At 42.8% G+C, this 121,896-nt stretch overlaps 2 protein-coding genes across 9 annotated transcripts; both read left to right on the plus strand.

The window, feature by feature from the left end:
- The first annotated feature begins 2,493 nt into the window (after nucleotides 1-2,493).
- lrp5 (low density lipoprotein receptor-related protein 5) lies at nucleotides 2,494-88,023 on the plus strand. Of its 2 annotated transcripts, XM_064952146.1 has the most exons (24): nucleotides 2,494-2,737; nucleotides 16,897-17,097; nucleotides 17,370-17,586; nucleotides 19,602-19,799; nucleotides 22,620-22,816; nucleotides 30,618-30,749; nucleotides 36,845-37,241; nucleotides 41,061-41,232; nucleotides 66,263-66,479; nucleotides 68,341-68,630; nucleotides 68,839-69,065; nucleotides 72,549-72,733; nucleotides 72,965-73,288; nucleotides 73,919-74,115; nucleotides 74,389-74,603; nucleotides 76,190-76,380; nucleotides 76,922-77,131; nucleotides 77,298-77,423; nucleotides 77,526-77,762; nucleotides 85,041-85,151; nucleotides 85,331-85,573; nucleotides 85,719-85,861; nucleotides 86,046-86,143; nucleotides 86,274-88,023. In XM_064952146.1, exons 1-24 carry the CDS (start codon nucleotides 2,653-2,655, stop codon nucleotides 86,533-86,535), a joined length of 4,875 nt encoding a protein of 1,624 aa, XP_064808218.1. In that variant the 5' UTR covers nucleotides 2,494-2,652; the 3' UTR covers nucleotides 86,536-88,023. The 2 variants fall into 2 exon arrangements, with proteins under 2 accessions (XP_064808218.1, XP_064808219.1); XM_064952147.1 differs by lacking the exons at nucleotides 2,494-2,737; nucleotides 16,897-17,097; nucleotides 17,370-17,586; nucleotides 19,602-19,799; nucleotides 22,620-22,816 and adding an exon at nucleotides 23,667-23,687.
- Nucleotides 88,024-91,674: 3,651 nt separating this feature from the next.
- On the plus strand, nucleotides 91,675-116,503 carry ppp6r3 (protein phosphatase 6, regulatory subunit 3). 7 transcript variants are annotated; one of them, XM_064952148.1, is made up of 26 exons: nucleotides 91,675-91,865; nucleotides 98,929-99,093; nucleotides 99,223-99,456; nucleotides 99,662-99,848; nucleotides 99,960-100,097; nucleotides 100,186-100,251; nucleotides 100,336-100,448; nucleotides 100,571-100,684; nucleotides 101,279-101,408; nucleotides 101,763-101,915; nucleotides 102,147-102,305; nucleotides 102,384-102,448; nucleotides 102,650-102,765; nucleotides 109,904-109,989; nucleotides 110,148-110,234; nucleotides 110,512-110,609; nucleotides 111,322-111,376; nucleotides 111,684-111,814; nucleotides 111,947-112,068; nucleotides 112,200-112,410; nucleotides 113,159-113,256; nucleotides 113,348-113,522; nucleotides 113,844-113,861; nucleotides 114,876-114,995; nucleotides 115,142-115,234; nucleotides 115,352-116,503. In XM_064952148.1, the coding sequence occupies exons 3-26, from the start codon at nucleotides 99,230-99,232 to the stop codon at nucleotides 115,401-115,403; spliced, it is 2,814 nt and encodes a 937-aa protein (XP_064808220.1). In that variant the 5' UTR covers nucleotides 91,675-91,865; nucleotides 98,929-99,093; nucleotides 99,223-99,229; the 3' UTR covers nucleotides 115,404-116,503. The 7 variants fall into 7 exon arrangements, with proteins under 7 accessions (XP_064808220.1, XP_064808221.1, XP_064808222.1 ...); XM_064952149.1 differs by having other exon boundaries at nucleotides 115,145-115,234; XM_064952150.1 differs by having other exon boundaries at nucleotides 111,947-112,062.
- The last annotated feature ends 5,393 nt before the right edge of the window (nucleotides 116,504-121,896 follow it).

A 121,896-nucleotide genomic window follows, 5' to 3' on the forward strand; every position in this document is an offset into this window, starting at 1 on the left:
TCTCACCAAGCTGCTTGGTGATGGTCTTGTTGCCCATTCCAGCCTTGTGTAGGTCTACAATCTTGTCCCTGACATCCTTGGAGAGCTCTTTGGTCTTGGCCATGGTGGAGAGTTTGGAATCTGATTGATTGCTTCTGTGGACAGGTGTCTTTTGTTACCTGTATAAACTGAGATTCGGAGCACTCCCTTTATGTGTGCTCCTAATCTCAGCTCGTTACCTGTATAAAAGACACCCTGGAGCCAGAAATGTTTCTGATTGAGAGGGGGTTAAATACTTATTTACCTCATTAAAATGCAAATCAATTTATAACATTTTTTTACATGTGTTTTTCTGGATTTTTGTTTTGTTTTTCTCTCTCTCACTGTTCAAAGAAACCTAGCATTAAAATTATAGACGGATCGTTTCTTAGTCAGTGGGCAAACATACAAAATCAGCTGGGGATGAAATACTTTCCCCCCTCACTGTACAGTCAATAACACAATGGAAAAAGTGTATATATACAGTTCGTGCAAAAGAGAGAAGATAAGGGGCATAAGGCAATAAATAGGCCACAGTGGTGAAATAAGTACAATATAGCAATTAAGCACTGGAGTGATAGATGTGCAGAATAGGTAATGCTAAAAAAATAAAGGGTTAAGCATGCCAAATATCCTCTGGGAGGATGGAGTAAAGCCTACATGGCCATTTGTTGTAAAGGAAGTGTACACCCCTATAGCCTACCCTTATTGAGATGCGGATGTTAGTCTTCCGATCAATCTTCCTACACTGGACCAAAAAGGACTCAATTTGTCACTTTGTTTTCACATCCACTGTAGCCTACACAATATATTTATGAAGTCAAAATTATTCTCACTTTAAGTTGTTTTGTGTTTTTAAGCTAAGAAGAAATCATTTTAATATTTACTACTTTATATAAATCAATATTTGACAGTATATCAATCTAGTTTTTGACAGAACACCACATGTCCAAATGTATGTGGACACTTGCTCATCTAACATCTCATTCCAAAATCATGGGCATTATTATGGCGTTGGTCCCCCCTTTGCTGCTCTAACAGCCTCTACTCTTCTGGGAAGGCTTTCCACTAGATGTTGGAACATTGCTGTGGGGACTTGCTTCCATCAGTCACAAGCATTGGTGAGGTCGGGCACTGATTTTGGGCGATAAGGCCTGACACGCAGTCGGCATTCTAATTCATCCCAAAGGTGATTGTTGGAGTCGAGGTCAGGGCTCTGTGCAGTCAAGTTCTTCCACATTGATCTCAACAAACCATGTCTTTATGGACCTCACTTTGAGTACAGGGGAATAGTCATGCTGAAGCACAGAATCCTATAGAATGTCATTGTATGCTGTTGTGTTTATTTCCCTTCACTGGAACTAAGGGGCCTAGCCCGAACCATGAAAAACAGACCAACCCCAGACCATTATTCCTCCACCAAACTTGACAGTTGACACTGCATTCGGGCCGGTAGCGTTCTCCTGGCATCCACCAAACACAGATTTGTCCGTCGGACTACCAGATGGTGAAGCATGATTCATCACTTCAGAGAACATGTTTCGGCTGCTCGTCCATGGAAACCCATTTCATGACGCTCCTGATGAACAGTTATTGTGCTGACCAGTTATTGTGCTGAAGTTGCTTTCACAGGCAGTTTGGAACTCGGGAAGTGAGTGTTGCAACTAGATGATTTTTAAGTGCTATGCGCTTCAGCACTCAGTGGTTTGTGTGGCCTACCACTTTGTGGCTGAGCCGTTGTTGCTCCTAGAGGTTTCCACTTCACAATAACAGCATTTACACTTGGCCGGGGCAGCTATTGCAGGGCATACATTTTAAGAACTGACTTGTTCTAAAGGTGGCATTCTATGAAGGTGCTATGTTAAGTCACTGAGCTCTTCAGTAAGGCCATTCTACTGCCAATGTTTGTCTATGGCGATTGCATGGCTGTGTGCTCTGTTTCATATACCTGTCAGCAACTGGTGTGGCTGAAATAGTCAAATCCACTAATTTGAAAGGGGTGGCACATACTTTATTTATTTATATCTATATATATATATATTTGTACCTGTAAAATAAATAAAAATTAACTAGGCAAGTCAGTTAAGGACAAATTCTTATTTACAATAATGGCCGACCCTGGTCCAACCCGAACCCGGACGACGCCTGGCCAATTGTGCGCCGCCCTATGGGACTCCCAATCACGGCCGGTTGTGATACAGCCTGGAATCGAGCCAGGGTCTGTAGTGACGCTTCTAACACTGAAATGCAGTGCCTTAGACCGCTACGCCACTCGGGCCCCTTATAGCCTTAATTAAGTTATCCATGTTTTTCTTAGAAAATATTTAGATGTAGCAATGCTCTTGTCATTGAATGCTTTGGAATTCAATGATTGTAAATGAATGTGACATTAGATATGTGCTTTTTTTAAAGGTGCAACTATAATTTAAAAACTATCAAGTGAATCACCACGGGCATAAAATAACAGTATGTCTAGTGACGTCGTCCTTTTTCCGCTGTCATTCTCGTTTGTGCCTCCACGATGAGGGCAGGCAGGCAGGCGGGAGTAGCGTTCCAACAAAAGTATCGACCAAGACAGTCGCTCGGATTATAACTTTATTTTGCACAAATAACCAGAAGAATGGAGTCGGAGTTATGGAATTAAAGCTACGAGCAATTGCAATGGACGTTTTTCTCGTGGAATTACTGTTTTATAGTAGCTTGCTCTCTGTAGTTAATGGTAAGTAGAGACTTTTATTGTTCGGACTTTGCTCCGAGTTTACAAAGTTTTAATATGTTTTTTAGAAAACACTGGGAAGCAATGTGACTTTAGTTACGTGAATGTGTCTCGCTCGAGGTCGGTAGTTATAATAGCCATAATTAAGTTGCCTATTTAACTTTAAAACACAAATGGATATGTATTTTCGTATATTTTCTTTAAATATACGTTTGAGCCTTTTCTTTACAAGTTGAATACTCACTCCGTGGCAAGGCTATCGCAGGAGTTCACTCAAGTCTAAACTTTCTCGCGTTTTCAATTGATCATAAGTGAAATTTTTCAAAATAGGAATTTTTACTATTTATCCCAACTTTACTTAATTCTTGCGGGGTACAGCAAAAGTTCATTTTAGAGCCTATACTCGGAGGCCTCAATGCACTGCGATTGATCGCCGGTGTCGGGTGTCATAAGGACACCGTTTCTGCTTGAAAGTGTGTAAGGTTTGTGGAAAGGAACGACGTTATTTCTCTGATTTCTTTCCACACACTTTGTTTTGGAGTAGCAAAATATAGGCCTACAGAATGTCCCAATGAGATAGGTGAGACAGTTGGTCTTGATGTGCACAAATATTTCTGAATACAAATATACAATTTAGTTATTTTGTAAGATGTAAACCACTAGCAAAATGCATAACAAACCTTTCACCAATTACATTCCATATCTAATACAAGTCTACAAGTGGGACTAGGTCTATAGAGTTCCTGGTTATTTTGGTTAATCTTTTGTCTACTACACTGTTATAGGTCCCATACAAATATTTGTATGCACTATTAGACAGCTGTTTCCAATAGGTTGACTATGGATGAGTTTGCACTATAGATGAATGGACTGTATGGATACAATTAGTTAATCTTTGATCAAATACCTAGGCTGGCTATGTCTAGGAATAAATTAATCAAGTCTTTCTGTATGCAGTGTACTTGCATGATTAGGCCTGCACATCAAGTGCAGTAGACAATTTCCAAAAGTTGGAGAAGTTGAAATAGAATCTTTTTCGGTTTAATGGCCGTTCTTCTTTCAAGTTGAAAATGGCAGATTAGGACATGTCTTTAAAGCCCACAATGAATTTGTTGATCCATTTTCATGGCATTGATCTGGGTGAATTTTCATATCGAGTGTGTTATCATGAAATACTGTCTTTCGCCAACTCTGATGAATGAACTGTTAATTTAGTTACACCCATGGGTCACTGCTACGGTATAAGCAGTGTGTATCAACCTGAGAGAATCTCAGTGTGTGACTTTGACAGAATTTAGGGAGGGGGTGAGCGGATGTAATACACTCACAGGCTAAAACACAAAACAAGTGTCATTAAACACCAGTCAAGCCAAACACGCAGTGCTGTGTGTAGAGAGAAGCCCTATATTGCCCTGTGACATGTATCAATCACTGTTTATTTAAAAAATAAGCCAATATATTTTATGTATTATTTTATAAAAGTTTTATTAAACACTCACATTACACATCCCAGGTAAGATTCAGCCCTTAGATCACTTCAGTGTTTAACATTTAAAAAATAAGTTGGACCATGTTATGTAATTGTGTTGCTTTCTTGCAACTGCATGTTATCATTAATCAATCCTTTCATACCTACACTATTTATACAATAGATCTGAATTTTGGCTACTTTTAAAAGAAAGCATGGCAGTGTATGGAAAAAGTAGCTTGTCTTGAGGTGTGGATGTTGTTCAATTCCATGGGTGAAGAATGTATAGCTATGGATTACATTTTTTTCCATTTTTTAAAACTTTTGAAATACAAGTAGGTTATTGGTTTCATTTCATCTGGGGATTTAGAGAGGAAGTTAATTGGAAAGTCTACTCAGTAGCAGGCTGTCTTGATTTCCCCTGGTTCTCCCACACTCCTTTCCCCAACACCTAGGCCTACTCTTCCTCTGTCCTCAACTCCACACACCCAGACACTGCACAGCGCTGATAAGGCTTTGGAGTTGGTCTTCCTTCCAGCCAGAACAAAACAATACAAGAAAAGAAGAGTTAGGGAATCACTTCTCAAGCTGGGCACAGTGCTAGAGCAATGGAGGCCTTCTACCTTTCCTTTCAGGACCCTGTGAAGATGCTGGAGGAAACGGATACAAAAGTATCTATATCCACAGTAAAACGAGTCCAATATCGGCATAACCTGAAAGGCCGCTCAGCAAGGAAGAAGCCACTGCTCCAAAATCGCCATAAAAAAGCCAGACTACAGTTTGCAACTGCACATGGGGACAAAGATCGTACTCTTCTGATGAAACAAATATAGAACTAATTGGCCATAAGGACTAGAGGTCGACCGATTATGATTTTTCAATGCCGATACTGATTATTGGAGGACCAAAAAAAGCCGATACCAATTAATCGGACAGTTTTTTAAAATTTATTTTTATTTGTAATAATGACAATTACAACAATACTGAATGAACACTTATTTTAACTCAATATAATACATCAATAAAATCAATTTAGCCTCAAATAAATAATGAAACATGTTTTAAATTTGGTTTAAAGAATGCAAAAACAAAGTGTTGGAGAAGAAAGTGCAATACGTGCCATGTAAGAAAGCTAACGTTTAAGTTCCTTGCTCAGAACATGAGAACATATGAAAGTTGGTGGTTCCTTTTAACATGAGTCTTCAATGTTCCCAGGTAACAAGTTTTAGGTTGTAGGAATTATAGGACTATTTCTCTCTATACCATTTGTATTTCATATACCTTTGACTATTGGATATTCTTATAGGCAGTTTAGTATTGCCAGTGTAACAGTATAGCTTCCGTACCTCTCCTCGCTCCTACCTGGGCTCGAACCAGGAACACAACGACAACAGCCACCCTCGAAGCAGCGTTACCCATGCAGAGCAAGGGGAACAACCACTCCAAGTCTCAGAGCAAGTGACGTTTGAAACGCTATTAGCGCGCACCCCGCTAACTAGCTAGCCATTTCACATCACATCGTTACACCAGCCTAATCTCGGGAGTTGATAGGCTTGAAGTCATAAACAGCAGAGCCGCTGGCAAAACGCACGAATGTGCTGTTGGAATGAATGCTTATGAGCCTGCTGGTGCCTACCATTGCTCAGTCAGACTGCTCTATCAAATCATAGACTTAATTATAACATAACACACAGAAATGCGAGCCTTAGGTCATTAATATGGTCGAATCCGGAAACTATCATCTCGAAAACAAGACGTTTATTCTTTCAGTGAAACACGGAACCGTTACGTTTATCTAACTGGTGGCATCCATCAGTCTAAATATTCATGTTACATTGCACAACCTTTAATGTTATGTCATAATTACATAAAATTCTGGCAAATTAGGAGGCCCAAACTGTTGCATATAGACTGACTCTGCGTGCAATGAACGCAAGAGAAGTGACACAATTTCACCTGGTTAATATTGCCTGCTAACCTGGATTTATTTTAGCTAAATATGCAGGTTTAAAAATATATACTTCTGTGTATTGATTTTAAGAAAGGCATTGATGTTTATGGTTAGGTACACATTGGAGCAACTATACGCACCGCATCGATTATATGTAACGCAGGACATGCTAGATAAACTAGTAATATCATCAACCATGTGTAGTTAACTAGTGATTATGATTGATTGTTTTTTATAAGATAAGTTTAATGCCAGCTAGCAACTTACTGTGGCTTACTGCATTCGTGTAACAGGCAGGCTCCTTGTGGAGTGCAATGTAATCAGGTGGTTAGAGCGGTGGACAAGTTAACTGTAAGGTTGCAAGATTGAATCCCCGAGCTGACAAGGTAAAAATCTGTTGTTCTGCCCCAGAACAAGGCAGTTAACCCACCGTTCCGAGGCTGTCATTGAAAATAAGAATGTGTTCTTAACTGACTTGCCTAGTTAAATAAAGATTAAATAAAGGGATAAAAAAAATCTGACAAATCGGTGTCCAAAAATACAGATTTCCGATTGTTATGAAAATTTGAAATCGACCATTCCGTGTAATCGGTCGATCTCTAATAAGGACCATTGTTATGTTTGGAGGAAAAATGGGGAGGCTTGCAAGCCCGAAGAACACCACCCCAACTGTGAAGCATGGGGGTGGCAGCATCATGTTGTGGGGGTGCTTTGCTGCAGGAGGGACTGGTGCACTTCACAAAATAGATGGCATCATGAGGGAGGGAAATTGTCGATATATTGAAGCAACATCTCAAGACATCATTCAGGAAGTTAAAGCTCGGTTGCAAATGGGTCTTCCAAATGGACAATGACCCCAAGCATACTTCCAAAGTTCTGGCAAAATGGCTTAAGGACAACAAATTCAAGGTATTGGAATGGCCATCACAAAGCCCTGACCTCAATCCCATAGAAAATTGGTGTGTGCGCGCAAGGAGGCCTACAAACCTGACTCAGTTACACCAGCTCTGTCAGGAGGAATGGGCCAGAATTCACCCAACTTATTGTGGGAAGCTTGTGGAAGGCTACCTGACACGTTTCACCCAAGTTAAACTATTTAATGGCAATGCTACCAAATACTAATTGAGTGTATGTAAACTTCTTACCCACTGGGAATGTGATCAAAGAAATAAAAGCTGAAATAAATCATTCTCTCTACTATTATTCTGACTAATTTACCTAAGACATGGAAATTTTACTCAGATTAAATGTCAGGAATTGTGAAAAACAGAGTTTAAATGTATTTGGCTAAGGTGTATGTAAACTTACGACTTCAACTGTATCTGTTTCGGCTTCTTGCAGTCAATTGTCCCTCTACAAATTATTTGTAGTTATGTTCCGGCCCCCCGGCAATCCGCTCGAGAAATAAGTCCCCCGGGTGAATGTATTTAATGATCCCTGTTCTAGTGTATATAGAGTTGATAGAGAGTTAACCCTCACCGGTTAGACCAAGATGTTAGTGCTGAGTTAAGCTACAGCCTTATTAGCTACAACACCAAATGAAAATGTGGCCCATAGGCTGTTTGTTTCCATGTATATATTAGCTGGATAATCCTGCTGGTGGAGCCACTTGAACATGATGATGGTAAAATAAGGAACCACATTCTTCTGAGTGAATGATCGTGCCCAGAGGCCTGTCATGGATGTTTAGGAAAGAGCTGGCATTGTTTCTTGTAGTGAGACTGGCTTCTCCTTGGCCCTGCCTCTTGGGTTGTGGCAGAGACAGAGTGCGACTGCTTTGCAGAATGTGGAGTGGACAGGCCTGGCTGCTGCCTCTGCTCTGTTCTCATAAAAAGATCAGCTGTTGTGGAGAGATTGATCTTTGTAATCCCCGCTGTTATGTATGCACTGGGGGCTGAGGTGTCAAGAATCCTCACTGATGGCTTTCGTTGGTCTCTCCCTGGGCCTCCACATTCTGCTGTCTTGTTAGGAATGCCTTTGGATTACCAGTGCTGCATATTTATTTTTAACACGCCAATACACACAACCACTTAGGACTTCTTCTACACTACTACATCCTTGAGATCTCATAAGAAGTATGTAGGCTACTTGTTGTATGCCAAGTGTTGAGTATGCCTATTTTCTAGAGGCAGCGTTTCTGTGATTGTAGCTTTTCTAGAGCATAGGTCTAGTTCTCCTGTACCTTTTTAGGGATTGATACTGTGTTCATTGTGTTCTTGTGTTCCTATGTTCCTCTGTCTCACTTATCCTCTTTCAGTTTTGACCTATGAACCTGTGATTCAGGGAAGAAAGGAAAGAGGCACACATGGCCTTATGGTAGAATTAGGCTATGACTTGTGGCTTTACATCTAACACCAAATTGTATTGGTCACATACACATGGTTAGCAGATGATATTGCGAGGGTAGGGAAATGGTTGTGCTTCTCCTTCAGACAGTGCAGCAATATCTAACATGTAATCTAACAATTCCACAACAACTACCTAATACACACAAATCTAAGTAAAGGAATGGAATAAGAATGTATATACATGTAAATGTAAATATATGGATGAGCAATGACAGAGTGGCATAGGCAAGATGCAATTGATGGTATGAAAATACAGTATATACATGAGATGAGTAATGCAAGATATATGTAAACATTATTAAAGTGACCATTGATCCATTTGTCAAAGTGGCCAATGATTTCAAATCTGTATTTAGGCAACAACCTTTCTGTGTTAGTGATGTCTGTTTAACAGTCTGATGGCCTTGTTATAGAAGCTGTTTTTCAGTCTCTCGGTCACTACTTTGATGCACCTGTACTGACCTCGCCTTCTAGTGAACAGGCAGTGGCTCGGGTGGTTGTTTTCCTTGATCTTTTTGGCCTTCCTGTGACATTAGGTGCAGTAGGTGACCTGGGGGGCAGGTAGTTTGCACCCGGTGATGCGTTGTGCAGACAGCACCACCCTCTGGAGAGCCTTGCGGTTGTGAGCGGTGCAGTTGCCGTATCAGGCAGTGATACAGCTCGACAGGATGCTCTCAATTGTGCATCTGTAAAAGTTTGAGGATTTTTAAGACAAATTTCTTCAGCCTCCTAAGGTTGAAGAGGCGCTGTTGTGCCTTCACTACATTGTCTGTGTGGGTGGACCATTTCAGTTTGTCCGTGATGTGTATGCCAAGGAACTTAAAACTTTCCACCTTCTCCACTGCTGTCCTGTCGCATGTTGATTTTGTCCACCCACACCAGACGCGATCAGGACACGCAGGTTGAAATATCAAAACGAACTCTGACACAACTATATTCATTTGGGGACAGGTCGAAAAGCATTAAACATGTGAATTTAGCTAGCTAGCTAGATTAACATTGGGTTGCTATTTTACCTGAAATGCACATGGTCCTCTACTCTGACAATTAATCCACAGATAAAAGGGTAAAAGTTTGTTTCTAGTAATCTCTCCTCCTCCAGGCTTCTTGTTCCTTGGACTTTATATTGCGGTTGGCAACCAACTTGAAGGTGCACTACCAACTGGACTTGAGTGTGAACCTCAGTTCATCTTTCAATTACCCATGTGGGTATATGCTCCTAAAAAGCAATGTGGAGGCGGGAGAAGAGGGACTTGCAGCGATTGTATAACATGTATGTGTACATTTATTTAGCAACACTTGTGCATGTGACACGAGCGGTGTGGTCAGCATGTCAAGCTTCTTCTCCCTTGTTCTTCACAAGTACCTGTATGATAGCAGTCTTCTCAGTGTCTCTCTCACTGTCTAGCAGCTGCACCACACTACAAAGACATATGGTATGTGTTTGTGGAATCCAGATTTTATGCTGCAATAAAATCATGGTCTAAACAAGGTTATGTTGGACATTGAAGTCTATGTATGGGGAGGGTAGAAACTAAAGTTTGGCGTTTAAAATGTGTAGCTCATCTGTTAATTTGCCTCCCAACTCTTTTGTAGTCAAGAATGAGGAGTCGTGTTCTGAGGATGTGTAGATAGACGGGCAGTACATTGTGATTAGTCTGGGTTTTTACCCTGTTCAGGGGAGGAAGTCCTCATAAGCAGCATCAAGCAGCAGACTGTCTGACTGGCTCCACCATGTTCAAATCTGATGTCCATGCCAGCTTCACAACTCCAACATGGCCTATGATTAGAAGATCACAGGTATGGACCTAAGGGGATTGAAGCAAGTGGTTATACCCCAGAGAATGTTAGAGCATTTTTTTGGGCACCTTTTTATGTAAAACAAACATTGCTGACTAGGCTAATTGTTTGCTTATGGGCAATTCCACTGTAACGTAATTATGCTTTTACTCAGATTTTTGTATACCAATCAAAAAACATTGATTTCAAAGTTTAACAAATGTCACGCCCTGGTCTTAGTATTTTGTGTTTTCTTTGTCTATTTGGTCAGGCCAGTGTGTGACATGGGTTTTTGTATGTGGTGTGTTTTGTCTTGTTTTTTTTTCATAGGTATTGGGATTGTAGCTTAGTGGGGTGTTCTAGCTTAGTCTATGGCTGTCTGAAGTGGTTCTCAATCAGAGGTAGGTGTTTATTGTTGTCTCTGATTGGGAACCATATTTAGGCAGCCATATTCTTTGAGTGTTTCGTGGGTGATTGTCCTTATTTCTGTCGTGTGTTAGTTTGCACCAGTATAGGCTGTTTCGTTTTTTGTGTTACGTTTGTTGTTTTCGTATTGATTCGTGGTTTTCCTTGTTTCATTAAAATATGAATCGCAATAGCCACACCGCATTTTGGTCCGACTCTCTTTTGCCTACAGAAAACCGTTACAACAAACCATACAACTCCATGCACAAGGGCTATCAATTTACAAAGACAATTTCACAAAACATTTACTGGAAGAACTGTGCAGGTGCAAAGTTGGATAACATAATCATGGTAAAATCTCCCTCAGTTTTTGTTTTATGCAACCAAAAATCTCAAAAATGTCTCCCCCGAATTAAGATTCAGTGATGTCTGCAGAAAGAATGGGCTGTCAGCTATGACATGACACCTTGAGTTTTAAAACGTCTATTTTGGTTATTAAACTACAATAAGTGAAGTGTATTTACAGTGCCTTGCGAAAGTATTCGGCCCCCTTGAACTTTGCGACCTTTTGCCACATTTCAGGCTTCAAACATAAAGATATAAAACTGTATTTTTTTGTGAAGAATCAACAACAAGTGGGACACAATCATGAAGTGGAACGACATTTATTGGATATTTCAAACTTTTTTAACAAATCAAAAACTGAAAAATTGAGCGTGCAAAATTATTCAGCCCCTTTACTTTCAGTGCAGCAAACTCTCTCCAGAAGTTCAGTGAGGATCTCTGAATGATCCAATGTTGACCTAAATGACGAATGATGATAAATACAATCCACCTGTGTGTAATCAAGTCTCCGTATAAATGCACCTGCACTGTGATAGTCTCAGAGGTCCGTTAAAAGCGCAGAGAGCATCATGAAGAACAAAGAACACACCAGGCAGGTCCGAGATACTGTTGTGAAGAAGTTTAAAGCCGGATTTGGATACAAAAAGATTTCCCAAGCTTTAAACATCCCAAGGAGCACTGTGCAAGCGATAATATTGAAATGGAAGGAGTATCAGACCACTGCAAATCTACCAAGACCTGGCCGTCCCTCTAAACTTTCAGCTCATACAAGGAGAAGACTGATCAGAGATGCAGCCAAGAGGCCCATGATCACTCTGGATGAACTGCAGAGATCTACAGCTGAGGTGGGAGACTCTGTCCATAGGACAACAATCAGTCGTATATCGCACAAATCTGGCCTTTATGGAAGAGTGGCAAGAAGAAAGCCATTTCTTAAAGATATCCATAAAAAGTGTAGTTTAAAGTTTGCCACAAGCCACCTGGGAGACACACCAAACATGTGGAAGAAGGTGCTCTGGTCAGATGAAACCAAAATGTAACTTTTTGGCAACAATGCAAAACGTTATGTTTGGCGTAAAAGCAACACAGCTCATCACCCTGAACCCACCATACCCACTGTCAAACATGGTGGTGGCAGCATCATGGTTTGGGCCTGCTTTTCTTCAGCAGGGACAGGGAAGATGGTTAAAATTGATGGGAAGATGGATGGAGCCAAATACAGGACCATTCTGGAAGAAAACCTGATGGAGTCTGCAAAAGACCTGAGACTGGGACGGAGATTTGTCTTCCAACAAGACAATGATCCAAAACATAAAGCAAAATCTACAATGGAATGGTTCAAAAATAAACATATCCAGGTGTTAGAATGGCCAAGTCAAAGTCCAGACCTGAATCCAAACGAGAATCTGTGGAAAGAACTGAAAACTGCTGTTCACAAATGCTCTCCATGCAACCTCACTGAGCTCGAGCTGTTTTGCAAGGAGGAATGGGAAAAAATTTCAGTCTCTCGATGTGCACAACTGATAGAGACATACCCCAAGCGACTTACAGCTGTAATCGCAGCAAAAGGTGGCGCTACAAAGTATTAACTTAAGGGGGCTGAATAATTTTGCACGCACAATTTTTCAGTTTTTGATTTGTTAAAAAAGTTTGAAATATCCAATAAATGTCGTTCCACTTCATGATTGCGTCCCACTTGTTGTTGATTCTTCATAAAAAAATACAGTTTTATATCTTTATGTTTGAAGCCTGAAATGTGGCAAAAGGTCGCAAAGTTCAAGGGGGCCGAATACTTTCGCAAGGCACTATACATCCAGTAACGGAAGTACAGTAATGGAATTACATCATGGGTCCCTGATCTGTGCTGTACATAAATGCCTAATTTATGAATATCATTCTCTTCATGGTGATGTATCCTGAATAGGTACACAAAGGTTGAAATGTGCAATATCCTTCTTGTTCATATTAGGGTATTATTCTACACACTGGATATTATTGTAACCCCCCCCCCCCAAACAAGATATGTACAGTACATTATACTGTACTCTGACCACCAGATGTCAAAATAACTTATGAGTTGAACATAACTGTATGGCAGTGGAAGGGAGGACATTATGAGGTGACTCAACTAACTGGTTTGTGACTACGATGATTTCCCATTGTAGCCAATTCAATTGCATTAATTCCATTACCGATTTTGTAAAAGCATTGAGTTTTAATCACTTAATAATTCATAAACAAACTTGACATCATTAACACTAACTAATTGGTAGGTCTACCCTTTACTTGTTACTTCTGTGAACTTTCATAATCCTCCCTTTTCATTAGTAAGAGAAATTAACAAATATCTTAAAGACATGTGGGTTTTTGGTAACACAATTACAATGTATGGCAATGTTCCTGAAACTTACAGAAGGAAATTTCCAAAACAAAAAATGTGTTGATATTAGTTGGCAGGGGTCTTTTCTTCAACATTGTGTTTTGATATACACTGCTCAAAAAAATAAAGGGAACACTAAAATAACACATCCTAGATCTGAATGATTGAAATATTCTTATTAAATAGTTTTTTCTTTACATAGTAGAATGTGCTGACAAAAAAAATCATGCAAAAATTATCAATGGAAATCAAATTTATCAACCCATGGAGGTCTGGATTTGGAGTCACACTCAAAATTAAAGTGGAAAACCACACTACAGGCTGATCCAACTTTGATGTAATGTCCTTAAAACAAGTCAAAATGAGGCTCAGTAGTGTGTGGCCTCCACGTGCCTGTATGACCTCCCTACAACGCCTGGGCATGCTCCTGATGAGGTGGCGGATGGTCTCCGGAGGGATCTCCTCCCAGACCTGGACTAAAGCATCCACCAACTCCTGGACAGTCTGTGGTGCAACGTGGTGTTGGTGGATGGAGCGAGATATGATGTCCCAGATGTGCTCAATTGGATTCAGGTCTGGGGAACGGGCGGGCCAGTCCATAGCATCAATGCCTTCCTCTTGCAGGAACTGCTGACACACTCCAGCCACACGAGGTCTAGCATTGTCTTGCATTAGGAGGAACCCATGGCCAACCGCACCAGCATATGGTCTCACAAGGGGTCTGAGGATCTCATCTCTGTACCTAATGGCAGTCAGGCTACTTCTGGCGAGCACATGGAGGACTGTCCGGCCCCCCAAAGAAATGCCACCCCACACCATGACTGACCCACCGCCAAACCGGTCATGCTGGAAGATGTTGCAGGCAGCAGAACGTTCTCTGCTGGCCCTACACCCAAACAAGGGCACTGCGTTCATCCACCTCTGGCCTGCTCGCCTCCCTACCACTGAGGAAGTACAGTTCCCGCTCAGCCCAGTCAAAACTGTTCGCTGCTCTGGCCCCCCAATGGTGGAACAAACTCCCTCACGACGCCAGGACAGCGGAGTCAATCACCACCTTCCGGAGACACCTGAAACCCCACCTCTTCAAGGAATACCTAGGATAGGATAATGTAATCCTTCTCACCCCCCCCTTAAATGATTTAGATGCACTATTGTAAAGTGGCTGTTCCACTGGATGTCAGAAGGTGAATTCACCAATTTGTAAGTCGCTCTGGATAAGAGCGTCTGCTAAATGACTTAAATGTAAATGTTCTCCACGGCGTCTCCAGACTCTGTCACGTCTGTCACGTGCTCAGTGTGAACCTGCTTTCATCTGTGAAGAGCACAGGGCACCAGTGGCGAATTTTCCAATCTTGGTGTTCTCTGGCAAATGCCACACGTCCTGCACGGTGTTGGGCTGTAAGCACAACCCCCACCTGTGGACGTCGGGCCCTCATGCCACCCTCATGGAGTCTGTTTCTGACCGTTTGAGCAGACACATGCACATTTGTGGCCTGCTGGAGGTCATTTTGCAGGTCTCTGACAGAGCTCCTCCTGCTCCTCCTTGCACAAAGGCGGAGGTAGCGGTCCTGCTGCTGGGTTGTTGCTCTCCTACGGCCTCCGCCACGTCTCCTGATGTACTGGCCTGTCTCCTGGTAGCGCCTCCATGCTCTGGACACTACGCTGACAGACACAGCAAACCTTGCCACAGCTCGCATTGATGTGCCATCCTGGATGAGCTGCACTACCTGAGCCACTTGTGTGGGTTGTAGACTCCGTCTCATGCTATCACTAGAGTGAAAGCACCGCCAGCATTCAAAAGGGACCAAAACATCAGCCAGGAAGCATAGGAACTGAGAAGTGGTCTGTGGTCACCACCTGCAGAACCACTCCTTTATTGGGGGTGTCTTGCTAATTGCCTATAATTTCCACCTGTTGTCTATTCCATTTGTACAACTGCATGTGACATTTATTGTCAATCAGTGTTGCTTCCTAAGTGGACAGTTTGATTTCACAGAAATGTGATTGACTTGGAGTTACATTGTGTTGTTTAAGTGTTCCCTCTTATTTTTTGAGCAGTGTATTTCTTCTGCATTTTAACACTTATTTTCTGGTAAGATGTTTTACCAGAAATCAAAGACTTTGCATTTTCCTAATTATTTGGATGGAAAATGGTATAAAAAAGCGATCCTTTATAATAAAATTGACTCTTAGTTTTCATTTGACACCTACATTGACATTTGTCAGTGTTTCCGCTTTGAAAATGTGGCGCCGGACAACATGACCAGAAAGATTAAAATTTTTAACGGCCATTTGATAAATTTACCGGACCCATATGCATTGCTCAGAATGACAGAAATCCCATTTAGATTATGGCAATGCATTTTAACAGAACGTGCAACTCCTGTTCCGTATGTGACCGAGATGAAAATCTCTTATACATGCGGGCTTCAATTACCAGTTAAAAAAAAGAAATAAAATTGTAGCTATTTTTAATCATGCACCAAAATGTTTTTTTAACACGCGATTCCATTTAGAATTGTTGCGCAATGAATGTTCTTATAAAAGCACGTTTTACTACAGGAGGAGAAATCCCACTCAAAATACGCTCTCTGTATGCTGTCTGCGTGTGATAGTTGTGTTGGATAAATAAGATACACGATGACTAACAAAAATACACACAAATAACCTATCAACTGATAAGCATGACTGTCAAACGTATTTCCATCGATGAATAAAAAGCATTATCTTGCAAAGGGATTTTTTTTCTGCTGGTCATTTTGTCCGTAAACAATTTGTTAGTTCAGTAATAGGAAAAAAAAGGAAAAAGCTGCTAGTTGCCAGCCAACGGAAACCCTGGCTACGATGAACTTCACATGTTGGTGCTCATGGGTCCTTTTAGATGGAAATACTTTTTTAAAACTCTATTAGGCCAAGTACAGATTTTTATGCTCTTTAACAAAAGTCTATTCAAGTGGCAGAGAGTTGACACCATAAGTTTTCTATTACTATGCCACTCAATCTTATTCATATATTAAACTGATGCATTGGAGTAACTGTCCCAGTGAGGCACTGTGCTGTGGTGGAAACCAAAGATGGCTCTTGTCTGGTGTTTTGGTGCTTAGTTACCTGGCATGCTGGTAAACCACAGCGTGGCACACCTAACCCACAGCCCAGCTCTTTTCTCTGCAGGCATTGTGTCAGCACTCTCTGCATGTGATGACATCAGTCTGTGTGCATGCATCCAATGCCTCCATCCCACTCAAAAGTCACTGAGGCACCACTTACTTACTGGGTGGCACATTATGCAATCCAGCCTTTGGCTATTGGCTTTCACTCTCATTGCGGAATATCTAACTTGATTCTAAATGTAACTAACATGAACTATCATGGAATTCTCTGCTTAGTTACTTTTCAACCTTGGTAGGTGGCTGCACTAAATGAGAATAGGGTGTATGGCTGTGTACCTTTTCTTTAATGTAATGTATTTCTTCTAATTTTCCTCAGGATCCCCCTTGCTGCTGTTTGCCAACCGGCGGGATGTGAGGCTGGTGGATGTGGAGATGGGAAGGCCAGAGTCAGCAGTGGTGGTCAGTGATCTGGAGGATGCTGCTGCTGTGGACTTCCTCTACTCTGAAGGACTCATCTTCTGGACCGATGTCAGCGAGGAGGCCATCAAGCAAACCTACTACAATCAGTCCACCAACTGTAAGCTTCACACTGCTACATCCAAGTTTGGGACGGTTCTTACGTTGTTGTCTTACATTTCTAAGTGTGTTAGATATTTCGTTGTTTTTAAGTTTGGTGCAAATATAATCGAAAAACAATTTATTCTGTAAAACAGAAAAACTTGAAGAAAGGTCCAACACCTATGGATACATCTAGAAAATAACTGCAGAATGTCACTATTAATGGAGGGATATTGATATGGAAGTTTAGACATAAGTGTTCCTACTGAAATTTTGGCCTTTTGTTTTCAGCTCTGAAAGAGGCCTTGGGGACAAGGCAAACGGTTGTTGTGTCGGGTCTCGACTCCCCTGACGGACTAGCTTGTGATTGGCTGGGCCGTAAACTATACTGGACCGACTCGGAGACCAATCGCATTGAGGTAGCCAACCTGGATGGCACCTCTCGCAAGGTGCTATTCTGGTTGGACCTGGACCAGCCCAGGGCCATCGCCCTGAACCCAGCCCACCGGTGAGTCTCTGCCCTGGCCTCTCTCTCTCTCCTGACTGGGACGTTGGTGATGTATCCACAGCAGCAGCCCCTTCCATCCATGTGTATTTATGGTTCATATATGCATCTGTTGGTTGAGTGAGATGGTGGAAAACCTGCTTTTCAGCTGGGTCTGTTTCCTGTTGTTGTGTTGCGTAGATCCTCTGGAGTTGACTACTCTTCTCTCATAGGGCACTGTTTCTAATTATATGTTGGGGACTAAGGATGTGTATCCATTGTTAGCATTATTGAGTCAGTATAATTTCACTCTAGTCAGTGGAAAGTACTGCAGTAATACCTTTTTTATGTAGTGGATTTGGTGCTATTTTTTAACATGTATGGTTTTGTGAAAAAAACTTCAAACCTCAAGAACCTGAGTTTTGCAATTTATTAACTTGGGGTTATAAAACGAAACAAAGGTTAAAAGGGTGTAGAGTGTAAAACAATGATCCATTCTTCCACAAATTCACATTTTGATTTTAATGATGGTGCAGAAGAGGTAGATATGGCACTTGGTCAAAAACAATACTTAGATTCCTTCCAGACAAGGCATTTTTTCGGTTGCATGTAACTTCTTTAGACCTTTTATGGAAGTACTTACCGGCCGTAATGGCAGTAATGACGATAGTTGCTCTGCGAAACTCCATTATTTGGTAGGCACCGATCAAACTTTGACATTATTAAGCTTGAAAGCTGGTGAAAGGCCAGTTGAATGGCTGCTTCCTGGACTTGAAGGAGAATCGCCATATTCTCCTGTAAGACCAGATTCTGGTTCAGTGTAGACCTAGATCAGCATGTGTGTGCAACGGTATATTTTAAATCGGAAGAATATGCGAAGCATTAATATTTTAGAAGCATCAGATGATAGAATTAACTTTAATGTTCCAAGGGAAAACTTGTCTTAGACACACAGCTACACACAAGCTACATAAAGCAATATAACATTTAATGTAACATCTAATTAGCGTCCACTGGGAAACACTGACCAACACTTTGGTTCCAGCCCTGTCACAATAACTCCTCCCTGGCTTTTTCATTCATTGTCATGTCAAACAGCATTGAATTCAATGTGCCCACAATATCCCAAGTTTTGGTTGAAGTTTGTTTTATACAAGGAGAAATCCCCAATTAAAACACTTAGAATGTACTGTATGTGTTGCCACCCTAGGGTCATGCACTACTCATAAAGTATATTTAGAACTTTTATTATTAAAAAAACTAAAATACCTTCAAATATGTCATACTGTCAAAAATGTGAAAAATATTGTGATGATATTTTGGCCATATCGCCCAGTCCTACCAACACCTTCTCTCGCCATTTTGTGAACCACAGACCAGGACAATTGGAAAACCAGGAGGCAGCTCATATGTTGTTCACAAATTCTGTTTGTGTCTGGTTAGGTTATTTTAGAATCGCTTTTCAGTTCTTAGACCATTTTGATTCTGTCAATTTAACCGAACCTAGGGCCCACACCTAGATCTGTTATATTTGCTGGTGGCTTTCCCCGCCCATCCACCTCCATAGCTGTCTACGAATAGAAATGTAGCATGCCTAATTAAGCCTGCTTTCAATGTAGTGCACATTGAAGCGACTGTAGCTATTCTGGGCACAACATGCAGATAGCTTGGAGATCTGGCGAATTTTAAGATATATATCTGGCTTTGTCAGAGGACCTGTAGACATGTGAATTTGTGTGTGTTTGTGCATGCGTATGTTCGCGAGCATCTGTGGTTTTAAAATGAGGATAAGTAGAAAAAAGGTTTCAACTTTCAAGCCCTTTGTAGAGCACCACTGATAAGACTCACTCTGTGTTTTGCTGGGTGTTTTGTCTAGTTTGTTTCCAGCTGCATTTGGCTCCAACCACAAGACTTGCCCAGTAAAAATAAAACCCTACCATTTGTCGGACTTTTCTTTCATAGGTATCAGATGTGGTTATGTGGGTGGGTTTGTTTGGCCTGATCAGATTAGTTGTGATTTTGACACAATTATTTTCCAGCTATATGTACTGGACAGACTGGGGGGAGGAGCCTCGCATCGAGAGGGCGGGGATGGACGGAAGCAACAGGAAGATCATCGTGGAGGTGGACATCTATTGGCCCAATGGCCTCACCATTGACCTGGACGAACAGAAACTGTACTGGGCAGACGCCAAGCTGAGCTTCATACACAGAGCCAACCTGGACGGCTCCTCACGGTTAGTTGGTCTTCTCTCTCTCGAGCACACATTTTCTCCCTCTCTCCCTGTTCTTCTCATTATTGTTTTTTACACCCTTAGTTGAAAAACAGCCAGGGATCCCAGACTGAACTATGGCACTGGGCTGAACTTAATTTCAGAGGATGGTATGGATGAAACCTCCAATCCAAACACATTTGAATCTGGAGCCCCAATCCAAACATCGGCTCTGCACGTAGGCCCAGTTGTGACCCCTCCCTCTGTGTGGTTCTATAAACTGGAAATTACATCTCCGCCATACTGTTGTAACCCTATCTGACTTGGCATTATGGTTGTGATTGGGGCCCTCGGGGCAAAGATTGACTTTTCTTTGTGTAATTGAGGTTTAATGGCAATATTAATAAAGAGGTATGGCATGTTTACCTTTTCTTGTTTAGACAATAGACCACTTTCAACAGGATGTAGAATGAGAGAGGTTGTTTTCTCATGACCAATGCAGTTGTATTGCACTTAGAGTTTGTGTATAAGTTGCTCAGGAAACGATTTCCCAATTTGAGATTGAGGATACGAATAAGATGCACCATGGTAGAATTTTCCAATTAGAAAGAGACAGTTGAATTGCATAATTGACCTCCAGTAATGGTACTCCATTGTTGAAGTTGGTTGGAATTATCATAAGCACTTTTACGGAGAAATGTAAACTTCATCCCAGAAGTAGTTTCTGTTAGCATTTACCTATTCTCTGTTAAAGCGAGAGGTTTTGCTTTTCATGTGCACATTCTTGAGACGTCTGATTAATGGAGCAGTTTGCAGTATGTTTTAAATGGCTTCAAACACACACATGTCCAACTTCCAAGTACGTCAAATGCGAAATAGCTGTGAAATCGGGATGTAATATATTTCTTCTCTCCCAACCAAGTTCTTCAAATTCTATCAACGTTTTGGGGAGAACATGCTGTCACCCTCTATCCCTCTGAAAATGGATCCCTTACCAACCAAGTTTACATACACCTTAGCCAAATACATTTAAACTCAGTTTTTCACAATTCCTGACATTTAATCCTAGTATAAATTCCCTGTTTTAGGACAGTTAGGATCAATCACCACTTCATTTTAAGAATGTGAAATGTCAGAATAATAGTAGAGAGAATGATTTATTTCAGCTTTTATTTCTTTCATCACATTCCCAGTGGGGTAGACGTTTACATGCACTCAATTAGTATTTGGTAGCATTGCCTTTAAATTGTTTAACTTGGGTCAAACATTTTGGCTAGCCCCTCCACAAGCTCCCCACTATAAGTTGGGTGAATTTTGGCCTATTCCTCCTGACAGAGCTGGTGTAACATAGTCAGGTTTGTAGGCCTCCTTGCTCGCACACACTTTTTCAGTTCTGCCCACCAATTTTTTATGGGATTGAGGTCAGGGCTTTGTGATGGCCACTCCAATAACGTGACTTTGTCCTTACGCCATTTTGCCACAACTTTGGAAGTATGCTTGGGGTCATTGTCCATTTGAAAGACCCATTTGCGACCAAGCTTTAACTCCCTGACTGATGTCTTGAGATGTTGCTTTAATATATCCACATCATTTTCCTACCTCGTGATGCCATCTATTTTGTGAAGTGCACCAGTCCCTCCTGCAGCAAAGCACCCCCACAACATGATGCTGCCACCCCCGTGCTTCACGGTTGGGATGGTGTTCTTCGATTTGCAAGCCTCCCCCTTTTTCCTCCAAACATAACGATGGTCATTATGGCCAAGCAGTTCTATTTTTGTTTCATCAGACCAGAGGAAATTTCTACAAAAACTACAAACTTTGTCCCCATGTGCAGTTCCAAACCGTAGTCTGGCTTTTTTATGGCTTGATAAGCAGCCTTTCAGATTATGTCGATATAGGACTCATTTTACTGTGGCTATAGATACCTTTGTACCAATTTCCTCCAGCATCTTCACAAGGTCCTTTGCTGTTGTTCTGGGATTTATTTGCACTTTTCGCACCAAAGTACGTTCATCTCTAGGAGACAGAACTCGTCTCCTTCCTGAGCGGTATGACGGCCGCATGGTCCCATGGTGTTTATACTTGCATACTATTGTTTGTACAGATGAACGTGGTACCTTCAGGCGTTTGGTAATTGCTCCCAAGGATGAACCAGACTTGTGGAGGTCCTAGCTCCTAAAGCCATGACATAATACCTCTAATTTTCCAAGCTGTTTAAAGGCACAGTCAACTTAGTGTATGTAAACTTCTGACCCACTGGAATTGTGATACAGGGAATTATAAGTGGAATAATCTGTCTAAAAACAATTGTTGGAAAAATTACTTGTGTCATGCACAAAGTAGATGTCCTAATCGACTTGCCAAAACTATAGTTTGTTAACAAACAAGAAATTTGTGGAGTGGTTGAAAAACGAGTTTTAATGACAACCTACGTGTATGTAAACTTACGACTTCAACTGTATGTAGTCACCGGCCTGACTGTGTTGTCTGCTGGAGCAGAAGGGAGCAGAGTGCAGTACTAGTGGAGGGGGTTGCACTATGCTGTTCTGCTCTGACTGACTTCCTTTCTGAATCAGGACAGCTGTACCATTAGTGCAACCGTTCCCCTTCTAAAGAGTGTACCAGATGCTCCATTAAAGTCTGACTACCTGATTAGTTTTATTTCCTCCTGGAAAAGGCTTGAAGCGGCTCCTGAAAGCTACGTGTTCTAACAGATCTGCTTTAGAATCTCACAGAGATCCCAACCAAGGGGCTCTCGGTTGTTTTTGGGTGGTTAGTTTTGAACTGTCATGCATTAAAGATAAAAACGGTATTCTGATCTGTAAACATATGTTGAATTCACAGGGAGACTGTGGTGGAGGGCACCCTCACCCACCCGTTTGCCCTCACCCTGTCAGACGAGACTCTCTACTGGACAGACTGGCAGACCCGCTCCATCCATGCCTGCAACAAACACACTGGAGACAAGAGGAGGGAGATACTCAGTGGAATCTACTCCCCCATGGACATCCAAGTGCTGGGTTCAGATAGACAGCCAGATAGTAAGTACTGCTGGGTCCTGATAGACAGTAACTGTTGCTGGGTCCAGATAGACAGCCAGATAGTAAGTACTGCTGGGTCCTGATAGACAGTAACTGTTGCTGGGTCCAGATAGACAGTCGAGACAGTAACTGTTGCTGGGTCCAGATAGACAGTAACTGTTGCTGGGTCCAGATAGACTGTCCAGACAGTAACTGTTGCTGGGTCCAGATAGACAGTAACTGTTGCTGGGTCCAGATAGACAGTCCAGACAGTAACTTTTGCTGGGTCCAGATAGACAGTCCAGACAGTAACTTTTGCTGGGTCCAGATAGACAGTCGAGACAGTAACTGTTGCTGGGTCCAGATAGACAGTAACTGTTGCTGGGTCCAGATATACAGTAACTGTTGCTGGGTCCAGATAGACAGTAACTGTTGCTGGGTCCAGATAGACAGTCCAGACAGTAACTGCTGCTGGGTCCAGATAGACAGTAACTGCTGCTGGATCCAGATAGACAGTCCAGACAGTAACTGTTGCTGGGTTCAGATAGACAGTAACTGCTGCTGGGTCCAGATAGACAGTAACTGCTGTTGGGTCCAGATAGACAGTCCAGACAGTAACTGTTGCTGGGTTCAGATAGACAGTAACTGCTGCTGGGTCCAGATAGACAGTAACTGCTGCTGGGTCCAGATAGACAGTCCAGACAGTAACTGCTGCTGGGTACAGATAGACAGTAACTGTTACTGGGTCCAGATAGACAGTAACTGCTGCTGGGACCAGATAGACAGTCCAGACAGTAACTGTTGCTGGGTCCAGATAGACAGTAACTGCTGCTGGGACCAGATAGACAGTCAAGACAGTAACTACTGCTGGGTTCAGATAGACAGCCAGATAGTAAGTACTGCTGGGTCCAGATAGACAGTCCAGACAGTAACTGCTGTTGGGTCCAGATAGACAGTCCAGACAGTAACTGCTGCTGGGTCCAGATAGACAGTCCAGACAGTAACTGCTGCTGGGTTCAGATATACAGTCCAGACAGTAACTGCTGCTGGGTCCAGATAGACAGTCCAGACAGTAACTGCTGCTGGGTCCAGATAGACAGTCCAGACAGTAACTGCTGCTGGGTCCAGATAGACAGTAACTGCTGCTGGGTCCAGATAGACAGTAACTGCTGCTGGGTACAGATAGACAGTCCAGACAGTAACTGCTGCTGGGTTCAGATAAACAGTCCAGACAGTAACTGTTGCTGGGTTCAGATAGACAGTCCAGACAGTAACTACAGCTGGGTTCAGATAGACAGTCCAGACAGTAACTGTTGCTGGGTTCAGATAGACAGTCCAGACAGTATCTACTGCTGGGTTCAGATAAACAGTCCAGACAGTAACTGCTGCTGGGTTCAGATAGACAGTCCAGACAGTAACTGTTGCTGGGTTCAGATAGACAGCCCAGACAGTAACTGCTGCTGGGTCCAGATAGACAGTCCAGACAGTATCTACTGCTGGGTCCAGATAGAATGACAGCCAGACAGTAACTATTGCTGGGTCCAGCTAGAGAGTCAGACAGTGTCTACAGCTGGGTCCAGATAGTCTGACAGTCAGACAGTAACGAGTGCTGGGTCCAGACAGTAACTAATACTGGGTACAGATAGATAGACAGACAGTAACTAATGCTGGGTCCAGACAGTAACTAATGCTGGGTCCAGATAGATAGACAGACAGTAACTAATGCTGGGTCCAGACAGACAGCAAGACAGTAACTAATGCTGGGTCCAGACAGACAACAAGACAGTAACTAATGCTGGGTCCAGACAGACAGCCACACAGTAACTAATGCTGGGTCCAGACAGTAACTAATCCTGGGTCCAGACAGTAACTAGTGCTAGGTCCAGACAGAGAACAAGACAGTATCTAATGCTGGGTCCAGACAGACAGCCACACAGTAACTAATGCTGGGTCCAGACAGACAACAAGACAGTAACTAATGCTGGGACCAGACAGACAACAAGACAGTATCTAATGCTGGCTCCAGACAGACAGCCACACAGTAACTAATGCTGGGTCCAGACAGTAACTAATCCTGGGTCCAGACAGTAACTAGTGCTAGGTCCAGACAGAGAACAAGACAGTATCTAATGCTGGGTCCAGACCGTATCTAATGCTGGGTCCAGACAGACAGCCAGACAGTATCTAATGCTGGGTCCAGACAGACAGCCAGACAGTATCTAATGCTGGGACCAGACAGACAGCCAGACAGTATCTAATGCTGGGTCCAGACAGACAGCCAGACAGTAACTAATGCTGGGTCCAGACAGACAGCCACACAGTAACTAATGCTGGTTCCAGATAGATAGACAGTCAGACAGTAACTTGTGCTGGGTCCTGACAAACAGCATCTAATGCTGGGTCCTGACAAACAACACGACGGTGTCTAATGCTGGGTCCAGATAGATAGACAGCCAGACAGTAACTAGTGTTGGGTCCAGATAGATAGACAGCCAGACAGTAACTAGTGTTGGATTCGGATAGATAGACAGTCAGACAGTAACTAGTGTTGGGTTCAGATAGATAGACAGCCAGACAGTAACTAGTTTTGGGTTCAGATAGATAGACAGCCAGGCAGTAACTAATGCTGGGTCCAGATAGATAGTCAGCCAGACAGTAACTAATGCTGGGTCCAGACAGACTGCCACACAGTAACTAATGCTGGGTCCAGACAGACAACAAGACAGTAACTAATGCTGGGTCCAGACAGACAGCCACACAGTAACTAATGCTGGGTCCAGACAGTAACTAATCCTGGGTCCAGACAGTAACTACTGCTAGGTCCAGACAGAGAACAAGACAGTATCTAATGCTGGGTCCAGACAGTATCTAATGCTGGGTCCAGACAGACAGCCAGACAGTATCTAATGCTGGGTCCAGACAGACAGCCAGACAGTATCTAATGCTGGGTCCAGACAGACAGCCAGACAGTAACTAATGCTGGGTCCAGACAGACAGCCACACAGTAACTAATGCTGGGTCCAGACAGACAACAAGACAGTAACTAATGCTGGGTCCAGACAGACAACAAGACAGTATCTAATGCTGGGTCCAGACAGACAGCCACACAGTAACTAATGCTGGGTCCAGACAGACAGCAAGACAGTAACTAATGCTGGGACCAGACAGACAACAAGACAGTAACTAATGCTGGGTCCAGACAGACAACAAGACAGTATCTAATGCTGGGTCCAGACAGACAGCCACACAGTAACTAATGCTGGGTCCAGACAGTAACTAATCCTGGGTCCAGACAGTAACTAGTGCTAGGTCCAGACAGAGAACAAGACAGTATCTAATGCTGGGTCCAGACAGACAGCCACACAGTAACTAATGCTGGGTCCAGACAGACAACAAGACAGTAACTAATGCTGGGACCAGACAGACAACAAGACAGTATCTAATGCTGGCTCCAGACAGACAGCCACACAGTAACTAATGCTGGGTCCAGACAGTAACTAATCCTGGGTCCAGACAGTAACTAGTGCTAGGTCCAGACAGAGAACAAGACAGTATCTAATGCTGGGTCCAGACCGTATCTAATGCTGGGTCCAGACAGACAGCCAGACAGTATCTAATGCTGGGTCCAGACAGACAGCCAGACAGTATCTAATGCTGGGACCAGACAGACAGCCAGACAGTATCTAATGCTGGGTCCAGACAGACAGCCAGACAGTAACTAATGCTGGGTCCAGACAGACAGCCACACAGTAACTAATGCTGGTTCCAGATAGATAGACAGTCAGACAGTAACTTGTGCTGGGTCCTGACAAACAGCATCTAATGCTGGGTCCTGACAAACAACACGACGGTGTCTAATGCTGGGTCCAGATAGATAGACAGCCAGACAGTAACTAGTGTTGGGTCCAGATAGATAGACAGCCAGACAGTAACTAGTGTTGGATTCGGATAGATAGACAGTCAGACAGTAACTAGTGTTGGGTTCAGATAGATAGACAGCCAGACAGTAACTAGTTTTGGGTTCAGATAGATAGACAGCCAGGCAGTAACTAATGCTGGGTCCAGATAGATAGTCAGCCAGACAGTAACTAATGCTGGGGCCAGACAGACTGCCACACAGTAACTAATGCTGGGTCTAGATAGATAAGACAGCCAGACAGTAACTAGTGTTGGATTCAGATAGATAGACAGCCGGACAGTAACTAGTGTTGGGTTCAGGTAGATAGACAGCCAGACAGTAACTAATGCTGGGTCCAGATAGATAGACAGCCAGACAGTAACTAGTGTTGGATTCAGATAGATAGACAGCCAGACAGTAACTAGTGTTGGGTTCAGATAGATAGACAGCCAGACAGTAACTAGTGTTGGGTTCAGATAGATAGACAGCCAGACAGTAACTAATGCTGGGTTCAGACAGATAGACAGCCAGACAGTAACTAATGCTGGGTTCAGACAGATAGACAGCCACACAGTAACTAATGCTGGGTCCAGATAGATAGACAGCCACACAGTAACTAATGCTGGGTTCAGACAGATAGACAGCCACACAGTAACTAATGCTGGGTCCAGATAGACAGTAACTAATGCTGGGTTCAGACAGATAGACAGCCACACAGTAACTCATGCTGGGTCCAGACAGATAGACAGCCACACAGTAACTAATGCTGGGTTCAGACAGATAGACAGCCACACAGTAACTAATGCTGGGTCCAGATAGACAGTAACTAATGCTGGGTCCAGACAGACAGTAACTAATGCTGGGTCCAGATAGTTACTGTGTGGCTTTTTAATGCTGGGTCCAGATAGATAGCTACACAGTAACTAATGCTTGGTCTATACAGACTGTAACTCATTTTGGGTCCAGACAGATTGCCAGCAAGACAGTAACTAATGCTGGGTCCAGGCAGACAGTTAGACAGTAACTAATGCTGGGTCCATACAGACTGTAACTCATTTTGGGTCCAGACAGACAGATAGCCAGCAAGACAGTAACTAGTGCTGGGTCCAAATAGACAGCCAGCCAGACAGTAACTAGTGCTGGGTCCAGATAGTCAGCCAGCCAGACAGTAACTAGTGCTTGGTCCAGATAGACAGCCAGGCAGACAGTAACTAGTGCTGGGTCCAGATAGACAGCCAGCCAGACAGTAACTAGTGCTGGGTCCAGATAGACAGCCAGCCAGACAGTAACTAGTGCTGGGTCCAGATAGACAGCCAGGCAGACAGTAACTAGTGCTGGGTCCAGATAGTCAGCCAGCCAGACAGTAACTAGTGCTGGGTCCAGATAGACAGCCAGCCAGACAGTAACTAGTGCTGGGTCCAGATAGACAGCCAGCCAGACAGTAACTAGTGCTGGGTCCAGATAGTCAGCCAGCCAGACAGTAACTAGTGCTGGGTCCAGATAGACAGCCAGCCAGACAGTAACTAGTGCTGGGTCCAGATAGACAGCCAGCCAGACAGTAACTAGTGCTGGGTCCAGATAGACAGCCAGCCAGACAGTAACTAGTGCTGGGTCCAGATAGACAGCCAGCCAGACAGTAACTAGTGCTGGGTCCAGATAGTCAGCCAGCCAGACAGTAACTAGTGCTGGGTCCAGATAGTCAGCCAGCCAGACAGTAACTAGTGCTGGGTCCAGATAGACAGCCAGCCAGACAGTAACTAGTGCTGGGTCCAGATAGTCAGCCAGCCAGACAGTAACTAGTGCTGGGTCCAGATAGTCAGCCAGCCAGACAGTAACTAGTGCTGGGTCCAGATAGACAGCCAGCCAGACAGTAACTAGTGCTGGGTCCAGATAGTCAGCCAGCCAGACAGTAACTAGTGCTGGGTCCAGATAGACAGCCAGCCAGACAGTAACTAGTGCTGGGTCCAGATAGACAGCCAGCCAGACAGTAACTAGTGCTGGGTCCAGATAGACAGCCAGCCAGACAGTAACTAGTGCTGGGTCCAGATAGACAGCCAGCCAGACAGTAACTAATGCTGGGTCCAGATAGACAGCCAGCCAGACAGTAACTAGTGCTGGGTCCAGATAGACAGCCAGCCAGACAATAACTAATGATGTGTCCTATTAGACAGCCTACATAAATGTGTGTGTTCATGTATGATCATCTTGTTTGGATAAAGCAAATCATGTTTAATAAGCGCATGTGGGCTGGGCATTGTAAAGATGCATGACACAACAATAAAATCAATCAGACAACCAGACAGTATGTAGTGCCTTTTCAGTCCAATCTGTACAATATGTTAATGTTAAGTACACATTAATGTCCCCCCAGTACTCTTAGTTTTCTTATGCACAACATAACAGATTGCCTTTGTTTTGTAAGGATATTTTTTAGACTGACCTGATGGACAGTTAGTGTCCATACACAGTAAAATGGGGTCATGGTGTACAATTAATCTGTCAAGAAATGAACATTTTCAAATGTCTGACATTCCTGGCTGGACAAATAAATGTCTGTGCTGTGCAGAAACAGAGATGTTCCAGCACGCTATGATTCCCATCTCCGTGGCATGTGTGTATGCGTGCGTGGGTGTGTGTTGAGACTGGAAGTGACAAACGGATTACTTTGGCAGTGTGTAAACATTGGTGCGCCAGTTATTGTGTGTGTTTGTTTGGGGAATGAATGATAAAGAACTCCACCATTATGGTGGTTTGCTTCTCTCCAGGAGTGTGGGGAGGGCAGGGGATGTAGAGAAAGAAGGGTTCGATTTTTTGAGTAAATGACATGGAAATTGAGGAGGTAGCCTAGTGGTTAGAGCGTTGGGCCAGTAACCAAAAGGTTGCTGGATTGAATCCCGGAGCTGACATGATAAAAATCTGTAATTCTGCCCCTGAACAAGGCAGTTAACCTGCTATTCCCTGGTAGGTCGTCATTGTGATTAAGAATTTTTTTTCTTAACTGACTTGCCTAGTTAAATAAAATTTAATTTTTTTTTATAAACATTGGCCAATAAATCATCACCTTACCTGTATATCAAGCCTCCATAAATCAAATCCAAAAATGTATTGGCTTTTTGTAGACTGCGTGTAAGAGGAGTTTGAGTAGTTTGAATGTAGCCTTGTTGTAATCAGCCTGTAGTGCTGTGTGAAGGGGAGAGGGTTGTTGTTTGCTGCTCTGCTGTGCCAGCCACTGGGCTCTGTAGCTCTGTAGTGCCATGCTGAGAGTAGACAAGGAAAATCTCACCACATGATATCAAACTTTATGGCACAGCTATTGTCCAAGCAGTGATTTTATTGTGGAGGGAAATATCAATGTTGGTCTTGTTTGAAAATGTTTTTCTTTGGTTTTATTTTTAGTCTTTCCAAGTTCTCCATCAATTGTTATGTTGTGAAAATGGTTCTCTGAATATACACCAATGCATATGACTAGATCAGACCCTCCAGGATTATGCAATTCTGTGATAGAATTGTTTTTGTTGAATCATCAATTTCCTGCATATTATGCGTGGGCTTGCAAATTTGACCAATCACTGCAATGTTTCCGCATAAAACATTCAAATCATCACAATAATCGCCTAAAACTGACCCATCACCGCAGTACAAAAAGAGGGCTTGCAATTTTAACCAATCGCATATGTTTTAGTCAGGCAACACATCAACTTTCCCTAGTCAGTGGATTTTCGTGAGAATTTGGACAAAATAATTTAAAAATGTAAAAATTGATGCAGCAAAGTCCTTAACTTTTCCCACAAATATCACAAAAAATCCAAACAAAATTCTGGAGGGACTGATGGGTGTTTGCAGTGTGGATTTCAGTTTTAGTCAGTGAAACTGAAAGGACCCCATCTGTGTTATCTCTTCTGACATTGCTCATTGCACCCACAGTCCATACCCCATGCAGCGACAGCAATGGAGGCTGCTCCCACCTGTGCCTGCTGTCGCCCATGCAACCCTTTTACAGCTGTGCATGCCCCACTGGAGTCAAGCTCAAGGAGGATGGGAAGACCTGTCGCCCAGGTAAGAGACAAGCTGTCTGTAACCATCTAGACCATCATCTGGTGTGGGTTACTAGCTACTCAGTCTTTTATAGGGGGCACTATGCGTCCCAAATGGCACCCTATTCCCTATACACTGCACTACTTTCGAACAGAGTTCTATGGGCCCTGAATTGTCAAAAGTAGTGCATTATATAGGAAATAAGGTGCCATTTGAGACTCGGTCCATACAGTGCCCCCTCAGTGATAACTCCCTTTGCTTATGCTACTGTACATGTGTTGTGGTTTCACAGACATTCCCATCTGGTGTATGGGACATTATTGACATTCCTGAGGTGATTTTAGTTTTGGACCGTCTTGCATTAGGCCTATTGAACTGCAGAGCTGCTCTTAATAATTTCATGTTATCATGTCAAATGTCATTTTGTCCCATTTTCTTTAACTAGATTAGGAAATAAGACAAAGCTCGACTTTTAATTTCATAACTATGTAATTAAGCATAACATTTTGTGGAGAAAAAAAATGTATACAGTCGTTCAATTGAGATATTTGTCTTGGGTGCATTGGCATCCTGTTCCTCGTCAAAACATTAGCATGCCTAACCTGAGAGCCATGACAGAGACCTAATCTCTGACAGATGGCAAGCTTCTGAATGCACAATTTACCCTGCCGTTTGCTCTTCATTTCTATTTCTCTCACATACAGACAGCTACATTTAGGCTAGAAGCATAGCACTCCACCCTTCCTCTCTGCACATTCCCTACTTTCCAGAGTTTACCAAAGACCACATATGAGACAGACTGAGATTCAGGAAGGTTGGACCTCCTCTTTTTTTGCATTGTTATGTTTCTGCTGCTGTCATTCTCCTTGCTCTGCTACTCCAATCTCATTGCCTTGCTTCTGGGCAGAGAGACAATACATAGGTAGCCAGGCCTAATCAGGTCACTGCTCCGTTTGTGTGTGTAGTGGTTACGGCCCGGGCTCATGAAACCTGTTTATTTGACTTGCCCCAGGGTGTGTTTAACATTCCCTCTGCTATGGTCTTGCTCTCTCTCTGGAGGGTCTGATCTCTTAACCCCTCCTGCCCATGACTTAAGGCATCCACATGTTTCCCATCTGAAACAGTTTGTTCATACACTATATATACAAAAGTATGTGGACACCCCTTCAAAATGTATGGATTCTGCTATATCAGCCAACCCGTTGCTGACGGTGTATAAAATCGTGCACAGCCATGCAATCTCCATTGGCAGTAGACTGGCCTCACTGAAAAGCTCAGTGTCTTTCAACGTGGCACCGTTATAGGATGCCAGCTTTTCAACAAGTCAGTTGGTCAAATTTCTGCCCTGCTCGATCTGCCCCGGTAAACTGTAAGTGCTGTTATTGTGAAGTGGAAACTTCTAGGAGCAGGAATGGCTCAGCCGTGAAGTTGTAGGCCACAAAAGCTCACAGAATGGGACCGCCGAGTGCTGAAGCGCGTAGTGTCTGTCCTCGGTTGCCACACTCACTACCAAGTTACGAACTGCCTCTGGAAGCAACGTCAGCACAATAACTGTTCGTCGGGAGCTTCATGAAATGGGTTTCCATGGCCGTATTTCACTGAAAAAATAAACGTCTTGTTTTCGACATGATAGTTTCCGGATGCGGTCATATTAATAATGACCTAAGGATCGTATTTCTGTGTGTTATCATATTATGACTAAGTCTATGATTTGATAGAGCAGTCTGACTGAGCAATGGTAGGCAGCAGGCTTGTAAGCATTCATTCAAACAGCACGTTCGTGCGTTTGCCAGCAGCTGTTTATGACTTCAAGCCTATCAACTCTGGAGATTAGGCTGGTGTAACCAATGTAAAATGACTAGCTAGTTAGCGGGGTGAGCGCTAATAGCGTTTCAAACATCACTCGCTCTGAGACTTGGAGTGGTTGGTTCCCTTGCTCTGCATGGGTAACGCTGCTTCGAGGGTGGCTGTTGTCGTTGTGTTCCTGGTTCGAGCCTAGGTAGGAGCGAGGAGAGGGATGGAAGCTATACTGTTACACTGGCAATACTAAATTGCCTATAAGAACATCCAATAGTCAAAGGTTAATGAAATACAAATGGTATAGAGAGAAATAGTCCTATAATTCCTACAACCTAAAACTTGTTAACTGGGAACATTAAAGACTCATGTTAAAAGGAACCGCCAGCTTTCATATGTTCTCATGTTCTGAGCAAGGAACTTAAACGTTAGCTTTCTTACATGGCACATATTGCACTTTTACTTTCTTTTCCAACACTTTGTTTTTGCATTATATAAACCAAATTGAACATGCTAAATTATTTATTTGAGGCTAAATTACTGATGTATTATATTAAGTTAAAATAAGTGTTCATTCAGTATTGTTGTAATCGTCATTATTACAAATAAATAAATAAAATCTTCTGATTAATCGGTATCTGCTTTTTTTGGTCCTCCAATAATCGGTATCGGCGTTGAAAAATCATAGTCGGTCAACCTCTACTTGAGATGTTGCTTCAATATTTCCTGCTTCATGATGCCATCTATTTTGTGAAGTGCAACAGTCCCTCCTGCAGCAAAGCACCCCCACAACATGACTAACATGACTCTGCCACCCCCGTGCTTCACGTTTTGGATGGTGTTCTTCGGCTTGCAAGCCTCCCCCTTTTTCCTCCAAACATAAAGATGGTCATTATGGCCAAACAGTTCTTTATTTGTTTCATCAGACCAGAGGACATTTCTCCAAAAAGTACAATCTTTGTCCCCATGTGCAGTTGCAAACCGTAGTCTGGCTTTTTTATGACGGTTTTGGAGCAGTGGCTTCTTCCTTGCTGAGCGGCCTTTCAGGTTATGTCGATCTGGGCCTTGTTTTACTGTGGATATAGATACTTTTGTACCAATTTCCTCCAGCATCTTCACAAGGTCCTTTGCTGTTGTTCTGGGATTGATTTGCACTTTTCGCACCAAAGTACGTTCATCTCTAGGAGACAGAGTACGTCTTCCTCCTGAGTGGTATGACAGCTGCGTGGTCCCATGGTGTTTATACTTGCGTACTATTGTATGTACAGATGAATGTGGTACCTTCTGGCGTTTGCAAATTGTTCCCAAGGATGAACCAGACTTGTGGAGGTCTTGGCTGATTTCTTTGGATTTTTCCATGATGTCAAGCAAAGAGGGACTGTTTGAAGGTAGGCCTTGAAATACATCCACAGGTACACCTCCAATTGACTCAAATTATGTCAGGTAGCCTATCAGAAGCTTCTAAAGCTATGACATCATTTTCTGGAATTTTCCTAGCTGTTTAAAGGCACAATCAACTTAGTATATGTGAACTTCTGACCCACTGGAATTGTGATACAGTAAATAAGTGAAATAATCTGTCTGTAAACAATTGTTGGAAAAATTACTTATGTCAAGCACAAAGTTGATGTCCTAACTGACTTGCCAAAACTATAGTTTGTTAACAAGAAATGTGTGGAGTGGTTGAAAAATTAGTTTTAATGACTCCAACCTAAGTGTATGTAAACTTCCGACTTCAACTGTACGTACGGTCACTGTGGGGACAACTTCATCGATGCCCTTATTGATGAAGCCAATGACTGATGTGGTGTACTCGTCAATGCCATCGGAGGAATCCTGGATCATATTCCAGTCTGTGTTAGCAAAACAGTCCTGTAGCGTAGCATCTGCTTCATCAGACCACTTTTTATCGATCTAGTCACTGGTGCTTCCTGCTTTAATTTTTTTCTTGTCAGCAGGAATCAGGAAGATAGAATTATGGACAGATTTGCCAAATGGGAGGGAGAGCTTTGTGTGCGTCTCTGTGTGGAGTGAAGGTGGTCCGTCGTTTTCTTCCCCTCTGGTTGCACATTTAACATGCTGATAGAAATTTGGTAAAACGGATTTAAGTTTCTCTGCATTAATGTCCACGGCTACTAGGATCGCCGCCCCTGGGTGAGCATTTTCTTGCTTGCTTATGGTGAAATACAGCTCATTCAATGCTGTCTTTGTGCCAGCCTCAGTCTGTGGTCGTGAGATGACTTGTTTTAATGTACATTTTTCACTTGAGAAATACTGTACCAAACATCTTAGTTAGATGTAAAATTGCATGACTAAGATGTGCTCGGCAAAAGAGAAGTTCTGACAATTTTGAGGAAGTGTATACTGGCTATGGCGTCTCAAGAAGGACAAACGCTAATTTTTCCGCTTATTTCTCGTTTTTCAAGCAATGGGTGTATGCGAGCACACTAGTTCGGATCGAACCGAACCAGCTAAACCGAAGCACGCAGATGCCTTAAGGAGAGGCCCCACCCACAACCCTCCTCGTGTGTATAAAGGTGATAGAAAAAAAACTGAGTTGTTGCGGTTTTCTTGGTCAACCCTTGTTTGTGGAGTGACAGCCCTGATTGGAGGGTGTTTTACCCGGGTTTACTTGTCAGGTGTGCGTAAGTGGCTACAAGGAAGTCAGGCGCAGGAGAGCAGGTATTTGGTAGCACACGGAGCCTTTTATTCAGGCGAACCAAAAGCACATGGCACAATGAGATAAAACAATTGGAAAATGAAAAATGGATCGGCGATGGCTAGAAGGCCGGCGACATCGAACACCGCCCGAACAAGGAGAGGCATCGACTTTCGGCCAAAGTCGTGACGATACTGCCCTGTTTTTTTAGTTTATCTTTAACTCTGCATTTTTTTTAAGGACACGTAAGTAAGCATTTCACTGTTTGTCTACAGCTGTTGTTTACGGCGCATGTGACAATGTCATTTTATTTGTTGGGATGTACCAGTTAAACGTCAAGCCAAGGTAGTCCTAATTCTGAAACCCAGGTTCAGGCTGTCATAGTCCTGGTTCCCATCCCTCTCTGCAGGGGACAGAAAACACTATTGTCTATGTGCACCAGTCCTGTTAACGACAGCCCATTCATTACCCCAAAAGGACTCTCCTCTCCCAGGCCAGGGATGCAGCGGAGCCTCTATTTGAATTTATAACTCTTTCAAATTGAGGCGGTGTATTCCCAGGCCAGGAAACAATGAGTCTTATTCTTTTAGCCTTCATTCCAGAGGCACAAGTAAAACATAGAGAGGGCCTGTGTGTGTGTGCGCGTGCGTGCGTGCGTGTGTGTGTGTGTGTGTGTGTGTGTGTGTGTGTGTGTGTGTGTGTGTTAGGGTAGCGGAGGGTTAGTTATCCCAGCCTGATAGAACATATATGTATTCAGTGACTACAGGATTAAACAGACCTCCAGCAGTGTTGACAGCTAAACAGAATGTAAGACAATACCACATTGTATCAGCTCTGATTAGGAGGAAAGCAGTGAGTGTGTGTGTGTGTGTGTGTGTGTGTGTGTGTGTGGGGGGGCTGTGTATATATATTTTTTTAAAGCACGCATACACGCTCCTCATTTGTTTAACTTGGGTGGCTAAATGGAGGGCATTTGTTGTGGATTTAGGGGACATCTGGTTACTTTGTCAAATGTGAAGCAGACCGAGGAGCGAATTTAAATCAAAGACGTGGCGTTGTTCTCTTCTTGATAGAAAACAAAGGGCTATTTTTTCACTGTCATTACTGATTGGTGTCACCCCTGATGGATGACCCTTCTGATTGGGTGTCAGTAGTCTGCAGCTGGTTTTAAGGGTACTGGAGCGTAAATGGCTAAAACAGGAGATTAGGCAAGGAAAAATTGGACCTAATTGCCTCTGCAGAGTGTGGCCCCAGTGACCAAATGCAGCTGCTATTTCAGCCATTCTACGATTCCCCTAAGGAAAACATCTTTATACACTTTTAGATAAAGGCTAAACTTAAAGACATTTGAAATGGATATTTAGATCTGGTCTTTTGGCTTTGTTTCAAACTCTTGTCTTAAGCCTATTCTCACTTTTTTTAATGAAGAAGTGATAACGTTTTTAATTTTCATAAGCTATACATATAAAATCAATATTTTAAAGTTACACTATAAATTGCCCCCTGAAATGTTCTTTACTAAAACATATTAATTTATGCTTGTCAGGTAAGGCTATGTAGAACCTCAGATAATTCCCCAATAAGCTGTTATTTCACATGCTAGTTGAATGTTATGCTCTCTCCCCACTCATTCCCAATTATATACACTTCTCTATCCTAGGTGCGGAGCAGGTTCTACTGCTGGCCAGGCGGACTGACCTGAGGAGGATTTCTCTGGACCTCCCAGATTTCACTGACATCGTTCTGCAAGTGGACGACATCCGCCATGCCATCGCCATCGACTATGACCCTGTGGATGGATATGTGTACTGGACAGACGACGAGGTTAAAGCCATCCGCCGCTCCCGCATTGACGGCACCGAGGCCCAGACCCTGGTCACCACGGAGATCAACCACCCAGATGGCATTGCGGTGGATTGGGTGGCCCGGAACCTTTACTGGACGGATACGGGTACTGACCGTATTGAGGTTACAAGGCTGAACGGAACCTCGCGCCGCATTCTGATCTCAGAGAACCTGGATGAACCAAGGGCCATTGTGCTGGACCCTGTCAATGGGTACGTGTGTCCACTGTAGATTTGTGGCTTTTTTCTTACTTCATCACGGTAATCAATTTAACTAATTTCAGCAAAACATTTGAATGAATGTATTTGAACTCAGTAACTTTTTTACAGCATTCCTTTTGATTTCAACAAAACCTTCCATACATATGTGCCCATTGAAGAAGTGATCAGAAAAGTGACTTTAGACCTGAATGCCAAAACATTCAGGAGATAAAGGTGCCTAAAGTTGACCCACCATACCATGAGACAACCATGTCTGCTTTACTGGAAAAGATTAATGGTTGAGTTTGATATAATTTAAAAGCTTACAAACAGTGTCAAACTAATTTATTATTTAATAAAAATGTAATTGAGTAATCAAACCCTTTACTCTGTACTTTGTTGAATCACCTTTGGCAGGGGTTACAGCCTCGAGTCTTCTTGGGTATGACGCTACAAGCTTGGCACACCTGTATTTGGGGAGTTTCTTCCATTCTTCTGTGCAGATCCTGGATGGGGAGTGTTGCTACACAGCTATTTTCAAGTCTCTCCAGAGATGTTCGATCGGGTTCAACTCCGGGCTCTGGCCGTCCCATTCAAGGACATTCAGAGTCTTGTCCCAAAGCCACTGCTGTGTTGGTTTGGCTGTGTGCTTATGTTTGTTGTCCTGTTGGAAGGTGAACCTTCTAACCAGTCTGAGGTCCTGAGTGCTCTGGAGCAGGTTTTCATCAATGATCTCTCTGTACTTAGCACTGTTCATCTTTGCCTCGATCCTGACTAATCTCTCATTCCCTGCCACTGAAAAACATCCCCGCAGCTTGATGCTGCAAACACCATGCTTCAACATAGGGATGGTGCCAGGTTTCCTCCAGGCGTGATGCTTGGCATTCAGACCAAAGTGTTCAATATTGGTTTAATCAGACCAGAGAATCTAATTTCTCATGGTCTAAGATTATTTTTGGCAAACTCCAAGCGGGGGTGTCGTGCCTTTTACTGAGGAATGGCTTCTGTCTGGCCACTCTACCATAAAGGCCTGATTTGGTGCTGCAAAGATGGTTGTCCTTCTGGAAGGTTCTCCCATCTCCACAGAGGAACTCTGGAGCTCTGTTTGAGTGACCATCGGGTTCTTGGTCATCTCCCTGACCAAGGACCTTCTCCCCAAACTGCTCAGTGGTGGCCAGCTCCAGGAAGAGACTTGATGGTTCCAAACTTCTTCCATTTAAGAATGATAGAGGCCACTGTGTTCTTGGGTACTTTCAATGCTGTAGAATGTTTTTGGTACCCTTGCCCAGATCTGTGCCTCGACACAATCCTGTCTCGGAGCTCTACGGACAATTCCTTCGACCTCATGGCTTGATTTTTGCTCTGATATGCACTGTCAACTGTGGGACCTTATATAGACAGGTGTGTGCCTTTCCAAATCATGTCCTATCAAATGAATTTACCACAGGTGGACTCCAATCAAGTTGTAGAAACATCTCAAGGATGATCAATGGAAACTGGATGCACCTGAGCTCAATTTCGAGTCTCATATCAAAGGTTCTAAATACTTATGTAAATATAGTATTTCTGCTTTTTCAAACATGTCTAAAAACATGTCTTCACTTTGTTATTATGGGGTATTGTGTGTAGGTTGCTGAGAAGAAGAAAAAAAATAGTTAATCCATTTTAGATCCATTTATATTCAAATGGCTTTTCCGTATGTACTAACCCAAACTTGTTTTTTTTTGTTCCATTCTCACTTAAGATACTCCCCGTCCCGGATCCGGGATCGTGAATAAAGCCTCAGGCTCATTAGCATAACTAGCATAATTAGCATTTCTGAAAATCGCAAATAAAATGAAAATAATGCGCCTGCTCTCAAGCTTAGCCTTTTCTTAACAACACTGTCATCTCAGATTTTCAAAATATGCTTTTGAACCATAGCAAATCACTAATTTGTGTAAGAGTATTGCAAGCTAGCTTAGTATTTTGAGTAGCATTTAGCACGCAACATTTTCACAAAAACCAAATAACCAAATAAATAAAATAATTTACCTTTGAAGAGCTTCGGATGTTTTCAATGAGGAGACTCTCAGTTACATAGCAAATGTTCAGTTTTTCCTGAAAGAATCTTTGTGTAGGAGAAATCGCTCCGTTTTGTACATCACATTTGGCTACCGAAACGAACCGAAAATTCAGTCACCAAAACGTCAAACTTTTTCCGAATTAACTCCATAATATCGACCGAAACATGGCAAACGTTGTTTAGAATCAGTCCTCAAGGTGTTTTTTCACATATCTCTTCATTGATATGCAGTTCGTGGAAGCCTGCTTTCCCCTCAGAATCGCATGGAAAAATACCAGCAGCTGAAAAAGACGCACCAATTTCGATGGAGGACACCGGGCGGACACCTGGTAAATGTAGTCTCTTATGGTCAATCTTCCAATGATATGCCTACAAATACGTCACAATGCTGCAGACACCTTGGGGAAACGACAGAAAGGGCAGGCTCATTCCTCTCGCATTCACAGCCATATAAGGAGACAATGGAAAACGGAGCCTCAAAAATCCTGCTGATTTCCTGGATGCCGTTTCATCTTGGTTTTGCCTGTAGCTCCCGTTCTAGGGCACCCACAGACAATATCTTTGCAGTTCTGGAAAATTCAGAGTGTTTTCTTTCCAAAGCTATCAATTATATGTATAGTCGAGCATCTTTTTGTGACAAAATATCTTGTTTAAAACGGGAATGTTTTTCATCCAAAAATGAAATTGCGCCCCCAGAGTTTCAAGAGGTTAACCTCTAGCGTCGAGCAATCCCGTACCCGGGAGTGTAATCATAGCCTCAAGCTCATTAGCATAACGCAACGTTAACTATTCATGAAAACCGCAAATGAAATGAAATAAATATATTGGCTCACAAGCTTAGCCTTTTGTTAACAACACTGTCATCTCAGATTTTCAAAATATGCTTTTCAACCATAGCTACACAAGCATTTGTGTAAGAGTATTGATAGCTAGCATAGCATTAAGCCTAGCATTCAGCAGGCAACATTTTCACAAAAACAAGAAAAGCATTCAAATAAAATAATTTACCTTTGAAGAACTTCGGATGTTTTCAATGAGGAGACTCTCAGTTAGATAGCAAATGTTCAGTTTTTCCAAAAATATTATTTGTGTAGGAGAAATCGCTCCGTTTTGTTCATCACGTTTGGCTAAGAAAAAAAATAAACGAAAACTCGGTCATTACAACTTTTTTCCAAATTAACTTGTTGTTTAGAATCAATCCTCAAGGTGTTTTTCACATATCTATTTGATGATAAATCATTCGTGGCAGTTGCCTTTCTCCTCTGAACCTAATGGAAAAGTGGACGCAGCTGGAGATTGCGCAATAATTTCGACGGAGGACACCAAGCGGACACCTGGTAAATGTAGTCTCTTATGGTCAATCTTCCAATGATATGCCTACAAATACGTCACAATGCTGCAGACACCTTGGGGAAACGACAGAAAGTGTAGGCTCATTCCTGGCGCATTCACAGCCATATAAGGAGACATTGGAACACAGCGCATTCAAAATCTGGGGCATTTCCTGTATGAAATTTCATCTTGGTTTCGCCTTTAGCATTAGTTCTGGGGCACTCACAGACAATATCTTTGCAGTTTTGGAAACGTCAGAGTGTTTTCTTTCCAAAGCTGTCAATTATATGCATAGTCGAGCATCTTTTCGTGACAAAATATCTTGTTTAAAACGGGAACGTTTTTTTATCCAAAAATGAAAAGAGCGCCCCCTATATCGAAGAAGTTAAAGCATTTTTGTTTGGTTTTAATTCTGTGCTGGACTCTCTCCACAGTTACATGTACTGGACAGACTGGGGAGAGAAGCCTAAAATAGAGCGTGCTAACCTGGATGGAATGGACCGTCTCGTGCTGCTCAATACCTCGCTGGGTTGGCCCAACGGTTTAGCCATCGACTATGAAGCAGGAAAACTATACTGGGGCGATGCCAAGACGGACAAAATTGAAGTAAGTAAAGAAAAAAGAAAAGAAAAAAAAGTGTTTCTTATGCATCAAATAGTTGTGTATGGTTTGATGCTGTAGTTATCATGGTTTGATGCTGTTGATTGTGGAAGCAGTTGAGTTTAGATCTCCCTAGGACTTGTTGTTCTCTCATTCATTCTCCTCATTTGAGGTTGTCTGGTGTGTTTGTGTTGCCTGTGGAGGTTGAGAAGTGCTTCAGGAGCACATTCTTAGATGAGGTGAGGCAGTCGTGGCCTGATATTTATCTGACCATTGATCCCATGTGAGCGACAGAGGAATGTCAGAGAGAGAGCTCTTATGTAATACCGGGAGAGGCAACACTAGATTTCCTGTCAGACATGCACTGCAGTTTTATCGTTTTTTGTATTCTTACGGCTAGGACTTTATACTGTACACCTTTCCTGACTGCCTCTGTTTAAAGCCTACTTTTTTGAAACACTGATATTGCCCAATATTGTTATTTTTGGGGGGCCATGTGAAGGACAGAATTATTTGAAGAGGATAGAAACTGATCTAGGCCCCTCCTATGTGAGAGCGCGGTGGGTGATCATATCTTTAGAGGAATAGCTGTGTGTGTCTTCAAGGTTTCTGACTGTATTGTATGATTTATCGTCTACCTGCATGCACAGCTCCCTGGGTGTTGAATACCATGGTGGCCAATTTTCTCCAGTCACACGCTCCATATAATATGTAAATACAGGATGAGCCGGAGCCTCCTCCCAGATGAGGTTGAACACAGGACTTGATGGAAATAAGTTTGTTTTCCTTTTCCTTCTGTGTGTGTGTGTGTGTGTGTGTGTGTGTGTGTGTGTGTGTGTGTGTGTGTGTGTGTGTGTGTGTGTGTGTGTGTGTGTTTGTGTGTGTGTGTGTGTGTCCTGTTGGTTGAATATTCCCCTCATCATAACTATGCTTTTACCAGTGGCTATTGAACTCCCTTTAGTTTCTGCTTGTTTAGGAGCAGTATGTTTGACTGACCCCATCAGTCTTTGGAAGTTAACCCAGGGAATAGTTTTCCTAGCTCGCTTCAGTCTCCTAGCACCCTGCAGGGGCATTGTTCACAGTATCTGAAAGCATGAACTGCCCCTAGCTCCAGAGTTGGAAGGGCAGCAGGGGAAAGGGGTGGCTAGGGAGAAGACATTCCATTTACAGATTCACTCAAACTCTTGGTTGAACTGTACATCATTTTGAACTACCTAGCTAAAATGCTCTGAAGCTGTTGATTTTCATTAAGGGGGTCAGACGTGCAGGCTGAGATGAATGAGCAGGGATTAGGGAGCTCCCGCTGAGATATTGAGCTCACTAAGAGGCCATAGACTTGTCCACATGTCACGATACCAGAATATTGACTTCGGTACCAGGTTTAGTATAATGATACTCGATGCCATAGCAATAGCAAAACAATACCACGATGGTAATCAGTTTATAATAGCAATCAGGCACCTCAGGGGTTTGTGGTATATGGCCTATATACCAAGGCTAAGGGCTGTATCCAGGCACTCCTCATATATAAAAAATATAATTTCTGGATTACATGTATGTTTTTTAAAAGTATTATTGCAAGGTATTACTGCACGGTTGCAGCTACAAACACAAGCATTTCGCTACACCTGTGATAACATCTGCAAATCTGTAACGGCCGTTGTTGGTGGAAGAAGGTGAGGACCAAGGTGCAGCGTGGTATGTGTCCATATTTATTAAAATGAACACAGAAATAACAAAAATACCAAAGAGAAACGACCGAAAACAGTACTGGCTGGTGCAGACACACAACAGAAAACAATCACCCACGAAACACAATAGAAAACAGGCTCCCTAAATATGGTTCTCAATCAGGGACAACGATTGACAGCTGCCTCTGATTGAGAACCATACTAGGCCAAACACAGAAATAGCAAATCATAGAAAAACTAACATAGACAACCCACCCAACACACGCCCTGACCATACTAAAACAAAGACATAACAAAAGAACTAAGGTCAGAACGTGACAAAACCTGTTTACGTGACCAATAAACTTGGACTTGATTTATGATGGTAAAATGCATCTCACCAATGCACGATAGAAGAAAAAGAAAAACGTTGTGCCGGTATTGGGGTCACATCTTTTGAACGTATTGGCTAGAATCAAGCAGTTTTTTTCTGGGGAAAAGAGGGTGTCGTGGCAATGGAACCTGGCTATGAAATTAAGTGGGGAAAGTGGGAGGGTACAAATTCAAGTACAGACTACTTTTCTATACTCAAGGGGGGGAAGAAAACATAGCTGGGCTGTTTTTAATTTTGTAAAGCAGCTTGTTTCTTAACCAGGCAAGTGTGGCAAAACTATAAGGCTGGTTGGTGGTGACTGGTTAGCTATGGGGAAGCAAGAGTCGCCTGCGCGATTTGTATAATGTATGCTGCACATATCAATTGAAGTCATCGCTGAAAAGCTCTCAATCTCTCCAAAAATTATTGTCCAGTCCACTTAGTAGTCAGATTTTAGTCACAGAGATAATTTAGTCTGGTTTTAGTCAACTAAATGAAAAATACCAGTTATAGTTTTTTTTCTGGGTCAGTTATAGTGTTGTCAATTGAAACTCAAAAATAGGTATTTTACAAATATTTTAGGGTGTTTTCACACTTTGTCCCTTCCAGACAATTTTCGTGAAGGTGGTTCACTGAATTTTGCTCAATTCAAAAGAGTCCCCCAAAGCGAACCAAGCTGAGACCACCTTTTATAGGGCAATGTGAACACAAAGCTCCCCGGGTTTGCTTGTCATTATTCCCGCACCACACACTAGACTACTGCAACACCGTTTCCCCTGCCATAAACCTTCTCCCATTGGAAAAAATGCGTGCTGTTTCTGGATAGGCCTATTGATTAGCGATTGTCCAGGATGCACAGAGATTCCAAAATACAGTTGAAGTCAGAAGTTTACATACACCTTAGCCAAATACATTTAAACTCAGTTTTTCACAATTTCTGACATTTGATCCTAGTAAAAATTCCCTGTCTTAGGTCAGTTAGGATCACCACTTTTATTTAAAAAATGTGAAATGTCAGAATAATAGTAGAGATTATTTCTTTCAGCTTTTATTTCTTTCATCACATTCCCAGTGGATCAGAAGTCTACATACACGAAATTAGTATTTGGTAGCATTGCCTTTAAATTGTTTAACTTGGGTCAAACGTTTCGGGTAGCCTTCCTCAAGCTTCCCACAATAAGTTGGGTGAATTTTGGCCCATTCCTCCTGACAGAGCTGGTGTAACTGAGTCAGGTTTTTAGGCCTCCTTGCTCGCACACGCTTTTTCAGTTCTACCCACACATTTTCTATGGGATTGAGGTCAGGGCTTTGTGATGGCCACTCTAAGCCATTTTGACAGAACTTTGGAAGTATGCTTGGCGTCATTGTCCATTTGGAAGACTAATGTCTAACATCTAATGTCTTGAGATGTTGCTTGAATATATCCACATCATTTTCCTACCTCGTGATGCCATCTATTTTGTGAAGTGCACCAGTCCCTCCTGCAGCAAAGCACCCCCACAACATGATGCTGCCACCCCCGTGCTTCACGGTTGGGATGTTGTTCTTCGACTTGCAAGCCTCCCCCTTTTTCCTCCAAACATAACGATGGTCATCATGGCCAAACAGTTCTATTTTTGTTTCATCAGACCAGAGGACATTTCTCCAAAAAGTACAATCTTTGTCCCCATGTGCAGTTGGAAACCGTAGTCTGGCTTTATTATGGCGGTTTTGGAGCAGTGGCTTCTTCCTTGCTGAGCAGCCTTTAAGTTTATGTCGATGTAGGACTCGTTTTACTGTGGCTATAGATACCTTTGTACCAATTTCCTCCAGCATTTTCACAAGGTCCTTTGCTGTTGTTCTGGGATTGATTTGCACTTTTCGCACCAAAGTACGTTCACCTCTAGGAGACAGAATGCGTCTCCTTCCTGAGTGGTATGACGGCTGCGTGGTCCTATGGTGTTTATACTTGCGTACTATTGTTTGTACAGATGAATGTGGTACCTTCAGGCATTTGGAAATTGCTCCCCAGGATGAACAAAACTTGTGGAGGTCTATAATTTTTTTTCTGAGGTCTTGGCTGATTTTCTTTTGATTTTTCTCATGATGTCAAGCAAAGAGGCACTGAGTTTGAAGGTAGGCCTTGAAATGCATCCACAGGTACACCTCCAATTGACTCAAATATGTCAATTAGACTATCAGAAGCTTCTAAAGCCATGACATAATTTTCTGGAATTTTCCTAGCTGTTTAAAGTCACAGTCAACTTAGTGTATGTAAACGTCTGACCCACTGGAATTGTGATACAGTGAATTATAAGTGAAATAATCTGTCTGTAAACAATTGTTGGAAAAATGACTTTGTGTCATGCACAAAGTCGATGTCGTAACTGACTTGCCAAAACTATAGTTTGTTAACAAGAAATTTGTGGAGTGGTTGAAAAACAAGTTTTAATGACACCAACCTAAGTTTATGCAAACTTCTTACTTCAACTGTATGTGTGGCGTTTTTTAGTTCAGATTATTTGTTTGCAATGTGTGATCTATAGGCTAAGAGGGCTTCATATACTGTTTAGTCGATTGTGGGGTTTGAATAGTGTGAAAACACAAACATACAGTATTTGGTGAGATCACAACACAGGGTAGAACATTTATTCTAGCTCTTAAAGGGGCAGTAGACTATATTGGATGTACAATTTTCAATTACAGCATTAATTAATCTGCAGTTATTCTTCTGATATTATTCTTCTAATATTTACATGTTAACAGTATCGTTTTTTTTACTAAATGATATTTAGCTCTTTTTTTTACCCCAGAGTTCACTTTAAAGAGGACTGAGATCTGGATAAGAGCGTCTGCTAAATGACTTAAATGTAATGTAAATGTATATGTTACTTTAAAGAGCACTATATGTGAAAACACATCTTTTTTAAACTGTCTGTTTGAGTTCGGTCTTTTATTTCTCCCACTTTATGCTTGGTCAGAAATATGAGAATAGGGCGAGTCCACTACATTATTTGGGTATAAGTTAACCGAATGCAAACTTTTAAAAGTGAAATTTTCACTGGACAGTTACTTTAATTCGAAGTAATAACCTGTTTAATTTAAGTGCCAAATTTCTATAAGCATCACACACTAGTGTTGCCAGAAGTCTTACATTCCTTAACTTTCTGTCTGGTGAAGAGTTGTTTATTTTGTCTGTAGTCTGGACCCTGTAGCCCAGAGCCCCCCTGCTTGACTCTCTCTGTCTGTGTAGAGCAGATGGGGGAGAAACAGAAACTGAGCAGGACTAGTGGTGGAGCGCTTCAGAGAGGAGGGGGTTGGGCAGCACTGCCTCTCCTCTCACAACACACCTAACCAATGTGCTGACTGACAAGGGGAGCCCCTCGCCCATGTGCTCTACCGTGACCCCTGCACTGGACCTGACAATGGCAGCATAGAATGGTGGCGGGGCTGGCCCTTAGTCTTCCTCAGCAGCCCCCACCCCTGAACCAGATGCACACTTTGGTGGCAGCCCTGCTTCCAGAGGCTCCCAGCAGCTGACAAGTGTGTCTTGTTCTGCTCTTTTCACAAGGGTTTTTCAGCTTCACCTAATGGAGGCCCGGGCCATTCTCCCACAGATCCACTTAGCTGCTGAAAGGGACAGTAGTGCTTGAAGTGCTAATGGGGGGAATCCACGTGCAGCTCAGACATCAGCAATTTCTCATTAAAGTTTTTTTTACAGAATGCAGCACTTGTTTTTAATTCCCCTTTGTGTTTTTGTAATGGCTGTCCAATACTATTCTTTCCTGAAAGAAGTGTTAATTTAGTTGTTACTGTTTTCTTTTTAACCTTTTTCTTTTTAGATGAAAACAACATTAGGCATTGAATGAAAAGTTTTTAAAAGTGCCTTCTGGCATTTGGAATGTGGCAGTTCACTGGCTGAATGGTTATAAATAGAGGTCTGGAGGCTTTTTAGCCCTCCTCCCAGCCTCTCTTTCCATCCCCCTTTTTCTATTTTCTGTGCTGTTGAAGGAGCCTGTCTGAGAATATATTTCTTTCTTCCTTTCTGTTTCAAAGTGAATTGCTTTTGTGTCCAAATACATTTCCATTATAAATGTTTCATGTGTGAGGGGTTAGATCTTCAATAAATGTTTTTCATCTTCACACATAGCATAGCTTTCATGCACTGGCATGTGTGGCTCTGACCCAATTTACATCATCCAATGTGGCTGAGAGTGTCTCTCAGGGGATGTTTCGTATAAAATACCACTTTTACTCTAGTTTTTAAAGATAATTATGGCTTACAATTCACCATTTCCATCTCCAGAGGTAGCAAGCTTTCAGAGTATGCTGGAAGAGACACGTTTCAGTCGGCATTTTCCATTGCTTGCTTGTTGAGTATATAGTCTAGAGTAAGTCAGACACTTTCAATTAAGTACATTTTGTAAATATCATTTGTTTTTCTTTGTCTATCTTAATACATTTTCTGAAGTGAAGTTACAATACTATTAAAGGATCCATCTTCTGCAACGTAATTGAATGATCAAGGATGAATAGAGTTTAGCATGTACTGGAGTTTTACCGGCGAAACTAGAGGCTAGGGCTGTGGCTGTCACAATTTCGTCAGCCTGTGATTGTCAAGCAAATAACTGTCAGTCAGGCGGGAATTGACCGTTAATTCACAAACACATTTAGCATCTCCTGGCTGTAATGATATAATAATGATGAATCCAAGGACCTCGTCGTACGCCAGAGGGGAGGAGCAGGAGAAGACGTGACAGTACCCCCGATGCGCTGCTCCAGCCGCAGGACGACGCCGACCAGAGGGACAACCCCGAGGACGAGAAGAGCCGGCTTATTCTATCCACTGGAATCCCAGGACCAGTGATTAGTATTCTGGCAATGTTGCACGCCGGAGGTGAGGAGCAGGAGAAGATGTGACAGATATGAAGAAAATGCATATTTCAAAAGAACAGAATAGCATACTCTGAGTTGTCCTTGTGTTAGGTCCTGATCTGGTTATGCCATATGGCTGTGGGCTACACTAGTTCATTTAGCAGACAAGAATTGCTTAGAATTACATACAGTGCCTTGCGAAAGTATTCGGCCCCCTTGAACTTTGCGACCTTTTGCCACATTTCAGGCTTCAAACATAAAGATATAAAACTGTATTTTTTTGTGAAGAATCATTACAAAAGTCAAGTGTCTTTTATTCTCCTCAAACATTGCATCCTTCCTCAGAGCTTGGCACATGAATGATTTAAGACCTCACTGTATAAAGCAAAAAACAGCAACAATCTGTTACCAGGCAATTAACTTCTTGGCTTCTTGGACAAGGGGCTTTTTAAAGAAATCTGGGTTTTGACTGAAGTCTCCACAAAAAAAGTATAATTTATCAAGGCACTGTTAAATGAGAGCAGACTCTTTCAGGGAGAAAGGCCAGTCATTTATTTTTGTGTAATTTAAAGCAAAGGGCAACGGAAGCCAAACTATTCGGTCCAGATGCGGTGACAAGTTTATTTTATTTTTACCTTTATTTTACTAGGCAAGTCAGTTAAGAACAAATTCTTATTTTCAATGACGGCCTAGGAACAGTGGGTTAACTGTTTTACCTTGTCAGCTCGGGGATTTGAACTTGCAACCTTTCGGTTACTAGTCCACTGCTCTAACCACTAGGCTACACTGAGCTATAAGACATAGCAGTGCAAACAAAACAAGCCAACAAGGCCAGCACAACAAGCTGGTACAAAGATGTCTTATTGGACACCTCTGAACATGAGGTACACATGCCATCACCCCCCCTTCCCTCTTAATAAAAGCCACAGATTTCCATAGTAAGCCTTTCGATAGCCTGTAGGAAGAGGGGAACATCCCAGCTGATGCTGGGCCAGACTTAATCCCTCAAAAGTCTTACTGAACGAAAACGCAGAATTGACTATGATGGACAAAGGAATCCATAGGGGAATGGGAGTTTTTGAACTTTTTTCCTAGAAGTTGGCGGTTTGAGTTTACTGACTGTGGGAGTGGTCGGACAGGCATAAGCAGAGTGAGTCTACCTGTTGATGAGCAGTTGAGACTGACCGATCAGAGGGCTATGTACGTGTTGAGTGCTCTATGGCTTACTCAGCTACTGTCCTACCCACCGTCCTGAATGTGAAGAGGCTTGGACGGGCCACTTACACTGAGACTAAAGCTGTCATTAGCATGGCCAATGTTTTAGAGAGAGGCCCCTTGTTGGAAAATCCTCCACAAATTAAGTTTCACGGCTCAAGACACAACAATGTGGCGAGGCCACCTGAGCGACGCTTCGGAGGAACTTTAAAGAAAACATTATTGATCCTTTCAGACGAGAGGGGTTTCAGCCAGCATCCATCAGCACCAGGGCCTTCAGCTGGCCAGACTCAGCTCTCAGGCCCAAATAAAGACTTCCTTTCAGAGCAAGGCTTTTCATTGTGGTGGTGAAAAAGGCCTGGATGCCACTACTTTGACTGAAGCACAGAAAACAACTCAAGTAATCAAATGCACTCAATTACTCATTGTTGCTCGTGCACTTTCTCCACTTAAAAAAAATAGAACTAGACCACTTCACATAATGATTTATTTGTCATAAAAACAGGCAATTTAGAATCTATTTTTGTCAATTTAATCGTAGTTATTTTTGGGGGGGGACTAACCAGGATCTCTAGGGGCACAGCTAGCACTGCGATGCAGTGCCTTAGACCACTGTGCCACTTGGGAGGCCTTAATCTTAGTTATTTTAATGAGATTCATGGCTCAGCAGAGTGCCATAGAAGGAAAAGTGTTATTTTCACACATGGGTTCAAAGTTGCCTCTACTCTTTTCTCACCAGCACGTAGAGATGGGTATAGGCCTAGCTGTTGAGATCACAGGAGGTCTTTGAGGTTCAGACCACTTCTGAGAACTAACACCTAGTTCCTGGATATATTTTTCATTCCTCTCATATTTTACAGGAGGAAATTCCATCACTGCCCCCTGTTATTTCCCTCGAATGTACCATATGGAACCCCGCCGCACACACACGGCAATGAAGGGTGACTAAATGCTCCACCGAAGGAGAATCTGCATAATTGTACAACAAAGCAGGAGTTTCTGTATAGAGGACTAGCACATCAGTCAAATGAGTTATCCTCAGGATCTCACCAGTGATGGGGTGAAAGAGGGGGTGTGCGGCAACATCAGAGGCTTTCACCGGGAGGTGGGGGTGGCGCGGCTGCAGAGGGAGTCAGATTCCTCAAAAAGAGGCAAAAATACAAAGAGAGACAAATAAAAGACCACAATTCCCTTACTGTTTAAGGAAAAACCTGCTAATCAGAGTGCCAATAATTTAGCCTTCTTTCAGACGTGCGAGTCCCAAGATGAAAGGGGATGATCTTGGACCGTATTCAAAACCAGGCTTTCAGCAGCACGTTTAAAAGAAAAGGAGGCAGTGGACTCTAGGCCAATCACCATTTCAAACTCCATTGTATCTCGGGAAAAGGAATAGGCCTACTTGGTAGCCCGTCAGCAAAGAAAAGTACTGTTGACCCAAAATGTGTGGACCCAAAATTGACCCCTGCGGAACACCTTTCGTAATTTCCAGGAAACCTGATTTTAAGTAGATACACATTGAGTTCTATCTGTCAAGTAATTTTTAAACCAGTTACATGCAGCCTGGTCTAAGCGAATTGAGGAAAGCCTCTGAATTAGCAGTGAGTGATCAACATTATCGGAAGCCTTTGACAGGTCAATGTTGCCTTTTATCCATGCAGGTAACCACATCATTTATAATTAGGGATGCAGCAGAGAGTGCTATGACCTGGTCTAAAACCCAACGGATGTACATTTAGAATACATTTCAAAGATAAGAAAGATCTTAGCTGAGAATTAATAAAGGATTCTATTATTTTAGCTAGGCAAGAAAGTTTAGACATAGGGTGATAATTATTTAGTTCACAAGGGGTCACCACTTTTTTGAAGAGGAGTACATGGGCTGCCTTCCAAACCTTGGGGATAGTACCAGATATAATTGTCAGGTTAAAAATATGGGTTAATGATTCAGCAATCAGGGGGGCAGAGAGCTGCAGCACTACTCCATACACATCAACAGTGTAATATCTGGATGAAGTTTGCTAATACAAAAGGAACATACAGTAGGATTACATGGTATGCATACATTGTATGATGTTTATTGATATGCAATGTATTTGTAAAGAATATTAATTCATATTTGACCAAGTGACAACCTTATTCTAAGGGCACCGGCTCAACACAACAATGTGCAAGAAGTTGGCATACTGTGTTGGTAGTGGCCTATTTCTAATAGTATTGTTAGCGTTACACATTCTAGCTACTGTCCATTACTGATACATACAGGCAAGAGTTGCTTTCCTTAGTTGCTTTCCTCACTAAAAAAAGATTTAGGGCCAACTGTTATATTGGTCATCTAATAACCAGCTAGTGGAGATACATGTAAACATTACAGCTAGGTCATTTCAGTTGTTGTTTAGTAAGCTAACTACATTGAGTACAGTAGTTAGTAGCTACCTAACCATTACTCCTCAGATAAAGAAAAACAGTAGAATGGTAGCTAGCTAGCATAGTGACAGACATTCCTATGATTGAAACAACATTGGAACAACATTGGAAACAATTATCTACAGTTGCTACTAGTTACCGGTAGCTACCTGGCTAGCTTGCTTTACTAGTGCAGGGAATAGGTTAGCTAGCCTCTAGTAAGGCTGTAATCGTATTACCACCACACTAGCAGTCACTAGTCATGAAGGCAGTCAAATTCCACGTGACCGTTTAGTTATGGTAATTAGGCTTCTCAAAGTTGTGATGCTGCTGATGGTTGTTAGTAGCCTACCAAACTTGCCAACTGCCTGGTACACAGCACTATAATTGTCCCTCTAATCACTCTGACATCAATGTAAATGTAATAGAAAATTCAATCAAACACTTCATGAGAGCAGCAACATTTTTATAGGCTTTGCAATTGTGCGATGAAACAGAGTGATGGCCTCTATTAAAAAGAGGAGGATCCCATCAGCGTTCTATAGGCTAGGCCTACTATATTTATATCTCAACTTTCCTAATATTAGGCATATTGCTTATCTTTACCACAGGAGTATAACCTACCTGGCTGACATGTTTCGAGACAGGTGCATGATAATGGTCCATTCTAAATCAAAACCAATTTCACACAGTATTTATTATATGTAAAGACAAGATTAAATAAAGAATATAAAGTCTCATGGGTGACAATATAAGCCTATCATTTTTGAATTATATACCATCACTTGTGAATGATGCCCAGCATAAAGTAAGAAACATTGGCGCCTTATTTTTTACAACTTTTTCAAATCATAGTCGCACACCTCATGTAGCCTAGCCCTTATCTTTTGATAAGGTTTGTATCACAACTAAATAGTGGCCAAATACCATCTTAAAATTAAGCATATTAATCCACTTTACAAGGGGTGTAGAGCCTAACTGGCATAAATAAGAAGAGCGTGAGTTCCAGTCACAGGCAGCAGAGTACTGGAACGAAAGGCGGCCGAATGAGGTGTTGGCTTTAGGGATGATCAGTGAGATACACCTGCTGGAGCACGCGCTACGGATGGGTGTTGCCATCGTGACCAGTGAACTGAGATAAGGCGGAGCTTTACCTAGCATGGCCTTGTAGACGACCTGGAGCCAGTGGGTCTTGCGACAAATATGTAGCGAGGGCCAGCCGACTAGAGCATACAAGTCGCAGTGGTGGGTAGTATAAGGTGCTTTAGTGACAAAACGGATGGCACTGTGATAAACTGCATCCAGTTTGCTGAGAAGAGTGTCGGAAGCAATTTTGTAGATGACATCGCCGAAGTCGAGGATCGGTAGGATAGTCAGTTTTACTAGGGTAAGCTTGGCAGCGTGAGTGAAGGATGCTTTGTTACGGAATAGAAAGCCGACTCTTGATTTGATTTTCGATTGGAGATGTTTGATATGGGTCTGGAAGGAGAGTTTGCAGTCTAGCCAGACACCTAGGTACTTATAGGTGTCCACATATTCAAGGTCGGAACCATTCAGTGTGGTGATGCTAGTCGGGCATGCGGGTGCAGGCAGCGATCGGTTGAAAAGCATGCATTTGGTTTTACTAGTGTTTAAGAGCAGTTGGAGGTCACAGAAGGAGTGTTGTATGGCATTGAAGCTCGTTTGGAGGTTAGATAGCACAGTGTCCAATGACGGGCCGAAAGTATATAGAATGGTGTCGTCTGCGTAGAGGTGGATCAGGGAATCGCCCGCAGCAAGAGCAACATCATTGATAAATACAGAGAAAAGAGTCGGCCCGAGAATTGAACCCTGTGGCACCCCCATAGAGACTGCCAGAGGACCGGACAGCATGCCCTCCGATTTGACACACTGAACTCTGTCTGCAAAGTAATTGGTGAACCAGGCAAGGCAGTCATCCGAAAAACCGAGGCTACTGAGTCTGCCGATAAGAATATGGTGATTGACAGAGTCGAAAGCCTTGGCAAGGTTGATGAAGACGGCTGCACAGTACTGTCTTTTATCGATGGCGGTTATGATGTAGTTTAGTACCTTGAGTGTGGCTGAGGTGCACCCGTGACCGGCTCGGAAACCAGATTGCATAGCGGAGAAGGTACGGTGGGATTCGAGATGGTCAGTGACCTGTTTGTTGACTTGGCTTTCGAAGACCTTAGATAGGCAAGGCAGAATGGATATAGGTCTGTAACAGTTTGGGTCCAGGGTGTCTCCCCTTTGAAGAGGGGGATGACTGCGGCAGCTTTCCAATCCTTGGGGATCTCAGACGATATGAAAGAGAGGTTGAACAGGCTGGTAATAGGGGTTGCGACAATGGCGGCGGATAGTTTCAGAAATAGAGGGTCCAGATTGTCAAGCCCAGCTGATTTATACGGGTCCAGGTTTTGCAGCTCTTTCAGAACATCTGCTATCTGGATTTGGGTAAAGGAGAACCTGGAGAGGCTTGGGCGAGGAGCTGCGGGGGGGCCAGAGCTGTTGGTCGAGGTTGGAGAAGCCAGGCGGAAGGCATGGCCAGCCATTGAGAAATGCTTGTTGAAGTTTTCAATAATCATGGATTTGTCGGTGGTGACCGTGTTCCCTAGCCTCAGTGCAGTGGGCAGCTGGGAGGAGGTGCTCTTGTTCTCCATGGACTTCAGTGTCCCAGAACTTTTTGGAGTTGGAGCTACAGGATGCAAACTTCTGCCTGAAGAAGCTGGCCTTAGCTTTCCTGACTGACTGCGTGTATTGGTTCCTGACTTCCCTGAACAGTTGCATATCGCGGGGACTGTTCGATGCTATTGCAGTCCGCCACAGGATGTTTTGTGCTGGTCGAGGGCAGTCAGGTCTGGAGTGAACCAAGGGCTGTATCTGTTCTTAGTTCTGCATTTTTTGAACGGAGCATGCTTATCTAAAATGGTGAGGAAGTTACTCTTAAAGAATGACCAGGCATCCTCAACTGACGGGATGAGGTCAATATCCTTCCAGGGTACCCGGGCCAGGTCGATTAGAAAGGCCTGCTCACAGAAGTGTTTTAGGGAGCATTTGACAGTGATGAGGGTTGGTCGTTTGACTGCGGCACCGTAGCGGATACAGGCAATGAGGCAGTGGTCGCTGAGATCCTGATTGAAGACAGCGGAGGTGTATTTGGAGGGCCAGTTGGTCAGGATGACGTCTATGAGGGTGCCCTTGCTTACAGAGTTAGGGTTGTACCTGGTGGGTTCCTTGATGATTTGTGTGAGATTGAGGGCATCTAGCTTAGATTGTAGGACTGCCGGGGTGTTAAGCATATCCCAGTTTAGGTCACCTAACAGAACAAACTCTGAAGCTAGATGGGGGGCAATCAATTCACAAATGGTGTCCAGGGCACAGCTGGGAGCTGAGGGGGGTCGGTAGCAGGCATCATGTACAAGGATGTTTTAGAAAACACATCTCTAGGTATCTGAAAGACTCATTAGTGGCAAGTGCAGCTCTTTGAGTGCATTCATCGAGGTTAGTTAGTGTTTTAAAGATGGCTGCCCAGACTGATGGTTAAGAGCTGGCTTAAACCTATTAAACTCCAATGTGTCTCACATAATTAGGCCAGATGGAGGTTTTCCAATACATTTTTACAGGAAGAGAACTATTAGCTATTACCTGTTTCAGGTGTCTTGCCACAATTTTCCAAGATACCTCGCCGGTAAACGCTCATCATCATCGTCTTGATGGCTCATAGCGGTGCACCTTTTGTAAATAACAAATAAAAACTAAAGATAGTTTGGAGAGTAGGCTCTTGAATCAACAAGAACGTCTGTTTTCTTTTTGACGTTACAGCCCTGCTATATGGGAGGACGTGATCGGCTTCTTCAAAGGTTAATACCTGTACAGAGTGCTGTCTGGCTCTTCTCCCTAGCTTCAGCTATGAGCCTGCCTGTTCTCATAGTGTTCAGCCAGAAAGGCAGTCCCAGCTCCGTGCTGCACGGTTCCTCTGCTCCTGTTCTGGCTATGTTTGTGGCTTAACATGATTGTGCCGTGGCTACCCCTCGTTCTATAGCAGTGTTGTGATGAGGAGTTGCCGGCAGTTGTCGACTTGTCTGTTCACAATGCAGCCCATATGTATCCTAAATACCACATTGTGTTGGAATTTACAGGCAAATAGGCCTGAGTGGCATTCAAAGAAGTTGCTGAGACATCCAGCCTGTTCTTTGAAAACCCAGTTGAGAAGAAAGGAATGAACTCTGATAGTTCCTAGCTACATTAACATTAAGTCTACATTTTCCTTGAATATGTTGCTTGGAGGGTTGATTTCCCCATCACTTTTGCCTAAGTTATGTGTGTGTGCAGGTGGGCTCAACGATTGACTGACATGGTAAATATAGGCTAAATAATGTTTTGTATACTGGTTCTGTACACTGTTGACAGTACTCTGTGCTGTAATGATTCTGAATGAACAGCCTAAATGAGCCCCAAAGCTCTTCTTACCCAAGTTATGTATTTACTCATGCCTCCTGGATCAGCAGGATTGTCTGAGTGTGAAAGCTGCAACACCATGTAAGTGTAATAATGTTTTGGCTATGCTGGACATACTGTTGGCAGGCCTGGTAGGCGAATACAAGGCTGTTTATAGACTGGTGCATGAGATTGACTGTGAGTGAATCTCTCCAGACACTATATCCATATCTCCCGGGAAGGTGTCTGGTTCAGGAGAAGATGGAGTTCCATGGATCAATAATTATTATTTACATTTTACATTTAAGTCATTTAGCAGACGCTCTTATCCAGAGAGATTATGTTCAGCAACAGTTAGACCAGTGTTTCCCAAAGGGGTGCACATTTCGTTTTTTTGCCCTAGCATTACACAGCTGATTTAGATCATTAAAGCTTAATTAGTTGACTATTTGAATCAGCTGTGTAGTGCTATGGCAAAAATCAAAACATGCACCCCCTGGGGTCTTGAGTTTGGGAAATACTAAGCTAGACCCACTCTGCTTCTGGTTCTGTCTGTCTGTCTGTCTGTCTGTCTGTCTGTCTGTCTGTCTGTCTGTCTGTCTGTGTCTGTCTGTCTGTCTGTGCTGGAGTTTGTCCATATGGTACAGTGGAATTTGGGCAGGTTTTTGTATGGAAATATTCATGCCATACATTATAAATCCCAGTATATCAACTTGATCCTGTGGGGCTAAAATGTCTCCTTCAGCCAGGAAATAACTCAATCATCTACCATTTGAAGGTATGCCTTTATAACCAAATGATTGTATTTTATATATAGTTTTCTAGCAATAAGCCTGTTACTGTACTATGTGAGGAAAAGCTGTTTACCCAGGCTCTGAGGGGGGAGTTTGGCATCATATTAGGCTCATGTTGAGTTCCAGAGGAGGGCTACGATTATGTTAATATAAATATGTATTGCAGTAGGATGTTGATATTTTGTAAACAGGATACAGGAGCTCATGAGATCCACCAATTATTTTTAAAGATTGGTCTGTGAAGACTAACATCAACATGTAGGAGCAAGCCAGTAAAACATATTCTAGAAGAATTTGATCATACAGCCAATAGTCTAGTCTTTAAACCACAGTTTTGTTAAAGGATTCAAACAGTAGAAACATTTTATATTGGGTGACATAGTTTGAACGTTATTTGAGAATATAGCGTTTTTTCTCCTTTCCTGCTTATTTCCTGTGGAGGTGGTCGACCCTCAGAAGGGAGGAAGAGAAAGAAAAGAGAGAGGGAGGCTTGAAAGGGGACTGAGGGGGTTGGGGGGGAAGTGCACGGAACATTGAGATGGATTGGGAGGATAATGGAGGATTGGAGGGGAAAAGAAAAGCAGTATGGACATTCTGTTTGACTTAAGGCAGCGCTCTTCTCGGCAGATAAAAATATAATATAATTTGTTGCCGAGTCGGGCCCTCGGAAGAACTGGCCAAACCCTATAACATTTCAAAGCCAATTGTGAATTGGAAGGTTTTTTGGTGTGAAGCGGAGGGGGGGTGTAAATGATCAAATCTGCCAGGTAAAAGGGGTTGGGGAATGCTCATGTGGAGATTTAATTTGTGCGCTTCTCCTGAACTACTTGAGGTAATGCAGTCCACCAGGTTATGTGCATCTTCATGGTGATCCCCAAACTGAGCCAACAGGCCATATGCTGGGTTTGTGTTCCTACCTGCCCAATGATATGAAGGGCAGGTAGGAACACAAACCCAGGAAAATACCCAGATCCCACAACTACAAATATCTAACTTTTTAAGGACATTGACTTTATAGCCTACATGCTTTTTAATTCAGATGAAATAGGATAAACTAGTGCTTGATATTTTAAAAGGTCTTTGGAATTATGTTCTGTAATTTTGAGACGGTGGTAAAAAAAAAGACATGTTATTTATGTCATAAATGCTGTGTGTGCCATTCCTCTGTTGTCTGTGTAGAGCATTGGTCAGGCCTCCGTCATTTTCCTCAGAGAAGCTTTAAAGTGGAACCGACGGCTTTTTAGCAAAAAGGAAATCTTGATAAAATGTTTTTTATATTTTCTGACAAGCGAGCACAGAGTCATTTTCATAGAATGTTTGGGAATGGCGTAGAGTAAGGCACTTGTATAAAAAATAAATAAATAAATAAAAAATACAGCCATGCGTTTGGACAATTAATAGCCACTGCAGTAGATAAAACCTAATAAAAACGTGCCAGTTTTGTTCAGGCCCAGACTACACAGACCGGTGCGCCATAACCAATCAGAACTTGTGTAGGCATATATGTAACTAAGCCATTTGCCACATGTGCCTGCCATCATACACTTTGAACTGGACTGTGTGTTTACAGACTGTAGCGTTAGCTCAACTTTAGATCATTAGAAAGTGTTTGTCAAAAACCACAAAATACCCATGAATGGTTTTCTGCTAAAATGCAAATAAATACTACGGGCATCCTCTTATATTTGGGAACTTAACAGTCCTATTGATCAAACAACCCTGAACAGGTAGGCTCTCTCTCTCTGTTGCCTCAAAGGCAGGGCTCTCCAACTCTGTTCGTGTTGAACTACCTTCCTGTAGGTTTTCACTCCAACCCGACTCTAGCACACCTGATTCTAACAATTAGCTAGTTGATCAGCTGAACCAGGTTAGTTACAACTGGGGTTTGAGCAAATTTTGATAGCCTAGCAAAAGACAGTTTTTTTTTCTTTATCCTCTGTTTTTCCAGCGATTTGTATTTTGAAATATTGCAACAGGCCTAGGTCTATTATAGATGCTTTTCACTTACAACCACAAATTAACAATCAGCTATTTCATATGCTGCTCGCGCTGCCCAAATAGCACGCTTCCTGACTGTTGGTTATGCCCTGGCATTGTAATTTAAGGCTCTCCAACCCTGTTCCTGGTGAGCTACCTTCCTGTAGGTTTTCACTCCAACCCGAATCTAGCACACCTGATTCTAATTATTAGCTAGTTGATAAGCTGACCCAAGTTAGTGACAACTGGGGTGGGAGCGAAAACCTACAGGAGTGGAGCTGTCAAGGAACATGTTGGGATACACCTGCTATAAGGGCTCCAACACACTGGTAGGATTGTCAAACGTTTGCCTGCCGACAGTATTTGGCACCTCTGAACAGAATGTCGGCAGACAAACTCTTTTGTGTTCACACACACCAAAGACTTTGGAAGTCGTCAGCCTCGCCGCCTTGTTAAAATACTTCAAACCAGACGGTGGCAGAGTAGCATTGTTTGACAATGCATATCCGTGCATACTGCTTATGATCAAGATTCCAAGCTTTCTATGTAATGTTTCAATGATATTTTGAAGAAAGCCTTTGTTGATACAAGCCAGATGGCCACGGCTAGATAACTACCTACAGTTGAAGTCGGAAGTTTACATACACTTAGGTTGGAGTCATTAAAACTTGTTTTTCAACCACTCCACAAATTTCTTGTTAACAAATTATAGTTTTGGCAAGTCGGTTAGGACATCTACTTTGTGCATGACACAAGTAAATTTTCCAACAATTATTTACAGACAGATTATTTCACTTATAAATTCACTGTATCACAATTCCAATGGGTCAGAAGTTTACATACACTAAGTTGACTGTGCCTTTTAAACATCTAGGAAAATTCCAGAAAATTAAGTCATGGCTTTAGAAGCTTCTGATAGTCTAATTGACATAATTTGAGTCCATTGGAGGTGTAGCTGTATGTCAAGGCCTACCTTCAAACTCAGTGCCTTTTTCCTTAACATCATGGGAAAATCGAAAGAAATTCCCCAAACCCTCAGAAAAGGACCTTGTGAAGATGCTGGAGAAAACAGGTACAAAAGTATCTATATCCACAGTAAAATGAGTCCTATATCGACATAACCTGAAATGCTGCTCAGCAAGGAAGAAGCCACTGCTCCAAAACCGCCATAAAAAAGCCAGACTACGGTTTGCAACTGCACATGGGGACAAAGATTGTACTTTTTGGAGAAATGTCCTCTGGTCTGATGAAACACAAATAGAACTGTTAGGCCATAATGACCATCGTTATGTTTGGAGGAAAAAGAAGAAGGCTTGCAAGCCCGAAGAACACCCAACCATGAAGCACGGGGGTGGAAGCATCATGTTGTGGGGGTTCTTTGCTGCAGGAGGGACTGGTGCACTTGACAAAATAGATGGCATCATGAGGTAGGAAAATTATGTGCTCTGTCTGGAGGAATGGGCCGAAATTCACCCAACTTATTGTGGGAAGCTTGTGGAAGGCTACCCAAAACGTTTGACCCAAGTTAAACAATTTAAAGGCAATGCTACCAAATACACATTGAGTGTATTTGACCCACTGGGAATGTGATGAATGAAATAAAAGCTGAAATAATTAATTATCTCAACTATTTTGACATTTCACGTTCTTAAAATAAAATGGTGATCCTAACTGACCTAAGACAGGGCATTTTTACTAGGACGAAATGTCAGGAATTGAGTTTTTAAATGTATTTGGCTGAGGTGTATGTAAACTTCCGACTTCAACTGTAACAATTTAATTCACATCCTATAATTCACTCATCCCATACTGCTAGTGTCAGCCCATAGCCAAATGTTTAGCTAGGTAGCCAGCAAGCTCGGCAGCTAACACAGGCAGCTCTTTCATGGAAACTAGCTGATCCATTGTGATTCAATACTAGCTACAATGGTTAGCTTGATTGGAGGACATATTTTTAGTGTTGTGTGCATTGTGTCTTTGCACCTAGCTAGCTACCATCCCATAGCCAACATTGCATATGAAGTGTGACTGGCTCATCTGTGGATGTAAGGACAAAATGCACCTTTTTTTCTTTTTGTTGGCTCCCCCACTTGGGGGTTCATGCTTTCTGATTGGCTCAAAGTTAAGTTGTTGTCCACTTACAAGCGTTGCGATTCTATAAGTACAATCAGTAGATTTGTCGGCACGGAGCAGGAATCGAATCGAGCAGGATTAACTATTTTTGCCTTTTTATAAACATATTTCATTCAATTCTACGACTCTTTACCTTCAACTGGAAACACTAGTAGAATCTTTAATACCCCAAAAATTACAGGGTAGGCTACTCTGCTGACACTGACAAACTGAGGTAAATGAAAGCGACCTCGTCTTGGAGGAGGAAATTATTGTTCTAAGAAACTGTCAAGGAGCACGGAGACACCCAATGATAAAGACAGTGAATATGAGCACTCACCGGGATATGGCCGATGCTCTTCGCTATAGTGCCAATAAGATGAACTACTGTTCACTCAATAAACTATTGCGAGTTGAGAATGTTGATAGCGTAGCAAAAGACAGGTTTTTTTTTCTTTATCCTCTTGTGTTTTTCCAGCGATTTTGTATTTTGAAATATTGCGGTAGGCCTAGGTCCATTATAGATGCTTTTCACTTACAACCAGCTATTTCATATGCTGCTCGCACTGTCCAAATAGAAAGCTTCCAGACTGTTGGTTTTGCCATGACCTTGTGATTTTAAAACAATCCAAAGCTAATGATCCTCTGTGGCTAAATCATCTTCTCTGGTGTAGGGTTTTGAAGGATTGTATTTATTATTGTGTAGACCGGAGAAATTATTTAACTTTGCCAAGTTCAATTTACTTTAGGGGAAGTGATTCACATTTTTTGCTAGCTTACCAAATGACACCTGCATCTCTAGCTGTAGCCACCAAAAAACGAAATGGGGGGAAAGTCTGCCACTCAACCACTCGTCCATCCAATGACACGACATCCTTCCAGCAGGTAGCTAGGCTCTGTGGTTTTAGCTTGCCAAACAAATAGCTACATATTTTCTACACACCATGGACAAATGTGTGGAATTGCAGGAAATTAACTTTAAAATGTTTTGCTCGCAAAGGGGGAGTGGTATGGATGTGGGTACGCAAACCCATGAGCCACTGCAGCCCCTCATGGTGAGTTCAGTTTTTTGTGTGGCTCCCATCCCAATGAAAGTTGCCCATTCCAGCTCTACATCATGACATTTTTTTGTCAAATATAACCTCTTTTGTAAAACCTCTTATGAAGTTGGTTTTGAAGCATAAACTGTCAATTTTATATTTTTGACTGATATTATCATTGTCTGTTTATTTCATATTTACAAAGTAGTTAAAACACTGTCAGTTCCACTATAAGCTGCTAGCTAGTAGAAACTAAGACTGGGCTTTGAGGGCCATGCAGCCTTCTTCCGTCACACTGCCCTGGCCTGCAGATTGAATTTGTAAGGCATCTCAATGACACTGAGGCGCAAAGAGGACGTTTACAATTGGCTGGCATTGAAGCCTGCCGAGGTTTGACTTTTCCCTGAATTACTGATGAGACTTTTGTGTTTTCTGTTTTGTTTATCTTTTCCTCGGTCAAGAAAAGGGTTCTCACACTATAAAAAAAAAATACTCCCAGTGAAAAAGAGCAGGGAGAAAAAATGGTGCACCCATCTTTCAGTGGCGAGGGCCATGTCTAATTGTCTCAGTAAAACATGAATAGAACGTCTGTAAGGGAGGGGGATAGACTCCTGCTGATAGGATGGCCATCAAAGTGCTGTTTTTTTGTTTTCCTGGTTGGTCCTAAATTTTGAGTCCATTTTGTGTTTTGTTTCCAAGATTTTCCTTTTTGGTAGAAGGGGAGGTAAATTCCGTCAACACTTTTCTTTTTTTCCCCCCTGTGGCATTATATGTTTTAATGACCTCAGAGGCCTGCTTAGGTTTGTTCTGGACTAATTAGCCTAGGCAGCTGGCGTGTTCTTAACAGCACAGAGGGTCCAGTGTGTGCTGGCAGCCATGCGTTTACCCGTGCCTGCAGTCTAGGGCCTCCCCTCCCCCACTTCCCTCCATCCTCCCCTCCACTCCCAGGCTAGCCCCAGAAAGAGTTAACCTGGAGAAAGTGTGGCCGCACCATGGCTGGAATCCAGAAAATCCAAAAATCAACCAGCTGCACACTTAGTCCTTTGATGTGCTGCGCTGCAAGGCGAGCGGTGTATGTGGAATTGTCAGGATGTGGAGGAACATGACTCCATAGAAAGAGCAGTAATCTTACCTGGATTAGACTACAAAAGAAATGGAGAGGGAAGGAATGCCAGAGTTGGAGATTTTCTCCATTGCTGGTAAAAATAGCTGGGGTTTTTGGTGGTTACTCGGGTGAGCAGTCAAACAATGTCCTATAGTCCACTGAAAGCATAAATGCAAGGGGAAACAGATGTTTGAAAGGTATGCCATCCAATAAAAAGGTCTAATTACACCAGTGGAAAGAATTCATGCCTTACTCCTACGTAACCATGAGACGAAAAAGATCAACTCCAGCCCATCCTATGTTCAACCACGCTCCCAAGATTGTGTTATAATAATATTAAAGTGGAAGTCTGCTTCCAAAGCACAACTGGTCATCCATATTTTAATTGGGTCACAGATAACGCTCTAATTAGGCCTAACTGCAAAATAACATATTTGCATTCCAAAGTCAGGAAAAAGTGTTTAAAACGGTCAATTTCCCTAAAACAGGGAATCCTAACATTCATGGCATACCACACAAGTTGTGTGAAGCTTCCAGGGAAGTCCAGTTGAGGTATTATATCTCTGCTAGCTGGGGCTGCTATAGAAACTATGGCTGCTGTTTTGTTGAGCATTATGACCTACCCTCTCCCCCTCAGTGTGTTACTGCAAACCTTTCTGAATATCTTACATGTTCCCCTTTAAGACTTTCCACTGAGTTGTGCTTAGCCTTCTTAGTCAGTGCTATATTCTTTCTCCTAATGTCTTTATCTAGTGTCTTTATCCTAACAGACACACAGGTATAATGTTCCATAAAGAATGCTCGGTGTGAACCCAGTCCACCCCTCTAGTCTCTCTCTCTTAGCCATGTGGTCAGAGCAGTTTAGTGAGCTGGATTATCCTCCATCTCACCTTCTCCTCAAAAGCGACACCATTTTTCTGTGGTGTGAAATTCTGCCTGTCCCCTTCATATTGTGCTGTCTGCAGTGTTTGTGAAGAGAAAAAGTATTTCACCCAACAATGTGCCAATAATTTATTTATTTTCATATTGGGAGAGCGGGAGGAAGTCAGTGAGTCGCTCCATCAGCTGTAGGAAGCGAGGTACTGAATTACAGAAATTAATCAAGTGGACACCCCTCCAGGGCAGGCAGCCCTTGGAAGCAGCCTCAGCCCCATCTCCGTCTGCACACTCCTCCAAGCTAACCTGGCCACACAGGAAGAGCTCAAGATGGGAACCACACCGTACAGAAAGTCTTTGTTTTAAGAACTTCTCGGCAAAACAACATGCCACACTAATATGGCCGTCACTGGCAGAGCCGTCTGTGAATGCGTAGGTAGTATTTAGACATCAGCCGATATCTGTCGGAAGGGCCGAAGTTTTGTATTCACTAGAGCGATCCAAAGTCATCTGTAAGCATACCAGATCTTAGAAATTCAAGTTGCCATTGTTAAATACCTGCTGTAAACAGGATATGCAAGTGTACTGGTGCCTTTGCTCAGTTCCTATAGGGTTTTGTAAAGTGCTTGTGGAAGGCTTTGTTTTCATCCAGAGAAGTCAACTTTTCATTATCATTTTTGTGTCCGAGCCACTTCGGCTTGTCTCCCACCAAAATAAAGACCTAGGGTTGGTTGGTTGTATGGAGTGATTAACACCCACGTGAATCCACTGATACCTCCATGTAAACTGTAATGGGACAAGCACACAGTGCTGATCTGTGTAGTGCTCAGTTTCTCCTAGAGTAGAATATGCTCATCATGTCACGTAGGAGTAGCCATAATATGATGCCACACTCCAGTCAGACTGAAATATTTCCTGGAACTTACACCAGTTTGCTAAAATAAAAAACACAGGTCTATTTTCAGTGGCACAGTTTTGTGTAATAGTAATGCCGGGTCGGCTAGGATTCGTGTCGAGTGTAATTGCAGCCTTTTCAGAAATAAGCAGTTAAGTTCCCAGTAAGGAACACTCAGTTTCAGCTCTCTCTTTCTGCTCCTCATAAGACAGAGGCATGCTTTGGCACCACTCCCTATATCCGTTTACTTCATTTTTCTAATGCAACCCTTGTGACTGGAATCCTATACTGTCACATTTATTCATTTAAATATGATATACTCTGCGTGAATAAGGATTATTTGTGTGGTCTCCCACTTAGCAGAAGTTGTGTTTTTCCCCAGATAGCGATATTGACGGTCATGCTCCACAGTTAATGGTGATCTTTGAATATAAATAGCTTGTCAGTTTGCAGTTAGTTACATATTGAGTTTTATTGATTTTAAATGTCTCCATGATTTGGCTTTGAAACAGTCTTGAAATTAGTGCTCTCAACAACTCTATGAAATACTATTGTCATTGTCAGTGCATTCTATCCAGTGTAGGTAACCTGCTCTGACCTGTTTGTGTGTTTTAAATTGTACCTTACCTCAGGTTATCAAGAATTACTGTCATAACTCATATTGACGCCTACAGCATCTATGGCAGGGATCATCAACTAGATTCAGGCGCAATACTTTTTTTTATTATCTTGAGCGGATGGTCCGGGGGGGGGTCGACGACGACGGGGACGACGACATGACATAATTCCAAATAATTTGTACACTTGCAAATTGACCGCAAGAAGCCCGGACAGATATATTTGACTAAAACATAATAATTTCAAACCTTGCTAACTTCTGTATACAATATTATGCTTGGGAATACTGTGGAACATTTCTGAAATTAAATCACTTGATTTGCTATTGTTTTTACAAAAAAAGATTTGTTTGGTCAGTAAACTTTGGCAGCCAAATAAAATCCCCACCAGTTTCTTTCCGCCAATTGGGGAATCCTGATCTATGGGTGTGGGTAGATGCTTGTGTGTTACAGAACAAGAGCCTGAGGACAAACTTTTGCTTGGACAATTGCTTATGCCTAATCAGACAAATGCCTATCAGTTGCCGTTTCCTACCACTGTGCCCTTGAGCAAAGCACCCAACTGCTCCACGGGTGCTGAAATGACAAACTTTTTTGCTCATACTTGGCAAAAGATACTGCTTGGGTTGCCCATCAATATTAAAACCCCCTCCTCTCCGTAAACCCAGGTGATTGATGTGGACGGCTCCAATAGGATGACCCTACTGGAGGACAAGCTACCCCACATCTTTGGCTTCACGCTGCTGGGCGACTACATCTACTGGACGGACTGGCAGAGGAGGAGCATCGAGAGGGTCCACAAGACCAACGCCATCCGAGAGATCATCATTGACCAACTGCCTGATCTCATGGGACTCAAAGCCACCAGAGTCACTGAGGTCTCCGGTAAGAGAAAGAGGAAATTATGGGGTTTTATTGTTATTTGGATGTACACAGCTGTAGTAGTGTAAGAAGTGTGTTTCATTTAAACTCAGCAAAAAAAGAAACATCCTCTCACTGTCAACTGTGTGTATTTTCAGCAAACTTAACATGTAAATATTTATGAACATAAGATTCAACAACTGAGACATAAACTGAACAAGTTCCACAGATACGTGACTAACAGAAATGGAAAAATGTGTCCCTGAACAAAGAGGGGGTCAAAAGTAAGTCAGTATTTTGTGTGGCCACCAGCTGCATTAAGTACGGCAATACATCTCCTCCTCATGGACTGCACCAGATTTGCCAGTTCTTGCTGTGAGATGTTACCCCACTCTTCCACGAAGGCACCTGCAAGTTCCCAGACATTTCTGGGGGGAATGGCCCTAGCCTCACCCTCCGATACAACAGTTTCCCAGACGTGCTCAATGGGATTGAGATCTGGGCTCTTCGTTGGCCATGGCAGAACACTGACATTCCTGTCTTGCAGGAAATCACTCACAGAACGAGCAGTATGGCTGGTGGCATTGTCATGCTGGAGGGTCATGTCAGGATGAGACTGCAGGAAGGGTACCACATGAGGGAGGAGGATGTCTTCCCAGTAACGCACAGCATTGAGATTGCCTGCAATGACAACAAGCTCAGTCCGATGATGCTGGGATACACTGCCCCAGACCATGACGGACCCTCCACCACCGAGTACAGGCCTCGATGTAACACTCATTCCTTCCACTATAAACGTGAATCTGACCATCACCCCTGGTGCAACAAAACCGCGACTCGTCAGTGAAGAGCACTTTTTGCCAGTCCTGTCTGGTCCAACGTCAGTAGGTTTGTGCCCATAGGCGATGTTGTTGCCAGTGATGTCTGGTGAGGACCTGCCTTACAACAGGCCTACAAGCCCTCAGTCCAGCCACTCTCAGCCTATTACGGACAGTCTGAGCACTGATTGAGGGATTGTGCGTTCCTGGTGTAACTCCGGCAGTTGTTGTTGCCATCCTGTACCTGTCCCACAGGTGTGATGTTTGGATGTAACGATCCTGTGCAGGTGTTGTTACACATTGTCCGCCACTGCGTGGATGATCAGCTGTCCGTCCTGTCTTCCTGTAGCGCTGTCTTCGGCGTCTCACGGTACGGACATTGCAATTTATTGCCCTGGCCACATCTGCAGTCCTCATGCCTCTATGCAGCATGCCTAAGGCACATTCACACAGATGAGCAGGGACCCTGGGCATCTTTCTTTTGGTTGTTTTTCAGAGTCAGTAGAAGGGCCTCTTTCGTGTCCTAAGTTTTCATAACTGACCTTAATTGCCTACCATCTGTAAGCTGTTAGTGTTTAACGACCGTTCCACAGGTGCATCTTCATTAATTATTTATGGTTCATTGAACACACATGGAACAGTGTTTAAACCCTTTACAATTAAGATTTGAGAAGTTATTTTGATATTTATGAATTATCTTTAAAAGACAGGGTCCTAAAAAAGACGTTTCTTTTTTTGCCGAGTTTAGGTAGTGACATAGTGTGGCGCACAATTGGCGAAGCATCGTTAGGATTTGGCCGGGGTAGGCAGTCATTGTAAATAAGAATTTATTCTTAACTGACTTGCCTAGTTAAAATAAAGGTTCAATATTTATTTTTTATTTTAAAGTTCTACAGTATTAAGTATGCAATAATTCTGAGTACTACTAAGGTAAATGTTTTCTTATGTATGATGTATTATCACAACTGACAGCTGTAAACAGTCCTTAAAGAGGACAGTACCAGACCTCCTGGTCTGCTGCAGCTAAACTGACCATGTCTCTCTCTGTCCCTCTCTCCCTCATAAAGGCACAAACGGCTGTGTGGAGGATAATGGCGGCTGCAGCCACCTGTGTTTCCACCGGCCCCAGGGTCTGCGCTGTGACTGTCCCATGGGCCTGGAGCTCCTCAGTGACATGAGGACATGCGTGGTGCCCGAGGCTTTCCTGCTCTTCACCAACCGGGCTGACATCCGCTCCATCTCCCTTGGGACCAACTCTAATGACGTTGCCATCCCCCTCACCGGGGTCAAGGAGGCCTCCGCCCTCGACTTTGACGTCTCCGAGAACAGGATCTACTGGACTGACGTCAGCACCAAGGTGAGAATGACTCCTTTTCTCTGTCATTCTAGTCATTCGTTTTAGGGTTTCCATTCAAATTTTGGGGGTTTGTTTTGTTTCATCTGGGTTAATTTAGCTATCGGGATGTTTTATTTATATTTAAGCTCCAGTCTTCTTTGGTTCATATTGAGCTCAGTGCCTGACTGTACAAGTGTCTGACTCTACTCCACTGTCCTCCCTCCCTCAGAGCATCAGCAGGGCCTTCATGAACGGCAGCTCTGTGGAGCATGTGATCGAGTTTGGGCTGGACTACCCAGAAGGCATGGCAGTAGACTGGATGGGCAGGAACGTGTACTGGGCCGACACAGGGACCAACCGCATAGAGGTGGCCCGGCTGGATGGACAATACCGACAGGTCCTGGTGTGTAAGGACCTGGACAACCCTCGCTCCCTGGCCCTTAACCCTGCCAATGGGTAAGATTGACTGGAATCCAGCTCATCTGCATGACACAACTCACAGACCTGTCTGACTGGCATAAGCCTGGTCCCAGATTGGTTTGAGCTGTCTTGCCAGCTTTGAACGTGTGAGAATGTCCATAGGAGTTGGAATGGCAAGGCGGTACAAACGGATCTGAAACCAGGCTAGGCTGACGTCATCTGTTCACCAGTACCCATAGAGATGACTGTCTGGCTGGATGAATCCCCTTCGCATGATTCGTTCCCTCTGACTTTCTTAGGCAGGGAGTGTAGTGAGGTTGCATCAGTGGCACAGCACTGCGGCTTTCAAGTTTTAGTCACGTGCACATGTACATTGAAATGTCTTTCTTGCAAGCTCTTTCCCAACAATGCAGTAATCAATATCAGTAGTACTATAAAATATAGCCGAACAAAAACACACGAGAAATAGAAATAAGAAGAACACAAATAAGCTATATACAGGGTCAGTTCATGGTCCGTGCCAATACCATAGTTACAATGAGCAGGTGTGGTAGAGGTAGACATGTATTGGGGTAAGGTGACTACCATAATTTCCGGACTATAAGCCGCTACTTTATTCCCAAGCTTTGAACCCCGCGGTTTATAAAATGACGCGGCTAATTTATGGATTTTTCCCGCTTTTACAAGATTCATGCCGCCAAAAACTGAGCACCGTCACATTTTGTGACGTAAATCGAGCGCACTCAAACTTCCCGTCATTCTGATTACGGTAGTAATTTTGTCACCCTCATCATGGCAAAGACACGGAGAAATGCATATGATGCAGCTTTCAAGTTGAAGGCGATCGATCTGGCTGTTGGGAAAGGAAATAGAGCTGCTACACGGGAGCTTGGCCTTAATGAGTCGATGATAAGACGTTGGAAACAGCAGCGTGAGGAACTGACTCAGTGCAAAAAGACAACAAAAGCTTTCAGAAGGAAGAAAAGCAGATGGTCCAAAGTATTTGCAGCCACTCGACATCAGTGTAAATCGTACATTTAAGGTGGCACTCCTTGTTCAGTGGGAGGCTTGGATGACAAGTGGGGAGAAATCCTTCACTAAAACATGCGAAGAGCAACTTATGGTCAAGTCTGCCAGTGGGTCCTGACAGCGTGGAGCATTGTCAAAAATTCAGGTGCGCTTAATAGTCCAGCAATTACGGTAGGCATCCGGATATGATAAAGGATATGAAGATAAGATAAACAGAGTAGTAGCAGCAGTGTGTATGCGTGATGTGTGTATGTAGAGTCATTATGAATGTGTGTGAATACATTTAAGTGTGTGAGTGTATAGTCACAGAGTCAGTGCAAAAATAAAATAGAAGGGTCAATGCAGATAGTCTTAGGAATAGAAGCTGTTTAGGAGCCTGTTGGTATCAGACTTGTTGTTCTGGTACCACTTGCCGTGCGTAAGCAGAGAGAACAGTCTTTGGCTTGGGTGGCTGGTGTCTTTAGCAATTTTCACCACCTGATTTGGAGGTCCTGGATGGCAGGGAGCTGGGCCGCAGTGACGTACTGGGCTGTCCGTACCACCCTCTGTAGCGCCATATGATCAAGGGCAGTGCAGTTGCCAAACCAAGCAGTGATGCAGCCAGTCAAGATGCTCTCAATGGTGCCGTTGTAGAACTTTTTGAGGATCTGAGGGTCCAATCCAAATCTTTTCAACCTCTTTCGGGGGATGAGGTACTGTTGCGCCTTCATGACTGTGTGCGGACCATTTTAAGTACTTTAGTGATTTGGACACTGAAGAACTTGAAGCTCTCAACCAGCTCTCGATCAGCTCCTCCCCGTTTCCTGTAGTCCACGATCAGCTCTTTGGTCTCTACTGACGTTGTTGTCCTGGCACCACATTGCCAAGTCACTAACCTCCTTTCTGTAGGCGTCTCATCACCGCCTGTGAAAAGGCCTACCACTGTCGTGTCGTCAGCTAACTTGATGATCATGTTGGAGTAGTGCGTGACCATGCAGTCGTGGGTGAACAGTAGGGGACTAAGCACACACACCTGTGGAGCCCCTATGTTGAGAGTCAGCGTTGCGAATGTGATGTTGCCTACCCTACCCTTACAGACGGAGACTTCTCCTCCATGTGAGGAGTTGTTAGTCGATACATGTGTGCCAACATGTCACAGCTTTTACATGTCACTCTGCAGGATGAAGTCATGTCCTGGAGCTGTCAAGAGTCATGCTTGTGGCTTCTGATGCATTTTTACCACCTAGCCTTAACCCTCAGCACGGTTTCCTTTCTCAGATACTGAACTGGGTTGAGTTCTACAGGTATTGTCCCCATTGCTGGGGCTGTTGCCATTTACCAATTTACCAGTCCATATTGAATTAGTTTGGGAATGCAGACATAGTCTTGGCTGGCATCAAGTGTTTGGGGATATATGGGCTAGAGGTCGACCGATTATGATTAATACCGATTATTGGAGGACCGAAAATTGTCAGATTAATTGGTATCGGCTTTTCTTGGTCATTTTATATATAACGTAATATAATACATCAAAATTAATTTAGTCTCAAAAAAATAATGAAACATGTTCAATTGGGTTTAAATAATGCAAAAACAAAGTGTTGGAGAAGAAAGTAAAAGTGCAATATTTGCCATGTAAAAAAGCTCATGTTTAAGTTCCTTGCTCAGAACATATGGAAGCTGGTGGTTCCTTTTAACATGAGTCTTCAATATTCCCAGGTAACAAGTTCTAGGTTGTTCCATATTTTATCTAACGGGTGGCATCCCTAAGTCTAAATATTGCTATTACATTGCACAACCTTCAATGTTATGTCATAATTATGTACAATTCTGGCAAATTAATTACCATCTTTGTTAAAAAGAAATGGTCTTCACACTGTTCGCAACGAGCCAGGCGGCCCAAACTGCTGCATATATCCTGACTCTGCTTGCACAGAACGCAAGAGAAATGACACAATTTCCCTAGTTAGAAGAAATTCATGTTAGCGGGCAATATTAACTAAATATGCAGGTTTAAAAAATATATACTTGTGTATTGATTTTAAGAAAGGCGTTGATGTTTAGGTACATTGGTGCAACGACAGTGCTTTTTTTTCGCGAATGCGCTTGTTAAATCATCACACATTTGGCGAAGTAGGCTGTGATTCGATGATAAATTAACAGGCACCGCATTGGTTATTTGCAACACCGGACAAGTAGTTAAACTAGTAATATCATCAACCATGTGTAGTTAACTCGTGATTATGTTAAGATTGATTTTTAATAAGATAAGTTTAATGCTAGCTAGCAATTTACCTTGGCTCCTTGCTGCACTCGTGTAACAGGTGGTCAGCCTGCCACGCAGATTCCTTGTGGGGTGCAATGTAATCAGCCATAATCAGTGTCCAAAAATTACAGATTATTATGAATACTTGAAATCTGCAATAAATAATCGGCCATTACGATTAATCAGTCGACCTCTAATATGGGCTCGTTCTACTATGTATAAAGCAGTTCTGTGTGTCTCCTCAGCTACATGTATTGGACAGAGTGGGGAGGCAAGCCCAGGATCGCCAGGGCCCACATGGACGGCAGCAACATAATTACCCTAGTGGACAAAGTGGGCAGAGCCAACGGCCTCACCATCGACTACATCGACCAGAGACTCTACTGGACCGACCTGGACACCTGTATGATAGAGTCAACCAACATGCAAGGTAAACGCATACAGTAGTCAAGCTCTTCTCCAACCCCTCTGTTGTTTATGATTGATGATACATGATGAGCATAAAACTCTGTAATATTGCTGTGGTTGACAGCAATATTCATTCATGTCCATACTCCTTTTCCACCCAATATTACTGTACAAATATATCATATTGCTGTGGTTAACATCTATATCCTCAGATCTTCAATAATCCATTTTTTGATAATCATGTTTCATCCAGGTCTGCAGAGGGAGATAGTGGCTGACGACCTCCCTCATCCGTTCGGTCTGACCCAGTACCGGGACTACATCTACTGGACAGACTGGAACCTGCGCAGCATCGAGCGGGCCGACAAGCGCTCTGGGCTGAACCGCACCATGGTCCAGGGACACCTGGAGTACGTCATGGACATCCTGGTCTTCCACTCCTCTCGCCAGGACGGTGCCAATGACTGCTCCCAGAACAACGGCAACTGTGCCCACCTGTGCCTGGCGTCGCCCTCCGGCTCCCAGTGCCGCTGTGCCTCCCACTACATCCTGGACTCAAACAGCAGGAACTGCAGCTGTGAGTAGAGAAACAACCAGGGCCGGCATTAACAGGGGGTTGTTGGGTTTATGTTTTTAGTTTGGTTCAGTGTTGTATTTAGTGTGTTGGTACAGTCAGTTTATTCTGTTTTGAGACATATGCTCTAATCTCCTGTGGACATTTTACTGTAAGTTGGAAATTGAATCTCTCTGTTAAGAGTAGGCGAGTCAGTATATTTTACAACGTCTTTGCTCTAGAAGGATGTATTGTCTTAATCAAATCCAGGTGTGTCTACAGCCCTTGGCCATGCAAAACCTCATAACACGTGTCTGTCTGAATCATACCATGAGCTGACCTCAGACTTTCACTGAGGCCTGATGTGGACAAGTGTTAGAAAGGAGGTTGCTGTGCACATATCACAGACTGAGCATTCCTCTGGTCTTGGCATGGGATGAAGGCCCTATGTTCCTACATGTCTTTTTCTTTCTTACTGCTGCATACTTCCCTGGCCTCTGGGGACCACTGATTACAACATCCTGAGTCATGGAAAGGTTGGTAGGAGAGAGGGAGGAAGAGATGTAGAGGGAGGGGACAGAGAGAGTGAGCGAGATGGAGAGATTCAAATGTTTGGATTGGGCCTGTTAACCTCTGACCCCTCCCTCCCTCCAGCCCCCTCAAGCTTCCTCCTGTTCAGCCAGAAGGCCTCAATCAGCCGCATGGTTCTGGGTGAGCAGAGCCCCGACATCATCCTTCCCATCCACGTCCTCCGCAACGTCCGGGCCATCAGCTACGACCCCCTAGACCACCTGATCTACTGGGTGGACGGGCGGCAGAACATCAGGAGGGCCCGCGACGATGGCACGCAGGTGAGTCATGCTGATAAAGAGGACCATATATTTACATACACACTTAAGATGCATATAGTATATTGTGTATATTAATGTTTTTCAATTAGATTCTAGTTTACATGCATATAAAGTTGAGGGAGTTATAGAACTTAATTTAATTGACATCAGTGCAGCCATCATGCACAAATACATTTGTTTGAACACTCGCATATCTTTTGTCGACAGTGAAACCTTTCACAATTATAGGCCCTTTCTCTAATTTAATATCTATCTCCTTCATCCTCTTCCAAGTCGTCAGTGGTGGTGTCCACCACTTCCACCCACCAGCAGCAGCCTGACAAACAGCCCCACGACCTGAGCCTGGACACCTACAGCCGTACTGTCTACTGGACTTGTGAGGCCACCAATACCATCAACCTCCAGCGCCTGGATGGAGATGCCGTGGGCGTGGTGCTGCGAGATGAACATGACAAACCCAGAGCCATTGTAGTCAACGCCGAAAAAGGGTGAGGAGGGAAGGGGGGAGTGTTGTATCAAAGAGGAGACTGGAAAACAAAGTGCTGCCTGGTTCATACTGTTACAGCTCGAGGCAACTGTTTTTTGTGCAGATAGAGGCAGACTGACTCAATAACTGGATTTAGGGATGGCAACATTTCTATTTCAAATCTCCCAGGCTCGGTTTTCAAATCTACCCCGATTGTGGTGGACTTGAGAATGAAAAACCGAGGGACCTCACTCACTTGAAAGCTTTTGAAAATAAACAGGACTTCCAAAATAGTTCAGTGTCCCCTTATGAAATATTTTCAAGTGAGCGATGCCACTTGTATGTGTGTAAATATAGCAGTTGGCTGGCGGGCAGATCAGGGACTGGGTGTGGCACTCCTCCAAGCAGCAGAGTAATTAGTGGGTGATCAGGTGTTTAGTGATGTGGTGTTGACAATTTGACATAGGAGACTCTGGAACAGTGTTTATTTTCCTTCGATAGGGCAGGGAAGGAACCACAGCCCCAAGTAACTACGAGGCTGAGAATGTCAGGTCATGTGTGCAGCAGATGGTTGTGTTTACTGTTCTGCCTGCACTACTTTCTCCTCTCCAGTGGTGCAGTAGTATGGTCAGGGCCGTAGGTCAGGGCCTGGCAGGCTGCACTGTAATTGTGATGCTCATTGTTGATGCGGCAGTCCTCCATGTTCCGTTCTATTTGGGGCTCTCCTATGTGGTTTGGCTTGGATGTGGCGGAGGTGACTTCTCTCATAGGAGTGACCCGGAGTAAACTAATCAACATGAGACGTTTAATCCCAAAAATCTCAAACTGAATATTGTTGGCAATCAGCTTGACAATTTTGATAATTTGACATGGTCTTGTAGTTGTTTTTATCCAATTTGAAAGTTGCATTCAGTTGCTTGTCTCTCCATGGGCATGGAAAGCACTAAATAGACATTGAAGATATTTGGTTGAGCTCAGTACAGACAGTCTCAAAAGGTTACAGACAGGTTGAAGAGCTGTGGGGTTCATTTGTTTTCTCCCACTTTCCCTTGAAGTGACGGCTTCTACATTTCCTCAAAGCATTATGTTATTACATTAATACTTCAACTGATTACACTCAGACTGATATTTTTTTTAAATAGTTCCCTTTTGACTTGAAGAAGCAGAACCAAATTACAAACAGACGAGCGTTTGCGCAATAGCATTTCTTCCTTCAAGTCTGTCAAAACAGGTGTTAAGGGAGGTTCTTATCAGAGCTGATAGAAGCTGGTGTGAGACGTAAGCCCGATAATAGCCTCTACTCCTCCAGGCTCTGAGAGGGGGGCCAACTTAACAGCCCTGCGCTCTTGTCTACACCCAGCACAGTACAATACAGGCTGCCCTGCCCACTCATCAAAACACATATCTCAACTGTTATTTATCTCCCGTCTATCAGTAAATCTCTCTGACTGATTTCCATGTTGTAGTGTGATTAATATATATATCAATGTTGACTAATGTCTAAAATCCTGTACACAGTTGGTGGTTTAAGGTTTGGGCAGCAACTGTTCAAATGTCTGTCAGTATGCTTTTCGTTGTTTTTTCTTACTGCCTCCATCTCTCCTGTAGGTATATGTATTTCACGACCATGCAGGATCGCTCTGCTAAGATTGAGGGAGCGTCACTGGATGGGACAGAGCGGGAGTCTTTGTTCACCACGGGTCTGATCCGGCCTGTAGCCCTGGCCCTGGACAACAAGCTGGGGAAACTCTTCTGGGTGGACGCTGACTTGAAACGCATTGAGAGCAGTGACCTCACTGGTGAGTCCCAATGCTAAAGAAGTGTGGACAGCCATTCTAGATCCAGAACGTCAGCACTCAAACACTGCTGATCATCTGAAAAGCTGTTGTTGCTATGGTTTATCAGTTTTGACCGCATTTATTTACATCTCTCATTCTCAGTAGTACACAGCAGTACCATGGAAAATGACACAATGTTCCTCGAGTCCAAACACAATTTGTGGTCTAAAATAGTCTGCCCATCTTCCTAATATGTCTGAAAGCCTACATCTTCACACTAGAAAAGCCTGGCCTCTTTGGACCCCCCTTCAGGCCAATGAGGAGTCATTTGGACTCAACATACTAATGAATACAATTTCATGTATGCTATCGGGAAAATAATACTTTGGTTGTGTTTATGAAGAACACAATAGCATTTTTATTAGTTTGTTACTGTAGGCTGTGGAGTGGATGGAATTGTGATATTTTGAAAAATATACACCGTCTTTGATTTGAGATATAGGATATATATTGTTTGGTGTATACTCCCTTGTTCCGAGGTCATTCCTCTTCCTTCTCCCAGGAGCCAATCGGATCGTCCTCCAGGACTCTAACATCCTGCAGCCCATGGGTCTGACAGTGCTGGGGGAGCACCTGTACTGGATCGACAGACAGCAGCAGATGATCGAGAGGGTGGACAAGCTGATTGGGGAGAAGAGGACCCGTATCCAGGGCCGCATTGCCTACCTCACCAGCATTCACGCTGTGGAAGACATGGACCCTACAGAGTTTGGTAAGGCACCAAAAGGAGCCTGTGCTTAGCCACTTCCTATTGCCTCAGCAGATACCAATTCTTTTGGAAAACAATGTGTGATGCAGTGCTTTACTACAACAGAGTTTCGTTACTCTCCAGGGGCAAAAACTCAATGTCCACGTCTTCTCCTTCCTCTTCTCCACAGCTTCTCATCCCTGTTCCCATGACAACGGTGGCTGCTCACACATCTGCATTGCCAAAGGAGACCGGACACCTCGCTGCTCCTGTCCCATGCACCTGGTCCTGCTGCCCAACCTGCTCATCTGTGGAGGTACAGCTGCTGCTGTAACACATTCAATAATGATGTGCGATACACAATAAGTCAAGTTTTACACCAGGCATTGGCTCTGAATCTAAACTCCTCCCACTTCAGACCCACCCACCTGTTCCACAGAGCAGTTCACCTGTGCCACGGGCGACATTGACTGCATCCCCATGGCATGGCGCTGTGACGGCGTTGCTGAGTGTGATGACAACAGTGACGAGGAGAACTGCCCCGTGTGCTCGGCAATCCAATTCCAGTGTGACAAGGGCCAGTGTGTGGATGCTCAGCTACGCTGCAACGGAGAGCCAGACTGCGCAGACAACTCAGATGAACATGACTGTGACAGTATGTTCACTCAACTGACTTTATGCACAATATTGACACATACTGCTGCACCATCTTGGAAGTATGTAAGACGTTTTAGTCCAATGTAAATATAGTCTTTTGGTTTTTGTATACATTTCACTCTTTTTTTTACATTTTCAAATTAAATATGCCTTCCTGCAACCCGCCTCACCCAATGTGGTACGGATGTGCTATTTTTTAGACCTTATAACTGGAACCTCCATCAGCAGCTATCCAGCTAATTAGCTACTAGCTATTTAGTCATTGTTAGCCACTGCTTGCGGTCTTTACCTTTTAGCCCGGACTCCAGACGCTTTAGCCCGGATAATACTTGCCAGTCTGTACAGCGAAATATCAGCATTCTTTTTTTTCCCACTACATCACCGGATTCCTGCTGCCATCTCTGGACCATTACACCGGATCTTCGCAGCGAGCTAGTTGCTACGGAGTGGCTATTGTAGCGAACGCCCTTGTCCAGAAGCATGCACCAGTTAGCCTCGAGCTAGGCCCATCTCCCGGCAAGCAAACAAAGTACACCAACTACAATACCTCTCTTGCCAATTGGCCTGGACCCTTTCAACCAGGATCTCAGCAATCACTGCCTCATTGCCTGCGTCCGTTATGGGTCCGCGGTCAAACAACGATCCCTCGTCACTGTAAAATGCTTCTGCGAGAAGGTCTTTCTAATCGACCTGGCCCGGGTATCCTGGAAGGATGTTGACCTCATCCCATCAGTAGATGATGCCTGGTTGTTCTTTAAAAGTGCTTTCCTCACCATCTTAAATAAGTATGCCCCTTTCAAAAAAATGTAGAACTAAGAACAGATAATATTCTTGGTTCACTCCAGATTTGACTGCCCTTGACCAGCACAAAAACACCCTGTGGAGTACTGCACTAGCTTCAAAAAGTCCCCGTGATATGCAACTTCTCAGGGAAGTCAGGAACCAATACACACAGTCAGTTAAGAAAACAAAGGCTAGCTTTTTCAGACATTTGCATCCTGCAGCACTAATTCAAAAAAGTTTTGGGACACAAGTCCATGGAGAATAAGAGTACCTCCTCCCAGCTGCCAACTACACTGAGACTAGGAAACACTTGTCAGCACTGATGAATCCATGTTAATCGAGAATTTCAATAGGCATTTCTCTATGGCTGGCCATGCTTTCCACCTGGCTGACCCAACCCCGGCCAACAGCTTTGCACCCCCCCGGGTTTGAAAATAAATTAACCCAACAGCAACTGGCCCAAGCCCCCCACCCACTTCACCCAAATGTTTTGAAAGAGCTGCAAAATCTGGATACCTACAAATCAGCTGGGCTAGACAATCTGGACCCTCTCTTCCTAAAATGAGCTGCTGCCATTGTTGCAGCCCCTAATACTAGTCTCTTCAACCTATCTTTCGTATCGTCTGAGATTCGACCGATATCCATCTTGCCCTGCCTTTCTAAAGCCAAGTGAACAAACAGATTACCAACCATTTCGAATCCCAGCATACCTTCTCTGCTAATCAATCTGGTTTCAGAGCTGGTCACGGGTGCACCTAAGCCACGCTCAAGGTCCTAAACAATATCATAACCGTCATCGATAAAAGACGGTACTGTGCAGCCATCTTCATTGATCTGGCCAAGGCTTTCTACTCGGTCAATCACTGTATTCTTATCTGCAGACTCAACAGCCTTCGTTTGTCTAATGACTGCCTTGCCTGGTTCACTAACTACTTCTCAGATAGTTCAGGGGGGCAAATCGGAGGGCCTGTTGTCCGGACTTCTGGCAGTCTATGGGGTTGGCACAGGGTTCAATTCTTGAGCCAACTCTTTTCTTTGTATATATCAATAATGTCGCACTTGCTGCGGGTGATTCTTTGATCCACCTCTACACAGACAACACCATTCTGTATACATCTAGCCCTTCTTTGGACCCTGTTAAAACCTGTTAAGAGATCGGGCTACTTTTTTCAACATTCTGTTAAAAATCGCGCAACATTTCAACGTCCTGCTACTCATGCCAGGAATATAGTATATGCATATGATTAGTATTTGTGGATAGAAAACACACTGAAGTTTCTAAAACTGGTTAAATGATGTCTGTGAATATACCAGAACGTGTTTCGTGGTCAAAATCGCAAGGAAACCTGATCACAAAATCGACGAAGAAAAAATCAATCCGCCAGTCTCTGTTTTGTCTATTGCAAGGTATAATAGATAGCGACCGGCTTACAGTTCCTAAAGCTTCCACACGATGTCGCCAGTGTTGTGATTTCTATGCTGGTAAATCCTTGGTCATATGAGTAATAGGCACATCCTCTCGTCGGGTACACAGCAGGAAGAAATGGAAGGGGGAAAGTGGACTACGTTTTCCAAACTTGCTCCTATTGAATACAGATCGCTCCGTGATCAATTTGATCGTTTACTAATACCTAAAGTTGGATTACAGAAGTAGTTTGAAGTGTTTTGTCAAAGTTTATAGGCAACTTTTTTAATTTAAAAAAATAACGTTGCGTTTAGAAACTGTTTTTCCTGGATCACACAGTCTTCATAAATTGACATTTTGGGTATACAAGGACCGATTTAATAAAAAAAAGACCCAATTGTGATGTTTCTGGGACATATAGGAGTGCCAACAAAGAAGCTCGTCAAAGGTAATGAATGTTTTATATTTTATTTCTGCGTTTTGTGTAGCGCCGGCTACGCTAATTCTTTTGTTTATGTCCCCTTCAAGTATTTCGGGGTGTTGCATACTATCAGATAATAGCTTCTCATGCTTTCGCTGAAAAGCATTTTAAAAATCTGACTTGTTGGCTAGATTCACAACGAGTGTAGCTTGAATTGAGTACCCTGCATGTGTGTTTTAATGAACGTTTGAGTTTTAACGAGTGCTATTAGCATTTGGCGTAGCGCATTTGCATTTATTGTTGGCAAGGTGGGACGCTTTCGCGTCGGGTTGCCCAGAGAGGTGAACAAACTTCCAAACGAGCTTCAATGCCATACAACACCTCTAACTGCTCTTAAAACCTCTCTGGGATATGCGGGACGCTAGCGTCCCACCTGGCCAAAAGGCAGGGAGAATGCAGAGCACCAAATTCAAATAAATTACTATAAAAATCAAACTTTCATTAAATCACACATGCAATATAGCAAATTAAAGCTACACTTGTTGTGAATCCAGCCAACATGTCAGATTTCAAAAAGGCTTTTCGGCGAAAGCAAACAATGCTATTATCTGAGGATAGCACCATAGTAAACAAATAGAAAGCATATTTCAACCCTGCAGGCGGGACACAAAACGCAGAAATAAAAATAATTAATGCCGACCTTTGACACGCTTCTTTTGTTGGCACTCCAATATGTCCCATAAACATCACAAATGGTCCCTTTGTTCGATTAATTCTGTCGATATATATCCAAAATGTCCATTTATTTGGCGCGTTTGATCCAGAAAAACACCGGTTCCAACATGCTCAACGTGACTACAAAATGTCTCAAAAGTTACCTGTAAAACTTTGCCAAAACATTTCAAACTATTTTTGTAATACAACTTTAGGTATTTTTTAATGTAAATAATCGATCAAATTGAAGACAGGATGATCTGTGTTCAATACAGGAAGAAAACAAACTGAAGCATGCTTTCTGGTCACGCGACTCTAAAAGTACACTTCATGTGACCCTCGTTCAAGATGGCCGTACTTCTTCCTTACACAAAGGAATAACCTCAACCAATTTCTAAAGACTGACATCCAGTGGAAGCGATAGGAACTGCAAGAAGGTCCCTTAGAAATTTGGATTCCCAATGAAAACCCATTGAAAAGAGTGACCTCAAAAAAAAAAATCTGAATGGTTTGTTCTCTGGGTTTTGCCTGCTAAATAGGTTATGTTATACTCACAGGCATGATTCAAACAGTTTTAGAAACTTCAGTGTTTCTATCCAAATCTACTAATAATATGCATATCTTATCTTCTGGGGATGAGTAGCAGGCAGTTGAATCTGGGCATGCATTTCATCTGGACGTGAAAATACTGCCCTGTCACTAAGAAGTTAAATGCTAGTAAAAGGAAATGTATGCTCTTCAACCGATCAATGCCCGCACCCGCCCGACTAGCATCACTACTCTGGACGGTTCTGATTTAGAATATGTGGACAACTATAAATACCTAGGTGTCTGGCTAGACTAAACTCTTCTCCAATCCAAAATTAAATCTAGAATTGGCTTCCTATTTCACAACGAAGCCTCCTTCACTCATGCTGCCAAACATACCCTCGTAAAACTGACTATCCTACCGATCCTTGACTAATTTATAAAATAGCCTCCAACACTCAACACTCTCTCAGAAAATTGGATGCCGTCTATCACAGTGCAATCTGTTTTGTCACCAAAGCCCCATATACTACCCACCACTGAGACCTGTATGCTCTCGTTGGCTGGTCCTCGCTACATATTCGTCGCCAAACCCAATGACTCCAGGTCATCTACAAGTCTTTGCTAGGTGAAGCTCTGCCTTATCTCAGCTCACTGGTCACCATAGCAACACCCACCCGTAGCACGCGCTCCAGCAGGTATATTTCACTGGTCAACCCCAAAGCCAACACTTCATTTGGCCGCCTCTCCTTCCAGTTCTCTGCTGCCAATGACTGGAACAAATTGCAAAAAATAAAACATCTGCTGAAGTTGGATATATATATATATATATATATATGGATATACAGTGGGGCAAAAAAGTATTTAGTCAGCCAGCAATTGTGCAAGTTCTCCCACTTAAAGATGAGAGAGGCCTGTAATTTTCATCATAGGTACACTTCAACTATGACAGACAAAATTAGAAAAAAAAATCCAGAAGATCACATTGTAGGATTTTTTTATGAATTTATTTGCAAATTATGGTGGAATAAGTATTTGGTCACCTACAAACAAACAAGATTTCTGACTCTCACAGACCTGTAACTTCTTCTTTAAGAGGCTCCTCTGTCTTCCACTCGTTACCTGTATTAATGGCACCTGTTTGAACTTGTTATCAGTACAAAAGACACCTGTCCACAACCTTAAACAGTCACAATCCAAACTCCACTATGGCCAATACCAAAGAACTGTCAAAGGACACCAGAAACAAAATTGTAGACTTGCACCAGGCTGGGAAGACTGAATCTGCAATAGGTAAGCAGCTTGGTTTGAAGAAATCAACTGGGAGCAATTATTAGGAAATGGAAGACATAAAAGACCACTGATAATCTCCCTCGATCTGGGGCTCCACGCAAGATCTCACCCTGTGGAGTCAAAATGATCACAAGAACGGTGAGCAAAAATCCCAGAACCACACGGGGGGACCTTGTGAATGACCTGCAGAGAGCTGGGACCAAAGTAACAAAGCCTACCATCAGCAAGGGCATTGAAGATGAAACTTGGCTGGGTCTTTCAGCATGACAATGATCCCAAACACACCGCCCGGGCAATGAAGGAGTGGCTTCGTAAGAAGCATTAAGGTCCTTGAGTGGCCTAGCCAGTCTCCAGATCTCAACCCCATAGAAAATCTTTGGAGGGATTTGAAAGTCTGTGTTGCCCAGCAACAGCCCCAAAACATCACTGCTCTAGAGGAGATCTGCATGGAGGAATGGGCCAAAATACCAGCAACCGTGTGTGAAAACCTTGTGAAGACTTACAGAAAACATTTCACCCCTGTCATTGCCAACAAAGGGTATATAACATAGTATTGAGAAACTTTTGTTATTGACCAAATACTTATTTTCCACCATAATTTGCAAATAAATTCATTAAAAATCCTACAATGTTATTTTCTGGATTTTTTTTTCTCATTTTTTCTGTCATAGCTGAAGTGTACCTATGATGAAAATTACAGGCCTCTCATCTCATCTTTTTAAGTGGGAGAAATGGCAAAATTGGTGGCTGACTAAATACTTTTTTGCCCCACTGTATATATAGGGAGAGATATCTCCCTCACTAACTTTAAGCGTCAGCTGTCAGAGCAGCTTACCGATCGCTGCAGCTGTACACAGCCCATCTGTAAATAGCCCATCCAACTACTAACTATTCCAATATTTGTTTTTCTGATCTTTTGCACACCAGTATTTCTACTTGCACATCCTCATCTGCACATTTATCACTCTAGTGTAAATTGCTTTGCCACAGGCCTATTTATTGCCTTACCTCCTTCATTTGCACACACTGTATACAGATTTTTATATTGTTATTGACTGTACGCTGTTTTGTCGCACTGCTTTGCTTTATCTTGGCCAGGTCGCCGTTGTAAATGAGAACTTGTTCTCAACTGGCCTACCTGGTTAAATAATGGTGAAATAAAATAAATAAAAACACTTCCAGTTCAGTAAAACATACACCAATGTCATAGGGATTAAAGGGCGACTGCACTTCCTGATTTGACCTCGTTTTGAAGATTGCTCATTAAGAAATGCTAGCTGCCATGACTAAAGCCAAATGATAGTTATCTTGGATGTGGGCGTGTTATGTTCCCATATCGTACCCTTGCAGGTACTGTTGTTTGTCCCTCCTGAGTCACCGTAGCAACAGCCACTTCCTCAAAATAAGTTTAATTAAATCTAAGAGAAATCTGTAATTAATTTTGATATTTTAGCTTAGTTGTGCAATTTACATCTAGCTAAGGTGTTTGGTCCAGTGTTTCTCAAGTAAAAAAAATGTGCATGGAAAACTAGTCAGTGGGTTTTGGAATATTGACAAGTTGCAGTTGGGATACAAATGCGCTTTGATCATCTCAATTCTCATTTTGCCCCAAAAGTTGGCAGGCGTTAGTGATTGACAGTGTCAAACACATCAGCATGTGGCCACTCCATAAAGGGCTTAGGGCCAAGAGTTATTTCAACATAACATTGGCAACGTGTTGTCTTATGTAAAGAAGTCAGAGGCGCTGTGTAATGGGCAGGTCTGTCTCGCTGTCTGGAAGTTCTGGCTGCTATGGTTGGAGTGCACACAGCTGCTTCTCTCGTGTTAGTGGGCATACCCAACCCTCCAGTAAGTCGCGACAAACTCACAAAACTCAGTTTTGGACAAGATGGACTGACAAATGATGCTATTTACACTTTGTGGTTCATTTTTACACTAGAATAAATGTGTTTATGCTTCATAGATGCCACATAGAATCAACTTCTCTGAATTTAAATGGCCTAAAGGGCAGTTGACCTTTAATACTGGGAGATTGTACTATCACCACCACCAGCAACCTTGTTTGTACTGATTTGATGTTAAGCCATGCCAAGTCTTGTAATGTGGACTTTGCTCTGCTCTCTTCCCCTCAGCCATATGCCTGCCCAACCAGTTCCGCTGCAACAACAAGCAGTGCATCCTGAAGAAACAGCAGTGTGACTCCTACAATGACTGTGCTGACAACTCTGACGAGCTCTTCTGTGGTGTGTTTAACTTCACTCAGTCACTTGAGAAAATCAAGGGAGTTCAGAATTTACACTATTGTCATATTTTTCAGTAAGGAGAAACCAGTCAATCCATCTACAATATCACATTGATTTAACCGACTACTCCTTGGCAGCAGTCCGTTAAACCTGTTGTAATGTCTTTGCCCGTCTTGTAGAATTCCTCACCCCCCCGTCAAGCGACGTTCAATCACCATCTCACACCAGCACCATCGGCCCAGTCATTGGCATCATCCTGTCAGTGTTTGTGATGGGAGGAATGTACTTTGTGTGCCAGCGGGTGATGTGCCGCCGTTACAAAGGTCCCAACGGAGCCTTCCCCCACGATTACATCAGTGGCACCTCACACGTACCCCTCAACTTCATCGCACCCAGCAGCTCACAGCACGGAACCTTCACAGGTAAAGGTTGGCTATTACACAACACTGAAAACTAAAGATCAAATGGGTGAGTGTATAGATATGGCCTGTACTTTGAAAGGATAGTATTTACATGCTGAAGCAGGTAGTTGTTGTCACTGTATTTGACTGTTTTGTTGTTTCTTAGGTATCTCGTGTGGGAAGTCTATGATGAGTTCTGTCAGTCTGATGGGGAGCAGCTGTAGTGGGGCGCCACTCTATGACAGGAACCATGTGACAGGGGCCTCCTCCAGCAGCTCCTCCAGCACTAAGGGAACCTTTTATCCACAGGTATGTACCCAACTTCTCTGCCCTCTCTTAGGAACACAACACCTGTCCTCTCTGCGGTGTCTCTCATACATTATTTCTAAAAACTCGGGGGAATGTACATTTTCTCCTGTTTGAACTTTACTGGACACTGGATGATCTCAAAACTTAAGTTTGTAATTGAATGGGTACGGGTTTGTATTTGCAGATGCTCAACCCGCCTCCCTCTCCAGCCACGGATCGCTCCCTGTATAATGCAGAGATCTTCTACTCCTCTAACAGTCCCTCCACCACCAGGTCTTACAGGTAAGAGATGAGGCACACTTGATCAGTTTCTCTCTTTGTATTATGCAACAGTCAGCTTGATGCAAATTGGCACCTCTTTGCTGTTGTGAAATAAAAAATAATTTTCTCTCTCCATGCTTGCTCCTGAAAGGCCTTATCTAATGCGCGGTGTGGCACCCCCCACCACCCCATGCAGCACTGACGTCTGTGACAGCGACTACACCACAAGTCGTTGGAAGAGCAACAAGTACTACATGGACCTAAACTCAGACTCTGACCCTTACCCTCCTCCCCCCACTCCCCGGAGCCAGTACCTATCAGCAGAGGAGAGCTGCCCCCCTTCTCCATCCACAGAGCGCAGTTACTTTCACCTCTGTCCCCCACCCCCATCACCATGCACTGACTCTTCATGACACCCGGGGAAATAGCGATGTCTGTAAATAATTTAATATAAACAAATGAGAATTATATTTTATTCATTTCCACTGATTGCCATGGGTTAAGGTGGGGATGGAATAGGGCCAGATCAAGTGTGACGTTGTTGTACAGTGAATTGTATCACTTGTCTATTTTTTTCATGTTTCCCACCCTCGTTTCAGATGGAGTATCAATTTGACTATTCTATTGGTCTTTGAGAATTCTTCGTTTTTTTTCAGCAACGTACTTTAGAACTTCCTTCAAACGTACCAATTTATAGTGAAATTTGAACAAGGTTGTCACCAATATTGGTTTGAGAAAATACTCCATTCAAATGTTACACTGGTGATGTGGCCAACCACATTACCATTAACAAAACAAATTGTAAATATTTGTAATTAAGTAAATAAGAAATGTTTCACAACAGCCATGAAATGCTCTTATTAATTGAAATGGTCCTGAGCATGTCTTTGTTTTGGAGTTTACCAAAAATGTGTTTGCTGCTACTGTACATATATACTTTACTCTGAATTATGAGAACATCCAACAAAACAATTAGACAATAGATCATTAAGCTGTTTCAGTTAGTAACATTATTTTTTTGTGTAGAACAGTATGTATACATGTTAATTGTTTTGAAGGAGTCCTTATGGAATAACTCATAAGAGCAGCTTCATCGTTGATGCAGTTATCAACCAGAAATGACAAGGTTTTGCACAACCTTAACTCTATCATGAATATCTTATGCAATGTCCATGTGACATACTAGACTGACTATTTCCATTTATTGAAACAATAACTGTTGATATTTCAGCTTTTATCAATGAGACAAATGTCTGTAGTTTAGTAAAAGCTATTCCATCTTTTGTAAACAATGTTTGAAAACTGTAATGATTCAATTGTAGTGAAACCCTCACTATCTTCACATACCTTTCAACTTATAGATTGAATTTCATCAGAGTGGTGAATATCATGCACCTGTAAAATCATGGCTCTATTATATTGTCTCACTTTGAAGATTGGCAACATTGTCAAACTGAGCACTTCCTTAAATGAACTATCCAACCAGTTAAGAAATGTGAATAGTGAATGTAAAATTACATAAAGAGGGAAATGTATTTTTAATTCATACCTCTTGTGCTTGTTTTCTGAGCTTTTTCTCTGCCATTTGTATATAGGCAATTAACCATGGTGCTGACAAGTGAAATTAAATCATATGATCAAAAGTGTCAGGCTTCCATCTGTATGTTGGACACCTCTGGCTTCTAGTGGAGAGGTTGTACAGGTTCCTCAGACCTCCACAACACAACCTGCTGCCCAGCCCATTTCAAGCCATGTCCTTACTGGACAGGGACAACTCCAGCTGTACTTCATTGTGCCAGTATGTAGATGCTCCCCAAACAAACCTGTGTTGTGTTATTTACACTTGTGACAATTTTTGTATCAAAAGCATTTTTATATAATAAAGGTTCTATTTTAAGGAATACTTGTGTGGCTACTTTGAAGAATCAAAAATATTTTGATAACACTTTTTTGGTTACTGAATGATTCCATGTGTTATTTCCTAGTTTTGATGTCTTAACTATTATTGTACAATGTAGAAAGTTGTTTTTTTTTTTAAGAAAAACCCTTGAATGAGTAGGTGTCCAAACTTTTGACTGGTACTGTATATACAGTAATTAATTTGTTGCATGGAAAATGTTTTTGGTGATCCAAATAGGGCTCACATTTTCTATTGCGATACTATTAACTGCACTGGTTATGCGAGTGAATCATAGCTAAATGCTGCCACCACGTGTAGAAAAGTTGGAACGTCATCCTTATCTATTTTTTCAGGTCTCTTTTTTTTTTTTTTACAAATGGACATCATGTCAAAAAAATATAATTCTACCCCAGTAAAGTATAGTTATGGCCAGAATATTTTGAGTGAGGACTGAATACGTGTTGTATGGGCTGACCCAAAGACATCCCTAAAGCAATTGCTGCTGCTTACAAACTTCTCCAGCCTAGCACATCAGTCTGCAGTTCAAATAATAATGCTGAGCCAGTGTGGTATGTCAACCTCAAACAATAACAACCTGTATAAAAGCTGCTGTCAATGTGACCCCTATTAGGAAGGATTACAGACTGGACATGGAAAACTCCTTGAAACTTTGCAACTCTCATGCCTTGGGTATGTAAAACAAAAGAAAACTACGTATGAGGAAACATAGCTATTCAATGTCTTTGACGTTCCTATTTTGGTGTACAGTACATTGCAGAAATAGTTGTGCATGCGTGAAAGATTCCTGTGAAACTTTTGAGCAGGTTGATTGAGAACAAACAACGATATAAGAGTATTGCATTTGGTGGCTGGCATTAGAGATTACTAAACTGCTCTCCATTCACTGTTAGAGGACCTCTATACTCTTCAGGTGAAGTTACTCAAGTGCAGGCCTGTAATGACAGGCCTTAACTGGAAAACCCCTCACATCACGTTTTTTGTTTTGCTCATTTAGTTTGGATGTCTTCCATCTCCGACAAAGTTCTACTTTCACTTGCTACAATCCCTAATGTTAACAATGATTTTTTTATTATTATTAAATAACTCAACGTTATCAGGGGAGTAATAGCAAAAGACAGGGGAGACCCATATTGGCAATCGAGGGCCAGTGTCTACAGGATTTTGATCCAACTCCTATTGATTCAAAAATGATCACACGTAGACTGTAGTCTGCAAAACATCTTTGGCACTCTGTGCATTTGTAACATGCCGATACTGTAGGCTTGCAATACATCAATGTTCAGTTTAAGGTAATTTCCATCTTCAGACCTCATGGTTACAGGTTGTAATGTCACAATAAGAGAAACTATTCAGAATACTCATGACACCAACACTTTACAGTGGTAATAACCACAGGGACAACACAACAGTTAAAAATGCTGCACAATAATATGGTTTAACACTGACAGATTATTTTTGCTTCATTCCGAGAGATATCTGGGTTTCTCAACTCCACGATATGTACATCTCCGCAGTGGTGGCTGGTGGCACTTTAAAATGGGGAGGATGAGCTCATAGTAATGGCTAGAACAGAATAAATGGAATTGTCTCAAACACCTGGTTTCCATGTGTTGATATCATTCCATTTACTCCATTCCATTCATTATTATGAGCCATCCTCCCCTCGCCAGCCTCGGATTGAGTTGGGTTGCGACGACTGTGTGAAAAGTGTAGCTCCGACTACATCGAGTCGCTGTCATTCGATACGAGGAAACAGTTGGTGGTTGTATTTGACTAGTTTTATTAAAAAGTAGGGATTTCAGCAAACATAGAAAGGTATGCAGCTGCAGAAGGAAAACTTAAACTCTTAGGGTGTATGTAAGAATTCAAAATTGCACAAGTACCGACTGATAGTGACTCGATGTAGTCTGAGGTTCAGTCCGCCCAGTCAACTCCGCTCAACTCCAATGACGTGAGGTACATCTTGGAGTTGAGAAAAACTTGGCTAGCCAAGACATTAACTTCAAAATCCTAAATCCTCTAGATGCAAAGATAAGCAACTCTCCTGGCACCGGGTTTCACCCATCAATCTCATCACACTGAGAAATTATACAATGTAGTTTGATGTAGGATACTTTTGGAAATACACCTCAGATTATCTCACACGATATTCTTCCGCTGCACTGTCATTCACGACATACACTGATACTTCAAATACTGAAGTCGTTTGTGTATCAAAGCCAATGACATTTTCAAACCGCCCGAATGACTGATTTTTCAACACCGATACCAATTATTGGAGGACCAAAAAAAAGAAGTATCTGCTATATATATATATATATATAAATAAATAATTACAATTACAACAATACTGAATGAACACTTATTTTAACTTAATATAATGCATATATTTAGTCTCAAATCATCCTGCAACTTATACAATTATGTGTGTCCCACTCAAAGCAAGGCCTACTGTGTGTTCGAAGAATGTTCCAACATAAGGGCGTGCTAAACTATAGTTTAGTTTAATTCAACGTTGTAGATCAGTTACCAAAACAAACCCATCAACTATATTTACCTCTGCAATGTGTTGAGAAAAAGTCCCGCTATTCCCTGCAGCTGCGTCCAATTTTGGCGAGAGTGAAACCTCATTGTTAGCTAGTTTGTTAGTTAACATTTCAAACAGGTTGCCTGGGTCCAATAAGCAACTAAGGCATTCGAACGGTAAGGAGTCTTATACCAGTTTACGTTAATACTATAGCGAATTGTTTATGTTACTAACGTTAGCTCATCTGATGTTGTGCTGTCTGACTTTATTAGCCAGCTAATTTTCACACAATAAACTCAAATATTTGATCAGTTAAGTTGGCTAATGTTGCTCCACATTTCTCTGGCTAGCGAACGGATAATTCGATCCAGCTAGCAAGATACTTAATTATCAATGCTAACAATACTTGTTCCACCACACGTCCTCCCTCACCTAAAACTTTCTATTTGCCAGTTGTTTTTACACTTCATCACCTTCTCACCAACCTCTTCGTTATCGTTCAGGGGCCTGTGGCTGGCAAACTGACGGCTTTCCGCTGTCTTTCCAGAGTGCACGCTGATACTGTAACTAGCAAATTGCCTGTCTCTTATCTCTTCGTGCTGCATTCTGTTATGTGAACGATTGGCTGAGCCTTGGGAACAGCCAGTATTGCTCCAAACGCGCATCACTCGTTCGCTTACAGCCAGTAGTGATTCAAAGCCTCTTCCCCCAAAACTGTTCTCATCGGATCTACACGAATCACATAGGTCACCGAATTTTTTTTATTAAAAGCGGCACATTTCGCCGAAAGGTGACGAGTTTGCATCCCTGCAGTCCAGCTCCAAAACCTAAGAAATCACTTTTCACTCAGTGTTAACTCCTCCCACATAATCGAATCCCTTCCTTGTTTTTTCACACGTTCCACCCTCCTCTATCTGCGGAAAATGGGAGTTTCTCGACGCGGCAATGTTTTTTACCGCAAAGGAGTGGACAGTATGCAGTGTACAGTACCAAATCACAAGACTGAACTCGCTAGAAGTAGGTCTAATTGGCGTAATTCATAGCCAATAGAGCGCCACCAGTATGTTTGATTGACAGGTAGATACTTCAGTTGTGGTGGGGGAAGGGGTCGTTGAAGTTGATGGAACCGCCATCTTGAAAAGTGCCCTCTGATGGTCTACCTTTTCGCGCCTGTCAGAATCACTTGTAAACATTATTTTTTTTCTTAGGATTTGAATGTTCCTCTCTTTTAACACTTTAGGCTGATGGATCAATAAGCTACATGCCGGGGACTCGCCATATACCGCTGTTTATCGGTACGTACTTGCTTGCTATTCCATGCAGTTCTGAGGAGACACGAACAGCTAACTCGCTAACCGGAGCAACACTAACTTTAGCATTTTCCCGTTAGCTCCCGGTAACGTTGCTACACCGATGTATTTCACTTGTTGTATCTTGTAGTCAATAGTTAAGGTAAGTTGGTGTTATTATGTGGGACTGAAAGTCGACTGGGGTCGATTGAAATACACTATTGTTAGCTAACGTTAGCCGTATTTTAGTGTTCGACACCGTTTGGTTTGGCCTGTGCTCTTGTTAGGGTACTTCCGAAAATGCTAACCAGTTAGCTAGCTAGTTTGCATGTTATCCAACAGTGTTTATACCTCTTTCCTCTTTACAGATGTTGGTATGTTTTAGCTAACTAAAGTAGATAGTTGGAGCGTCAAGTCTTCCAAAATAACAACCTTGTTGACACCTATGTTACCTAGCTAGCTAACCAATATCCGGCTAGGTGGGTAACATTAATGTGTGTTGGCTAGTTAGCGTTTGCTTTTCGGGTAAATATGCTTTGAAGTAGTTAGCTAGGTAACTAGTTAGAAGTTTGGAGATACCGGGAAAACACTTTGTATTTTGCTAACTTGTTGTTTTGTTCTCAAAATCCAGTTAGCCAACTTGGCTAGCTAGCTATCAATTAGCGGTCTATTGATGTTTTGTATGTAGCTAGCTAAGTCGTCTTTGAATTGTTTTAAGATTCTCCAAGTCACGCGAAGTATTGCATTTAGATAGTTCAGTTTCTGATTCCAATAGTTAACGTTACATAACCAGCTAGCTAGTTCCAGCTTGTCCTGTTATATCTCTATATTAGTTAAGTTCCCTAGCTTGATAGCAGACTCTTAAAAGTAGTGTACAGTACGAACACTGAACAGTAATTAGCCCCACTTGTTAGGGAAAACAGCAATGTAACGTATATGTAGCCCTTTGCTCTGGGCAATGTATTACACTTGGCAAACAAAACTAAGCCTATAGCAAAACACATTACCTAGGTTAGATGACACGTTCTAGTTTAGTTTACATGGAACAGTAGCTACAGGTTGTACACCTGATAATGTGTCCATCATTGGGCGTTACAGGAAAGCCCCATACAATCCGCCACCATAGATTCTTTTAACTAACCTGTCCTCCGAAGGAGGGACAGGTAGCTGATGTTATTCAGATAATAAGAAGAGGTTTTTAATTAGACAATGTATTAACTTTTTGAATGCTAGCTAGGGATACTATAGTTATCACATTTCACATTGGCCTCGCTAACCACAAAAAGGTAAGACGTGGTTTTATCTCTGGTGCCGCTCTGCACACACAAGCTTGTTAGATAGCTAGCTCTGGTACAACATTAAGACAACTGAAGTTCAAAGACATTCAAAGTTCCTCCATTGAAGCCGCTCCTCCGTTGGTATAATTCTGTGGGCTTTATTCAGTGTGTCCTCACAAGATGCCCAGTGCTTCAAGCCCAGCCTCATTCATCCTCTCACTCACTCCCCACTTGCAAAATTTCAGTTGCATCTCGCACCCTACACTTACTTGTCTGTCCATCATCCATGTAAACAACTCACTGAGCTATAGCTTGCTTGTTCCATAGCAAGCTGCTCTATCTGCACTGCATGATGGGTGAAGTAATTTAATTTCAAATCAAATTGTATTTGTCACATGCAACCTTAGAGTGAAATGCTTACGTACAATCCCATAACCAACAATGCAGTTTTCAGAAAATATTTATAAAATAAACTAGTGGGTAAAAAAAGTTACACAATGAGGCTATATACAGGGGGCACCGAGTCTGTGTAGCTAAATGTAAAAACAATATGATTAATAAATAAAAAATAACAGTAAAAAAAAATAACAAAAACATATAAACCGGTACTTGTTTTTGGTTCGAAATGGTTCAGAACTTTTATTTTGCTGGTTGCAACAGTGGAACGAAGAAAATTTAAAATGGTTCTATTCAGAACAAACTATTGCAAATACTTTGCCCCCTCCCCTCCCCCCCAGGGGGATAGAACTGAAATTCTTGGAAAGGTCATTTTTCACATGCAGTTGTAGACAGACATTTTCAAAGATACTTCCTAGTTCTCAATTCATTGAAGAAAAAAAAAGTATTTCCAAGGACAGGTTAGTTGAAAAATCTATGATGGATGTTTGTATGGGGCATTCCTGTAACACCCATTAATGGACACCAACCATCTTTGTACACCAATCTGTAGCCAATGAAACAAAATATGTTTCCTTTGGTAAGCCCTAAGGTTCAGTTTTACACTTGTCACTGGAATAGGCATACATGGATGTTTGACTGAGTATACATTGTTTTGTACAGTTATGATTTATTTGACATATTGCAAGTTTTTGTTTTCGCCCACTGGTGATTGGCTATCCTGTATTCTTTGAGTGTCCTGTCTTTTTCAACTGGGTCTGATGGGGTTATGTCTTAAATATGCACCATGCATAAATCGCTCTGCCATTTCCTGGTTGCTAAAATTGTAATAGTTTGCCTAGTTTAAGTTTGTAGAGAATCATTGTACCATCTAAACCGGCAGGGTAGCCTAGTGGTTAGAGCGTTGGACTAGTAACCAAAAGGTTGCAAGTTCAAACCCCCGAGCTGACAAGGTACAAATCTGTTGTTCTGCCCCTGAACAGGCAGTTAACCCACTGTTCCTAGGCTGTCATTGAAAATAAGAATTTGTTCTTAACTGACTTGCCTAGTTAAATAAAGGTAAAATAAATTTAAAAAAACCTGTGAAATATAGTTTTCATATTCAGCTGTTTGAAGTTGGTGTACAAAACCCAAAAGTAAAAGATGCAAAAATGAAACTTCAGCATAGAAATAGTACACATACCTTTTATTCCCGTTGAAAGCAGCTCTAAGAGGTGGTAGATCTGTTAGAACTCACATTTCTATGTGAATTTGGTGTGGTCCCCCACAAAGTTACACATTGTAGCTTTTAAATTATGGAAATTGGAATTAAGTGCTCTCATATGCCTTCTCAGTAGCTGCTGTTTTCCAAGGAGAGCAAACACTTTTGCCATACCAGAGGGCTACTACAAAGCAGGATCAATAAGTTAGCCAGCTAACTTTGATAAATAATCTGGTTCACCAATAGTGCTACACAGGATTTTTTTGGGGGGGGGTTGCATTGTAACAATATATCTGGCGATAATAGTAGAATTATAGTGTTTCACAGTATTACTTACCTGCCAGTGTTGTGATATTTCACCTATTGATTTCTCCTGCTGGCATGGCATCTGTCAAAATACTAAAGCTGGTTTGACTAGCTGTTTTATCTAGTGGGAATCGCTGTCATTTCCTGGTTGCTAAAATTCTATGCTGTTCGCTCAATTTCAGTTTGAGAAAAGAAGCACTAACTAGTGTGGGGAATCATTGTACCATCTAAATCGCTGTGAAATATATTTTCATTTACCAAAAATAGCTGATTTTACAGCTGTTTGAAGCTGGTGGATCAAAACCAAAAGTAAAAGGCTCAAGTGTGAGTTCAGCCTTTTACTTTTGGTCTATCAACTAGATAGTACAATGAATATCACAGACAACCACAACACTGGCAGGTAAGTAATACTGTGCAACACTATTTTTGTTCAGTATAAGTTGAACTTTAAGGTGCTATACAGGAATTTAAAAAAGGTTTACAATGTAATTTTAGAAAATGTCCAGAATATATATCTGGCGCTAATAGTGGAAAGATAAACTCAACATGCAATAATTTTACAGAGGAAATAAATCAATTTAAATTAATTAATTTGGCCCTAAACAATGGATTTCCCATGATCAGGAATACAGATCTGCATATGTTGGTCACATACCGGGGGGAAAAATGGGCCTCAGGATCTCGTCACTTTATTGTTGTGTATTGAAATTGCCATTGATAAAATGCAATTGTGTTCGGTGTCCGTAGCTTATGCCTGCCAGTACCGTAACACCACCGCCACCATTGGGCACTCCGCTCGCCCACACAACGCCATACATGGGTGTGCGGTTGGAAGGCCGGTTGGATGTATTGCCGAATTCTCCAAAATGACGTTGGAGGAGGCTTATGGTAGAGAAAGTTACATTAAGTTCTCTGGCAACAGTTCTCGTGCCAATTCCACGCTCCCTCAAAACATGAGACATCTTTGGCATTGTGTTGTGACAAAACTGCACATTTTAGTGTCCTTTTATTGTCCCCAGCACAATGTGCACATGCGTAATGATTATGCTGTTTATTCAGCTTCTTGCTATGTCACACCTGTCAGGTGGATGGATTATCTTGGCAAAGTAGAAATGCTCACTAACAGTGATGTAAAATGTAAGAATTTTGTGTGTTTGGAACATTTCTGGAATCTGTTATTTCAGCTCATGGAACATGGAACCAACTCTTCACATGTTTTATATTTTTGTTCAATGTCGATGTCTGTTTTTGGTTGAGGCAATTGCACCATGCCTATTTTAAGTTTCTTTCTAAAATTTAGAAAGTTATTTCAGAATATTTAGGAAACTTTGCCAGCTAGCTCATTTATCCTTATTTGTAATATACCCCTCTGGCCATGGTTAGAATTAAGGATGCACAATATCTGTGATTTTTTGGGGGGGAATTGGCCGACATTAGCTAAAAATGCCAACATTGGTTTTGGGCCGGTGTCTAGTTTAACACCGATGTCGAAGCTGACGTGCATACCTATAGTGGGGAGAACAAGTATTTGATACACTGCCGATTTTGCAGGTTTTGCTACTTACAAAGCATGTAGAGGTCTAATTTTTTATCATAGGTACACTTCAACTGTGAGAGACGGAATCTAAAACAAAAATCCAGAAAATTGCATTGCATGATTTTTTTAAGTCATTAATTTGCATTTTATTGCATGACATAAGTATTTGATCACCTACCAACCAGTAAGAATTCCGGCTCTCGCAGACCTGTTAGTTTTTCTTTAAGAAGCCCTCCTGGTCTCCACTCATTACCTGTATTAACTGCACCTGTTTGAACTCGTTGCCTGTATAAAAGACACCTGTCCACACACTCAATCAAACAGACTCCAACCTCTCCACAATGGCCAAGACCAGAGAGCTGTGTAAGGACATCAGGGTTAAAATTGTAGACCTGCACAAAGCTGGGATGGGCTACAGGACAATAGGCAAGCAGCTTGGTGAGAAGGCAACAACTGTTGGCGCAATTATTAGAAAATGAAAGAAGTTCAAGATGACAGTCAATCTCTCTCGGTCTGGGGCTCCATGCAAGATCTCACCTCATGGGGCATCAATGATCACGAGGAAGGTGAGGGATCAGCCCAGAACTACACGTCAGGACCTGGTCAATGACCTGAAGAGGGCTGGGACCACAGTCTCAAAGAGAACCATTAGTAACACACTACACCGTCATGGATTAGAATCCTGCAGCGCACGCAAGGTCCCCCTGCTCAAGCCAGCGCATGTCCAGGCCCATCTGAAGTTTGCCAATGACCATCTGGATGATCCAGAGGAGGAATGGGAGAAGGTTATGTGGTCTGATGAGACAAAAATAGAGCTTTTTGGTCTAAACTCCACTCGCTGTGTTTGGAGGAAGAAGAAGGATTAGTACAACCCCAAGAACACCATCCCACCGTGAAGCATGGAGGTGGAAACATCCTCCTTTGGGGATGATTTTCTACAAAGGGGACAGGACGACTCTATCGTATTTAGGGGAGGATGGATGGGGCCATGTATCGCGAGATCTTGGCCAACAACCTCCTTCCCTCAGTAAGAGCATTGAAGATGGGTCGTGGCTGGGTCTTCCAGCATGACAACGACCCGAAACACACAGCCAGGGCAACTAAGGAGTGGCTCCGTAAGAAGCATCTCAAGGTCCTGGAGTGGCCTCGTCAGTCTCCAGACCTGAACCCAATAGAAAATCTTTGGAGAGAGCTGAAAGTCCGTATTGCCCAGTGACAGCCCCGAAACCTGAAGGATCTGGAGAAGATCTGTATGGAGGAGTGTACTGAGGGCCATGTGTACACAGCGGAAAATCTGTTTATTTTGAGTCATATGCCTATTGTGTACATTGAACATATTTCATTGCATGGTTCCTACAGCGAGTTCTTGACACAGTGTTATGGTGCCTCTTAAAGGGGAAATAAGCAGTTGCTGTATCAGTTTTTTTTTTTACTTATAAATTTGTTTTTTTGTACACATTTATTCTTGAAGAATGTAACTTAAATGCTTCATGAGATTAATTCAACTGCTGTACCCCATCAGAACCGTATGTAATGTATGTGTGTATGTGTATATGTGTGTGCTTATAACTCCCATGTTTGTAATCAAAGTAAACAAACACTATATAGCCTCAACATGATTAAAACTGATTTTGGTATCATCATGGTCAGTCCATGCATCCAAAGCTCTCTGAATTTGACTGTTACATTTTTCATGCCCCATCCCTCTGTCCTTTACCGAAACAGTGGAGGAGAGTTTGCTTTGTTTCCGCTCAAACTACCGTTTGGTGTAGTATTCAGTAGTCCGCTGTTAACAGTCAAAGGTTGTTGCATGTCAAGATAAGATATTGGACTGATGATGACTATCAACTAATTGGGGGTTGGGGGTACCAATAGGTGTTTGAGTGGTATTTTCCTTTAAAATGTGACAGTGATTTGACCAAGTTCTGTGCAAGCAATGACGTTGCCAGTATGTTTGCACGAGGAGAGATTTGCTGAGTAGAGCTTCTCTTAATGCTTTTAAGTTTAAACAAAAAGTGCATACACCTTCTGTTTTGGGCAAAGTTGTTGGGATGATGACAAGGAAGTGCAGTCTTTTCCTACAATGATGGAAAAACCATGGTTTACCGGCCCAAATACTTTCCTAGGGCTTTGTTTGTCTTATGACCTAGGCTAAATATTTGTTTTCAGCAGTTTATCATATTATTTTATTTTAGAAATGAATGTTAATTTTGGCTTACATATCTTAAATTGCTACTTGTTTCAGTAGCACTTAATATTTAACATAATAAATCTCACATAGTAAATACCAAACGTTGTTTCCAGTGCAGGGAGTAATATGCTCTGATGGCTAAATTTGGTTCTTTCTTTCAGGTGTGCGTTGATCTGTTGAGGCCGAGGTGGTCGTTCTGCTGCATGTGTCCTGTGTCCAAAGGTCTCTCGTCACTGTTGTCTGTGAAGCCTGTAATGGGCCAGATCTCCCAAAGAGCACAAGCATTATTTTATTTTTAACCTCTGGGCGGACTCTACCCCAGTCAGGTATGTTTGTGAAGCTATCAGTTTGACCACCTACTTTCCATTTGACTACCTCCTCTCAACCTGCGCCGTGTACTTTTAGTCACTGATTGTTTTCCCCATTTGCCTTATGACCATTTTCCTTCCTTGCAGAAGCATCATGTTTTGGAAGTTTGATCTACACACAACGTCTCACATTGACACCCTCCTGGAGAAGGAGGATGTGACTCTGACTGAGGTGATGGACGAGGAGGATGTTCTGCAGGAGTGCAAGGCCCAGAACCACAAGCTGGTGGACTTCCTGGTGCGGCCTCAGTGCATGGTGGACCTGGTCACCTACATCACACAGGAGCCAAGTGATGATGTAGAGGAGAAGATCAAGTACAAGTGAGTGAGATTCACACACACGGTTTTGAGAATGATTCTGAATTTCTTTCAGCGTTCATGTGTTTACGTCATAAGGGAATACCCTTACAGCCCCTAGGGGGCAAGCCAGACTTGCTAGGCTGTCAATTATACAAGAACTTTGTTTTGTGTGGTTGGCCAGCTGTACTGGGTAAATCACCAAATTATGTATTTGCGCTATTTGCAGGTACCCCAACATATCGTGTGAACTCCTTACCTCGGACGTTGGACAGATCAATGACAGACTGGGAGAAGATGAAAGTTTGCTAATGAAACTTTATGGATTTTTGCAAAGGGACTCTCCACTCAACCCTTTACTGGCCAGCTTCTTCAGCAAGGTCCTTAGCATCCTCATCGGCAGGAAACCAGAACAGGTGAGATCAGTACACACCGCTAGTCATAATCAGTGTGATTTTGAAGAGTTTATGACATGCTGCAGTGTCTTGTTAAAGCTTGAGAAGAAGGGTGTCTTCTATCTCTTGTAGATTGTGGAGTTTCTGCGGAAGAGGGAAGACTTTGTGGACTTAATGATTAAACACATAGGGACCTCCGCCATCATGGACTTGCTGCTCAGAATGCTGACCTGCATTGAACCACAGCAGCTCAGACAAGATGTCTTAAATGTGAGTGTTGGAGTTTTCTTAGTTTTGAAGTTTTTGTCCATTTTCTTAATGATCAATCATCATCAACCTGTAACTTATTCATCCACAGTGGCTGAATGAGGAGAAGGTGATCCAGAGGCTTGTTGATATGGTCCAACCTTCTCAGGATGAGGATGTAAGTTGCATTTCATTAACCATTTGTGTGGAGTACTGTTTCTTCAGACAGTGTTTTTACAAGTCTCTCTCTCTCCTCACGCAGAGGCACTCCAACGCATCCCAGTCTCTGTGTGAAATAATCCGCCTCAGCAGAGATCAGATGTTCCAAGTGCAGGGCTGCTCTGAGCCTGATCCCTTACTGGCCACACTGGAAAAGTAAATCAACAACCTCTGCTTGATTCTTTCAGTGAAGAAAACTTGTTGCTATCATGATATCCAAAGTATGACTTAATTGTCCTGGCAAAAGCATGATATTTTATCCCCCTCCCATTTCTCAGACAAGAGACTGTGGAGCAGTTGCTATCCAACATCTTTGACAAAGAGAAAAATGACTCTGCCATAGTCAGTGTAATTCAGATTCTCCTGACACTCTTTGAGACACGAAGACCAGCGTAAGTTCACAATGTCCTGTTTTGGTTTTAATGTTGGTTTGGTTGTGTGGTATAGTGTTTTAAGATACTATTAGTGTTGAGTTGTTAGACTTGTCTGATATGCTGCTCTTTTGTTCAAGTCCTGGTTATTTCTGCATGTTCATGAATGTTGCATTTTACCTAATGATACCCATAGCGGGTGGTAACTGTAACAAAAGGCTTTCAAGTTTAAGAGATTACATGTTACCTGAAACACATTGCGGGTGATAACTGTAAAGTCTATAATACCCCTGGAGACCCAGTTACTATAGAAACAAGGTGGCTTTATTCACGTCGGGAATCTAACGAGAAGTGTCTGCCGTTTTGACAACGCACCACCTCATTGCATTTCCGTTTTTGTGTGTTACACTTGCATTCAGTAGTGTCTATGAATCACATTATTATTATTATTATTATTATGATGGCATAAATGTATGAAATTGTGTATTTTTTTAAATGCACATAGTTCTGTCCTTGTGATGCACTTGTCTATTAATGTGTTATGTGGACCCCAGAAAGAGTAGCTGTGGCTTTGGGGATCCTACTAAAATACTAAATACTATTTGTCATGTACAGGTTCGAAGGCCATTTGGAGATCTGTCCCCCTGGTATGAGCCACCCATCCTTCTCAGTCAATCAGAGCATTCTGGAGGCTGTCAGGCCCAGGCTCAAAGACTTCCATCAACTGCTGCTGGAACCCCCAAAGGTAATACTTAACATACCTATAGTGTTACACACACACACACACTAAAAAGTGCACACATTTCTTAGATTAATAAGCTAAGTAGAGTAGGTTGTCCTCCTTGCTATCCACTTGAGTGAAATATAACTACCACAATATTTTCAATAAACTTATACTACATTTCTGTCTTAGATTTTTTTTTTTGTGTGATCCTGCTATCTCAAGGTTTTTAACTTTGAGTCATATTTATCTTCAGTGGGTGGTCCTTCTAATTTACTCTACATGTGCATTCCAATGGTGGTTTTATTTGCATTACCAAGTTAAATGAATATAGACTGAACGAGACCCTGATTGTTCCTTTCATCCCCACATTTGCAGAAGAATATCATGAAAACCACATGGGGCATGCTGGACCCCCCAGTGGGCAACACCCGGTTGAGTGTGGTCCGTCTTGTGGCCAGCCTCCTGCAGACCAACACTCATATTATCAACATGGAGCTGATCAACCTCAACACTCTTGGAGTCATACTTGTCAGTTGCCTGTCTTTTTGTGTTTTTTACTTGTTTTGGTGTACTAGTTTTTCCTACCAAAACCAGCACCATGATCTAGACTTAATGCTGTGCGCAGGGTTTTCACTTTCTTTTGACACTGGTTCCCTTACTACCCCCATCTCATAACCAAGGTCAACAGGAATGATGAGCATTTCAACAACTAGATTTGGGATGTGTAATTAATGGCTGTCTTTCTCCATTTATTCTCAGGACATGTACTTCAACTATATATGGAATAACTTCCTGCATATACAAGTTGAAATCTGCACTGCGATGATCCTAGCAATGCCCCCAGCCCAAAGTGAAAACCCCGAAATCAACAGAGATCAGGACCAAGAGCCTGTCAGAGAAAGCCACCTCATCAAACACGTGAGGCTTTATCACCCTTTACATCGATGGCATTCATGTCAGACAAGTCAATTAACTGCGTTTTGCTCTGTGTTTTAGCTGTTTCAGAAGTGCCAGTTTATCCAGAGAATTCTTGATGCATGGAGCTCCAATGAGAAGGAGCAGTAAGTACTGTTGTCTTTTTTTCTCATTCCACTATGAATTTAGACCATAATGCTGTTGTTACTAGACCACTGGACTTTGCATATTTTTCTAACTCTCTTGTGAGCTGTTTGGTTTTTACCCTTAACAAGTATCAATGTAGTGTAAGAAATGTCACCATAATGTTCATATAGGCTTTAATACGCGTGTTTTTCCTGTTTCAGGGCTGAGGGTGGACGTAGACGGGGCTACATGGGGCACTTGACCAGAATAGCCAACTCAATAGTGCACAACAGCGACAAGGGCCCCAATGGTGCAAAGATACAGCAGCTCATCTCAGGTGAGTGTGCTTTAAGGTGTCATGTCCCATCAGAAATTAAGTTGGAGCTCCTAAAATGAGTTACTGTATTGAGGTGGAATAGACTAATCTTGTGTTAATTATATGTGTGACTCATAAAATGGCGCTGGAGAAGGTTGACGTTTTTACGTGCCCCCAATCGATTGTTTTTTTGTTAGTTTATTTGCAAATTATTTTTTCATGGACCGAAAATATGACCGAAAATAACTTCTGGACATCAGGACTGCGACTACTCACCACGGACTGACAGAATCCTTTTTTTCCTTTAACGAGTCTGACAAGCCCGACGCGAACAATATACCGCTTTATCGGAAGCAGGCCCAGATCTCTGATTTACGTGAAGAGGAGGCGGAGGAAAAGTGGCTGGAGTACGGGCTGCCTTCTGAGAATTCGTAGTCGATCGAATAAACCCCCACTGCCTTCGGTTATGCTAGCAAACGTGCAATCTTTGGACAATAAAATTACCTACACAAAAGATGAATCTACCAAAGGGACATTCAAAACTATAATATATTATGCTTCACGGAGACGTGGCTGAACGACGACACTATCAACATGCAGCTGGCTGGTTATTTGCTGCACTGGCAGGATAGAACATTTACATTTAAGTCATTTAGCAGACGCTCTTATCCAGAGCGACTTACAAATTGGTGAATTCACCTTCTGACATCCAGTGGAACAGCCACTTTACAATAGTGCATCTAAATCATTAAGGGGGGTGGTGAGAAGGATTACTTATCCTATCCTAGGTATTCCTTGAAGAGGTGGGGTTTCAGGTGTCTCCGGAAGGTGGTGATTGACTCCGCTGTCCTGGCGTCGTGAGGGAGTTTGTTCCACCATTGGGGGGCCAGAGCAGCGAACAGTTTTGACTGGGCTGAGCGGGAACTGTACTTCCTCAATGGTAGGGAGGCGAGCAGGCCAGAGGTGGATGAACGCAGTGCCCTTGCTTGGGTGTAGGGCCTGATCAGAGCCTGGAGGTACTGCGGTGCCGTTCCCCTCACAGCTCCGTAGGCAAGCACCATGGTCTTGTAGCGGATGCGAGTTTCAACTGGAAGCCAGTGGAGAGAGCGGAGGAGCGGGGTGACGTGAGAGAACTTGGGAAGGTTGAACACCAGACGGGCTGCGGCGTTCTGGATGAGTTGTAGGGGTTTAATGGCACAGGCAGGGAGCCCAGCCAACAGCGAGTTGCAGTAATCCAGACGGGAGATGACAAGTGCCTGGATTAGGACCTGCGCCGCTTCCTGTGTGAGGCAGGGTCGTACTCTGCGGATGTTGTAGAGCATGAACCTACAGGAACGGGCCACCGCCATGATGTTGGTTGAGAACGACAGGGTGTTGTCCAGGATCACGCCAAGGTTCTTAGCGCTCTGGGAGGAGGACACAATGGAGTTGTCAACCGTGATGGCGAGATCATGGAACGGGCAGTCCTTCCCCGGGAGGAAGAGCAGCTCCGTCTTGCCGAGGTTCAGCTTGAGGTGGTGATCCGTCATCCACACTGATATGTCTGCCAGACATGCAGAGATGCGATTCGCCGCCTGGTCATCAGAAGGGGGAAAGGAGAAGATTAATTGTGTGTCGTCTGCATAGCAATGATAGGAGAGACCATGTGAGGTTATGACAGAGCCAAGTGACTTGGTGTATAGCGAGAATAGGAGAGGGCCTAGAACAGAGCCCTGGGGGACACCAGTGGTGAGAGCGCGTGGCGAGGAGACAGATTCTCGCCACGCCACCTGGTAGGAGCGACCTGTCAGGTAGGACGCAATCCAAGCGTGGGCCGCGCCGGAGATGCCCAACTCGGAGAGGGTGGAGAGGAGGATCTGATGGTTCACAGTATCGAAGGCAGCCGATAGGTCTAGAAGGATGAGAGGAGAGAGAGTTAGCTTTAGCAGTGCGGAGCGCCTCCGTGATGCAGAGAAGAGCAGTCTCAGTTGAATGACTAGTCTTGTAACCTGACTGATTTGGATCAAGAAGGTCATTCTGAGAGAGATGGCGGGAGAGCTGGCCAAGGACGGCACGTTCAAGAGTTTTGGAGAGAAAAGAAAGAAGGGATACTGGTCTGTAGTTGTTGACATCGGAGGGATCGAGTGAAGGTTTTTTCAGAAGGGGTGCAACTCTCGCTCTCTTGAAGACGGAAGGGACGTAGCCAGCGGTCAGGGATGAGTTGATGAGCGAGGTGAGGTAAGGGAGAAGGTCCCCGGAAATGGTCTGGAGAAGAGAGGAGGGGATAGGGTCAAGCGGGCAGGTTGTTGGGCGGCCGGCCATCACAAGAAGCGAGATTTCATCTGGAGAGAGAGGGAGAAAGAGGTCAGAGCACAGGGTAGGGCAGTGTGAGCAGAACCAGCGGTGTCGTTTGACTTAGCAAACGAGGATCGGATGTCGTCGACCTTCTTTTCAAAATGGTTGACGAAGTCATCTGCAGAGAGGGGAGGAGGGGGGAGGGGGAGGAGGATTCAGGAGGGAGGAGAAGGTGGCAAAGAGCTTCCTAGGGTTAGAGGCAGATGCTTGGAATTTAGAGTGGTAGAAAGTGGCTTTAGCAGCAGAGACAGAGGAGGAAAATGTATAGAGAGGAGGGAGTGAAAGGATGCCAGGTCCGCAGGGAGGCGAGTTTTCCTCCATTTCCGCTCGGCTGCCCGGAGCTCTGTTCTGTGAGCTCGCAATGAGTCATCGAGCCACGGAGCGGGAGGGGAGGACCGAGCCGGCCTGGAGGATAGGGGACATAGAGAGTCAAAGGATGCAGAAAGGGAAGAGAGGAGGGTTGAGGAGGCAGAATCAGGAGAAAGGTTGGAGAAGGTATGAGCAGAGGGAAGAGATGATAGGATGGAAGAGGAGAGAGTAGCGGGGGAGAGAGAGCGAAGGTTGGGACGGCGCGATACCATCCGAGTAGGGGCAGTGTGGGAAGTGTTGGATGAGAGCGAGAGGGAAAAGGATACAAGGTAGTGGTCGGAGACTTGGAGGGGAGTTGCAATGAGGTTAGTGGAAGAACAGCATCTAGTAAAGATGAGGTCGAGCGTATTGCCTGCCTTGTGAGTAGGGGGGAAGGTGAGAGGGTGAGGTCAAAAGAGGAGAGGAGTGGAAAGAAGGAGGCAGAGAGGAATGAGTCAAAGGTAGACGTGGGGAGGTTAAAGTCGCCCAGGACTGTGAGAGGTGAGCCGTCCTCAGGAAAGGAGCTTATCAAGGCATCGAGCTCATTGATGAACTCTCCGAGGGAACCTGGAGGGCGATAAATGATAAGGATGTTAAGCTTGAAAGGGCTGGTAACTGTGACAGCATGGAATTCAAAGGAGGCGATAGATAGATGGGTAAGGGGAGAGAGAGAGAATGACCACTTGGGAGAGATGAGGATCCCGGTGCCACCACCCCGCTGACCAGAAGCTCTCGGGGTGTGCGAGAACACGTGGGCGGACGAAGAGAGAGCAGTAGGAGTAGCAGTGTTATCTGTGGTGATCCATGTTTCCGTCAGTGCCAGGAAGTCGAGGGACTGGAGGGAGACATAGGCTGAGATGAACTCTGCCTTGTTGGCCGCAGATCGGCAGTTCCAGAGGCTACCGGAGACCAGGAACTCCACGTGGGTCGTGCGCGCTGGGACCACCAGATTAGGGTGGCCGCGGCCACGCGGTGTGGAGCGTTTGTATGGTCTGTGCAGAGAGGAGAGAACAGGGATAGATAGACACATAGTTGACAGGGTACAGAAGAGGCTACGCTAATGCAAAGGAGATTGGAATGACAAGTGGACTACACGTCTCGAATGTTCAGAAAGTTAAGCTTACGTAGCAAGAATCTTATTGACTAAAATGATTGAAATGATACAGTACTGCTGGAGTAGGCTAGCTGGTAGTGGCTGCGATGTTGACACTACACTAATCAAGTCGTTCCGTCGAGTGTAATAGTTTCTACAGTGCTGCTATTCGGGGCTAGCTGGCTAGCTAGCAGGTTGATTGCGTTATGTTACCTTAAAAGAACGACAATAGCTGGCTAGCTAACCTAGAAAATCGCTCTAGGCTACACAATTGTCTTAGATACAAAGACGGCTATGTAGCTAGCTAGCTACGATCAAACAAAACAAACCGTTGTACTGTAATAGTTACTACAGTGCTGCTATTCGGGGCTAGCTGGCTAGCTACGTTAAAAGAACGACAATAGCTGGCCAGCTAACCTAGAAAATCGCTCTAGGCTACACAATTGTCTTAGATACAAAGACGGCTATGTAGCTAGCTAGCTACGATCAAACAAAACAAACCGTTGTACTGTAATAGTTACTACAGTGCTGCTATTCGGGGGCTAGCTGGCTAGCTACGTTAAAAGAACGACAATAGCTGGCCAGCTAACCTAGAAAATAGACTACACAATTGTCTTAGATACAAAGACGGCTATGTAGCTGGCTAGCTACGATCAAACAAATCAAACCGTTGTACTGTAATGAAGTGAAATGAAAATGTGATACTACCTGTGGAGCGACGCGGAATGTTGACCGGGTAGTTGGAGTTCAACTAGCTGTTGGCTAGCTAGCTAGCAGCATTTCCTACGTTAAGGACGACAAATAGCTGGCTAGCTAACCTCGGTAAATTAAGATAATCACTCTAAGTCTACACACTCTAAACTGCACAATTATCTTGGATACGAAGACAGCGAAGACAACTATGTAGCTAGCTGACACTACGCTAATCGAGTCGTTCAGTTGAGTGTAATAGTTTCTACAGTGCTAGTGGACAGTGGATGTTAGCTAGCTGCTTAGCTAGCTGCTGGGCAGATACGTTAGGACGACGAAATACGATAATTATGCAATTGTCGTTGATACAAAGACGGCTATGTAGCTAGCTAAGAAGAAATTGCTAAGAAATTGCTAGAACCATGGTGTCTGGTAAGACGAGGAGTGGCGGGCTATGTATTTTTGTAAATAACAGCTGGTGCACAATATCTGAGGAAGTCTCGAGCTATTGCATGCCTGAGGTAGAGTATCTCATGATGAGCTTTAGACAAAACTATCTACCTAGAGTTTTCATCTGTATTTTTAGTAGCTGTTTACATACTGCCACAGTCAGAGACTGGCACTAAGACAGCATTGAATGAGCTGTATTCCACCATTAGCAAACAAGAAAACGCTCACCCAGAGGCGGCGCTCCTAGAAGCCGGGGACTTTAATGCAGGGAAACTTAAATCCGTTTTACCAAATTTCTATCAGCATGTTAAATGTGCAACCAGAGGAAAAACAAACTCTGGACCACCTTTACTCTACACACAGAGATGCAGACAAAGCTCTCCCTCCATTTGGCAAATCTGACCATAATTCTATCCTCCTGATTCCTGCTTACAAGCAAAAATATTAAAGCAGGAAGTACCAGAGACTAGATCAATAAAAAAGTGGTCAGATGAAGCGGATGCTAAGCTACAGGACTGTTTTGCTAGCACAGACTGGAATATGTTCCGGGATTCCTCTGTTGGCATTGAGGCGTACACCATCAGTCACTTGCTTCATCAATAAGTGCATCGATGACGCTGTCCCCACATTGACCGTACGTACATACCCAACCAGAAGCCGTGGATTACAGGCAACATCCGCACTGAGCTAAAGGCTAGAGCTGCTGCTTTCAAGGAGCGGGACTCTTAACCCAGAAGCTTCTAAGAAATCCTGCTATGCCCTCCGATGAACCATCAAACAGGCAAAGCGTCAATACAGGACAAAGATCGAGTTGTACTACACCGGCTCTGACGCTCATCAGATGTGGCAGGTATTGCAAACCAATACAGACTACAAAGGAAAGCACAGCTGAGAGCTGCCCAATGACACAAGCCTTCCAGATGAGCTAAACTACTTAACACTAACACTAAAACATGCATGAGAGCATCAGCTGTTCCGGAAGACTGTGATCACGCTCTCTGCAGCCGATGTGATGACCTTTAAACAGTCCAACAGGGCCAGACGGATTACCAGGACGTGTTCTGCGAGCATGCGCTGACCAACTGGCAAGTGTTTTTAATGACATTTTCAACCTCTCCCTCTCCGAGTCTGTAATACCAACATGTTTTAAGCAGACCACCATAGTGCCTGTGCCAAGAACACTAAGGTAACCTGCCTAAATGACTACCCACCCGTAGCACTCACGTCTGTAGCCATGAAGTTCTTTGAAAGGCTGGTCATGGCTCACGTCAACACCATTATCCCAGAAACCCTAGACCCACTCCAATTTGCATACCACCCCAACAGATCCACAGATGATGCAGTCGCTATTGCACTCCACACTGCACTTTCACACCTGGACAAAAGGAACACTTATGTGAATGTTATTCATTGACTACAGCTCAGTCTTCAACACCACAGTGCCCTCAAAGCTCATCAATAAGCTAAGGACCCTGGGACTAAACACCTCCCTCTGCAACTAGGTCCTGGGCTTCCTGACGGGGCCGCCCCCAGGTGGTAAGGGTAGGTAACAACAACTCCTCAACATGGGCCCCTTGGGTGCGTGCTCAGTTCCCTCCTGTGCTTCCCATTCACTCATGACTGCACAACTCCAACACCATCATTAAGTATGCAGATGACAACAGTGGTAGGCCTGAAAAATGTCAAGACAGCCTATAGGGAGGAGGTCCTAACCTGGCTGTGTGGTGCCAGGACAACAACCTCTCCCTCAACGTGATTAAGATAAAGGAGATTATTGTGGACTACAGGAAAGAGGACCAAGCACAACTAACATTGTCCAAGCACACCAAGACAGCCGTGAAGAGGGCATGACAAAACGTTTTCCCCCTCGGGAAACTGAAAAGATTTGTCATGGGTCCTCAGATCCTCAAAAGGTTCCACAGCTGTGCCATCGAGAGCTCCCCCTCTTTTACACGGCTGCTACTCTGTTATCATCTATGCATAGTCACTTTAATAACTACCTACGTGTACATATTACCTTAACTAACCGGTGCCCCCACACATTGACTCTCTACCGGTACCCCCCCTGTGTGTTGTCTTGCTATTGTTTTACTGCTGCTCTTTAATTACATGTTACTTTTATTTCTTATGTTGTTTTTGAACTGCATTGTTAGTTAGGGGCTCGTAAGTAAGCATTTCACTCTAAGGTCTACTGTTGTATTTGGTGCCTGTGACTAATAACATTCGTTTTGATTTGTGTTTCAGAGCTCACAGAGGATGACAAAGAGAGATGGGAGGCCTTCACTTCTGGTCAGCTAGCTGACACAAACAAGAGAAACACTGTAGACCTAGTAAGTCTGATCCAGACACCTGTTACTCGATGCCAAAATGTTTGCAAAGTACACAGAGTATTTACACTGGAAGTTGAGGTGCCAGTAGTGCCAAAGCTGTTTGAAGAAGGTCTAATGGTTGTCCTCTTAGTAATAAGGTTGTTTGCATTGTGCCCTAGGTGAACACACACCATATTCACTCATCCAGTGATGATGAGGTAGACTTCAAGGACAGCGGATTCCACCAGGATTCCTCTCTACAACAGGTAAGTCTGTAACTGGATAAGACTGTAGACGCACTGCTAAATCTGCATATTTATAGTGTTTGTAATTGTTGATAACATTATTATACTGGACTTATGTCTCGTAGTAGTACTGATATATGATTTAAAAACTAACATTAAACATGTAAGTATGCATGTGCTCTTAATCTTAACTATTAACCAATAGCTACAGTACTAGCCAATTGTTTTGAATTGTAGAACTTGAAGACTTTTGTAAGTGCCAAGACTATATCATTATCGTTGGTCCTGGGTTTGCCAGGCCTTTTCTGATTATCAGATGCAACAAATGACGTCCAATTTTATTGAGCAGTTTGGCTTCAATGACGAAGAGTTTGCCGATCAGGATGATGTCGTGGAGTGAGTACTGATCCTGCATGATGTTTTGTTCATAACCTACTATTACATTGGTTGTGGTTTTTTAATAAGGGTTTGGGGAGACTAGAACTCTAATATATCATCTGTTTAATGTAACAAAGGACTGCAAACCAGTTTCTTTCTCTGCACAAGGTTTAGGTCACATGTTTGTAATTTAACATCCACATATGAAAATAATATGCCACTGTTTGGATAGTGATATCTCTAGTGTGGAGAAATAAAGCTGTATCTAAATTGGATGCCAGTTTGAATTCGGCAACACACAAGTCAAATTTCTTTGATTCCATTTAACAAGCTGTTATTATACAGGCCTACCATTAAATTGGATACATGACTGTAAAGTTCAAAATGCTTGTCACTGTCAATAGACTGGTGGTTTGCTTGGACCAGAGTCTAGACAGTAACTTTGTAATTGCAAAATTCACTTTAGTTTGGAGTAAGTAGCACACTTCTGCCCTCCTCTATGCCACTTCTGTCTGGATATTGTTGTTATGTGGGAATCTGCTGGTGTTTGGGTTCCTGTGGAGAATGGCTGATGGGGTTTCTGCAAAAGCTGTTTTTAATGTGAGTTAGTGTGCCATCATTGTCCTTCTACCTGTTACTGGGCCTCTGTCGGGAGGAGTCCTGAAGCCATTTTGTGAAGTCATTGTCTCACTAATATAACTAAACTAAACTCTTTTCTTTAACATTTCAGTATTCCCTTTGATAGAATATCAGACATCAATTTTTCCTTGAATACAAATGAAAGTGTAAGTATTTTAATGTAATGTATTATACAATTATATAGAAATAGTTGCCCTTTCCAACTGTGCTCTAGGCTAGATGTAGTAAAAATAAAACTGCTACACTAACTCCCAAAACATTGACGTTCACCATTTTTATAATGCTGTACATAGTATTAGCCAATGCTGATGTTTGAAATTCCGTCACGTATGAAAAAGATGCACATACTTATTTTCTTTTTTTTTCTCCATGTACAGTAAATGAAGTGGAAGCAACAGAGCATGTCTTTTTGTGCATCTTGTGCTTTACCCTGGTACTGGTGTTGTCTTCCAGGCAAATATAGCTCTGTTTGAGGCCTGCTGTAAGGAGAAGATCCAGCAGTTTGAAGATGCAGGCTCTGATGAGGAGGACATCTGGGATGAGAAAGATATCACTTTCGCACCTGAAGCTCAGAGATGTCCTCGGTACGGCAGCGCCTTTTCGCCATAAGTAAATTAAATATCTGAAATGACTAACGGCTTACCTTCTGAGGCCTATTCAAGGCACCAGCTGATGATTTTAAAGACTTCTGTTCATTTTGTGACTTGAACCATTAGGAGCTCTGGCAGTACAGATAGTGAGGAGAGCACAGACTCTGAGGAGGAGGATGTGAAACGTGATCCCTTTGAGCCTAACAACGCCAGCTCTGATGACAGAATGGAGGTGGACACGGGTGAGGGTGAGTGATTGTCCCGGACTGACACGGTTGGGTTGGTGGTTAGGTAGGTCTGTCTGGTGTGATCTCCTCAAGAAAATGCTGCATGATTTGTCTTGGCTGTATTTTTTGTGACGGTTGCCCTGTCGTTTCAGGGCCTGTGTGGACAGCTAACTTTGACGACATACCCATGGACACTGGGAGTTCTACGTCGATCAGAGCACCTTCCCCAGCCACCGCTACTGCCACAGCATCCCCTTCCTCCCCTGCAGTCCTACCAGAATCTGCTGGCTGGAGCTCCCCCAATGCTTCCCCTGACACAGCCACAGGCTGGGCAGACTTCTCTAGCAACTTCTCACCAGTCAAGTAAGGGTTCATTCCACCAGCCTCAGTCCCAAAAGTTTATGTGGCACGATTGCCACACACATTTCCATATTGTAATCCTCCCATGTACATGCTATATAGAAATATGTGGACACCCCTTCAAATTAGTGGATTTGGCTATTTCAGCCACACCTGTTGCTGACAGGTGTAGAAAACCGAGCACAGTCATGCAATCTCCATATACAAACATTGGCAGTAGAATGGCCTTACTGAAGAGCTCAGTGACTTTCAACATGACACTGTCATAGGATGCCATCTTTTCAACGAGTCAGTTTATCAAATGTCTGCCTTGCTTGAGCTACCCCGGTCCACTGTAAGTGCTGTTATTGTGAATTGGAAACGTCTAGGAGCAACAAAGGCTCAGCTGCGAAGTGGTAGGCCACACAAGCTCACAGAACGAGACCACTGAGTGCTGAAGCGCTTAAAAATAGTCCGTCCCCGGTTGCAACACTCACTAACGAGTTCCAATCTTAACGCTACAGCATACAATGACATTCTGTGCTTCCAACTTTGTGGCAATAGTTTAGGGAAGGCCTTTTCCTGCTTCAGCATGACAATGCCCCACTGCACAAAGCGAGGTCCATACAGAAATGGTTTGTTGTGATCGGTGTGGAAGAATTTGACTGGCCTTCACAGAGTTTATTCCCTTGCCTTTCCATGCATTTTATATTTGAATTTGGCTATTTTAGGAGGACAAATTAAAGACCTCCTTTTACTTTTGATCTTCCAGCCCCAAAGATCCTTTGAGGAACAATTCCCCAGTAGCGATGGAGACCTGCATAGGGACAGGAGACCCCTTGGGTGTCAACGCACCAATGCAGCCTGAAGGTGAGCTTTGCCACAGTGCCATACAGGAATAAGCATTTTACTTCTTAGCATCATTACAGTGATCAATGAGTATCTCTGTGTGATGTCCCAGTTTCTGACCAGTGGCCAGGGGACGAGGCAGCCCAGCCAGCCAGCTCCCCTGGAAGGAAAGCCGGAGGCTCGGACGCGGAGGAGACTATCACCACTGAGACGGTCACCAATGGATCCATGAAGGAGACAGTTAGCCTTACTGTAGATGCCAAAACTGAAACGGCTGTTTTCAAGAGGTAAGGCTTCTGATAACACACCATACCCCTTTCCCCCTGTCACCAATCCTTCCCCTACAACACAGCCATTCACCTCACAGTGCATGTGGAATTGACCTCTGTGACTTGCCAAGTTTTCTCCCTACACTGGGTGATTTCCAGCCAGGCAAGACAGGGACACTCCAGTTGACTTGTATAAATATCTATGTACCATTTACGTATCACCAAATCTTCCCAACCTACATTGCTGTCCTTTTGTTGTTTGAGAAACTGTCCTTCACTTTAACTGCAACACTTACAACATGAGCTTCCTCTTTCTCTCTGGTGTGCGTGTGGCTTCAGAGTGTTGAAATCTTATCGGTATGTACAGCCAATCGGGGGGGGGGAAGTCTGCTGTGTCTTGTTTTCATGTCAGCCACTGAGTTTTTTTAGTTTTATTTATTTTTAAATTATTAATTATTTTACCATCTCCATGTGCATGTCTATCTCCGATGTAATGATTTGGTCATTGCTCGTCGTCAATGATGTCATGAAATGGCCATCGGCCCTCAGGATTAGCCATTCCCAGGCTTTCTGAATTGGCCATTTTCTCTTTGTTGTGTGGATTGGCGAAAGCGGTCTTCATTATGTATCCACCCCTTCCTGTGCTGGTATCTCATTGGCTTCAGTTCGCAGCACATGGCATTTGTTGTGGCTGGAATAAAATGGAGAGATGAGTCTTAGACTAGCCGTAGGCCTGTTATCATGCAAAACTCGGCTCTACTTGAAATTAGCTTCATTTTTTAAATTGCATGTAAAAATCAAAGACCTTCAAAATGCTATCTAGGTAGTTGTTTTTAGTGAATACACTTAACTTTGCCAGGTTATTGTGAATTGGTTCTAAATTGACTTGCCTGGTTAAATTATATAGCCTACCTTACAACTTCCTCTTCAATGATTATGTAACATTGGCTGTAGAACCCAAATACATAATGTCCTGGTGCGTATTAGTTTTGCATAGTAATCGCAGTGGTTTAATGACAAAAAGCAAGACTGATGGCTGACATGAGTTTGATCCATTCAGTGAGTTTCTAAAACGGTCATAATCACCCCATGCTCTGCTCCTCAAAGCAAGCTCACCCATAAAGAGGTAAACTCCTGTAAGTGGATGGTCAGAATTTGCTGCTGCTTTCCATTTAGTGTACATTATGATCCTTGCATCCATTTTTAACCGCCAACCACATTTCAACACTTTTTTTTCTTTACCCCATCGCTTTGTGGTCTTTCTGTCCCATTCTGCATGCTTCCTTCTTTTCTGGCCATAGTCTTAACGGGGGGGGGTCTGTATATTTAGAAATGGCAAGAGCTCTGTAAATGTGTTCCTTTCCTCTGCAGTGAGGATGAGAAGTCTACCTCAGAGGACACATCTGCGAAGTACACTGTGGGGGAGAGTAGAACACCAGAGAAGGGTGTGTCTGCATCAGTCCAGCCTGCCAGCAACTGTTTGAAACCAAGGTCTGGCTGCATGTCCATACAGTGAACTCACTGTCTCCCTTCACTGGAACGGTCTAGCACTAGTGAGCTGTTTTCAGACATGCTGTTGTACCTGTTCTAATTGTCCACCAGCAGCTCATGAGTTCCTCTAATTTCCTCCCTTTCAGCAGTGCAAAACATTCAGATACAGAAAAATCTAAAGTCTCCAGTGATGCTGTTAATGGTCCTCTAGAAGAAGGAACAGCAATGGACAAAGCCAAGTAAGTGGCAGCTAGAATCAAAGGTTGTGCTGCGGATTTCCACAGTCTGGCATGTCTTATAACTAGTGTAGTCATCCAGAATGTTACATTGCAGCCTCTCTTTCTGCACCCCTACAGAACACAGCAGAGTGTGACCTCACCAGAGGCAGCTGTGAACGGCCCGGTGTGATATGTGGTTCCTGCCAGCCTGTTCCTGCAACTCACAGCTCTCTGCCTGGATCACCAGTAGAGGGCAGTGCAAGCCCAGTCAGAGCTGCTGCTGCACTAACTTCAACAGATCAGGACCAGCAATATTCATAATAGGCTATTACAGACAGTTGTACAGAAAGTTGGAACTGAATGAAGAGCGAAATGTAATGGATACAGTTTTTTTTTTTTTTCATTTATATACTATTGTTCTTATGAGGTTCTGTCCATCTTGCCACTCAGTTAAATAGTAATGTTGATATAGTTAAAATGATTGTATGAATAAAATATTTTATAAAAAAAATGTATACAGTAACAGAAGATGAATAACTGAAATATACCAATTGGAACACTTAGTGTGACCAAAAGCTGTTTTTGATAGGGTTTCCTCCTGCACAAAATCAAAAAAATACATTTCCTACTAAATACAATAGCTGCCATAAAATGTTAATTGGAAACCAATGTTGGTCTATTTGTCAGTACGCTTGTTAGTAGGGATTCAGAATGATTTTTAAATATTCAAAGTTTATTTTGCCACAGGTATTATTTTGTAAATGTTTCTTGTATCCTTTCAACATGAGCAAAATTTGAAAACCTTTGGTATAGTTTTTAACTTAATTTATTATTAAGGTAGATGATACTAAGAGCCATACACATGGTGTATGCATTTCGCAGATTCTGTTGCAAAACTTCTTTTTTTAAATTAAGTATTTCTTAACGGAATGGGGAGTGACCTACCTGAATTTGTCCAATAGAAACTCATTTTAATCTGTTTTGGTTCTTAACTAAACAGATTGCGTAATGAATACACCCATGTTCTCTCCCCCTTGACAACATTAAACTGTACAAACCCCAAGATGAATAACTGTAGAAGATGGTTTCCAGTTGCATGTAGCTAGTGAGTGTTAACACTGTCTGAAGGCTCGTGGTAAATGGGTCCCATTTTAAAACTTTTCCCGTATCACTCAAGTCAACCTTTCTACCTGCAAAATGATGGGGATGTAATGCATATTCTTGGTATTGCTTCAATCATGCATCAACCATTGATTCTTTTTTTTAATAAAAAGGTATCTGTGCCAGCAATGGGAAAGGGGTAAACTATTTATATAAGCACTTTTCTACCCTATTTTCCCAGATATTACATTTCACCTTGTATTGTGTTAATCTCAAGATAATTACTCCTAACATGACATTGACTCAGGGCACTGTTTGATTAATCTCCTGTCAGGAGACTCCTGATGTCTTACTGTAATTAATAATTGTGACTTGTCTCAACTTGCTTTCAAGGTTATTCAATGGTAAATTCTCCAAGAGTATTGCTCAACTTCTACATCCTCTCACGCCTCCTTGTGAAATAGGTCAGAGTTGAATGTTAATATAAGATTTAGTTCATTACATTCACTTAAACTGTTCTCAGCAGCCCTGATCTATCACGCAGCAGGTAGCCTAGTGGTTCAAGCATTGGGCCAGTTACCAAAAAGTCGCTGGTTCAAATACCCGAGCAGACAAGTTGGAAAAATGTCTGCACTTAACCCCAATTCGCTTCAGGGGCGCACTGCTACTATGGCTGACCGTGTAAAACACATTTCACTACATTTAACAGCTGTATGTGACAAAACAAACTTGTCTAAATGCTTCAGGGAGAGTGGAGGAGAGTCTGTCAGTTAACTTACAATATGTGTAAAGCTAGTTGTTAGTCTGTACTTAAAACATGTCAATAATATAAAGCCCACATGAAACACTAGTCAAGGGCTAGGTAAGAATGTGTGAAATGCTAGGTTCAGAAGAAAAACACCCACCACTCCTCTGAGCTGCACGTCTCAGATTGGGAGCACTGTCCAATCCCAGAAATTCCGAGACGATAACTTCACTTTAAAGGCACAATTAAGAGTGGTTGTTTGCTGTACCCTGTACCTATACCAAATTGAGCAAAAGCATTTTAAGGTTAAATTCATCGTTGACAACTTCGTAGGAGCATCATTAAAAGTCATCGCTACTAAAGTTGCACTTGAAAACGGACGTTATTTACCTACTGCCTCAGACCACTCACAGAACAGTGAAGTACGTTGTTAGATGCGTTTTTTCCATACCGAATCACTGAAGATCTCCACTAAACTGCCGATATAGACCGCTGTTAACTTCACAACAAAGTTGACTACGAATACAAAGTTGCCAGTGTCTGAAATTGTTATAAACGTGAAGGATAAAAACTAATCTTAAAATGAAAACCAAGATGACTACCAGGGGTTTATGCATCAGATTGAGCAACAACAAGAAGTATACATTACTATATAAAAAAAAAGACAGCCCCACACTCCCTATATACAGGTATGCAAACTAGTCACCTTTCGGCGAAATTCGCCTTTTTTTAATCCAAAATTCGGTGAAGTCTGAAGTTTACATACACTTAGGTTGGAGTCATTTAAACTCGTTTTTAAACACATTTCTTGTTAACAAACTATAGTTTTGGCAAATCGATTAGGACATCTACTTTGTGTATGATCTACTTTGTGCATTTTTCCAACAATTGTTTACAGATTATTTCACTATAATTCACTGCATCACAATTCCAGTGGGTCAGAAATTTACATACACCTACATTGACTGTGCCTTTAAACAGCTTGGAAAATTCCAAAAATCATGTCATGGCTTTAGAAGCTTCTGATAGTCTAATTGACATCATTTGAGTCAATTGGAGGTGTACCTGTGAATGTATTTCAAGGCCTACCTTCACTCAGTGCCTCTTTGCTTGACATTATGGGGAAATCAAAAGAAATCAGCCAAGACCTCAGAAAAATAATTGTTGACCTCCACAAGTCTGGTTCATCCTTGGGAGTGCCTGAAGGTACCATGTTCATCTGTACATACAATAGTACGCAAGTATAAACACCATGGGACCACGCAGCTGTCATACCGCTCAGGGAGGAGACTCATTCTGTCTCCTAGAGATGAATGTACTTTGGTGCGAAAAGTGCAAATCAATCCCAGAACAACAGCAAAGGACATTGTGAAAATGCTGGAGGAAACGGGTACAAAAGTATATATATCCACAGTAAAACGAGTCCTATATCGACATAACCTGAAAGGCCGCTCAGCAAGGAAAAGGCGACTGCTCCAAAACCGCCATAAAAAAGCCAGACTACGGTTTGCAACTGCACATGGAGACAAAGATCATACTTTTTGGAGAAATGTCCTCTGGTCTGATGAAACACAAATAGAACTGTTAGGCCGTAATGACCATCGTTATGTTTGGGGGGGGGAGGCTTGCAAGCAAAAAAAACACCATCCCAACCGTGAAGCACAGGGTTGGCAGCATCATGTTGTGGGGGTGCTTTGCTGCAGGAGGGGCTGGTGCACTTCACAAAATAGATGGCATCATCAGGGAGGGAAATTATGTGGATATATTGAAACAACAAACTAACTACTCTCTGTGCACTAATGTTTTCCCTCTACAGTATGTGGATAATTCGGAATGAGAGAATTAGGTGAAAAATAGGCGTTGCTTGTTAAACACGTGGATTCAGGGATCAAGTGTAGCTGGAGCTGGGCCTGGCTTAAGCTGGATGCCACTATGGTGAAAAGAACACCACACACTATCCCTCTTTCTGACTTTTTCAATACAGTGAAAGAGATCAATTATGCGAACAAAGGGTATCATTCTCTGCTGGCACATTGTAGAACAGATGACCACAGGCAGAAAGTGTCAAATGTAATAATGTGCAGTGTAGCCCAAAAATATTGCTTTTGTTGTGTTACTTGACAGTAACACTTGTGTGTGAGTGAGGGGGGATTATTATATTTTGTACTCAGTGAACGTTATTTTTGCACACATGTAGCCTTGTACACTTGATCAATATCTACTATAGTGACCACTATAATAGAGCAAAAATAGAATGTTTGTTTGTTTCTACTTTAATATGTTTTTTCCCCCAAGTGCAATATTTAGATGTGTGTGGTCACACGCGTTCTGTTATAAAGGCTGTCATGGCTAACTGCAATATTAGTGTATTGTTTTTTCTCAAGACTTGAGTGTCATTTGCAGTAAAGTCTAGGCAACACATAACATTGGATTGCTTTCCTTACATTTTCTAGCTGTGAGTTAGGTTCACATGAACCACATTTTATTTTACACACAAACTGATCATGTAGATCATATTGTTTGTTGTATAATTAAAACCTCCCCCTAGCAGGGACTTGTTGCATGTTTCAGTGCAAAAAAAAGTCTCACCTTTTTGGGCCCTCGCCAGTTTTCGTCCCTGTATACAATGTAACATTTTTAGGTGAAAAACCATCAGTAGAGTGGGGAAAAAAAACAGTTCACTTCTTTCGGTACATGCAAATTTAGACGTAAAATGTATTTTATGTGCACTACATCATTACCAACAGCCTTTTATCCGCAACCAGTAAATTTGATTGAAGAAACATCTCTGGAGGGAAATGAGCGTATGCAGATTTTAGAATATTCGCATGAAAATCTGTCGCCAATTGGATGGAAAACTAGCTATAGGCCTATATATTTCAATTATATTATATAAATATTTTCACATAAATGTGTTTCCACCAACATTTCTCGCATAATTCATTTGACTGAAACAAAACAATCCCACATTGTCTAGTGTATTTTCTTTTGTCAACATTTGGAAAGTTTACTGAAAAATGTTCTGTTTCCATTAGGCCTGTCATTACATTTTAAGCTGAAAAACATCCACACAGCATGGTGCTGCCATCCTCATGCTTCACCGTAGGCATGATGCCAGGTTTCCTTCAGACGTGACGCTTGGCATTCAGGCCAAAGAGTTCAATCTTAGTTTCATTAGACTAGAGAATCTTGTTTCTCGTGGTCTGAGAATCTTTAGGTGCCTTTTGGCAAACTCCAAGCGGGCTGTTGTGCCTTTTACTGAAGAGTGTCTTCTGTCTGGCCACTCTGACATAAAGGCCTGATTGGCGGAGTGCTGCAGAGATGGTTGTCCTTCTTGAAAGTTCTCTGGAGCTCTGTCAGAGTGACCATTGGGTTCTTGGTCACCTCCCTGACCAAGGCCCTTCTCCCCCAATTGCGATTGCTCAGTTTGGCCGGGCGGCCAGCTCTAGGAAGAGTCTTGATGGTTCAAAACTTCTTCCATTTAAGAATGATGGAGACTACTGCGTTCTTGGAGACCTTCAATGCTGCAGAACTTTTTTGGTACCCTTCCCCAGATCTGTACCTTGACTCAATCCTGTTCATTATGGAGCTCTACAGACAATTCCTTTGACCTCATGGCTTGGTTTATGCTCTGACATGTACTGTCAACTGTAGAACCTTATATAGACCGGTTTGTGGCATTCCAAATCATGTCCAATCAATTGAATTTATCACAGATGGACTCCGATCAAGTTGTAGAAACATCTCAAGGATGATCAATTTTGAGTCTCATAGCAAAGGGTCTGAATACTTTTAAAACATTTGCAACATTTTCTAAACTTTTTCTCAATATGGGGTATTGTGTGTAGGTTAATGAGGGAACGTAACAAAATGTGGAAAAAGTCAAGGGGTCTGAAAACTTTCCAAATGCACTGTATCTAAGAAGATAAAACCCAGTAGCTACTATCTGACATTGGATATCAAGTTACGTGGTCATTCTGTGAAATCTGCATCAGACACAGGTCTGTTCTAGGAGCAAGAGCCTTTGTAGGATTGACCACTTTGTCCATACTACTCTCATTACAGCTGTTCTAATCTCAGTTTTGAGATTAAAATGGAATATGTTCATCCAACACTTGCATTCAGATTTTCAGAACATTTCATATGAACAAAGTTTAATACATGAACAGTAGTGAGACCTGAGTGACTGTCTTGCAGGTGACTGTCATCTCCATAGGCTGCTGATTCAGACAATAAAGTTATCCCAGGATGGCCCCATAGCTCCTGTAGTCTCTCACTAGTGTCAATCTTATCTTCTCCCTGGGTCTCTTGCCTCCAATGTTTGGGCTTCCTCCAGTCATTTGGAATACAGTATAGTATGGGAATTCACATTCATACACAGGGTAATGACCACAGAGCGTCAATCAAGCGACGTTGGGCTTGTTTGATGATTCGGGTAGCTGACAATTCGAGACAACCAGCATGTGGTATTAAATTGGCTCATAAATAATACAAATAACATAGTTGGAAATAGAGACACTTCAAGGTGCAGCTTCCATTTGAATAAATGGAAACCGTTCCATGTAAACTACAATGTAGAAATGTAAGCAGGTGATGTGTACATGTTATTACACCTCTTGAAGAGTAAGTATCAACCAGCGTCATCAATGTGACCCAGGGAATAAGGATGGGAGCTCTGAGAGGATACTGCTGTCTGTAAGTGTGACAGCTGGCCTACATCATATGCTTTTATGCCCATCGTGCTGCTCCATGACTCACCAAGAGTCATAGTGCTCATTACACACTCTGTCTTCATACAAAGTGACAATGACCTGTCTTGGCACTATAAAACCATAGC

This window comes from Oncorhynchus masou, chromosome 31, assembly GCF_036934945.1.
Source record: "Oncorhynchus masou masou isolate Uvic2021 chromosome 31, UVic_Omas_1.1, whole genome shotgun sequence".
NCBI classification, from domain to species: Eukaryota; Metazoa; Chordata; class Actinopteri; order Salmoniformes; family Salmonidae; genus Oncorhynchus; species Oncorhynchus masou.

Coding starts and splice junctions, on each gene's coding strand:
- lrp5 (XM_064952146.1), top strand. CDS start 2,653: ATGGAATTAAAGCTACGAGCAATTGCAATGGACGTTTTTCTCGTGGAA. Junction 66,480..68,340: donor CAGAGTCACTGAGGTCTCCG/GTAAGAGAAAGA, acceptor TCCCTCATAAAG/GCACAAACGGCTGTGTGGAG. Junction 77,424..77,525: donor CAACCTGCTCATCTGTGGAG/GTACAGCTGCTG, acceptor CTCCCACTTCAG/ACCCACCCACCTGTTCCACA.
- ppp6r3 (XM_064952148.1), top strand. CDS start 99,230: ATGTTTTGGAAGTTTGATCTACACACAACGTCTCACATTGACACCCTC. Junction 99,849..99,959: donor TCGGCAGGAAACCAGAACAG/GTGAGATCAGTA, acceptor TATCTCTTGTAG/ATTGTGGAGTTTCTGCGGAA. Junction 100,098..100,185: donor TCAGACAAGATGTCTTAAAT/GTGAGTGTTGGA, acceptor ATTCATCCACAG/TGGCTGAATGAGGAGAAGGT.